Here is a 144,179-nt window from a genome sequence, read left to right on the forward strand (position 1 = left end):
TTCACTAGAATAATAATTATTTTGATTTCAATTGATCTGTTATTTCTCAAGAACAGACATATTTTTACTTCATGCAAATTCATGTCAATATTTTTAAGGTGTTACTGAATTGGAAAACTACCCCTCTTATTCTATTTCAACACTTTAGCAGTGATATACAGATTTTTCTGATTCCCAGTTTAACATCCAAATACAGAAAATAAACTAAATACACAGATTGAACTTTTTTTTTTTTAACAACTTTAAGGAAATGCTGAAGATAGAATCTAGGAAATGCCATATTTTATGTTAACTTTAGGTGAAATTATAAAATAGAAATTCATCATTTAGTGTAAATAAAAATAGCATCCCTTTGAAAAAAAGACCTTATCACATGTGCAAATTAAATAAATACAGATAATAGTGCAAAGTAAATAAATACACAATTACAACACCCTCAAAACTGTATCTAATTCATGACTCAATTCTAATACCTTATTATAGTTTTATAATAATTCGAGAGGCTGAAATTTATAAATTCTATTAAACTCAAAGGCTTTTCAGAACACTAAAATAATACTAAGACCATTATAATTTATGAATAATCATTTTTTAAACATATTTGCATTTTCACATAAATAACTATGGAAATTTAACTCAGAAGAAAAATATAATACCATAATCCATTAAAGAAAGAAAATACAGTGAGTTAGGTCAGTTTTTTAAGAAATAAGTTAGTATATTCAAGAGCACTTTTCTTCTTCACTAACATAGGAAAGTGAAACAAAATTAGCATTTTACTCCATGACAGAAAATTTACTGTACTTCTAAATGCTACTCTATCTCCAAAAATGCACTTCTCATTGTTTTGGAATACACACATAGTTTGTATTTGTGGATTAGCAGTGCTATTTTCTTCTTGAGAAGATATTACAAAATGGAACACTCAAATGAACAAAACCTCACAGCAAAATTTTAGGACATCTAAAAATCATCTTGGCTGGGTCATATTTCAAAGACAATGATTAATGTTGTTAGTCAGTAGGGGGAAAAAAGTCAGTAGAAATATAAAATATGAAAAGTCTTTAAAATCCAGACAGTAAATATAAAAAGAGACAGACTTAAGTGAAATCTGGGAAAGATATTTAAAGAAATGAGGTATGATGGAGCTATAGTGCTACAATTCATCTCAACATATTAAGTTTTAATAATAACCTCTACTTCAGAATTGCAGAATCAGCAAAAATCATAAACTATCTGCTGCTGTGTTCTTGTGACCTTTCTGATCAGATTTTTAATAGTCACTAGTAAATACATTCAAAATAAGCATTAAGCTAACTGCATAATCATATGGTAAGCATATCTGCCACTTAAGGCAAATTATAAGTAAAAATGTAAGCAAACAATTTTGTATTAATAATAAATACAGCCTCAAGCATTTAACATTATCAATATTTTAAAAATTTAAATAATAAATGCAACAATTTTATACAGAACTGTACCATTTATTATACACACAAGTTGATCAGTTCCCTTTGTTTACAAAGGCTGGTTATAGACAAAATGGAATGTTACAGTACCATCTTGCATAAAATTTTAGTACAATTTTGTACTAGAAAAAGGGTGCAAAAACACCAGCCTAATAAATCTGATTAAATGAAGTATCTTTTCTTTCTTTTTAAAAAGTACATCATTAACACATACACCACAAACTGTACATAAGCTCACTTTTAAATCACCAATTGAAGATACAGGTAGCAGGTACGTTGTAGAATTAACCATTCCTCCCATCAGTTTATTAAAGGCTTGCTCTGCTACTCATTCAGGAGCCTTTGTTGACGTGTAAGCTTGTAATATGAATTACTTAACTCAGGTAAGTACAATTTAAAGGAGGCCAACAACAGCTGCCAGGAATTATTTGTAGTCCTTCTCACAGAAAATTCACTGAGGAGCAAAGATTTTTCATGTATCATTCTTCTGTAAATTTAGAGTAGCTGCTCAAGATTCTCCATTTTGAACTTTGGATGTTGGTGGTTGCATGAAATCCTTAAAAGGAACTAGTGCCTCTTTCAGGGCAGAACAGACCTCGGAAGATGAGCAGGTGATGCATTCCACTAGAGTTGGGTATAAGGCAATTACTTGTGCCCAGGTATTTCCATCAACTGTAATGCAAGTATAAGGAAAGAGGGGGCTGAATTAGCAGATTATCTAGTTAATACAAACACATTCCTTTAAATCCAATGCAAAAATTTTTTTTCTAAAATATGGAGATTCCACAAGCTTGTACCTTTCTTTGAAGTCTAGAAGACATGATCAGTGTGCAGACTCATCAATACCACCAAATGTGATCAAGTATTTAAATGATACTTCAGTTTGTGAAGGGCTTGGAAGCTAACAAAACAACTTAGAATAATTCAAACTTTTATAATTTTCAGTATAATAGCCAGAGAAGAAAGTGTACTTTTCAAGAACAATTAGAAAACAATTCAATTTTGGGGAATTCCCTGGCGGTCCAGTGGTTAGGATTCTATGCTCTCATTGCCAAAGGCCAGGGTTCAATCCCTGGTCGGGGAACCAAGATCCCACACACTAAGTGGCATTGCAAAAAAAAAAATATCCATTTTTTAATGCAGTTGTAGGCTAAAAAATATATACATCTTAAATTTTTTTCCTAGTAATGACCTTAATATTGATGTTAACTTCAAATGACTACACATACATCCATTCTTCTCTCGTACTTTTTGCTAATCTTTAATGTATATGAGTAGACTTAAACTATAGTGGGGAGGGACACTTTTGCCTTCCTCATCACTATTATGAACAACTAGTACAGTGAAATGCTATCTGTGAATGGACAACAGTGTTACACCACAATTACTTGATTTCCTTATGCACTGAGATCATATATTACATTTCTGTTTTCCTCTAAGTATTGTGCACATTGTTGAGAGCACAATACACAATAAAAACGGATGACAGACTTTTCTTAGACAGTATATGTATATGGCACTTAGTGGAACAAGTCTCAAATCTGGGAGGTAGTGTAGTATAAAAAAAAAGCACAGTACACTATGCATAGGAGCTTTTGTTCCATTTTTCACTCCAATTTACTGAGTGTCTACTAAGTATCTAAAAACCTTTCTGAAATAAGGTAGTGCTGGGTGTCCCTGAACAAGTCATATAATTTCTCATGTCTCTACTATAGAATAAAGGAATGAGGTTCTCAAATTAGTGTTCTTCAAGTTACTTCTTCAAAAAAAAAAATTGATGATCAAGTAAGTCTGGCAAATGTTATACATATTATCTTCCCTTTTGGGGATTCACAGTTCACATGAATTTATTAAATGCTCATAATGAAAGAACAGGTTTAACTTTTATCAATTCAGGGTTTCCAAAATTAATTTGACTATGAAATTTTTCCATTCAGTATCCACTGACATCCCTCAACATTAATATTCATTCCTTAGTACATATCTTGGGAAATGCTAATCTATTTTTAATCTCTTCTCTACCCAAATAGGCTTCCTCAGAGCAGAGGTAAGAAAAAGAAAAGGCGAGTGGGACTGATGGATATAGGTAAGGGAGCAAATGTCAGGCCAGAGCTGTTCTGCTTTTTATCAGTTTTGTATGTTGGAAATCCATATCAGATTTCATTTGTAAGAAGAATTTTGCTGCTTAACAACAACAAAGAAACATTTTAAAAACCAATGGCGTAAGTAATTTTAAACAGTTTGCTCCAGTAGTTGTCTACAGAACTTTCTACTAATCACTTAACAAAAAGATTACACTAAAAGAATTCTGGGAAAAGGCAAAGTAGTAAGGGCCAGGAATCTGTCTACCCACTTAGAAAACAAGTGAATTGGCAGAATCTGAGGCAACTGTTTTGAAACTCTGGAGCCTACTGAAGGTTGCAGATTCCAAGATTTGGACAGTATATTGTGGTTAATTTTTGTCAATCTAAGCCTTTAGCACAGTAGCAGCCTACCTATCCCCACTTCTAGCCATGTGGGAAGCAGCTGTGCTCATGTTCCTAGCACAGCCTTGGACGGCTTGTGGGAGGCCAGAGTAGGAAAAAGGGACCCTATCCTTCAAATATCAGGGATCTGTGCTCTAATTGCTACTTCTGATCACAGACAGAGGCTTCAGGAACAAAAATCAACAACAACAAATAGTTCAAAAATGGGAAAAGGATTTGAAAAGACATTTCTCCAAAGAAGATATACAAATGGCTGATAAAGTACATGAAAAGATGCTCAACATCATTAATTGTTAGGAAAACGCAAATGGAAACTACAATTAGGTACCCTCTCACACTTAACAGAATGGCTATTGTTAAAAAACAAACAGAAAACAAGCATAGGTGAGGATGTGGAGAAAACACAGCTCGGGTTCACTGTTGGTGGTAACGTAAGATATAGTACAGCCACTGTGGGAACAATATGGTAGTTCTCAAAAAACAAAAAATAGAATTTAAAGTAGGATCCAGAAATTTTGGAAAACTTCTGGATATAATTATACATTCAAAAGAATTAAAAACAGGATCTCAAAGAGATATCTGTATGCACTTGTTCACAGCAGCATTATTCACAACAGCGAACACATGGAAGCAACCCAAGTGTCCAAGAGATGAATGAATACATACACACACAGAATGGAATATTATCTGGCCTCAAAAACAGAAGGAAATTCTGCAACATACTAAAATATGGATAAAATTTAACAACATTAGCTAAGTGAAATAATACGGCAAACATGGTATGTTTCAACTTACATGAGGTAGTTAAGAGTAGTCAAGATCACAGAGATAAAAATTAGAATGGTGATAACCACAGGCTTGGAGAAGTGGGGAATGGGGAATTATTGTTTAATGAGTACAGAGTTTCAGTTACAAAATGCAAAGAGTTACATACATGGACAGAGGTGATAGTTACCAACACTGTGAATGCATTTAATACCACTGAAAAAAGTTAGGATGATGAGTTTTTTAACATGTATTTTACTGTGATAAAGTAATTTTTTGGGAAAAAAGATTGCATAGATTGAAAGCTATCTAGATTGGCCCAGACTTATTCCTGGTTTATTGTAGGAAAACACAAAGATACATTATTTAGATAACATCATAAAACTCAGGGGAAGCTACTCAAATTTCTTAAATTTTTTTAAAAAATATGTTTTAAAAACTAACAACCATAGATCTTCATGGGCACTCTGGACTTAACTATCAAAAACAATGAAAAAGCTATACATACTGATACAGAAGAATCTTTATTTTATGAAGTGGAAAAAATGAAGTGTGTTCACAATAGTAGGTAAGATATGGGGCTATTATGAATATTTGTGTTAAAAACTGGGGGCATATTGGAGCACAGTTGACTTCTGAACAACACAGGTCTGAATGGTGTGGATCCACATATACGCAATAAATACTGCAGTGCTACATGATCCCCGGTCGGTTGAGTCCAAGCATGCAGAACCCCAAATATGGAAGAACCATCTAAGTTATAGAGGAATTTATGACTGCTCGGAAGGTCAGCACCCCTAATTCCTGCATTGTTCAAGAGCCAACTACACATATATTTGTATTTACATAATAAACTTATGGAAGAATCCACAAACTAATAAAAATGGTTGACTATGGAAAGGTAGGACCCTGGCAGGTACAGAACAACGGATACAGATATAGAACAGGGGAAAGACTGCTGTTCCCTGTATATCTTTCTACAGTTTTGAGTTTTTGAACCATGTGTATATTCACTATTTTTTCAAATTTTTAATTAAAGAGTAAGATGATAAATAAGTCCAAAAAAATACCTCCCCCACCAGAGAACCCTAAAACAAATAACAAATGTTCTAAACAAATACCGGGTGAACACCGGCTCTGCTGGCTTCCAGCAGTCCAACATATTTCTGCTGGGAAGGCCCAACGTTCTCCAAGTTGTTTTCTTTTTTCTTATTTCTGAATGGAGTTTAGCATATCGTGTTAATATGTTACTATGTCATCATTTATTTAACTTAAATCTTCACTTAATATACCCACAGGCATAATTCAAACTTTCTTGAACAATTTTAACATTAATTTAGTTAAATCATCTATCATTAATACACTGCCCTACCCATGGCCCATTGACTTTTCAAAAAAAGGCTATTGAGTTTTCCTTCCCTTTTCTTCCATTATACAAATTCTGGTTACATTCTTAACAGCTATCCAAAGATCATAAAAAATACATTTGCCATTCTTACTATATCTATAGCAATAACATGAAAAATAGATAATTTCCTGTTTACTTCTTAAGTATAATATATTTCTAAGAATCAAATTCTACCTTGTGATCTAATAAAGATTTTACTGGTCTCTAGGAAGTCAATGCATGATTTCCCTTTCTGAAAAATAAACCAGAACATCTTATTAAGATTATTCAAATTTGAACTTGATAGGATAAATTAAGGACATTTGTTCAAGAATTTTTCTTAGAAATTCTACACCTTCTTTTTGAGGCTGAATATACACAAGTCTACTGCTTCTTGAAATTTAGTATAATATGCCCTCTAGGCCAAAGTAACAGTCGGTGAATTTTGAAAGGAGCAAAATATGTATTTGATTATATAACAACTGACAGGAACAAATTATCCTGGGATTCATTTATTAGGAACCTATGTTCTTCTTGGGTCTTAAAAGTAATGCTGCTTAAAGCATCAATCTGCTTGTACCAGAATGCAAATAAACAGACTTCTTCTCTAACAAAGTCTTACTGTATAAAAAAGTAAGCTAAACCAGTGTGCTTAGTGACACAATTGACTTACACTCTGATGCCCGCTCTTTATCTTGTCCTGAACCAGTAACAAACTCTTAAAACCAGTGGCTGGTCCAAAAAAAAAACTCAGTGGTGGTGGTGTGTTTCAGAATAGAATACAACATGATTAAAAAGCCTGTCAAGAACTTTACGCTTTAAGGGGAGTGAGTCATGTACACATGGGACTATAATACAGACAGAGAGCTTCAGGAGCACACAGAAGAGAGCTACAACTTCACCAAAAGGAGAAACCACTCACCTTCAAGGAATAAAATCAAGGCTTAAAAGTGGTGTGATATCTGACCAGGGTGGACACAGGCAGGAGAATGAAATGAGGAAAGGATTGGGAGTGCCTGGGTAGACTGACAATGTGAGTTTGGTGGGAGAATAGTATATATGAAGTCCAGTGGGAGATAAAAGCATGAAGAGAATAGAGTTAAGACAGTAGGATGCTCTGTATTTGGTAGGTAGTGGTAATGAAAAAGATTATTTTGTTCTGTTTTATAAGGATGGAAAAATGAATCACCAATGCAGCACTTTTAGAAAAATCATTTTTGGCATTAATGTAAAGAATGGACTGGATAGAAATGAGTAACAGAAAAGGGGAAACAAATGAGAAAGCGCTATAAAAATGATCCAAAGCTATTTATATGATAAATGGGTACAAATGCAGAATAGAAGACTCTTATGACCCAAAAGACTCAGTCATGTTCTACATTAAAAATATATAAAATATAAATTATCCACACAGCTGCTGCTTAGAGTGCTCAGTCGTGTCTGACTCTTTGTGACCCCATGGACTATAGCCCACCAGGCTCCTCTGATGGGGATTCTCCAAGGAAGAATACTAGAGTGGGTTGCCATGCCCTCCTCCGGGGATCTTCCCAACCCAGGGATTGAACTCAGGTCCTTGCCAGCGGATTCTTTACCGCCTGAGCACCATTTAGGCCAATTTGGGCCTCCCAGGTGGTGCTAGTGGTAAAGTACCCATCTGCCAACGCAAGAGTTGTAAGAGATGCAAGTTCAAGCTCTGGGTTGGGAAGATCCCCCGGAGGAGGGCACGGCAACCCACTCCAGCATTCTCACCTAGAGAATCCCATGGACTTCATCTCTTCCCTTTAACCTACAACTATTAATAGTAAAATATCTTTAACTCAGTAAAAGTGTCTCTGCCCAATACATCAGGATTGCAGAGAATTCCACACATCTGTACAACTATACATACGACTGGATAGACTGAAAATTCTCTGGCAGTCCAGTAGTCAGGATGCCAGACTCTCACTGCCAAGGGCCTGGTTTGTTTTGATCCTTGTCGGGGAACTAAGATCCCACAAACAGCATGGCCAAAAAGAAAAAAAAAAGAGTGGATAGACTGAAATACACAGAGGAGGCAGGACTGGGGAAACAGTGGAGGTGGTACCTGCAGTCCTGGATCCCCAGTCACAGCAGCGAATCCCACAGAAAACCTAGGAGCAGTAGGGCAGGTGACACAATGACTCTGGCTTCTCAGCCACAGCAGTGACTACGGCTACAGGGAACCACGCAACAATAGCAACATCACCCCTCCAGTCACAGAAACCCATGTGAGTCTGGCCCCTCTGCCCACAGCAGCAGTGTCCATGAAACGGATAACCCTGAACGTGGTAACAGCATCAGACCCCAGCTCCTCACTGCACCCACCCTCTCTCCCCACTGCAGTGGACCCAGGAGATCCCAGACATGGTGGAGATACCCACCATACCAGTGACCTAGGCCGCAACACTGGCAGCAACAAGGTACCAGCAACCCCTAAAGCAAAGTAGTGACAAGGGCACCAGATGCTACCTCTGGCAGAAGCAGTGGTCAGTGAAAAGTGCCAATTCTCACTCTAACCACAGGCATCGCAGATAAGAGAAATCAAAAACTTGTACTATAGTGCCACCTACTGAAAAACAAAAGAAAGGCCTCTCATCACTAACCTGTTACATTGTTAAAATCAAATAAAAAAGAAGCTTTACTAAAGAAAAAAGGTGTTTGTTCCTTCAAATATATCAGAGGAACAATTTTCATCAAGCAACATGAAAAATCAAAGTAACATGGTATCAGAAAAGAAAATGACAATTCTCCAGAAGCCAAACTTAAAATCACCCAACACTGCAATCTGATTGATAAAATTAAAACAGCTGACAGAGGAGCCTAGTGGGCTACAGTCCACGGGGTCACAAGAGTCAGACATGACTTAGCAACCACACCACCACCACCCACCACCACCACCTAAAGAAATTTAGAAAGCTACAAGAAAGCTCAGATAGAACAGTATGATGAGTTTAGGAATAAAATTAGTGAACAGAAGGAATATGTTACCAAAGAGACTGAACTCTAAAAAATAACCAAACAAACTCTGGAGCTGAAGAACTCAATAAAAAGAGATGAAGAATGTATGTAACATATGGGAAATAGAACACACCATATGGAAGAGAATTAGCTAACTCAAAGATAGAAACTGTGGGTCTTCCCTGGTGGTCCAGTGTTTAAGAATCCACCTTTCAATACAGAGGATGTAGGTTTGATCCCTGGTTGGGGAACTAGGATCCCACCTGCCATGGAGCCCTCATGCCCCAACTAAAGAGAAGTCCACACACCACAACGAAAACCCAATGCAGTCAAAAATAATAAATAAATGTTTAAAAAGATAGAAATTTTATAATGATATAGGTAGGAGAGGAAAGAGACCTAAGATTTTTTTTAAAGGAAGAAATTGTATAAGAACTATCCAGTTCTATTAGGAAAGGCAACAACAGAGTAATGGGCATTCTGGAAGAAGGAGGGCTTCTCTTCTCTGGTGGCTCAGTGGTAAAAGAATCCGCCTGCCAGTTCAGGGGCTGCAGGAGACACAGGTTCGATCCCTGGGTTGGAAAGATCTTGTGGAGGAGGAAATGGCAACCCACTTCAGTGCTGACAGAAGAGCCTGGCAGGCTACAGACCACAGGGTCAAAGAATTGGACACAACCAGGCAACTGAACACACACACAGGAGAAGAAAGGAAGAAGGGAGTAGACAGTTTATTTAAAGAAACAATAGCTGAGACCTTCCCAAACCTGCGGAAGCAACTGCATATACAAGTCCATTAAGCCAAGAGAACACATAATTACCTCAATGCAAAAAGACCTTCTCCAGGACAAATTATATTAAAACTGCGAAAAGATCAATGACAAAGAAAGAATTTTAAAGTCATCCAGGGGAAAAAGAATGGTAACCTACCATTAGGTAACCCATTAGGCAATCAGATTCTCAGCAGAAAATCTATATAGGCCAGGAGAAGAATACTCAAAATGTTGAAAGATTAAAAACCTACCAGCCAAGCCTACTCTATCCAGCAAAGTTATCCTTCAGATATGAAAGAGAAATAAAGCCTTTTCCAGACAAATGAACTGAGGCAAAAGACCTCCCTTATAAAAAATGTGGAAAGCTCTTCTACTTGAAACAAAAAGATAAAAGTACACAAAACACTGAATAAAGTGATAATACAGATAAAAACCTTTTAAATAATTATAACATAAAGGTTAAAGAGGGAAAAGCAGTAAAAAAAAATAATTTAGGAATGAAATCACAACATAAAAAAGGGTAATCTGAGACAACAAAACACAAAAGGGAACAGGAAAAGGACAGAACATGTACAGGCAAATAAAATGTGCTATCAGCAGAAAAAGAAATATTTCATCAGTGAGACACTTCACAGAAACATCAAGGTAAACACAAAATATAAATCTAGAGCAGAGGCAGAAAATATAAAAAAAGAGAAAACTGAGGAAAATATCACAAAACCCACAAATGAAAATGGTGTAAACACAAGGAAAAAGAAAGAATGTAGATATAGACCAACCAGAAAAAAAGATAAAATGGCAGTCCTCAGTCCTCATCCATTAATAATCACTCTAAATGTAAATGGATTGAATTCACCAATCAAAAGACACAGAGTGGCTGGATGGATTAAAAAACAAGACCCAAGCACATGCTGCCTCCAGGAGACTCATGTCATCTCTAAAGACAAACACAGGCTCAAAGTGAAGGGATCGAAGATGATACTCCAAGCACATGATAGCCAAAAGGAAGCAGATGTAATATCTGTATGTACTCTTATCAGACAAAACACACTTTGAGCCAAAAAAAGGTAACAAGAGACAAAGATGAACACTGTATAATGATAAAGGGGAAAATTCATCAAGAAGACGTAACAGTTTCTAATATATATGTACCTATTCCAGGTGGTGTTAGTGGTAAAGAACCTGGCTGCCAAGAGACACAGGTTCAATCTCTGGGTCGGGAAGATCCCCTACAGGAAGGCATGGTAACCCATTCCAGTATTCTTGCCTGGAAAATCCCATGGATAGAGGAGCCTGGTGGTCTATATAGTCGATGAGGTCACAGAAGAGTCACAAACGACTTATCAACTGAACAACAAAAACACAGAAACAGCAAAATATATAAAGTAATTATTAATAGATCTAAAAGGAGAAACTGACAGCAACACAATACCAGTGGGTGACTTTAACACCCCACTTACAGCAATGGATAGATCATTCAGACAGAAAGTCAACAAAGAAGTAAGTGGCCTTCAATGAATCAGACCAGATGGGTTTGATAGACATATATAGAACATGCCATCCAAATGCACCAGAATACACATTCTTCTCTAGTACACATGGAACATTACTAAGGACAGACAACATGTTGGGGCACAAAACAAGTCTCAATAAATTTAAGAAGACTGAAGCCATATCAAACATCTTTTCCAATCACAATAGTATGACACTAGAAATCAACTACAAAAAGAAAATTGGAAAAATCACAAATATGTGGAAACTAAAAAACATGCTGCTGCTGCTGCTAAGTTGCATCAGTCGTGTCCGACTCTGTGCAACCCCATAGACGGCAGCCCACCAGGCTCCACTGTCCCTGGGATTCTCCAGGCAACAGCACTGGAGTGGGTTGCCATTCCCTTCTCCAACGCATGAAAGTGAAAAGTGAAAGGGAAGTCGCTCAGTCGTGTCCAACTCATAGCGACCCCATGGACTGCAGCTCACCAGGCTCCCCCCCACCCCTGGGATTTTCTAGGCAAGAATACTAGAGTGGGATGCCATTGCCTTCTCTGAAAAAACATGCTACTGAACAACTATTGAGTCAATGAAGAAATCAAAGGGTAAATTTTAAAAACACCTGAAGACAAATGGAAACAAAAATATAACATTCCGAAATCTACATGATGCAGCTAAAGTGGTACTTATGTGGAAGTTTACAGCAATATAGGCTTACCTCAAGTAATAAGAAAATTCTCAAAAAAATCTAACCTTACATATAACGGAACTAGAAAAGAAGGATGAATGAAGCTCAAAGTCAGTGGAAGAAAGGAAATAATAAAGACCAGAGCAGAAACAACTGAGAGAGAGACTAACAGCAAAAGTCAATAAAACTAAGAGCACACTAGTACAGTGTATACACAAGTAAAAATAAAATATTGTACACATGAAACATGTAATATTACAAACCAATGTTACCTCTATAAATAAAATAATAATAAACCATGAGGTATTACCTGAAACCTGTTAAAATAGTGTCATCAAAAAAAGAAGAAACATTAAGTGTTAGCAAGGATATGGAGAAAAGGTAACACTGGTGCCTGTGAATGGGAATGTAATTTAGTACATCTACCATGAAAAACTGTAGAGAGTGTCCTCAAAAAAATAAAACTAGAACTATGATCCAGCAACTCCACTTCTAGGCATATGTCCAAAGAAACTGGAAGCATATCTCAAAGAAATATTTGTATCCCCATGTTCACTGTAGCGTTACTGACAGTAGCCAAGACATAGAAACAACCGAAGTATCCATCAGTGGAAGACGACTAATGATGCAGTATGTATGTATATGCATATTTACATATATTTGTAAACACACACACACACACAACAAAATATTACTCCACCATGAGAAGGAAGAAAATCCCGCCATGTGAGTCAATGGAATGGACCTGAGGGCATTATGTTAAATGAAATGTCACACCGAGAAAGATAAATACTAGTATTATATTGCTTATATGTGGAATCTAGAAAAACTGAACTCAAAGAAACAGAGGGTAAAACAGTGGTCACTAAGAACTGAGAGTGTTGGGGAAATGGGTAGATGTTGGTCAAAGGATACAAATTTCCAGGTATAAGATGAATAAGTTCTGGAGATTTAACACACAGCATGGTGATTACAGTTAATAATACCATATTATATGCCTGCAAGTTGCTAAGAGTAAATTTTAAACCTTCTCACTGCAAGAAAAGAAATGGTAATTATGTGACATATTGAAAATATATCAAATCAACAAGTTGTATACCTTCAACTTATATACTGTTATATATCAACTATATCTCAAAGCTGTTGGGGAAAAAGTTGGCAAAATTTGTTTAAAATAAGGAAAACATTACAAAGCAATTGTACTTAATTGACATCCTTATGTCGGCTATAATGGACTTGTTGCTTTGTTGTCCTAAGGCCCAAGGGAAAAAAGTCTTGTAGCTGTTACATTCCTAACATTCAGTAAACTAAACAGTAGTACAAAAATACAACACAAATAGAACATAAATGTTATAAGCTTAGAATTACTGGGTTTCTAAGTACTTACCATTCTCAGGCTTAGTCTTCTTAAGTGAATCAATGAGAGTACTGACTGCTTTTAAAACAAATATGATTTCTGTTACTTGTTGCCTAAAAAAAAGGGGGAAATTATTTCCAAAAAGATTTTAAGATACACCACGTGTGTTTTTTTCACTAAATTATACAAATAGATATACTTTGGAAAATACTGAACATTAAACAGTGCAAAGTTAATATTAGTTTTAAATTCTTATAAAATAAAATCATTTCAGTAACGTATTTTGGTATGCAACTAAGATTTATAGTTATTCTAAGTTATCAACACTAAAATGGGGGGAAAGACAATCTATTCATGCAAATTTAAATTTATTTGTAAGATATTTCTTAAAACTACTTAAAATTAAAACACTGTATAAGATATGCTGTTAAAACTTCTACAAAAGTTTTTTTCTTTTTAACTAATTAGTACTAAAAGAGATCTGCCAAAACTTAAATGTATATAAAGATTGTTATTACCCCCTGTACATAATTTATCATGCTGTTAAAAGTATGTTTAAAATTACAACAGTACTTATTTAACTTTCTAAAACAACATATAAGAAATATGCTCAAAGTCAATTTAGAGACATCAGCGATGAAGAATAAGCTTGGAGTAAAGGACCAACAAGAGTAGTTTGATTATTCTTTCTCTCTGTAGAAATATATCTCTTCTTCTCTACAGTCCTCCCCCACACCCCACTCCTGGTATGAATCTGTGTTATCACTCAACTGATAAGATTTTCTTAATAGTATGAGAGGGTACTATTTCAAGCCTCCCTTTTTAAGTATGGTGGTGGTTTGGTGGTTTAGTCACTAAGCCTTGTCCGACTCTTACAAGCCCATGGACCATAGCCTGCCAGACTCCTCTGTCCATGGGATTCTCCAGGCAAGAATATTGAAGTGGGTTGCTGTTTACTTCTCCACTTTTTAAGTATACAGGTATTTTATTGGGCTGCAATGTCGTTTTAAGAAAAGAATGTAATAATACTGCATTAAACATAAGACAATACAATAATATAACAATTATAATAAGACTATTTAAAGCAATAAACACTTAAAACACAAGAAAGGAAAGAAGGAAAACTGCTTTCTGAAATCAAGTATCTTTTGCTCTAATAAAAATACTCCAATCAAGGCAACCCTATTATTGCTTTCATAAGTATACTTCAGAGGTCAATTTTAAATAAATTAATTTTCAATCATGACAATAACCGAATTACTAACACCTGTCTTTGGAATGTTTTTGTATATAATTTATTAGAAGGTATAATTTATGTTCTAGAAATTCAAAATATAGTGGTCCTAAAAGCAGAAATACAAATAGCAAATAAGCATTGGTAATTAAAGAATAAAAAAAATTTTAAGGCAAATTAATAACTTGCCTTTAATAATAATTAAGTTATTAATAATCAAGATTATAATAAAATAAATCTGCCTAATTAACAATCAGATTATTTTTCATTCATCAAATTTTTAAAAGATAAGTGATAAAATGGCAAATAATTTTAAACTGCTAAAAACTGAGGAGAAGGATAATAATATACTCCTGGGAGGATGTAAACTGGTAGAAGTCTCTGATAGGCAATTTGTAATATATATCGAAACCTTTTAAAAGGTCTGTATCTTTTGACAGGTCAATTCCAACTCTAGAGATTTATTCTAAGTAAATAAGAATGTACACAAATACTTAGGGTTAGTGATTTACCTCTCCAATACTGCCTTATAGAAGGGGATCCACAGTAATCTTCCTAACTCTTTTCCTGACTTAGATTACTTTGTCGTCCAATATCATGTTCTGTTTGATTCACTTGCTTTGCCTTAAATTCTAACTTACACATTAAAAACTAGGTTGGCAACATAATCCAATTTTTTATTGTATTTTTTTATGAATTCTGATCTGTACCCCAACTTTGATTAGCCTTGGGTTAGCAGAAAGATCTAGAGCTTGACCAAATGAGAAGGAAATCAGTTTAGGTACAAGGACTTAATTAGGCTAAGTAGATGAAAAGAAGATACAAGATATGGCTAGATGACTTACAGAGAAATCTTGAAATGACTGTAAAACAAACAAGGAAGTTCATAAAGTATGATTTAACTATTATTTTCTCTCTAGAGAAATTAACAATCATGTGTTAATACAGATCCACAGGTCCTTAAGCAGAAATCCTTGGGAAGATATATTTTAGAATTCATTTTTTTCCCAAAATAATATAAGTAACTTGGTATGTATGTCATATATTACTTAACCCCCATAAGGAGTCAGAAAAGGCATCCTATAATAAACACACTAATATATATGCAGCAAAGCTTATGAATATTTACATTGTATGGAATAAATAAAATTATAAACAGCCTCAAGTTCAGAAATATTTATGAAAACACCTGACTTTCTCAGTTTTTTAAATTATTAACAACTATGATAGTGTATTTCTTTAATTAAAAATATATATATACATATACCTTGGAAGAGGGCATTTGCCACTTAATCTTTCATCCTCTATATAACGATGTAGTACATCCTGAGACCTCTTAAGAAGCACTGAGAGTGCCATTCGTGAGATGTAGCCTTCTTGAGGTGTTGTGACTTTATTACTGAAGGAAAACTGAAGCAGGGTTTCAAAACACATTTTAGAAAATTCTTCTCTCAAACGAATATCAATCTCTGCTTCTGTAGAATTAATAATGTTTGATGGTTAATACAAGGTTAAATTAATATACTCTAGTGATACAAATTCTTAGCAATGTAGGAATAAAAGGAAATTTCTTAAGTGGTAAGGAGTATGTATGAAAAACTTATAATGTGTGTGTGACAGAGAGAGAGAACAATTTTCCCCCTTGCAAGATCAAAAACAAGGCATGACTATCCACTCACATCACTTTAAAGTTTTCATGTCCTGGTCTTTGGTTACACTTCAACAGCACTATAGAACACCTCTCAATAGTCTTCCACATGGTCCAACTTGGAATAATCCATTTGATTGTCTCTTTCATTTTTTCTCTTGGCAGCATCTTCCCCAGACCCTGACCTCTGCTCCGGTCTGGACTAGTTGCCCTGTGGATATGCTGTCCAGTTATCTCCTGGAACCAGTCTCTGGCCTCACCCTGTGAGTTTTTTATTCTCTCTTGTGTTATATCTTACTTTCTAGATCTTAACGCTCTCCCCTTTCTTGATTTACTCCTTTGTTTTCACAGGGCATATTCTGCAGTTCCTGAGAACGTGAATGGGAGGAAGTAAAAATTTTGAGACTACATTTCTGAAAGTGTCATTTTACTGTCATACTCAAAGTGTAGTTCCTAGCACCATCAGCATCACCAGAGAATGTGTTAGCATATTCTCATGCCTCACTCCAGACCTACTGAACCAGAAACTCTGGGGTTAAAGCCCAACAGTGACCACTTTTAATCTGCAGATTTATATCTTCAATTTGTTTCTTTAATAACTTCCTCTCGAAGTTTTTCTCTTTTTGGAAGACCTACTGTCAGATGTAACATCCCTGAGATCCATTTTCTTTCCTCTCAGATTGTCCACTTGTTTGTCTTTGTTCTACTTCTAGGTTTTTCCTTAATGTTTTCTTCCAACCTTTCATAGAATTTATGTCAGCTATCATATTTTTAGCTTCTTTGAACTCTTTTGTGTTCTAACTGTTCCACTTTAACAGCATTTTTCTTGTTTTATGAATGTAAAATCTTTTATCTCCTTGAACATCCTAATTATAATTTTTTAAAATAAATGTTTTCTATGGCTCTGCATTTTTATCTCTTTCTTCCCAATTTTTTCTAACCTCTCAATTGTTTTGGTCTTTCTCTTTCGTGTTGGCAGATTTCCTCAATCATCTGTGAGCTCTGGCTGTCAGATCATACTCAAGAACAGGGCACCAAATATCACTGGAACCTCTGTGTTTATAAGTTGACCTTATTTATTAGCAAAAAGACTTTGTATGTATACATTTAAAGAAAACTCCAAGTTAAAGCTGAAAAATTTGTGTCTGATTGTAAAGTCACTGGAAGAATATACATACATGTACCTTCTTTATCTTGGTACAATTAATACTATAAATAGCAACAGGTATCATCAAAAAATTGCTATAAAAAGTATATATGGTAATTCAATAGTCCTTATTTAACAGAATATTTACATGTAGTTATAAATATGGTTCTTAAAATGTATTTTATAAAAACTGATCTATAATTTTTAAATATTCTTAAGAAGTTAACTACATTAAATGGACTTCAGAAATTTTTCTCTGATGTTCTAATGTTTGTTAAAAACTTAACATTCAGAAAACTAAGATCATGGCATCCAGTCCCATCACTTCATGGCAAACAGGTGGGAAAACAATGTAAACAGTGACAGACTTCATTTTTAGGGGCTCCAAAATCACTGAAGATGGTGACTATAGCCATGAAATTAAAAGATGCTTGCTCTTTGGAAGAAAAGCCAACCAAGAGAGCATAATAAAAAGCAGAGATATCACTTTACCAGCAAAGGTCCGTCTAGTCAAAGCCATGGTTTTTCCAGTAGTCATGTATGGATGTGAGAGTTGGACATAAAGAAAGCTGAGCACTAAAGAACTGATGCTTTTGAACTATGGTGTTGGAGAAGACTCTTGAGAGTCCCTTGGACTGTAAGGAGATCCAACCAGTCCATCCTAAAGGAAATCAGTCCTGAATATTCATTGGAAGGACTAATGTTGAAGCTGAAACTCCAATATTTTGGCCACCTGATGAAAGAACTGACTCATTGGAAAAGACCCTCACGCTGGGAAAGATTGAAGGCAGGAGGAGAAGCAGATGACAGAGGATAAGATGGTTGGCTGGCATCACCGACTCAACGGATGTGAGTTTGAGCAAGCTCCAGGAGTTGGTGCTTCAATCCATGGCATCAGAGAGTTGGAAACAACTGAGTGGCTGAAGTGAATGTTAAACCTGCACTTTACCAGATTATTTTAAAAAACTGTCTGCACTAGGAAAAAGAACCAGTTTGTAAATGGACTAACTGCAATTTATAGTCCTGAGAGGTTGGTATTAAGATCTTTATTTTATAGATGACAAAACTGACACTTGTTACCCAACTATTAAGTTAACCAAGTTAACTAAGTGGTAAGAATATACACTCATTACTTCACAATAATCCATGACTTCACAAAACTGGCTAACTTATGTCAGCCTGCAATGATTTAGGTGATTTCCATAAGTACTCTGCAATTTAATTCATCACACACAATTCACAGAATATTTATCACATTTTTCCCTCATAAAGCTTAATGTTCTACATTACATTCTTTCTTAACCATTCACCCATTTACATTTACCACAATTGTAGAAGTAACATTTCTACAAGTCAGCTTCTTCAAAAGTATTTCAGTGTTTATTAACATTTTTAAAAAATCATTGAAATAACATACCTGTAAATGAAGATGACTGAGAATGTATTGATCCTTTATTAAGCATAGTCATTATCTGACCAACAAATTCCTTAGGAATAAAATTGGCATAAGGCAATATCTCAGTGCTGATAAGCTGAACTACCTAAAACAAAAGAGGCAAATTCATTATTTTTTAAGAGATAATAACTTATAGAATAAAATTTAAATTTTATTTTAAAAGAGTATCAGAATTTTTCCTAATAGATGTATAAAAGCATTTTAATGTTAATATAGAGGATAATTAGTTTGCTTCCCTCATGTGTCTTAGTGAATAAACTTTATTACAAATAATACTACAAACTGTTTCCTATACAAATTCAATACATTTTGATATTCAACATGATAAATGCAAAGTGTGCTCGGGAGAAAAAAAAATCAGCATATGAAATACATCCATGTTAGAATACCATATCTAAAAAGGGACTAAGAATAAGATTTAAATCACCTTTTAGTACCATAAAAATGAGCTATTAAGAAGTTATAGTCATTTTTGTTAAATAGCTTATTTCTAACATATAATGTATTATTTTGCCTTTTAAAGAAAAACAAAAGTTTGAAGAAGAGTTTATAAGAGTTAGTACAGTAATGGGACAAAAGGCAATACTTTACATCTGTATATGATGCCAACGCTTTTTATGTAATTTATTTGATTTGTTTTATTTAAAAAGTTCCCCTATCCCACTTACAGGGAAATAATAAACCCCCTCAACCAAAAATCCATAACTGAAAATTACTTGTTTAAATTCCATTTATAATCAGAAGAATATATTCTTTAAAAAACATTCATTATTTGTTTCTGCTGCTAAGTTACTTCAGTCGTGTCCAATTCTGTGTGACTCCATAGACGGCAGCCCACCAGGCTCCCCCATCCCTGGGATTCTCCAGGCAAGAACACTGGAGTGGGTTGCCATTTCCTTTTCCAGTGCATGAAAGTGAAAAGTGAAAGTGAAGTCGCTCAGTCGTGTCTGACTCTTAGCGACCCCATGGATTGCAGCCCACCAGGCTCCTCCATCCATGGGATTTTCCAGGCAAGAGTACTGGAGTGGAGTGCCATTGCTACAGCTGGTTAAAAATAGAGAAATCTGAGCAACTTATCAATTAAATACAAACATCTGATTTGTCAAACTTTTATAAAGCTCTCAAATACATGCTCACTGATAGATTTATTTTACTAAATTAACTGCTCTTTATTAAGTGGACACAATTAAGTATCTAGACAACATGCACAAAGCTAACAAATATAAAAAAGTAGTTTTTTAAATATCAGTGCTTTAAAAATTAAACTTTAACCTTTTTGAGAGTTTTAATGTTTTTAGGTTCATATTCAATGTATCACTTTATTTATGTTTTAAGCAATTTTACAGTTTCAACATTTTTATTATTTGGTTTGTATAGTCGTAGGAAAATGTTTTAAATAGATTCCTCACCTCAACATCAATACTTTCATTTCTTTGAAATTCTTGAATAGAGAGGTTATCTGGAGGTATGCTAAAAAATATAAACACATAAAAGACTTGATTTTTAAAGGTAAAATACTTCCTGAAAATACAAACAGAATTTGAACATCAAAAAAATTTCCTCATCCAAGTTAGAACATTATCATTTATTTAAAAGAACAGTTATTTCTTAAAGTAATTAGTATTCTAATTACAAACATGAAATTTTAGCTACAAAAATACTTGGCTCAATCTTGAACTAAATAAAATCTGTAGAACTAAACGTCTTTTAGTACTATGAGTGAAAAACAAGGAAAAGTAAAAATACTATCATCTGGAGTCACAGCAAAAATTACCATTGTGACAAAAACTGAATTCACTTATATTGCCAGTGATTTAAGAGAGCCATGGTCAAGATGCTTAATTATTCACTCAGTGACAGCCCATTAATCACTAATTTGTAATAAATATGATATACTAAATATATTTATAATAAAAGCAAACATCTGAAAAGAGGACTGATTCAGACTTTCTAAAGCAGAAAACTGTTCCACCAAAATCAGAATAAATCAACAGTTCTGAGAGACCCAAAGTCAATTCTAGACCCTGTGGCTCTTAATAAGAATGGGCAGTAAAGTTCTATTAAGCTTATGAAACAATGAAATATTAAGCACTTTTAAAAACAGCTGAGAATAGGATGATAATGATTATTACAATAATAATGACAGCAAAAATTAGAAAGCCAACCACTGTATTAAGAGCTTTATTCACAGTATCACCTATATTCACAGTAACCACAGGTATTCCATGTAATTGACAGAAGAGGAAACTGAAGCTTTGAATGGCTAGTCATATGACCAAGACACACTGCAAATAAATGACAAACCACAATTTGAACCTAGACTTATATCTGAACCTAAGTTCTGCTCTTTTATAAAAATTATAAATGTAAGAACAGTATTACCATGTTTAGATTTAGAGGTAGAGTATAGAGTTTTATATCTAGAGCTATTCTTGCTCTATTTGGTATTATCTGGTTTATCTCATTACATGTATTAAAATAGACACACACAGAGAAAATACCAATTGGCTAACTACCAATTTAAAAAAGCTTATCAAGAACATACAGTATTAACATTATTGGGATCACACATCAGAAACACTAAACTACTTTTTAAAAATATATGAGGGAAGGGAATAGTGTACAAAGCTGAAAAGTTTACTTCTAATTCTAATGATCAATAAAATCAGACATTTATTCAACTGTGGACAGGCTGAATATTCTGATCTCAGAATTCACTATAGTGGTTATTTGTTTTAATTTATAGTTAGTATTCTTACTAGATCTGGGAAAGACAAAAGACAAATGGAGAAGGGGGAAGCAGAGGATGAGATGTTAGACACCATCACCAATTCAATGCACGTGAATTTGAGCAAATCTGTGGAAACTGTGGAGACAGAGAGGAACCAGGCATGCTGTGCAGTCCATGGGGTTGCAAAGAGTCAGACACAACTTAGCAACTGAACAATAACAATCCTTACTAGATATTGTGAGCATATCAAAAAACATTGGTTGAGCTTTTAAAACCACAGATGATTAACAGAATTTACCTATAAATTATAAAGGGAGATAGTCAATATTGTAGGCACAAATGAGACATATAAGATTGTTATAGTCTAAGTTTGAGAAGTATAATGGAAATCTTAAAAAAAATTTTTTTTCATGAATCCTTATTTGACAGAAAAGAGACTTCAAACTGATAAAATATTATTTGTATTTTTCTTCAGTTCTGTCTGTATGGTACATTAAATTTACTTTTTGAAATGTAATTCATACCATAAAATGTATCCTTTTAAATGGTACCATATAATGCTTTTTAGTATATTCAAAGTTGTACAATGGTCATTTCTAATTCTAGAATATTTTCATCACCTCCAAAAGAAACTCTGCATCCATGAGTAGTCATGCCTTATTCTACCCTCCTCCCAACTCTGAAACACAAGTCAAACTGTATGTGACCTCATTTGTGTTTGCATTCTTTCACTTAGCATAACGATTTCAAGATTCATCCAAATTGTAATATGCATCAGTATTTCACGGCTAACTATTCCACTGTATGCATGTACAAATCAAATTTATCCATTCATCAGAACATTTGGATTGTTTTCATTTATTTGGCTATTATGATAATATTGCTATAAACATTCGTGTACAAGTTTTTGTGTGAATGTTTCAATTCTTCCGGGTAGTACTTAGTGTTTTTAACTGAAGGTCAACAGACCATAACTGTATGAATTCCCACTAGCCCATGTGTCTTCTAGAGCACGGGTCCCCAACCCCATTAGGAACCCAGCCACATAGGAGATAAGCAGCTGTTTTCCATGAAATTGGTCTCTGGTACCAAAAAGGCTAGGAACCACTGTTCTAAAGAACTACCACCGTGTTTTGGTATTAAAAGGGTGTTTGAATGAATTCCTAATAGACCTCAAGTGTCTAAGTAAGTAAGTGGAGTCGCTCAGTCGTGTCCGACTCTTTTCAACCCCATGGACTGTAGCCTACTAGGCTCCTCTATCCATGGGATTTTCCAGGCAATAGTACTGGAGTGGATTGCCATTTCCTTCTCCAGTGGATCTTCCTGACTCCCACACTGTAGACAGACGCTTTACCGTCTGAGCCACTAGCGAAGTCCAAGTGTCTACCAGGCTACAATCTTTTAGTTTCTCATTTTTAACTGGATTTTTCTTTCACTCGTTTAAATAATTCATTCATTTATGAGAGCCCTCAGTGATGTTCAAAGCCTCTCCTTTCTTCTAGTTGATTTTGGTTTTGTTTTCTGTTACCGTACTGCCTTGTGAAAGCAGCTTGCAGACCATAAACAGTTGGGAAACAGCACAGAGAAAGGTATAGTATGCTTGCATTGGTATCAGTAAGATTTCTAGAGGTAAGAAATATGTAAGAAAGCGAAACAAAATCTGACTAGTTATGGAAACAGAAATTAGGATCACATATCATTGCTTCTAATTCTGAAACATCAGATAAGCTCTTATAGAGAAAAAATTTAAGTTAAGCTTTTGTACTCTACAATTTTTCTTTACTAAATAACTAAACATTAGAAAGACAGACAAAATTTCTTCATTAAATCACTCTGCTGTAGACTCATCTGATCACTGTCAACGTGCCAATGTAAATTTTTCTTCACGTATATGAAATTTATAATTTAAATGATTTCAAACTAGCAATTTAAAATGGTTACACAGCAGTACATGGCATATTCATCATTCTATAGTTTAAAAAAAGTGATTAACGGATAAAAAAAACAAAACAGAAAAACTTTTGTTATCACAGAATTTCACCACTATAGCACAAAGGAAAATTAGACTGTAGGAGTACTGAAGACTGCCTACCTATCACAGCTATTAGTGATAAGCCCATCTCTAATAAAATGGTACATTTTAGATCAGTGCTGCCCAACAGAACTTCCTATGACGGAAATGTTCAATGATCTGCATGCAGTGCCCTCTATAGCAACCACTAGCCACAAATGAGACATGGCTAATGAGACTAGCTAATGAGACTGAAGAACTCAATTTTTAATGTGACTTAGTTAATTAAAAGGAGAAAACAATGGCACCCCACTCCAGTACTCTTGCCTGGAAAATCTCATGGACAGAGGAGCCTGGAAGGCTGCAGTCCATGGGGTCACTAAGAATCGGACACGACTGAGCCACTTCACTTTCACTTTTCACTTTCATGCATTGGAGAAGGAAATGGCAACCCACTCCATTGTTCTTGCCTGGAGAATCCCAGGGATGGGGGAGCCTGGTGGGCTGCCATCTATCGGGTCGCACAGAGTCGGACACGACTGAAGCGACTTAGCAGCAGTAGCAGCAGCAGCAGTGACTGCTGTATTAGTATAGCTTTAGACAGACTGGAGCAGATTCCTCATTCAAAAAATTTAGCCCACATTTCAATTATCCTATTCTCATTCAGTGAGGGGCCAAAATACCATCCTTAAGATACACCCTCTGTTGCACATTACACAATGAAAATTTCATTCTTCTTTGCACAACTTAAACATCTTAAAGAGCTGTTCATTATTACCAACGATCTTATTTATTCTGAAAAAAACTGATTTTCTGATATGGTTCTTCTCTTGTGATGCTAAATGGACACTGGATTTTTTTAACAGATCTTCTTAGATTCATCAAGTTAAAACCATGGCTCCTTAATTATGATTTAATCATGTGGTCTTATAGAAAAGACTCCTATCTTACAACCAGCAACATGGTAAAGAGCAAAATTATCCTCTGCTTACAGATAATGTACCCAGTGCATAAATGCCTAACTCGTTCTTTGTATACAATCTAGCAATCTTAATAGTCAATTAGTTAACTAATGAATAAAGAGAAATACTGTTCTTAGGCAATTATAGGTATAATGTGCACTTCTTGAAAGATTGTCTTAATTGTAAAAATGAATGAGCTGACCTTTTAGTAAAGAGAAAGTCTTCAAAGGTGTTGGCTAGTTCCGGCCACATACTGTCAAATTTTCCCGAAGAAGCATGTTGCCGGGCAACAGGTAGCCCAATAGAAAGAACTTTGAGGAGAGAAGATACTGCTAGTTTCCAAGTGCTTTCAGAAGGGCAGGAATACTTCAAGCTGAGGGGAACCCTAAGAGTCTGGGAAAATAAAGACAGTTTAAGATAAATACTAATTAAAACAAACACTCAGCTTTTAAAATTTTTTTTTAAAAAAATTACAGCTTCTCTTTGTTCTTATAAAAAATAAGATAAGCATTTTCATTTTAAATAGATGTTACTTTCTAGAAAGGCCAATTCTCAGACATGGTTTTCAAATTATACTACCTAGAAAGATATACTTTTAAGTCCTATGTCCATTTTACAAACAATGACCCTGAAGAAGTAATAACCATTTTTGGACCGTAGTTTCTCATCATAAAATATAAGGATGTTTTCTGAAAAGTTAAGATTAAGAGTAGTAAATTTACAATCTTGCAGCTTCTCTAATGCAGTTATAAACTTAGAGCATTCTGCTGTAGTTCTCCTGGCAACTAATTTGATGAATGGGGTCTCTTCTATCCAAGAGAGATCAATAATTTTTTACTAATGGTTAGGTAAACATGGCCTAGAGAATATTACTATGCTTTATATTTTATCTCTAAAATTTTTTGAATTTTATATTCTACACTAACATTTTAATGTACTTTCTTCCTTTTGCAAATATTTGAGAAAAACTGGTAATTTAAGAATTTGATTGCCTTTATCTTCAAAGTCACAGCATAGCATCTGTATAATGACTGAAATAATGAGACTTACTTTCTAATTGGTCAACTTGCTGTTAATCATTAAAGAACTAATTTGGTGGCTTAGAATGAAGTTCCCTGGTCATAGTTCTATCCAACAACTAGAAGACTAGACTGACCCAACCATCACAGTGAGTTAGCCCAGAGCACCATCAATAAACAGTTCCAATATACCATCTGATTATGTTCATGAGAGTGCCCAGACTCTATTTTTATACAAAAATTCTAGTCTGAGAAAGATAAAAATTAAAAGAGATACATTTTCATAATTCAATGTTATGGAGTGAACCTAAAACCTGATTTCATCTTCCACACAAATTATTATTGAATACTTACATAGTGAACATGTGAACCATTACACAATAGTATGATAACAAAAGATAATTTAGCCTACCCAGAATCTTTTTCCCCTCCCCACATCCAGTTGGAAATTAGGGTAAGGAGATGATCAATTTATTAAGCCAATCAATCTATTCCATTTCTCTGGCCATAATCACTGGTTCAAGACTAGGCATGGAACTAAAGCTGGTTCATTTAAGGTTAACTGTAGTAACTTAAGAATAATCTGATACACACACACACACACACACACACACACACACACACACACTTGCTGCTGACATATAATCCCTTTATTAGCCTACAACTATGAGGAAAAACATAGGATATGTAGTCAACCCTTGGAAATCAGAACAAGGAAGAAAAAAATTTGCTTTCTGGAGATAGTACTGAACCACTGGATACACCAATCCCAAAGCCCTCCCTCTATCTCTGACTTTTCCAACTAAGCATGCTCTTTTATTTTTAAAGCTAGTCAGAGACTGAATGTGTGTCATATGCCAACAAAAGAATACTAAATTATACATGGGCCACTCTGAATTAACAGGTTATAACTTAAGGTTAGATAGTTTACTACTAGATTAATAGTTTACCAGTATCAAGGGAATGTTAAGTACAACAGATACATTTGACTTATACATTTATTTTTAAAAAACATTTAATGAATATAGAGACTGGCATATCCTATATATTCAATAAATGTATGTGAAACTAGAAAATTCAGTTCTTGCTGTCACAAAGCTCAGTTTCCAAGGAAGGAAGAGCGTTGTCCAATTAACACAATACATGTAGTAAGCGGCATCAACCAACTGTTCAGAAATACAGAAAAGAGATTATTTAATTCCATTAAAAATACAAACTGATTCATATCACTCCTCCAAGTTCAGCTCTTCAGTGGTTAAAGAAGGTCTGATTCCTTATGATGGCTTGTAAAACCCAAAGCCACTTTTTCAGACCTATTCCAGGCCCTGTTAGCTCCCTAAGTGGGATTTCTCAACAATGCTTTAAAAATATACCATGATCTTTATGTTGTTTAATTGATCTAGATCTCCTTCTCCCTTGTTGCTGGGTATTCCTTCTCCAAATGTTACTTTATTTAACCCTTGCCAGAATCCCATAGGCAGTTTAGTTATTTCCTTGTCAACAGAGGGAAGGGAGAACTGAACTTTTATTCAATACTGACTACTTGGCAAGTATTGTTAAATGCCATATCTCACTTGAATCTCTTAATGGTTAAGACATGAAATTTGCATTGTATTATCCTTCTTTTACAGATGAGAAACACTCTCAGTTTCATTTGCTCCAAAATCACAGAGCAGCAAGTACACAGCAGTGCACTATGCTAATCCAGCTTTCTCTGAACACAAAGCTGCCTCTACTTGGAGGTCTTCACTTAGTACTTAATATATTGCATTATTATTTTTCTTTTTATAGATCTTTTATTGAATTATTAAATGTATGAACTATCTTATTCATTTTTAATCTCTACTATTTCTTAGTACCCGTGACAGAAGTGCTTAAAATTTATTCTCAACAAATCAACAAATTCTCAACAAATCTCAACAAAACAAGACAGTTTTGAGGGGATGAGTGGTGAGGGGCAGAAAGAACTATGACAGAAAATCAAGGGAAGAAACAATTTTAAGAAGGCCAGGGGCTTTGCTGGTGGCTCAGTGGTAAACAATCCACCTGCCAAGGCAGGGTACATGGGTTCAATTCCTGGTCAGGGAAGATCCAACAGGCACTTGAGCAACTAAGCTCTTGTGCCACAACTACCGCGCCTGCACTCCACAACAAGAGAAGCCACTGCAATGAGAAGCCTGCACGCTGCAACAAAGAGTAGCCCCAGCTCACCCCAATTAGAGAAAAGCCCATGCAGCAACAAAGACCCAGCACAGCCAAAAATAAATAAAGTTATTTTTTAAAAAAAAGACCAGAGCAGTACCATATTAACAAGGAAAATAAAGAATTAGAAAGGGCTTAGAATTTAAAGACTTTTGTCTTCTGTAACTTCAAGTAAGTAGTTTTTTTAGCAGAATATGGAAGTGAGCCTGGGTACAACAGGTTAGAGTGAGTGGTGGTTAGGTGAAGGCTACAAGTTGTTTAAAGGAGCTTAGAAGTAAAGGAAAGTTGAAAGAGAACAATTTTGAGTAAGAAGTCAAATGAGAGAAAGATTTTACATAAAAGGCTTAATCTTCTTCCCAGGATAAATATAACAGGCTGAAAGAATTAACAGCAAAGAAAGGTGGGAACAGAAAAGGATGAACACAAAGAGAAGGATGAGCCTTGGAACAGAGAAAGAGGTCTTCTTCCTTGAGGGAAGTGTTCAGCATGCATGCGTGCTAAGTCACTTCAGTCATATCTGACTCTATGGGACCCAATGGACTATAGCCCGCCAGGCTCTTCTGTTCATGGGATGCTCCAGGCAAAAATACTGGAGTGGGTTACTGTGCCCTCCTCCAGGGGATCTTCCTGACCCAGGGACCAAACCCACATCTCTTATGTCTCCTGCATTGGCAGATGGGTTCTTAACCACTAGTGCCACCTGGGACATATTCCCAGGATAAAGTATAAGAGGCTGAAAGAATTGCCAGCAAAGAACGGTGGGAAAAGAAACAGACGAACACAAAGAGAAGGATGAACCATGGAACAGAGAAAGGGCTCTTCCTTGAGGGAAGAGAGTTCAGATCAGACTGTAATTATCCAGTACATAAAAGCATCTACATATTAGAGTAAGAGCAAGGTTTAGGTTTGTCCTTCAAAACAGGGGGGGAAAAAAGGAAATAAACTTTGGAGGAATAGGACACACACAACAGCAGATGAATTTTAATAATGGTTGTCCATGCACTGAGGAACTGGCTTTCAAAAAAAGTATGCATGATCAGTTAAATCGATAGGATGAATTGTGAATTTCTCCTTGAATGCTTATCAAAGTATGAGAAATACTGTCCTAAGAAACAAGATGCTTATTGTCTTGTGCCAAAGATGAAAAATCATAAAATCGAATGCATATTTTAAAATATGTTTTATTAAAAAAACCTTCTTATTTCAGAGAAACATCTTCCTAAATAATATTCATGAATGTTGGAGCAAAATCACTATAAATAATAACAGATTATATTTTTCCATTTATTTTAATATATGACAATATACAATTACCTAAAGATAAATTTCAATAATGTTATCATCATTAAATGAAAGTATAAAAATTTTTTTAAAAGATACCTTAATAATATTCTGGAGTACTTTCTCATTCACCACTGCTTTGTGACAGGCTGTTTTTTGATATAAATCCACAACTACGTCTAAAGACCTTTCAGCAAATGGTACATAATTCAAGGCAACCCATTCCGCCTAGAAAGTAATATTTTCACATGGAGTTAAAATAAAAATGAGATTAAATGAAATCATATTGTTTTCAAAGTGAAAGCTTCTTTGTCTTAAAGTTCAGGCCTTGGTTTTAGGTCAGATTGTTTTATTACATGCAAAGTTTTCAAAGAGATATAATTTCATGAAAGAATAATTTTCAGCCAGGCAAAAATTAAAACTATCAGAAAAAGTACATAGAGCATTCTATCAAAAACTGGGAAAGTTGTACTTTATTTGTTGCCAATAGGTTAGGACAATTTTAGGAAATTTAACTCACCGGTGCAAATAGTTGGATCTATTGTGATTCCATTGTGTTGCAAGACAAATAGAATGAGAAAAGTTAATACACATTAAACTACTTTTCGGACCATGTAAAATTATAATTTTTATGTTGAGTGAAGAAAATCAGCACGTGCATGCATTCAGAAATTTATTTTTCCCCTAAGCCAAAACAAAGTTAAAATTTGCCAACTATGGCTAAAAAATATTTTATGTAAAATCCAACTAAATTTCACACCAGTAGTAGACAACTTCTCATTTCTTCATTTTCTATTGCAGGTATCTATTTTAGATAAGAGTAGGACTAGGCGTAGGGATTTAGAAGCCATTCTATAGTATGATGAGGACACCAAGAAAGGAACTCTGAAGAAAGATGTACTACAGAGTATCAGGAAAGGCCAAGCTTTCTGGAGAACCACTTGGGAAAAGAAAGCAATAAACAATTAAAAAAAAAAAAAAGAAGGGGCACAGGTTTTCCAAATAATGTTTCTTTCCAGTTTAAACTGTTAATAGAAATATGAAAGTTCATTTGTGAAAGAAAAAGTTTGGAGATAAAGTCCATCTTAAGTGGAACTGACTACATTTATAAGACATGAAATTTTACAGAGTAAATATAATTTATAGCAAATTACCTGATTATATTTTGCATTTGCAATGTGTTTTGTTTCCAGCTGTCCATACTGTGGAGGTTTACATGAAAATTCTACAAATGCCAGTAACTGGTCAAATATAGCAGGATACATTATCTGCATGTTTTCTGGTCCTACACAGATGGCCTATAAAACAATATATGAACAATAGAATGTATAATCTGAACTCCATTAAGTTCTTTACCATTTATGCTTTTGTTTAATCAAAGAATCTTAAAGACTGTCTTATTTTATGTTAAGCATTATATACTTTTTGAAGCCCTGAAGGACATTTAAACTATTTTAAACTAATATTGAATAAAGTATAGGCTAAATACTTTAATCAGCTAAAAAATACTTTTTAATTAAAAGTGTGGCTTATTACTTAGCAGACTAAACAAAGGGCAAGCACTTAAAGAGAAGTCATGGGCCATTCTGAGGTTCCACAATCTGATCATTTGTTCAGTAACACACACTTTAGACAATTTAGAATGCTTCACTGACCAAGATGAGATTGACTTCTACTTAGGTGCTTAACTGATGACATTAGTTCATGAAAATGACAGCTTATGCCTGCACCATGCATGGACCAGAGACTTTAACAAGTAAGCACGTTCATTACAGTTGGGAAAATAAGTCATGAATGAAAATCTGTTTCTAAAAGAAATGTATGTATTAATTTTTAACAGGGCAGTGTATATTTAGCATCTAATGTATCAATACATAGACTTGATATAAAACAAGAAAAAAATTTAAGTTAATAAAAATTAAACTTAATGCTACAATTTCATAAAACAAAATGTATATTCAGACACTACAAATTTTAATTACATCAAATATGTTGAAAGAACTTAAATCTCATGTTTTTATTTTGTCTAGCAACAAATGTGTTTTCTCCTCCCATCCTTTCATATTTTCCTGTCTGAGCATTTATTTTTCTCTGTAGGAAAAATATTTAATGATATAATTTATGGAGTATCTAAAATATATTTGTGCTTTCCAAAACAAAAAGCATAATCATTCTACACTTGAGGCACCTTCAAAATACAAAATCAAAATTCAAAGCATCTCAAAATTTTAAGGACTTTCTTTAAAACTATGTGTACAACATGTATATTTTCATACAATCATGGCTTTTTTAACCTGTCAGATAACAGAGTAGTTTTATTCTCCCTCAGAGAACGGGTAGCCATTTAGCTTTAACAAAGTGATCTTGAGATACAAAGTAGATAAGCAAAGTGCTGCCCATACATACCATTAGATCATCCTGTAATTATAATGTGGAAAGCAGAATGAGGATATGTAATACCATCTTCCTCTGTTTGGTCACTTTTCTCAGAAAAAGTGAATGGAGAACTTAAAAAGTATACAGCCTAAAAAAAATTCTCTCTACTAACTAATTTCACAATCTTCTTTATTAACTTCTTGCTGAGTCTTAACTCTTAGAATTAAATATGTAGCAATTACTGTGGAAAAGAGATAATTACCCTAAATGAATTCTTTTATTTTCAATGACAAATAAAGAAAGGAAGGCAGGCAGGAAGGAAGGGAAAGGAGGGGCGGGAGAGAGGAAGAGCAAAATTCTGTGTGAAGACCTTAGAAAACTAAGTATCAAAATTTTTCTGGAAATAGCACCAAATAATGATCTGGACTATATGTTTTGATTTTTTGTGGTGTTTTATAAACAAACAAAACAAAACTTACTAACAGTGTTACAGCTGAATCCTGAGATCTTAAAATACATAATATGGAGTCAATTTAACAACAAACTTTATCTAAGAAAAAGTTATTAGTATTGGCTTTCTTCAATATTCTGAATCAGAAAAGCCTATAGTGTAAATTTGGTGGCAGATTTCAGTCCAAAAGCTAAGAATCAATAAGCATGCTTGTGAAATCACTATAGTCATGCCCAACTCTTTGTGACCCTATGGACCATATGGACCCTGTGGAGCCGAAAGGCTCCTCTGTCCATGGGATTCTCCAGGCAAGAATACTGGAATGGATTGCCATGACCTCCTCCAGGGGATCTTCCAGACCCAGGAATAGAACTTTCATCTCTTAAGTTTCCTGCATTAGCAGACGGGTTCTTTACCACTTTACCTGGGAAGCCCCAATCTATCTGGACAATATTTCCTATTAATCCTTGAAAATTGTGTAAGTGAAAACAAAAAAAGAAACTGGACATCTAACATCTGACATGATTCAAAGTTTCTCTTATTAAGTCATTTAAAATAATTCATTCTGTACTTAGCATGTACTAAGGCCTTTGCAAGACAATATGATAATGAAAATAGTAACAGCTAATGTTTACTGAATGTTTAACTGTGCCAGGCACTAAATGCCTTACAAATACTATCCCACTTACTAAGAAAAAAAGTTACAGAGTTATTATTTCCCTTTTATGGATGAGGAAGCCAAAGTACAGAGAGATTCAGAAAACTGCCCCCATTAAGTAGAAGCCCCATTCACACACAATGTGACAGTGTCTCCTGAAGTACCACTCCAGTAGCCTTGACCATGGAGGTACACATGCTACCAGTTATCAGCCTTCACAAAGGTTAGCAATAAGTAAGATAGATGCAGTCTCCTGATCTCAAAACTTAGGAAAACAGATTATCAAATTCTCATGTCCCCTAGGTATGTAAAAATATCTTGGGGAAAAAAAAAATTAGCCTATAGGACTAAGTCATTTTGGTTGGGAACTAGTGATATGAAAACCAAGAGGAAAAGCACATGACCCTGAAACTCTAAACAATATAAGGGTAAATATGAAATTAGAAATGAGTTTTTCCTTTAAGAAGGAAAACAGTTTTTAATCAGTAAAGTGTTTTGCAGAATAGCTTATTAGTTTAAGAATAAACTTCCAAAGCAAGTATATTTTGCTTGTGAAAAAATTTTCTGACACCTGTGGGGGAAAATATAAAAACACTCTTACTAATAATGAAATATGTTAAGTCTTCTGTTAGGAAATATTAAAGACCCCATATGTTTGAATCACATTCAAGTATTATGAAATATAATTTAAATAATCCCGTAAGTAATAAACAATGGCTAGAGTGAAAATCAGTAATGCAAAATGACATCAACTGATATAAGTAAAAGTTCCAAAGTTTCCAACAATAAAACTTCCTAACTTTCCAACTGAAGGTAAGTGCTTTTTCGAAGCCATTAAAAAAGCTCAAAGCTCAAAACAAATGCCTGCTTGGGATGAACGATTCTATTTGCTCTCTTATTGCTAAAGCAGAGGTTTTGTTCTAAGTAAAATTATATGCTTTTTTCCCTAGAAAAAAAGTTTGGGGGTTTGCTGTTTCTTCTTTGTTTACTATCCTCTACATACGTATAAAACCTGAATTAAACACCTGAGTAAGAGTTCTAGATTATGGGCATCCCACAAGGTCTATGCTCTCCTTTTCTAACTTTTCCATTCCCTCCACAGTAGTCTATAAACAACCTATGCTCACAGTCAGGGAGAAAAAAATTATCACTGACAGGCTACTTTTCTTCTGCCACTGAAAACAAAAGCAGCTCTTTTAATTTCAATTATGAAAAACTGATCCTCCCTGTAATAAAATTATTAAAATGCCAGATTTTCTTACATTTTAAGTTTCTATACAATTTCTCTGCACAGAGTAACTAGGGGTAAGGTGGTCAAGGAATTACTGCTCAGCTAGACCTCCTCCAGAGACAATCAAGGTGTACTATGTTGTAGTAGAAACCACTATTATTACTGTGAAAGTTTTCATCAATCCAGTTGGATATAATGCAATTGTTTAATTAGAAAGCATGATCTGTAGTACCCAAATGGCTACTGATAACACATTTGTAATCAGAATCCACTTCCATTCTAATTTTGTCAGAATGTCATAACTACTTTGCTGGGATCGCAGACTCTTTAGTTCATACTTGTTTTGTTCAACATTTTGGTGGTTGTTAATTGTGCTAACAATTACCTTGACAATTTAAAGAATTCTTTGATTTTGATCTAGTCTTGTTTGCCAACTGGAATTTGCTTAACAATTTTTAGATCTGTTTTAATTTTTTTTTTTGGAGTAACAAAACACATATGGGTTAAAATATATCTTTTAAAATTTCTGTGAGGTAAACACTTTACAAATTTATTCTTATTTTTTAATGGGTTTCTAACAATTCAAGAGCTAAAATTAAAATACAGATAAAAAATATATAATCCCATTGCTAATTAATTTTCTAATTACAGAAATACTTTACTAAAGTTATCACTCCAAAAGTACATATTCTTGTGAAGAGTTGAATGAACAAATCAAAAATGCTGGTGAAGAGAAATAAGAGCATGCAGGCAGTTTCCTGAAGACTCTCAAAATAAACCTGAATTACCTTTTAAAATATATTAGAAAAATACAAATGTTAAAATTAACTGGATCTTTACAATCTTGAATGCATCCCAAAGTATACATACATAACAATCTTGATGATCCAGAATTTATCCCAAAAATTATTTAGCAAAGTAAAAAAATTCAAGAGAACCATATGCATTATTGCTTAGACAGCCACTAAAATTCGATTACCTTTTGGAGAACATCTAGAGCTGTAAGTACAGCTTCCTGTAAACTTGTCAAAACTGCTTCAGTGTAAGATGGAAGAATGAAAGGGGAGGCATCTGAACTTATTGGGACTGAAACAGCACGGTGCAATATGACTCCCAACTTCTGCAAGTCATCCATGTTGAAACCAGTTTTTATGTGTTGGTAGAGAGCTGGAAATATCTGAATTAAAGCTGTAAGAAAAGGCTGGCTGGGAATGAAAGTTAGTTTATCCAATGTAATAGGAGGCTTGGTGCTTTCAGATCCAATTCTGTACCAGGTGTTCCATGCAGCCCACCAGAGATTCAAATCTTCAAGCTCATCAGTAACTACAGGTGGCTCAGAGCTGCTATATCTTCCAAGTCTTTCTCCAATGGAATCTGTTCTTACAAATGGCCTGTTCAGGCTAGGGCCCGATATAGGCCCTAAAAGGACAGGCGCCGGGACATTAACTGCAGGTGGTGTCTCAGGCTTATCTGAGTCTCTGACAGGGGACACAATCTGTAAAATTTCCTGGAAGCTTTTCAGTGCAGCCAGAGATACTTCATTGTTTTTGCTGAGTGCTGCTGATTGTATATGGTCAAGAAGAACATCCCATGCTCTTGAAAAATCTCCTATATGAAGAAGAGGAAAAAAAAATTATTACCATAAAAGTGATCAAATTGTCTCTATTAGACACTTGAAAGTTTATCTGCTTTATGTTTCTGCTTAAATTCCTACAGAAGTAGAAAAAGATATGCTTAGGCACTAACAATGTGAGTTAAAACCATTACAACCCAAAAATCCAGTAAAAAAATTTTGTCAGATACAGGAATAAATGGCACTAAGAAAAGGATAATGAGTATATCAAACAAGGTTTTGAACTTTAAACTCCATAAATGTATGTATACACCCTTCTATCCTAATATCTCTGCCGAAGGAGAACAGAATAAAAACTTAAAAGAGTGAAAACAAAAAATTTTCAGTAACATCTTCAATCTAACCATCTACCTTTATTAAGATGGTCCCATTCTTAAGCATATAGGAAAAGTTATGACAGTATGATACACATTTTTTACCTAAATGTTTAAAATAAACTAAGTCATACTCCATAAAAATCTTAACTTTACACTTGGGTTTTCAGATTTAAATAATTTTATAGCTGCAGAATTCTGGTAAACATTTTCCCCCCATATCAGTAAGTTGCCAGAACATGCACCATAAATAAGACTGTCCTTTTACCATGAGGCTAAACTTATTTCTCTCATGTAAAATCAAGTCAACTGATCTACTGTCAGCACAGCATGGGCTGAATGGTGGTTGCTGTTTCCACTAATCATTTCAATCTCTTGCTCTATTCCTGTGACCAACTGAGCACATTTATAATGAAACTCTCTACAATGAAACCAGGTGTGGTTTGTTTCTATTACTGTTGTTGTTCAGTCATTAAGCCATGGCCAACTCTTTTGCAACCCCATGGACTGTAGCCCACCAGGCTCCTCTGTTCAAGGGATTTCCTAGGCAAAAATACTGGAGTAGATTGCCATTTCCTTCTCCATGGGATCTTCCTGACTCAGGGATCAAAGCTGTGTCTCCTGCATTGGCAGGCAGGATCAGAGGAATTGACATTTTGCAAAGAATAACATAAGTAGGCTATGAAATATAGAGATAACTGTGTTTTAAAGACTCACTTCACAAAAGCTATCAAAGACTAGGTTTTTTCAAGAAGGGATAAACCCATATAACTGAGGAAGCATTCAATGAATTGGAAAGCTGGAACTAAGTCTGGTATAAAACAGTAAGCACTGCACTGCTTTACAGGATAGACTATTAACACTTGTTCAGTTATATGTTTCTTCCTCTCCATACTCTTTTAATTAAAACTGAAGTATAATTTATATACAACCAAAAAACAGGCTTTTTAGTAACTGTTCAAACAGTTTTAACAAATTTTGTTTAAAAACTATCAAAACAGCAAAACAAAATACTTCTGCTTGTTGCCATCCAAGTTCAAAAATCAGATTAAACATTACATTCACCTACCAGAATGGTGACCTAGTCTCAGGTCTAAAATATTCCATGCTATAAGAAGGAAAAATATCTGCAGTTCTTCTATTAATATACTCCATGTCTAGGAAGAAGTCCTCTTTCTAAAAGACTAAGTATAATTACATATTGTACTTCATTATGTTAAAACATTACTTTTTAAAAATTCTTAATTTTTTATACAATTTTCAAAGGTTATATTGTATTTACAATTATTATAAAATACAGCCTATATTCTCCATGTTGTAAAATACATCATTCTAGCCTATCTTACATCTAATAGTTCACACATCCCAGTCCCTTTATCCCTACGTTGCCCTGCTTCCTCCCTCTCCCCACTGGTAACAGTCAGTTTGTTTTCTGTCTCTGGGAGTCTTGATTCTTTTTTGTTATTCTCACTAGTTCACTGCATTTTTTAGATTCCACACAGAAGTGATATCACACAGTATTTGTCTTTCTCTGTTTGACTTATTTCACTTAGCATAATGCCCTGCAAGTCCACCCATGGGGCTACAAGTGGCAAAATTTTCAACTGCAAGAAAAAAAAAAAACTACAAAACACAAACATGTGGAGGCTAAACAGTATGCTACTGAAGAGCCAATGGGTTACAACAGAAATCAAAGAGGAAATCAAAAAATACCTAGAGACAAATAAAAATGAAAACACAATGATCCCAAACCTATGAAAGTGAAAGTCGCTCAGTCATCTCTTTGTGACCCCAAGGACTATACAGTCCATGGAATTCTCCAGGCCAGAATACTGGAGTGTGTAGCCTTTCCCTTCTCCAGGGCATCTTCCCAATCCAGGGATTGAACCCAGGTCTCCTGCACTGCAGGCAGATTCTTTACCAGCTGAGCCACCAGGCCAGCCCCTCAAACCTATGGGGCACCAGCAAAAGCAGTTCTAATAATAAAGCTTATAGCAATACAAGCTTCCCTCAGGAAACAATAAAAACCTCAAATAAACAACCTAACCTTACACCTAAAGGAACCAGAGGAAAAAGAACAAAATCCAAAGTTAGGAGAAGGAAAGAAATATAAAGATCAGAGCAGAAATAAATGAAATAGAGACTTAAAAAAAAAACAGAAAAGGTCAATGAAACTAAAAGCCGGTTCTTTGAAAACACTGATAACCTTTAGCCAGCCTCATCAAAACAAAAAGGTTGAGGACCCAGATCAATAAAATCAGAAATGAAAAAGGAGATATTACAACTGATACCACAGAAATACATAGGATCATAAGAGACTACTATGAACAACTATACACCAATAAAACAGACAACCTAGAAGAAATGGAGAAAATCTGAACCATGAAGAAACAGACAATACGAACCATTATCAGTAGTGAAATTGATTCAGCAATTTTAAAACTCCCAACAAAGAAATGTCCAGGACTAGATGGCTAAACAAGTGAATTCTACCAAACATTTAGAGAAGAGTTAATGCGTATCTTTCTCAAACTACTCAAAAAAATTGTAGAGGAAGGAACACTTCTGAACTCATTCTATGAGGCCAGCATCATCTTGATACCATAATCTTATTCTAAAATAATAATAAAAACCATTTCCTAGTGTTAAATCATAAAAAAAAAAATTATTGAAACTACATGAACTGCATCATGTCTTCATTTTTAAAAATCTAAATCTGTATCTATTACATCTTAGCTTTTAAGATAAAGTACCACAGAGGTATTAAAAATGATTATTATTTGTCAAAACTTAGCAAACACACAGTTAAGATTAGCACATTTCATTGTATGTAAATTTTATATGAAAACAAAAAACTAGAATTTAAAACGTGTATATATAGACATCAAATATATAGATCATCAAATATATAGGTATGTGATATGTATGAGCCTTAAAATGCACATAATAAACACCACACAAAAATGCCAATGAAAATCATAAATATGCTTATGCTTTTAACATAATGAGAAGAAAAAAGCCAAACATAAAATAAGAAGTTGAAAAATTAATATGTACAGCTTGCTCACAGTTATGTGCAAAAGTATTTGTTCACTTTTCTCAACCACTCCCATGCCTACCACTAGAATTGAAGGTATTATAATCTACACTAGTTTCTCAGTCTCAATCCTACTGACATTTTGGGTTGGATAATTCTTTGTTGTACGGGCTGTCCTATGCATTGTAAGATATGTAGCAGCATCCCTGGCTTTTACTTCCCCAGAAGCCAGTGTGCATGCCCCTGCCTAGTTATAACAACCAAAATGTCTCAGACGTTGTTAAATATCCTGTGGGGGGAAGGAGGAGGTTGGGCAAAATTGGCCCTGGTTGAGAAGCACTGATCTATTTATATTTATACACCACCAAGTTTCCTAACCAATCTAATAGTATCCTACCATTCTTCTTTATGACCATTCCATTCCATACATACCATCTGAAGGGATCTTTCTGAACTCCATATATGAACACATCACATCATGGATTAAAATCTTTCAGTGGTTTTCAGTGCTCTTAGACTGAAGTCTTCTGAACGTAACCTACAATGTGCTGCAACATCTGGCCTCTACCTCTACAACCTCACTGAGAATCACTCTTTTCCGTGTTCTCTTCATTCTAGACCTTCAAACGTGCCAGGGGCCACAGCATCTCCATCTCCTCAATCTTCTTTCATCTCTTTTATACATACTCTCTGCCTGTAAGGCTCTCCCCAGTTCATCCTACCCTTGCCTGATGAACTACTATTCAGATAAAACATTGCTTTCTCAGGGAAGCCTATATATACATCACTGGCCTGGTCAAGTATCTACTATAAGCTCACAATCTATTATAAGCTCCTTTGTAGCACTGATCATTGCAGCCATCTTCTATTTATTTATGTAATTATAGTTCCTCCTTCATACCCAGGATATATCAAGGACAGTAGGTATCTGGCTCATCACTGTATCCCCAAGACATGCCCACAGTAGGTACACATAATTTTTCAAGGAAATGAATGAAAACGTTTATGCTCATACACATACCACACATAACAACAAAGACTGGCAATTAAATGGATTATTCTTAGAAAATAACAATGTATATAATCTGTGAAGAATCTGTATTTTCCAAATTTCCTTTAACATTAATTACTTGTATACTCAGAAAAAAAAAATGTACATCTACCTAAAGGTTGAAGTAAATATCTTCTGGTGTTGAAGATTCTTGCAACTCCGGCCAATGTTAAAACCCATGTCTCAGCCCACTGCTTCTCTGCTGTGTCCCTTGAATGATGAATGAGAATATTGCCACCTCCAGACTCAATCTTTTCTTTGTCTGCAGTGGTAGAAGACTCTCTAACTCGGTCCAGCAGATGAAAGAGAACCTGAATATTTGTGATAATGCATATAAAAATACTGATAACATAGCATAAATAGCAGCATAGGAAATTAAGCATTGTTACAAAGAATTATACCTGACATTCTGATCAATCCCTGTATTTTAGAGGAAACTGACCAACAGAGGTATCCTTATATTCTTAAGTTTATCCTTAAGGCCATGGAATATAAAAATTTAAAGTAAACCGAACAGACTATCACTTAAGACCTGTTGAACTGAGTGCCAATGGAGCACATAAGGTATAATGTACAAGAAGGGAATGCAGCTAAAGAGAAGGGTCCAGCAAAAAATGTAAGTATAAAAAAAAAAAATTTAAGTATGAGTGACATCTAGATAGAGGTAACTACTGAAATTTCATGTCTGGATGAGGATGCTTGAAAAAAATCAAGTAGGAAGCAGCTGGAATTTGGGGGATGTTTATTTAAAATGTAGATTCAGGGGAAGGCATAGGGGCCAAGAAAATAAAACAAAATTGAATAAAGAAGCAGATGCACACTGTGAAACAGAAGCCAAAAGAAATTTCAAGGAGAAAATAATCAACACTATTAAATGTTATGAAAAAATGAGCAGTATGAAAAACTGAGCACAGGGCAAGAGATCTGGCAATTAGAAGACTACCTGTAGAGCCAACGAACAAGTTCTGTGGTTCTAAAAACATGGTCTCAGAACCAGCCCCATCAGCATCACCCAAAAGCTTCATAGATATGCAAATTCTCAGCCTCCATGCCACAGGAAAGAAATCAGAACCTCTAGGGGGCTGGGTACAGTGGCTCAGCAATTTGTGCTTTAACAAGTCCTCTAGGAGATGCTGTTACATGCTAATGTTTAAGATACTCTGAAGTAGAATAATCTGGATATCAAATTACAAGGGGTAAGGGAATGCAGTGGACGTGAAAAAGAAAAAATTATTAATACTGAGATTTAGGCAGCAAGATTAATAATGAAGTTAGGAAAAGGAAACAGGAGTCAGAGAAAATATCAGTTTTAAAATAGTAAAGGACTCTTAAGCTTGTTTGTGATCTGATAAAGCTAGGGAAAGGAGTTGAAACAAAAGACACAGGAGGGAATAGGGCTTTCAATTATTTTTATTAGGAACATACATTATTAATTTTTTAAGAAGACATTTTGAGGTCTTTTTATTAAACTTAAAACACGGTTAAATTCAGTTAAAGTTTACCATACTGTCTACTGTCAAACTTACTAATTTCAAAAATTCACAAAAGCAGTGAAAGGATTATAAATAAGAGTTTTATTAAAATGGAACAGATTAAGCAACAAAAAAGAGGAGAGCCTTTCAGCAAAGACGGGATACTCACTAATAAGCTTCTGACTTTGCAAGAATGTTTTAAAAAGACGATAAAAATGAAAAATTAAAAAATGAAACTGCATACTTGAACAAATGTAGAATTTACAAATGGGAGGTGGTTTTTGTTTGGTGAGTCTACAAACAAATTTCACTATTATTGATATTGTTTATAAAGTTCTCATTTAATTATATTTGAATTATATGTGGTAGTTTAGCAGCTACTGGTTTTTACCACCAGGAAAATGGGGAAACAGAAGTGCAAAGGCAGAAATCAAAGGGATAAAAAAATGAGGCTTATAGGGGTGGGATGGGAGAGAGACTCAAGAAGAGGGGAAATATATCTATATATGGCTGATTCCCTTTGTTGTATGGCAGAAACCAATACCACATTGTAAAGCAATTATCCTCCAATTAAAAAAAATGAGGCTTTAAGTATTTAATTTGCTAATATGCAAGGTGCAATTAAAAATATTATAAAGCTAACATTTCCTGTTTTGCCAAATGCACAAATGGATGGAAATTCTTCTTTAAAAATTAATAGGAACAAAAAAACATATTTATGTAAAACTGAATCACTTTTCTGTGTACCTGAAACAAACATAAGATTCTAAACCAACTATATTTCAATAAAAAAACTAAAAATACAATATACTAACGTGTATATATGGAATTTAGAAAGATGGTAACAATAACCCTGTTATTACGAGACAGAAATAGAGACACTGATGTATAGATCAGTCTTATGGACTCTGTGGGAGAGGGACAGGGTGGGGAGATTTGGGACAATGGCATTGAAACATGTATAATATCATGTATGAAACGAGTCGCCAGTCCAGGTTCGATGCACGATACTGGATGCTTGGGGCTGGTGCACTGGGACGACCCAGAGGGAGGGTATGGGGAAGGAGGAGGGAGGAGGGAGGAGGGTTCAGGATGGGGAGCACGGGTATACCTGTGGCGGATTCATTTCAATGTTTGGCAAAACTAATACAATATTGTAAAGTTTTAAAAATAAAATTAAATTTTAAAAAAATAAAAAAATAAAAAACAAACAAAAAAAAACTAAAAAAAAATTTTTAATTTTAATTTGTTGTTGCTGAAAATGCATAAAAGCATGTCTCAATTAATAACTGATAACTCAAGGTATTTTACGGTACCTTCCAAATAACAGTGTGCCACGTTGAGTGCTGTAATAAAGTTCCATGTGCACCAATTGTTGAAAACAGAGTTTGCCCTGCACTCTTCCGGACAGCAGGACGGGGATCTACACATAGTTCACCCAATTTTGCATAAAGACACAACCACAAGCAGTCAAACGGTGGTGCAGGGTGGAATGGCCGATTCAAAACCACGCCTTTTTCTTCTGCCTGCTTTTGCTGTGCTGCCTCTTCTTTATTTAATTCCTTTTCAATAGTTTCTCCTCTTTGAAAAAAATAATCTGAAATATTCCACTAAAGAGCCAAGGAGAAAAATATCTATTCAGAGATTTTTATTTTAAACACATAGATATGCAACAGATAGATTTTCAGAATAAAACTTAAAAGCAATTACTTCAGAAACTCTTTTCCTAACAGAATGGATTTAATGAAAATATCTCTTCCTCTGTCAAGTTTATCTATCTCATTTCAGAATTTCAGAGTGCAACCTTTAATTTTTAATATTTTTTAAAAATTGGATTTAAAATTTAAATTTTATGTTACTATCAGTAGAGTCAACTGATTTCTCTTGTATGTACCATTATTTGTTTCCTAAATCCTCCCATAACAAATCTTATATAAACCAAATTTCAGCTCAACAGATCAAAATTATTCCACATATTCAGCTCTTAAAGAATTATTTCTTAAATAATATTACTTAACCCTTCATACAATATGTTTGGCATGTACTTAAAAGTCATTTAAATGATTCCTCCAGAGTCAAAAGCACACTTGCTTAGCACTCACTCTCAGTTGCAAACAGTGATTTCTAGATTATATAAGAAAGGCAATCATACTTACCAATAAACCTATTGAAGTTAAACTAATATTAAGTTCTTGGTTATGAAGTCCAAAGCTACCTGCAACATCTACAACTATTTGCAGGCAAGTGCAAGGCATTGTTGGTAGAAAATCTGTCACAACCAACTGAAGACACTGGAATGCTGTTCGTATCAAGGATTCTCTGAAAAACAAAAGAAAATCTATATTCATGTATTTAAGAGAAATGGAAGGAAAAATACATACATTAATTTGAATAAATCAAAATTTTATCTTAAAATTGGAACAAGAAAATCTTCTCTAACATAGTACTCACATAGTACTTCAACATTTACATAAATGTAAAAAAGATATGCTTAATTAAAATAATTAACAAACAAAAATAAAGCAGCTCAGGGGCATAAGAAAAGCAGTAAACTAAAAAAAGAAAATATGTATTAATACCATATTATTTTTATTCTGCATAAACTAGCCAAACAAAATTTAGACATTGAATGAGAAAGGGAAAGTTTGTTTGATGGATTTTTCTTATTGTAAGAACCTTGTATTCATATATAAATGATAAAGAAATAGCAATTTTTCCATCCTTCCAAAATAAAAGTGAGCCCTAATGATTCCCTACAGCCCCCTGGGAGTAGGGTAAGGAAAACTATTTTAGATCATAAACTTAAGCAAAAAAGGCATACATAAAAAATTTACGATCATTTCATAATTTTAGGCAGAATTCCCTTTTCCTATTACTTTTTGGATGTTAATTTTAAACACTTACCCTTGATCATTTCTGATCGCTCCCATAACTCCCAGCACTAATGGCCATCCAGGTCCAAGACTATCTCCTTGACTCTGAAGAATCTGCAGCACACACTCTAATTGCTTGAGTCGTATATCTGGATGATTAATATTCGACATCTCCTTTAATGGGTTCAATAAAAGCAATTGCAGCCTCTGAAAAGAAGGTAAGAAGCTAATCAGCGAAGTTCCAGAACATGGAAAGGTTCTACTATTGTCTTTCAAGTTTAAATTTACCTTCACTCAGACTGCAATGGTAAAAAGAAATTTTTTAGTAAAATAAATATCAAAAATGATTTCTTTAACAGTAATCATTAGGATTATCTTGTCATCTAAGTCTTTTTAAAAAAAAATAATTTAATTAATTAATTTATTTTTGCTGTCCTGGGCCTTTGTTGCCGTACGGGCTTTTCTTTAGTTGCAGCGTGAAGGGGCTACTCTCTGGTTGCAGTGCATGGGTTTCTCACTGTGGTGGCTTCTCTTGTTGCAGAGCATGGGCTCTAGAACACACAGGCTTCAGTAGCTGCAGCATGTGGGCTCAACAGTTCCAGCTCCCATGCTCTAGAGCACAGGCTCAGTAGCTGTGGCCCATGAGCTTAGTTTCTCTGCAGCATGTGGGATCTTCCCAGATTAGGGATTGAAACCGTGTCTCCTGCATTGGCAGATGAATTCTTTACCACTGAGCCACTGGGAAGCCCCATAAGTCTTTTTAAATTTTTTATGTTTTAGCCACAGAAGTAACATGTGGGAGCTTCGTTCCCCAACCAAGGATGGAACCCACCCCTCCTGCATTAGAAGCACGGATTCCCAATCACTGGACTTCAGGGAAGTCCCTAAGTCTTATATTTTAATAACAGAAAATAAAAATCTATCTTCAAGATACTATATTTCAGGATAAATAGGGAATAACCTGATGTTAAAAGGTATTAAATCTACAGATCCATATACAAATGAATCTCACTATAGAAAATATACCCTATATATTTAGCTCTATTTGGAGAGAAGAAAATAATTTCCAATTTTCAAAATTTCATTTACTCTATTAATGTGTACCACATGTATTTAAATTTAAGTCTCAATACTCCTAAAAATGAACTAGCAGACAAAGAGGACACAAAACCACAAAATTTTTTTACTGTTAAAAAGTGAAAAAAGTACTTTGTTCTACTCCTTTAGCATTTGAAAGCACCTGCCTTAGCTTTAGTTTTCTCTCCAAGGATACATTTAGTTGGTTCACTGACTGAACAAACATATTAAGCTCTTACCATGTGCCAGGTATTAAGCTGGATGCTAAGACTATATACATGGACAGGGCTTTACAAAAAAATTAGACTGCAATAGGAAAAAAATATGCAATCACTAAAATGTAAGCTATAAAAATTAAGGAACTTTTCTGTCTTGTACATCATTCTGTTACAAGAGTTAAAATACTGCCTGGCATATAGTATGTACCCAATAATTATTTGTTGAGGAAATTTGCAGAATACATCCACATACACTACAGTAAGATAGTAAGGGCAATGTGAATGGCTATTAAATGCCTCATTCCTATTCAATCTTTAAACAAAACTTTGGTGGGCTTTTTAAAACTGTATAAGATATATGTGAATGATTATGGGAGTCAGGAAAAAGGATTCACAACAAAAGAAAACTCTGAAAGTATAAAATAACCTTTAAAATTATTTAAAAATAAAAATCTATTTTATTGTGCTTGCCTCTTCTGCCACTTGTTTCTCCCCATATAAGGGCTTCCCAGGTGGCACAATGGTAAAGAATCCACATGCCAAGGCAGGAGACACGGGTTCAATCTCTGGGTAGGGAATATCCCCTGGAGGAGAGTATGGCAACACTCCAGTATTCTGGCCTGGAAAACTTCATGGACAGAGGACCTTGGAGGGCTACAGTCCATGGGACCACAGAGAGCTGGACATGGCTGAGTGACTAAGCACGCAAGGGTAGTGAGTAGGGGGAAGGAAAAAAAAAAAAAAAGACAGGTAAGGACCAAAGGAAAAGAGGCTAACAAAGTATGAAGACTTAGCACTGCATGAAGAAGGAATCTTCTAGATGGGGAGACCAATTCTAGGTAATTTATTACTTAAGTTTAGTGCTATTATAAGAAAATTAAAAAATTTTTTAATATAGATAATCCTGAAAATCCAGGATTATCAACCTTCTGTAAGAGATCCACGGCCTACAAATAAAGTTACATATGGGAAAGGATGACTTTAAGTAATTTTAAAAAAGGTTCTTTCTTTTACCTGGTTTTGTGAAAGTGGAGGATCATGGTTAAATGTTAATCCTGATTTAATAAGTGAAGTTAAGGCTTCTGCTCCCCATTCTCTCATTCGAGAGTTTGGATGCTGGCACACCTAAGGGTACATACATATGGAACAAAAATTAATCTTTAATTTGTATACTTAAGCTATACATCACACATTAATTTAAGAAAAACTAAAACATTGCATTTCATACTCTTCCACATTTAAAAAATCATATAAAATGTTTGTCAATAAGGGTTGAAGAAATTATGAAAATATACAAAATGTAAGTAAGCTTACCTTCTGAATACGAGGCAAGAGGAAGCAATAAAGAGATAGAAGATAAAAGATGAAACTAAACAACTCACAGAAAAGAAAGGATTTCATAAAAGTAAATGATGTCACCAGAGTAAACAGAAGAAGCAGACACTAAGGTTCCTAATCTGCTCTATCTTCATAATCAAATACTTAGCTAAAATTTTAAAAACGTATTTTTTGCCATTTGATGAGAATTCCATAATGAAGAAATGTGTATATATTCTGTAATAGCTCATTAAAATAATCCCCCAAAAATGGAGGGAAAAAGAAGAAAGGACTTTTTTTTTTTACTAAAAACAGTACCCTTCTCAGATTACTAAAATAATATGAAACAATGAGGGCAACTGAAACCTAAACTGCTCATGAACATGTATTTGACAGAAGCAGTTGTCAATAAGAAGCAACCAAGTATTCAGATTCACTCAAGTTTGAATACAAATCCAGACAAAATGCCCTGGTACTATCTATAATTAGTGATACTGAGGTTTTTTCCCTTTTGTAGAAATGTTACCTCATAATCACAGGGAAGTCTGTAAAGGAGCAGTGTCTAATACTAAGTCTCAGTCCTAATTGCCTTGAAGTTTTAGAACCAGCTGAAGCTGAGGGGATCAAAAGAGTATATAATAAAAGAAAGGGGACCCAAACTAACAGGTGAAGGAGACATCAGAGATTTCATTGTTATAGCACTCATTTTTAGTCATAAAGTCTTCAACCTATTCCTTTACCAAAATGATTACTATAAAACTTTCGTCCCTGATAAAATATACAGAGAGAAGTACAAGAAAAAATGTTAATGCTGATTTTTCTTATGGTTATACAGCATCACTAATTCACTGTGTAAGTCTTTATTATAAATAAAAAGTAAATATAATAAAGAAACAGAGGTTACCTCAAGTAGATGGCCAGTTAGAGGTCTCCATAGAATTTCTATACGGTGCATGTTAACTAGACCAGTTTCTAACAATTTGGCAACAGCAAAAAGAGATGGTTCCTAGAAGAAAAACATATTTTTTATATCATAAGGAGAATTAGAGTATTTCAACTGTAAACCAAACTGAGAAACTGTAAAGAACATGACTATAATTAATATACTTAATTAATTAGAAATAAATATGACATAACCTCAGTTATCATATTGACAAGCCTTTCAGTCCACCCTCAAGCATCTAAAAAGTGTTAGTTGCTCAGCTGTCTCCAACTCTTTGCAACCTCATGACTGTAGCCTGCCAGGCTCCTTTGTCCATGGGATTCTCCAGGCAAGAATACTGGAGTGAGTGGTGGTGGGGGTGGTTTAGTCGCTATGTCGTGTCCAACTCTTGCGACCCCATGGACTGTAGCCTACCAGGCTCCTTTGTCCATGGGATTCTCCAGGTAAAAATACTGGAGTGGATTGCCATTTCCATCTCCATGGGATCTTCCTGACCTAGGGATCGAACCTGGGTCTCCTGCATTGCAGGTGTATTCTTTACCATCTGAGCCACCAGGAAGCCCTCAAGTATCTAATATGACTCCTAATTGAAAAATTTGGTTGGGAAGAGACTGCTTTAGTGGGGAAACTTTGAAAATTCAAAAACTATACCAGACACACAGAATGTGTGTCTTCTGACCAAAATGAAAGAATTTTGCTATGGACTGAATTGTGATCCGCCCCTCCCACCCTCCAACACTGCTCCCAAACTTCATATGCTGAAACTAACCCTGAGGGTGATGACATTTGGAGATAGGGTCTATAAGAAGGTAATTCAGGTCAAATGAAGTCCTAAGGGTGGGGCCCCAATACATTAAGTTTAACGTCCTCATAAGAAGAGACACCACACAGCTTGTGAGCTTATGTGCACTCCATTTCCCTCTTCCTCCCCCTTTTCCCTTCCTTCCCCTCTTTCCCTGCCATGTAGGGACACAGTAAGAAGTCAGGCATCTTTCAATCCGGAAGAGAGTCTACACAAGAGCTGACCATGCTAGCATCCTGATTTTGGACTTCTACCTTCTAGAATTATGAGAAAATTAATTTCCATAGTTTAAGTTACCCAGTCTATAGTATTTTGTTATGGCAGGCTGAGCTAACTAATATACATTCTTATTAGTAAAGTCTTCAAATGCTTAGGTTTTATATGTGAATATCAGGAAAAATGAAGAAAAAACAAAAACAAAGGTAACAGACACCGGGGGAAAGAACAATGATGTCAAGAAGGAGGAGGTAAAGGTTGTCAGTTTAGACCCTAATAAAAGAGTTGCAGAGAAAGAAGACAAACCACTTTCCTCAGTCACTGGCATTTCAACAGAAAGCGAATCAGTATACTTCATAAATAGCTGAATTACTCAGTCCATGTGTTAGAAGAACAGTTTCAGTAAAAAGTTCAAAGGGCAACTATCTCTAATCCAATTTTAATAGAGATAGTAAAACATACTTAAATGTAGACTAAGCTGACTAGAATTATGAGAATTTTTTGATAAACAGCTGTAGTACTTCAAATGGAGACAATGCATTAAAAAAAATAGAAGCCAACTGAAATTTTAAAAGTAAATTATGAGCATAATTTTATAATTTTTAAGTAAAAAGATTTTGTAATGACTCTATACACAATGTTTTTACAGTACTGATAAAAACCTAAAATGGAAATGTGTGAAATTATCTTTTTTTTCTAGTAAAAACTGTTGAACAAGTACCCTGAGGTTTTAAGTGTGGTCAGATTGACTCTTCCTGCCTGTGCTAACACTATAAGTACCCTAAAAATTAGTGTACTAGAAAGAACCTCATCATTCTAGAGACAATATGATACAGTAGTTAAGACTGATGCCTATGAATTTTTAACATCTCAACATTACCACTTAATAGCTATGTAACCTTGAGTAACTTTTTTTTTTTGAAGTATAGCTGATTTATGATACTAGTTTCAGTTGTACAACATAAAGTTTCAAACTTTTTACAGATATTATTCCACTTACAGTTATTATAAAATATTGGCTATGCCATACAATATATCCTTGTGCCATACGATATATCCTTGTCACTTACTTGTTTTATATATAATAGTTTGTACCTCTTAATTCCCTTATTTTGTCCTTTCCGCCTTTCCTCTCTCTCTGGATATTTCATTATATTCATTAGCTTTTTTTTTTTAATTTTAGATTCCACATATAAGTGACAATAAATAATATTTATCTTTCTCTGACTTATTTTACTAAGCATAATATTCTCCAGGTCCATCCACGTTGCTGCAAATAGCAAAAATTCACTCTCTTTTGTGCTAACTTTTTTAAACTATAAAATGGAGATAATAATATACTGAAATGACCTCTCATGTTAGAAAGTGCCTGGCACATAGTAAGTCTCTATACATGTTGCCCTGTATTATTTCCTCCTTTCCCTCCTCTTTATTCTAATGAGGATACACAGGAATCACACAGCATTTAAAAGTATATGTCCAGACCTCATATCCAAAGATTCTTGTATCCATGAAGCTTGGTATGTGGTCCTAACTACTGCATTTTTAAAAAGTCCTATACCTGACTTTGATGCACACAAAGTTAAAGCCACAAGTGAAGTGGTTATAAGAATGGAGCTCTGGAATAAGACATATGTGGATTCAAATTCAAGCTCCACCAATTACTAAACAGGTGACCCCAGCAGGGTATTTAAGCTATTTTTCTATTTTATCTCTAAAAAGCAGTTACTACTGAACCTGACAGAGTTGTTTTAAGTGATTAAACAGAAATACATAAGTTAGTATCTGACATACAACAAAGATAACAGCTGTTTTCTTATTTCTGTTGTTGATATACTCAGTTTGGCAGTATGCCTGCACAAGTGTAATCAACATTGCCCCTTCTAAGGAAGAACTTGAAAGCTTTACCATCAGCTACCTCAACACATTAGCACAAATTCCTGAAATGAGGACCAAAAATGAGACGACTGGTGACTGTAAAACCACATCTTAAAGGACAGTGATATATATATTTTACTCCCTAAGCTATTTAACTCACTCAGAACAGCTGACAGTGATAAACTATTCTGACTCTCTCATCACCTTATCTGGCACATTATCCATGAGCCAAGTGGTTTACATGCCCTTTGAAAATAGAAATTTCCTTTATATTTTCTAGCAGAGTGTCATGTACATAGCAAACATACTATACTTTGTTGAGTGAATACATAAATTCTCAAGTCATTACCATATAAACTTGCTCAGATTCAGTTAAGGTATCTATTAAAAATATTACATTGTTAAGAATTAATCTTAAGGATGTAGGATTACTGAAAGTAGTATTAAGAATTTGATTACCTCACAGTATATTATCCTTGCCTTGATTTGGAGCAAACTATAACAGATATTTTCAAACACCTGCATGTTTATATAATTCTCTAAGTATGTACCATAATATATAAAACTCTGCTCTTTAAGATCTTTTTGGCTAATCTTTAAATGACTCACATGAGCCAAGATGACAAGCTACAATACACAGGATTATAATTAAGGATTAGGCAAATAATGTAATTTTAGTTCCTACAGTTGGATATTAAATAAACCACAAGCTGCATTCTCTGCTTTTCTAATCATTTTCTGGGTAACTTCACTTACTTGTAAATGGTCCAACTAATATATTTATTAATCTTAAAATGTAGAGAGAATTTTAAATAATTTCTAAGGTATCAATAAACCCAAATATTCTCGTGTTTTCCAAGTTTAACAGAAAATGGTAGAGTATAAGAAGAAATGTTCTCAAAAGTACTGCTTGATTCATTTAATCAATAAGCAAAGCAAAAATTTAATTTTCAAGGTAGGGAGAGTCATTACCCTCAGAAAGAAATGACTAGCTCCTTAATTTCCACCCCATGAAGGCAAAAGAAACTGAGACATATTTTCCTTGATTTAAAATGTGCATTGCCACAATCATAAATTGTAATCATTAGGATTACTAATTTGTGGAACACATTTATAAATGTGATGTTCAATTTTTCTTTATATAAATATTTTTTAGAATATTCAGTGCACACAAGTGGACACAATTTAAAATCATGATACATACTGGCACCAGGGAGGCCAACTACTGGCACACACCACAAGCCAAAAAGTATCCTCTTCACTCTCCCTTCAACAAACCACCATAAATGTAAAAACCCAAAAGAGCAGGGCTAGCCTACAAGGTATTGTTCCCACTTGTAAAACACTAAGATCCTAATAAATATACACCTTATTCAACAAAATAATATCTCATATTTAACACAGAAAAGAAAGAATATCACACCTTATTATTTCCATAGGCCATATCCATGGCTTCTAAGGATAAGGAACAAAGTGCATTTATTAAATGGTGCAATGATACGTCATCAAGATACCTAAAATAAAAATGAAGAAATAAGATATTCTCATCTAACATATACAGCTAACAATAATGTTTGTATCAATTTTAAAAACTGACTCTTACTGTGAACTTTCAAACAGTCTTGAAAGTATATTGGAAATCACTGGTAAATCTGTCATCACTGCTGTTGTCAGAACCTAAGAGAAGAAGAAAAGTGAATGTAACATATAAACATTCTGCAAAATACTAACTGAGTAAGAATGACTAGAGCTTACTGTACTGGGCCCTTCAACAGCTCTCCCAGGTTTCAAGGCACCACCACTACTAGGCTTTAATCCCAGAATCCATACAAGATGCTGTAAAATTAAAAAAAAAAATCAGAACACAGAAATTTATAAACTTAAAAAAATTCTAATAACTAAAACTAAAATCAGACTAGGTATCTAATACCTAAACTGAAATTAGTAATTAACATTCATACAAAATACTCATTACATCAAGCATAGGCAGTAGAACAGGCCATTATGAGAGACATCCCATCACTTCATATAATGTGAGCCAAGTCTTTTTTCTTTTTCCAACTTGCCCTTTTTCATACTTACTGCCTATTCAGGCCTGCCCAAAGCACTGATAGACACTGGTGACTTTAACTGATAGCACTTAGATATACAACACTGGCCTCTGACCCAGAGGCTACAACATACCTGTAGAGTTGCCAAGACAAGTTGCCATGATGTCCCAAGAACAGCCCCATGGCAGTGTGCCAAGTTAAGTAAAGTCCTCATACACTGGATATTTTTGGAAGTCAGCTGTATTTAAAAAGGATATTTTTGTAAGAACTGCTATGCATTCTCAAAAATTTTAACTTATAAAAAGTACTATCATATACAAATATTTTCTCATAAAAAACAAAAATTTTAATAAAAGAGGCTTGGATGATTTTGTACAGAACAAGTTTATTTGATTAAAAGCTGTGCTATCACAGTTGATTACAACAATGTCACTCTGTATTTATCTAGTTTCTTCTAAAAGTATCATTCAGATGAAAGAAAGAAAGTATAATGAAAAATTTTGAGAAACACACAAAAAAGGTACAAAAGGTGTCCTTGATAGTTAATTGGTATTAATTGGTTACCAAACAAAGAAAAAGTACTTTACCATTACTGTCCCTTGAGGCTGGACTGCTAGTGGTTGACCCACTGCTACAACTTGCTGGTGTGATTCACTTGACGGACTGATCATCATAACACTCTGGCCCTGGATGGAATATGCTAGAACACAAAGGAAAACCTAAATAATTAAAATATACTTTTCATCCTCTACTCAAAGCCATGTTACATTTTAGAACATTAATTTGATCAAACTAAGTTCAACTATGACATTTATTTAGTTTCCTATTATCCATATGCAAACATTTTAAAAACTCAAGAGGTGAAAAAACAAGTTAAGCAAATATTAAGTAATTTTCTAAAGCAGTTTAACAAATTATAAAACTTTGATAACTGCCTCGTAAGCAAAATAGAATTCAGGACACTTAGTATTTTAAACATACATTCCCAGTAAACTTTTCTACTTAGAGACCAATACTCACATTTTTAGTTTGAAAACTGGACAGCCCATTGAAATTTACCTATATTACATGTAACAAACTTGAATGTTTTTAAGTATTCAACAAGAAAAAAATATTTTCTGAATGTCAATCTAAGTGGTGGCAAACATTACCATTCTACTAGTTCTATTTAAAAAACAAAACAAAAAGACCCAACCATTCCCATTTCAGTAGTATGCTAGAGTTTACAAAGGACTTTCAGATATTATCTTCTTTTATCCTCACAATTATTATTTAAAATTAGTATTATTCTCCCTACTCCTACCTCCATTGTTTCAGTAAGACGGAAGAAACTGAGGCTCAGGGACATTAACTTCTCGTAGAAGTCAGAGTCAGGGAGTAGAAAAATAGAGGCTTGAACTCAGAATTTCTATAATCTATTCTCTACACTATGTCACAGCACCTGATGAACAGAACTCTAAAGAAGCTGAAGTCTTACATTTGTTCGAAAGTGTGGCTGCAGTGGTGGTATTCAACACAGTAAGAGCATAATGGGGAGGCAGGGAACCTTTGCATATTGCAGTTATAAAAGCATCTCTTGAAGTTACAAGACCCAGTCTTCCACAAAGAGCAGCCATGGTCAGTTCAGCTTTTAAAATATTCTCAGTAGCAGCTTCATCTGTGCTGAAAAGATAAAGTATTTTATTTAGTATGATTATTTTTAGGTATGCTGCCAAATGAAATTAGGTAGTCAGGAAAGTTTTAAGAAAATCTATTTTAAAAACTCAAAATCAATCTACTTTAAGGAATTTTAACTAATAAACATCTGAAAATATGAACTGGATAAAAGCAATTTATGACACACACTCTGATTCAAAGAAAATAGTGAAGAACTCAAAGATATAACTTAAAAATATCAAACATTTTAAAATCAGCAAATTCCATGATTCTGAAGAAAAACATAAAAGAAATTGATTAATATAATTATCTTAATTTTAAGTAGTAAAGCTTAAAATGAAAAAGGCATTCTGTAATTTTTGGATTGTATTTTCCATTATAACATGATGGAAGAGGGGCATGGCAGAAAAATAATATTCTAAAAACATAAAAAACTAGTATTAGGAAACAATTCTCAGGATAAATTTAAATATACACTTTAAAATGGTTTGTTGCTTTTTTTTTTTTTTTACCTGTCACATGCAATATAAAACTTATAAAGACTTAATACCTGGCATCAAGAAGGAGTGACAGTGCAGCAAGCAGACCACACCAGCAGGCATTCACCATTTCTTCCCAAACAGCTCTACTAACTTAAAGGAAACACATACAATATTTAATGATAATTACAAATGTCACAGCACTTGACAACATGTCAAATTCTAAAATCCCCCTCATCACTTGATAATATAGCAACTATTCAAAAAACACCTCTGCTGTTAAATACTAAAGCTATAACCTTTAGTATATATCTGAATAAATGAAAATTTTAAAACCACACTAGTTTCAGAATCCAAGAAATCTTTTTTTTTTTTTGCCACATCACATGGTTTGTGGGATCTTAGTTCCTAACCACTGGGCCACCAGAGAATTCCCAAGTCTTAAAACTAAGTTGTCTTAAAATATCAATAATAAGATCTTTCTGTATACTGACTGATACCTTTAAAATATACATATAAAATCAGTTCCTATTCCCTTCCATTTCATTGGGCCAAACTTTCAGCCTATGCAACCAGCTAGCAGTACGAAACTGTAATAAGCAAGCCCAGCCAAGAGACTGGTTATACACACTGTAAACCATACAAATGAGCAAATACATTGAGTAAAATAGGATCAAGTTTCTCACTGCTGGAGAAGTAAACACCAAAAATGGCAAGTTACAAGTACATCATATAGTATTAAACTAGAATTAGAAAATTGGGTGTGTCCTCATGGTATTTAAAATAGATATATATTTTTTAAATGTACAGAAATATGTGCTCATATATGTGTGTATTTCCTATTCAAGCAGCAGGAAGCATATCTAGTGTCCATATGTTAGTTTATAAATACTGCTCTCCACTAAAATGAACTAGGGCTCTGTGGAAAAATAACTTATCCCTGGATTATACAACAAAAATCCAAGATGAGCTTAGAGCAGTTTGCTGTATCAGACAGTAAAGCAGTGGTCAGAAAACAACAAAAGAACTAGTGATGATAAAAGGACATAGGAGCCAGCATGAAAGGGATCCCATATGGCCATGTCGCAGATAATTGAGTGTCAAATCAAATAATGACAATCACAGATTGTATTGATAACACTTTGAAAAAAATAGGAATACAAGGGTCTGTACTAATATAAATAAACACATGAAAGAAAATAAATCAGGAAGGGAAAGCTCTCCTAGATGTCTCAAAGTATTTCTACACAAAAATTAACTAACTTTACACTGAAGAAAGGATGCAGACATCACATTAACCAAATGATAAAAGTTAACAACACTGGTGTATAGCACAGCAACATTTCTGTGGCAGCTCTGCCAAAAATCAATCTATTATATCTAATTACGATGAAACGAAAATAAACCCAAGTTGACTGGCCTGTCTCTTCAAAAATGTCAAGGTCATATAACATGGAAAAATTAAGGAATTGTTCCAGACTTAAGAAGGGTATAGAGTCATGGAACTGAACTCAACATGTAATCCTAGACCATAACAGACATTACTGGGGCAAAAGACAAAATCTGAAGGACATCTGGGATTCGATGACATATTGAACTGATGAACATGTCAGAGTCGGACACGACTGAGCGACTGAACTGAACTGATGCTAAATTTCTGATGGTGACTATACTGTGGTTATGTAGGAAACTGTTCTTATTTTTAGAAAATACACTTTAAAGTATTAAGGGGTAATGGGGAATTATGTCTGAAACTTTTTCTCAAATAGTTCAGAAAAAAATATGCTGATATATATATATAGAAAAATAATGCAAATATGGTAGTGTTAACAGTTGGGATAGCATAGTGAAGAGTATATGGAAACTATTATTTTTCCAATTTCTCTAACTTTAAAATTATTCCAAGATAAAAATTTAAAATATAGAATCATAATAAATATACCTATTTCCTTATCCATCTGGTCTGATGTCGACTGTAATTCTTGCTGTTCTGATGACTGTGTAGGCGAAGAAACTGCTTCTGTGGTAGTAGTCTGACATTCTGTTTCAACTTCTCCTAACTCTCCTTCAATCATATTAGTGATTCCACGTACAAGGTCTAGCAAACAGTGGAATGCCACGGACATAGCATAACCCTCTGGTATAGTTGGGGGCTCAACTTTGTCCAACATCTCTAGGCTGAAATTATGAAAAAATCAGGTATTTAATGAGAAGCCACAATAATGAAAATACATAAAAATCTATTTCCATAATTTGTACATTACAGAAACTAAGATTAATAGCAAAAGTAAATGGCCACCACTAGATCTGCTTACTTTGAAGAATGGTTCCATAATGGTATTCTAAGAAACTGATTAGAAAAGTTAAGGCCTGACCAGTGCCATAACTGATAATAATAATAGTTTATTTTTTGCCTCTCCAAGTTGTGCCAAGATTTTCATTAATTGTTGACATCAGAAAAATAAACACATATACAGAACAGAAAAAGACAAACAGATTACAAAACCGTCTCAAATTCTGACTTAAGTGCTTTTAAAATAAGGTGTATATAAAAGGGTAAACAAGGACCTACTGTAGGTCTTATAGCACAGGGAGCTATATTCAATATCTTGTAATAATCTAAAATGGAAAAGAATCTGAAAAGGAATATATATATATTCCTTTTGTATATTCCTTGTGTATGTATATATACATATATATATTTATGTGCATCACTGAATCATTTTGCTGTATACCTGAAAATAACACAATATTGTAACTTAACTATAATTTTTAAAAGGAAGTAAATAAGGTGCTATAAAATCAAATCAATACTATAAAGAAGAAAAAATTTTTTCATACTAGGGAAAAGCATTACTGTGAAACAGCCAGCACATTTGTCTTCCTATCATCTTAGATACAACCTGTCAACAAGGTAAGATAATATTTAGAGCATCAGTATGTCACATTCAAATTTTAGAGCAAGTTATACTCCATAATTTGGAGAAGGAAATGGCAACCCACTCCAGTATTCTTGCCTGGAAAATCCCATGGACAGAAAAGCCTGGTGGGCTATAGTCCATGGGGTCGCAAAGAGTCAGACACAACTCTGTGTCTAGCGACTAACACACACACACACACACACACACACACACACACACACACACACACTCCAAAATTAGGACATAGCTTTCAGAAGGAAAGATGAAAATCTTCTGTTTTAAATCATAAACAACAGGGAATTGTTGCTTTAAATTCCTTAAAATTGAAGAAAGAATAATTCAATGAGGAAAGAACTACTGGATATTCACATTAAAAAACAGTGGTGTTGGAGCTCTACCTCATACCTCACTGACTCATACCTCATTGACTCAAAATGAACCAGTGACCTAAATGTAAGAGCTAAAGCTAAAAACTCTTAGAAGAAAACACAGGCAAAAATCTTCATGACTTCAAATTATGAAATGGTTTGTTAGGTATGATACTGAAATAAGCAACAAAAGAAAAAAAACAGATAAACTGAATTCATCAAAATTGAAAATTAATATGTTTCAAAGGACACTATCAAGAAAATGAAAAGACAATCTATAGAATATGAGAAAAATTTTTCAAATCATATATCCGATAAGGCACTAGATCTTGACTATGTTAAGAATTTCTACAACTCAATAAAAAATAACTCAATTAAAAAGGAGCAAAGGATTTGATAAGACATTTCTCCCATGATGATATATAAATGGCCAATGAGCAAATCAAAGAGATGCTCAATGTCATCGGTCATTAGAAAATGTAAATTTGAAATACAGTAAGATAACACTTACCCACTAGGACAGCAATAATCAAAACACAATAACAAGTATTGCTGAGGATGTGGAGATTTAAACCCTCATACATTGTTGGTGAAAATGCAAAATGGTATGGTCATGTGGGAAAACAGTTTGGCAGATCATCAAAAAGTTAAACGTGGAGTCATTATATGGGACCCAGCAATTCTACTCCAGGTATATATATATTCAAGAGAAATGAAAACATATGTCTATGCAAAAACTTGCAGGCAAATACTCATAGCAGCATTATCCATAGGCAAAAATGGAAACAACCCAAATGCCCATCAACCGACAATCAACAAACATATGGCATAATCATATGGTGGACTATTATTCAGCCACAAACAGCAAGTACTGATACAACCTGTAACATGGATGGACCTTACTCAACATTATGCTGAGTTAAAGAAGCCTGACACGAAAGAGTATTATATTATTTCATCCATATGAAGTATCCAGAATAAATAAACCAATAGAGACAGAAAGTAGATTAGTAGTTACTAAAGGGTAGGAAAGGAGATTGGTGACTGACTGCTTAGAGATATGGGTTTTTCTTCTGGAGTGATGAAAAAGTTCTGAAATTAGATGGTGCTTACGGTTGCCTAACTTTTGAATATATTAAAATCATGAATTGTAAACTACAAAAGGCCAAATTTTATCTTATGTTACTTACATCTAAAACACAACCAAAATTATTAAAAATCATTATAAGAAAAGCAATTTCCAATCTCAAGTTCTAAAGGTTTCCTAATCATAATCAATATTAGATAAGGTAGGAAGTTTACAAAGATGAAAAACTCAGAATAAACAATAAAAACACCTATATATACCTATCATTTACTGAGAAATTCAGTCTGGGACACTAAGTTTTGCTTTTTTTAATGTATCTTATTTAACTCCTCACAAAAAGCCTGAGAGATACAGACAATGAAACTGCAGACAATGACACAGTTATCAGCAGTTTTTAACTCAACTCTTACTATGCTGCTGCTGCTGCTGCTGCTGCTAAGTTGCTTCAGTCGTGTCCGACTCTGTGCGACCCCATAGATGGCAGCCCACCAGGCTCCGCCGTCCCTGGGATTCTCCAGGCAAGAACACTGGAGTGGGTTGCCATTTCCTTCTCCAATGCATGAAAGTGAAAAGTGAAAGTGAAGTTGCTCAGTCGTGTCCAACTCCTAGCGACCCCATGGACTGCAGCCTACCAGGATCCTCCGTCCATGGGATTTTCAAGAGTACTGGGGTGGGGTGCCATTGCCTTCTCTGTATTTAGTAGCAGAACTAGTTAAAATTCAAGACTCTTAATTGATGAGGATCAACAAACAATTTGTTTTAGAATTTTATTAATAAAAAAGAAATTCTACAATTTGGCCAAGTATTTACTCTCCTTTGTTTTTATTTTTCTTCCTGTATCATTATCTTTATGCTTTCCTTTTAACTGTGTCTTTGCTTAATCTTATTTCCCCAAATATATCCTTTCTGTTCCTACCTTCAATGTGTTTACTTTCTATGCCTTTATAACTTTTTTTTTTCCAAACAGTTAATCACTACCCAAAGTGATACTGTATGTTTATTTGTGTCTTTACTGACTACCTCATTTGCCAAAACATCAGGTCCATAAGAGCAGCAATTTTGTTCTATGTTGGGATTGTTTCAGTTTAAAAAAACGACCCAGAGAAATGAGTAAGGTAAATTATTAATATCTCCTTCACTGCTAGAAATCTGATTCTTTTACAACTTGATATTCTAGTACACTGGAGTATACACCAGGGGCTTCCCTGGTGGCTCAGTTGGTAAAGAATCCGCCTGCAATGTGGAAAAGCTGGGTTTGATCTCTGAGTTGGGAAGATCCCCTGGAGAAGGGAATGGCTACTCACTCCACTATTCTGGCCTGGAGAATTCCATGGACTGTACAGTCCATGGAGTTGCAGAGTTAAGACACTACTGAGCAACTTTTACTTTTTTACTTTCTTTACTTTTTTACTTTCTTTTTCTTTTTACTTTTACTTTTTTGCTTTCACTTTTACTCCAGTATACTCAAATTATTAGTCTTTACAGCAAGGCAAAGCGTACATGAGACATTAGTAATTTTAATGTCTTTTAAATGACTAAGAGTAACAATATTTCAGTCTTCCATGATTCTTTACTTTTACAATTTCAGGCAAAATAAAAAGCTGCACAGTAAAGTATCATTGTGATAAATTCACGATTTAAACTATTCAGAGATTCTGCTTCATACTTTGAGTCTTGATTTATTGTCACTGGAATAATGTTTTAATTACACATATCAACTGCAGCTGTTTAATCGCTAAGTCGTGTCTTACTCTTTTCGACCCCATGAACTGTACAACCTCCTCTGTCCGTGGGATTTTCCAGGCAAGAATACTGGAGTGGGTTGCCATTTACTCCTCTAGGCAATCTTCCCAACCCAGGGATCTGACCCACATCTCCTGCCTGGCAGGTGGATTCTTTACCTGAGCCACCTGGGAAGCCCTTATGTGTATCAGTTACTCAAAATATATTAATTAACTGCCTCACAGTTAACTGTGGCAATGTTAAACATATATAGTATTGCTTGCTTTATCTATGTAAGCACTAAGTTTGCTATCTCAGTTCATTAAGGTTTAAGAAAAAATCAACAATACACAGCTGAATATTTTAAAAACTGTTGTTAAACTAAAAAGGGCTAATGACAAAAATTTTGAAATAACACATGTGGAATCCATTAAACACTTTAATTAATTCACTAAAAGTTCTGTGTTAAACCCAAAAAGTGTAGTCAGTTAAACACTTAACTGTTTTCACATATAAAGTCCTGAAAGGTAGATATATCACTACTCCCATTTTATAGTTGAGGACACTGATATTTTTAAATAGGTAAACTAATTTGCTGAGAGTCACTCAGTATCAGAAGACCTAAGTCCACAAGGCCTGAAATCAAACCACATAGTTAAACTGAAAAGTCATATGGAACAAGTGAGTAGGTCTTAAGTAAAGAAACCACATTGTTTTATAATGCTGTTAACTGTCCTCAAGTAGAACAAAAGAAAACAAACAAAATCCAGTCATAGATAAAATTCTCAAAAGATAACAGAAGAAAATTACTTCTTAAATTTGTTAGAAATAGTATGTCTAAAATTTTAAGTATAATGCAGAGAAAAATACTTTAGTATAAAATATAAACTCCATTCCTTACAAAATAATGCTACTACTACTTACTATGTTGCTTTAGCACTGCCTTGTACTGTTACAGTCAGAATAGGTATCCAAGTTCCTCTATATTCAAATGCTGGTAGCAAAGTAACACCTCCACCAATCCCCAACATTCCTGAGTTAGCTGGTGCTGAGACAGGGCCACCTGAATTATTGTTACCTGTCAGACAAGGGAAAGCAATCAAAGATACCAATTTACTTAAGTACAAATCTGTAATATTCAAACACCTGTTCAGTTTTTTTTAATATTATGCTGTAAGAATGGACACTGCGCAAATAAATGAAATTTATCAATCCTATTTTGGTTACTAGAGCATCTCCTGGTCTACCCAAAACACCACTTCCTTCTTTATATCAAAGGTACTAATAAGTAAAAATACTGACAAACATTGTAACGTATTTTTTGTTAAATCATCTTTTAGTAGAGGTAGGAATAAAGAATAAAAAAGGCCACTAATCAGAAAGTTAAAAATGAAAGTGAAAGAAGTTAAAGGGAACAAGAAGTTATACACTGATTTCCAAACTTAAATTATGTTCACCTGTTACATTAAAAGAAAGACTGATAGATACTACCCTAGTAGTAACCACACTCTTTAAAGAGAGGCACCAAATGAAGATTCTTCTAAAATGAAAATTAGTACCTAAACTTGTGTTCATATGTGATGAGAGGAACTGAAAGTATATGAGAAGAAAATATATTCTAGAAAGAAATAAACACAGCTACCTCGGTGTGATCAAATTACTCTTTAAGTGTAAGTCTTTATACTTATATATAAAATATAAAGAAATATAAAATACTATAAAGTAAACATATATAATACTTAGGTAACCCAAATTTCTCTAGTCAGAGGATTTCGGTCAGTATCCGCTCAGAATAGTGAATACTGTAAATTATGGCAGGATATAAAAACCAAAATGTGACTTAGCCTTTACCAGCTTGATTTGTTGCAGCAGGATTTCCGGTAGGAGGGACAAGAAACAAGGACTGGATAAAAGATCCCAGTGCATTCACAATATCACGAAAAACCTTGGTAGAATGCTGTTTCATATCATAGGACTGACAAAATGACCTGTAAAATAATTTTAAATGTTTCTAGAGAAAATATATATTAAATTTTTTTACATTTTTTAACAGAAAATAATGGTGATCAATCAGTCTCAACGCTATACTTAAAACTTCTTCATTATACTTGAGTGACTTTACTAACTCTGGACAAAGGTTCAGAATAAGGTCAGTGTCCTAAAAATATTATCTTGGTCGTATTAACTCAGTAAATTCAACTGACAGAAATCACTAATCACACTTTTTGTCCACACCTACACCCCTCTATATACATACTATATACAATTTTCTTTGTTTAGAAATCATTATTTGGAAATAAATAAACTTTCCCTAGTAGCACAAATATTAACCTATCCATTTAACAAAATATTGCTGAGGTTTTACCTCAACAACTGAGGCTGCACACAAAGTCTATGTATTGATTCCACTGCAACAGCTCGTAGCCACTGTGGTTTATCTGCATCCAGAAATTTCACCAGAAGTGACAGAAATATTTCACATTCAGTTACCTAAAAAAATATAAGATTTTTAATAATATTTCTTTAAATCTAAGAATAAGTTACATTCTTATTCTTAACTTAGTCCTATGGACAAACCAAATACAACCTTTTAATTTTAAATAAATTATGATCCTTAATGGGCAGTGGAGAAAAATAAGTAGTTATATATGGAAAAGATAACAGTCAAAATAAGCAGTGTCTCTCTAAATAGATCCTCAAAAACTCACCCTACTGATCTTCTAACTTCGTTAATCTTTTATCCCTATTCTTTAGAAAGCACACTGCACCATCAGCCTGTCCTCATTCCTGGAACACAGCATGCATCAGGTATGCTCAAGCACCCTTCAGTATACCAAAACATTCTTCATATGATCTTATGCTGCTTAGGAAACAAAGAGGCAATAAGCCAAAGAATGTTTAGCATATATTTTCCAGTAGGAAAACAAGAAGGAACTTGTGGCAGTTGACAGGTGTAAGTTTATATAATAAAGTACTCAGAACAAGGCTAGGTACATGGTGTTGCTTTATTAACTACCCGTTTTTACCTTTGGTATTAAACCAACTCCTCTGCAAGCTGTTTGTAAATTAGTAATGCCATTTAAAGCATATTTCTGACATTATTCATTAAATGTCTGATAACTGAATGAACAAACAAAAAGTAACCAGTTTATTCAAAGGTTAATGAATTGTTTCTGTTATATATTTGTTGAGGACACACTGGGACCTCATGGAGGTAAGAATTAACCTGACACTGTGGTTGCTAGGCCAAACTGAATCGTACTCCTACACCAAGGACAGCAGGTTACTGAACGTTTCAGTTGGGGGTGCCCCAAAATGAGTGAGCATAATGTGGGGCAAGGAATTTTGAGACTAGAGTAGCCCTCAGGATTTTAGCCCAAAGTCTCAGCAGCTGGTATTTTCTGACTTTTAGGTAGATGCTTTAAAAATAGAACATTATCATGAGGATAATGTTGGAGGGATAACTAAAAACAGTATAATCCTTAGACTGCTATGACTGGGAAGTCACAGGCAGAGGTTTGTGACTGCCCTAAACTTGATATGGTTGAAAAGCAGTAGGATCTTAAGTCACATGGCTCAGCTTCTTTATCCACCAATTTTGATGATAACAAGCCAGGTAATCTTCTTACAAATAAAGGATAAAAGAACCTGCACCTTGCTGAGAACTCAAATGAGAAAAATGAAAGAGTAGAAATGCCCCTAAACATGGCAAAGTGACGTGCAAATATACACAGTGCTTATTATTTTTTTCTAAATAAAACTACTCCCTTTTATTAAAGAACTAAAACAGAAAGAATCATCCTAGTGGCTCCCTGGGCAAGAGTTATATCTACTGAACAATTTTAACATGAGTAAGTCCTTCAAAATGTATCTTATCTGTTTTAGAGTAAAAGTGGAATTTAAAAGTGGTGGTAGAATTGAAGGCTCTTAGGTTATACAGCCAGAAAATAAAGTATCTCAGAAACATCAAGTATATAAAAGCAAAACAAATTTTTAAAAAATAGTTGGCTGCATGGGGTTTTTTACTTGCAGCATGCAGGATCTTTAGTTGTGGCACATGGGATCTAGTTCCCTGACCAGGGATCACACCTGGGCCTCCCGCATTGGGAACCCAGAATCTTAAGCCACTACATCACCAGAGAAGTCCCATCAAGGGAATTATTAATGTTACAAAACTTGCCTTGAAGAGTTTTCTTTCATTTCCTCTCCTATGAAAAAAGTGACTACAGTATAAATCAAACACTCCATTTTATACTATAGCCACTAAAATCTTGTGATTTGGGCAAAAGGGAGAGACTTTCTTCTGAGGACTGGAGCTTTGTTCTCACTTCCTCCCTCCCTGCCAAGTGTGAAACTCTGACCAGAAAGGTAGTGGCTGGGGACAATGAATTGCTCTCAAGGGTATCAATGGAAGGTGCCTTATGAATCTAAGTTAAAGCTTTCCCCCAAGAGGTTGCACTTGTATGAAACAGGTATCTGTGGCCCACGTCCAATTCTTGTGGCACAAAGGTATTTCGTGAACACCATCGTACTAGCATGAAGGGTGATGAATGTTTCTGAATTCCTATAGTCCTTTGGTACCAGACAATAGTCAAGAAACAACTGATTTTAAGATGAATCAAAGTCATCCTGGTGGAAATTCTCATCGAAATATCACATACATGTCTGTTAGGGACTCAAGTATCTAAAATAACTGTATGCTTAGAAGACAATGAAGAAAGTCTTGGAGAATATTTAAATGCAAGAGTCTATTTACCAGGGGCTGTTTAGTATTAACAACCTTATAGCTAGTGGATTTGTTAGTGATAAGATCCTTTGTGAGAGAAATATATATATATATATACACACACACACACACACACACAGAGGTGGAAAATGAATTTACCCAAGTCAATTTAGCTAATACATTCCTTTTTAAAAGCACTAAGTCAAAGGCAAAAGAGAGAGATGCTAGACACTAATAATTAAGTTTAGTAAATTCCTTAAAGGTACCTTCCTAAAAAAAGACATCTGGGCATGGAGCCTAAGCATATTAAAAGAGCAGAAGAGCACCTAACTCAGATGATAGAATGTGGAAAGAACATGGTGCACTGGCTACATTATATCTGTACCTGAATGACTGGAGCATTCTTATTTCTTCTGATCACTCGACATATTAACAGAAGATGAGTTATCTTTACACTCCTAAGCTATTATACAGAGTAAGATATAAGCTAGTGAATACTGGGGGAGAACACTGATTCTTCAGTGTAGTGGTTCCCAAAGTGTGGTCCATGGACCCCTCAGACCAGGGGTCCCTCAGACCATTTCAGGTCATCTGTAAATCACACTATTCTCATAATAACACTAATATATTACTTGCCATTTTTAATGTATTGACACCTATACTGATGATTCAAAACAATGATGGGTGCTTTAGCAAGATTCAAGGCAGTAGCACCGAACTATACTAGAGTCATTGTATTCTTCACCATTACATACACTTAATAAAATTAAAAGGGTATATTTCACTTAAGGACCACAAGTACAATGAACAAAAATAAAGTAACAAAATACTTGTTATTGATAATTATTAAGCCATTGATTATTTAATAATTAAATCAATTATTGATTTTATTAACTCTGATCCACACATGCATGTATTTATAATTTTCTGTGTATTTGTCACAGCAAGTACACATGAAGTACTTTTGCTGTGTATCAAAGTAAAGTGATTGTCTGAAGGGAAAGTACAGCTGCAAACTGACCTAGTCGCTTTTTTTCTCCTATAGAGACCATTTTAACTAAAAGAATATATGGCAAATTATGACTATTTAGACTTATGTATACTGTAGACATTTTCTCAAAATTTAACAAAATAAGTTTGTCACTTTTGGGGAAACAACTGACAGTATTTATTGTAAATGATAAGATTCAAGCTTTCAAACAAAAATTAGAATTTTAGAAGACTTGTATCTGCTCCTATGACCTGGGCAGCTTTTTAATAATGGAAGACTTTTCTGATAAATGGTTGCTGATATTAACATTGATATTAACATGTGTGATTTTGGGTACTGTACAGAGTGTTAACATTTGGAACATCTGCTCAATCATAATAAATGACTCATCAGTAAAGGATACAACTGAATGAAGCACCAGATGAATCAATGAATTTTAAAATAACAGGGTATAAAAATGTAATACAGTTTCATATTTTTCACCTTTCAGAAAGTGTCACTGGTTCAGTTTGGTACAATATCAAAGAACAATGTATACTATTATCTGAAAATGTCATTTAAAAAATTCTGCCTTTTCCAACTATATACCATTCTGAGGACAGATTTTCTTTATATGCTTTGACCAAAACAACATACTACAAAATAATGAAAACAGAAAAATGTAGGAGAATTCAGCTATCTCTATTAAGACAGACATTAAAGAGATTTACAAAAAGAATATAAAACAATCCTTTTTGTTCTTTGGAAAATATATGTATGTTTTTCAAAAATAAATTTTTATGTTAACATGAAATGGGTTTTAGTATCACTCAGGCAATTTTTAATACGTTAACTAATATTAGAAATAAACCACATAAATGAAAGCACCTCAATATTTTTAGTATAAAGGTGTCCTACAACTGAAAAGTATAAAATTACTACTGGAGGGTAGGCCTTTTAGGAGATGTATCATTTCCAAGTTTAAATAAGGACAACACAAGAGAAATAAGAAAGAAGAATTCCACATAAGTCACATATCTTACCCCACAACTATCACACTTCTAACTTTTGACCTTGGAGAAACTATAACATCTGAACTGCTGCACACCACTGAGCAAACTCTCAACCTAACAAATTTTAACACTGAGGAATTAATGTCCTGTGTGAAGAATTCATCTTTGCAACACAGTCCAAGAGCTGCCTTGTTGTGAAGGGACGTTTTATCAGTTGGTGATCACTCCCAATTGATGAGTGAAAGACAAAGTATGCTTTTCTCTTCATTCAAGCAGCAATATTTGATCTTTACTGTAGCTGGCTGTGTGGTTCTCTCTCCTTATTCTGCTCCCTAAATCAAGGAGACTAAGGTCAAAATACAGAGAATGGTAGAGGAGTAGTACAGGAAACTTGGCCTTGGAAAGAGGAAGACATGAGAACTAAGAAAACAGAGAAGTATAAAATGCAGTGAGGCTAAGAGCTTGGGTTTCGGGGATATAAAAGGATTACTTAACATCCTAGCTCTGCAGCTTACGAACTGTATGATCTCAGGCTAACTACATAAATATCCTGAGCCTCGTTTTTTCATCTGTAAAATAGAAATACAAATGTCTGCTGTATAGAGTTGTAGTAAACTCCAAATGAATAAATGTAAAGTACTTTGTAATACCCAGAATATTATTCATTCAATAACATAAATTTCATCCAAAACGGAAATTACTAAAAATAAGATTTCTGTAGCTCTGAAAAAGTCACTGGATGAACTGCTAGATAACAGAACTGGTGGACAGAAACCAAGTATCTTAGTCTGCTCAAGCTGCCGTAACAAAATACCTGGGTGGTTTAGACAACAGAAATTTATTTCTCACGGTTCTAGAAGCTAGAAGTCTGAGATCAGGGTGTCAGCATGGTCAAGTTTTGATGAGAGCTCTCTTCCTCGCTTGCAGATGGCTGCCTTACTACTGTGTCTTCACATAGTAGAGAGAGAATGCTCTCCAGTAACACTTTGTATAAGCTCACTAATTCTATCATGGGAATCCTACCTTCATGACCTCATCTAAACCTAATTATCTCCCAAAGGTCACATCTCCAAATATGATCACAATGGGGCTTCAAAATATAAATTTTGAAGGGATAAAATTCAGCATCAAGTTTCATAAAAACAAAATATAATTAAGCTGGTAATTCCTGACTTGGAAACAGAAATAAAATGTGAATTCAGCATTTGTCATGGTGAAGATGTAAGAATGCTGCCTTATTGTGGAGAACAGGAAAGAGAGTGGGTTCTTCATTACTGACTAGTGGATATGAAAAGGAAAGGGGAAAATGTCTTCTCTTCCTAAAGCCTTATCTTAGTTAAAACCTGCATTTTAGAGAGGGAAGAGAGAGAAGGCCTCCTAAGACAACTCTGATAATATTTAGGGAATCAATAGTGAAGTGACATATATTTGGTACAGTCACAGATAATAAACTCTGTACATTTGTTCATCAGGGAAAGACTTCATTTCTCCTTCAATTTTGAAGGAAAGTTTTTCTGGATACAGTATTCTTGACTGACAGTTTTTCTTTCAGTACTGTGAATATATCATCCCATCCTCTTCTGGCTGGCAAGGTTTCTGCTGAGAAGTCTGCCGAAATATCTTATGAAAGCTTCCTTGCACATGAACAGTCACTTTTCGCTTTCTGCTTTAAATGTTTTGTCTGTGACTTCTGACAGCTTGATTATAATGTGTCTCAGTTTGTTTCTTGAATTAATCCTCCCAGTGGGAATTTTTTGAGCTTCATGAATTTGTATGTTCCTTTTTCAAATTTGCAGTTTCCGCCATTAGTTCAAATAGGCTCTTTGCCCCTTTCTCTCATCTAAAACTCCCATGATGCATTAAACATATATGTTGGTCTCCACCCCTGATTTTAGGAGGGCTCCTAAAACCCTTGTAAATATGGGTGGCTAGGACCATTTTTTGTTCTAACAACTGATCTCTGATCCAAGTTCCTGACACAGAACTTCTAAATCCCTCGGAATTTCCTGGGTGACAGGATTATCTTTTGTTCTAATGAGGCAACTCTCAGTGAACTCTGGGATAGAGTTTGGTTACCAGAGAGACTAAGCCATGATTAGAAAGCTTGGTACTTTCATCCCCACTCGCCATTCTCTGGAGTGGGGAGATGGATGGAAATTGAGTTAATAATCAACCATGCCTACATGATAAAGCCTCCATAAAAATCCCCCAAATATGGAGACATCACCGTATGTATGTTTTCACCTGCCTGTTCACTGGCATTTTAAAATGTCCTTTGTAATACATCAGCAGTAGTAAAATGTTTCCCTGGGTTCTGTGAGTCACTTTATCAACTTATCAAACCCCAAAAGGGGGTCATGGGAACCTCCAATTTGTAGCCAAGTTACACAGAACTAGTTGGTAACCTGGAGATCCACTACTTGGGAATGGCATCTAACACAGGGGACAGCCTCATGGGACTGATACCTTAATGCATGGTACATGCTAAGTTGCTTCAGTCGTGTCTGACTTTGTGACCCTACGGACTGTGGCCTCCCAGGCTCCTCTGTCCATGAGATTCTTCAGGTAAGAATACTGGAGTGGGTTGCCATTTCCTCCTCCAGGGGATCTTCCAGACCCAAGGATCGAACTCATGTCTCTTACATCTCCCTCACTGACAGGCAGGTTCTTTACCACAGTCACCACCCGTGAGGCCTTTGCTAACTCTCGTAGATGTCAGAATCCAACTGAAATGTAGGACACTTGGCTGTCATAGAATGGTCAGTGTGGGAAAATATTCACACATTTGGTTATAGAGGTATTTTGAGTGTGAAAGTAAAACACGGTGTATTTTTCTTACATGTGCATATATTGGTCTACTTGATGGTGTCCCATAGGGTCTGCTCATTTTTCTTTGGCTCCTCTGACTTGATAATTTCAAAAAACCTGTCTTCAGCTTTGCTCATTCTTTCTCTACTTGATCCAGTCTGCTATCTTCTCTAGTGAGTTTTTTCCCATTGAGTTACTGTATTTTTCAAATTCAGAATCTGGTTCTTTTTTAGTTTCTCTCTTTGCTGACATTTTGTTCATATACCATTTTTCTGACTAGTTTTCCATGTTCTCTTTCAGCTATTAAAGCATCTTCATGATAGTTATTTTGAATTCTCTGTTGGGCAACTCACTGATCTCCATTTCTTATTTACTTTGGCTGTGCTGGTTTTTGCTGCAGTAAGCAGGCTTTCTCTTGTTGCAGTGAGCAGGGGCTACTCTCTAGTTGTGGTGTACAGGCTTCTCATTGAGGCAGTTTCTCTTGTTGTGGAAAACTGGCTCTAGGGCATGTAGGCTTTAAAAGTTGCAGTGCACCGATTTAGTTGACCCCAGCATGTGGAATCTTCCCAGATCAGGGATCAAACCATGGTCCCCTGCACTGGCAGTCAGATTCTTAACCACTGGACCACCAGGGAAGTTCTGATCGCCATTTCTTGAAGGACAATTTCTATACATTTATCTTCCTCCTTTGGGCCATGTTTTCCCATTTATTTGTATATATTCTTATTTTCTGTTCAAATTTGGGCATTTGAAAAAATAGCCAACTCTTTATGTATTGTTTCTGTACAGGAAAAGATCTTTATCAATCAGCCCAGCTAGAGATTTTGGGGTCCCCTCTAGCTTTTTGTCAAAGTGTATTCTCTGGGTTTGCGTGTAATCTCCAATACTTTGGCCACATGATGAGAAGAAGTGATTCACTGGAAAAAGACCCTGATATTGGGCAAGACTGAAGGCAGGAGAAGGGGGACGACAGACGATGAGATGGTTGGATGGCATCACCAACTCGATGGACATGAGTTTGAGCAAGCTCCGGAAGTTGGTGATGGACAGGGAAGCCTCATGTGCTGCAGTCCGTGGGATTGCAAAGAGTCAGACACGACTCAGTGACTGAACTGAACTGAACTGGTGTCTGTGTTATACTATAATCTCCCTGGTACTGCAAGCCACAGGGTTTGACTTTGTTCTCAGCAGATCCCTGGCAGCCAAATATGTTGTGGCCTTTCTTGTCAGTGTCTAAGAGTCAGGTAAGACAAAAATCAGTTCCTTGAGCAGTACCCCAAAAGTCAGGATATTGGTTGCACATTTCACCCTTTTTTTCATGAAGGAAAATCCATAAGTTAGGAATTTTCTCTTGATCATACCATGCTATGCCAGGGTGGGATGGGGTGTGGCAGTTAAGTGCAGTGGGCTTTCTTACCCACTCTAATGAACTTATTTTGGCCCTAAACCTGACTGGGGCGCTATAATTTCTAAGCTAGTTTCTGAAGTTCACACAAAGGCAATCTGTTCTGTGTATTTTAAAGTTGGTGTCTCTGTAAGGGAGAGTGCCTAGAGCTTCCTATTCTATCACTTGTCACTCTGATTTACATTTTTTTTAAGTTTTATTTGTGGACTGAGACAAACTGTAAATAAATACAATATAGAAAATACAACAACTAACAGATATAAGCTTTCCATCTTTAGAGAAACTATCTTTCTTTAACTTTCAGCAAATGCTGACGGACCTTTCCAAACTTCTTAAAGTAAGGCTCCCTCCTAGCTCAGTAGGGAAAGAATCTGCCTGCAATGCAGGAGACCAGAGTTCGATTCCTGGGTTGGGAAGATCCCATGGAGAAGGAAATGGCAACCCACACCAGTATTCTTGCCTGGAGAATCCCATGGACAGAGGAGCCCAACGGGCTATAGTCCGTGGGGTCGCAAGAGTCAGACACAACTTAGTGACTAAACCACCACCACCAATCAGTATAAAGACTCAGAGAATCTCCCTCCATTTTAACTGTATATAATTAGACAACAAAGTCTTGGTTTATCAATTAAGTATAATTATTGGAAATTATATCAATTTTCCCCACAATACTTACATTTGTGGGGAACAATGATTTTAATTTTTTAAAGTTAGAACAAAATAGTCCAAGCCAACAATGATGAGTACAGCAAAAGACTCTTAAACCCTTGGCACCAAACCCCGATAGTTTATAGTTCCCTAAATAGCAACACATTCTGAGATGACTTAATTTCCTACAGCATTTCCAAGCAATATATTAAATACCTTACAGATAGATCTCATGTGGCCAAAAATTATTATAACTACAGTGCTTATAAAGATTATTTCAAAATGCATTTTACATAAATGGATTTGGACAATGAAAAGAAAATCCATGATAAGTGTACAATATAGAAAACAAATTTTCTTAAAGTTTCCATAGAATTTAGTATAAACTACTTATACTATCTAATAGTTTATGACTTTGGTTATCGCTAACATTTAGCATACTGACTTTTCACAGTAGATGATCAATAACCAATTACTTTTGTTAATTAAAATTAAGGATATAAATTTATAAGAATTATAAACTGCTGAATTTGACTTAATATAAAATTTTTAAGAAATATACAATATACCATTTTCTCTGAAAAATATTATTTCAATATTTAAGAGTCAATCATTACACGGAATTATGATCAAGAATATCACAATATATCTTGCATCCAAAAATGTATGTAAAATAGATATAATATTGGACTGAAGATAAAAATTAATTTCTAATGCTACAATTCACCAAACTTTATAACAGGTCATATGTCTGGTGGTATTAAAAAAAAATTGGCAGTGGCAGCCTTGGAGAGAAGAAAAAACAAGAACTAAGAAAATAATGAGGTATAAAATGCAATAGGGTTATGGAGTATAAAATACCACATAAACATAAGAGAGACTCAAGAAAGAATGAACTTTCAAATACCTTGGAGATTACCTATAAGTACTCAAAAAAAAAAAAAAGTTTGCTTAACTGAAGTAGCTAAATACACTATAATAAGATCATCTTTGCAGAAAAGGCTTCATGCAATTATATAAACACATGAAAATTAACACTTACCAAAAGACTGTAAAACTGCTTAATCAGAACAGATACTACTCTCAGCAAACGCATGCAGATAGGAAAATATGGTTTTTCAACTGGTGCTGGAGAAGATGAAGTGCTGGAACCTTGTCTGAATTTTATATTTGGAGAAAAGAGCTTTATCACAAGAGGACATACTCTTTCTTTGAGGAGGAAACTAAATTCCTGATGCTATTTGCAAAGATTAAAAAAAAAGAAAGAAAAAAAAGAATTGATTTACTTTGTACTTAATGCTTATAAAAGTCTCACAGTTAATAACAAGCTTCAATAATCAGTGTGAATAAAATTATAAGTTTATATAGCTCATTTTAAAGTTTACACACAATTCTGAAATTAGGATTCCTCTTTGAGAATATAAGATCAAATGATAATATTTCAAGAAGTTTTAAAAAGAATTGAAATTTAAAAAAAGAACATTTAATAATTGTGGAATTAAAATGATGTTTATTACTAGGAATTTTAATTTTAGTAGGACATTAGAAATTCCAGCAATTAAAAACATGAAAAACAAAAGAAAATAGATTTTACAAATTCAAACAGATAAAGCATTTAAACAGGAAGCAGAGAGGAGAAAATTTGAATAATAAAGTAAATAAATTACATAATTCAGACTTTATTTTGTGAAGATAATTCTATTCACAAGCAGATTTATTAATTAATATTTTGTTCTAGTTAGATCACTTGAACAGAACACAATGAGTTGATAACAAACACAATGACAAACAAGCATAATTATTTTAAAGTCTGAGAATCTTACAGAGAATTCTTAAATATTATTTATAATTATGGCATATTACGCAGAAAACCTCCCTTAACTTGTTAATTTGCTCAATATATTAGCCAAAAATAGTCTTGTTATACTGACAAAAAAAGGTCCAGTCTACAGTCAATGTTTAACCTCAAATATAAAAATTATTCTGTTGTTTTAAGCAACCCAGTTTCACTGAGGCCGAGAACAAAGATACAAAAATAAAAATCAACCAATCCAATCCTTTAATCTTACAGAAAAGGAAAGATAAGGCACAGAGTAGTTTTTTTTAATTTGTAAAATGTATCTTTTAAAAAATCAGATTAATTCAAGAAAAAATACAGGTTCACTAAGCAGAAAAAAGGAAAGAAAACACAGAGAAGTAAAAAGATAAAAGTTTTGCTTAGTATCTCCCAGAGATAAGTTAGTGAGTCACTGTTGACTCCAAATATATATCTTTCTAGATTTTAAATTCATTTTAATGTACTTTTAATTCTTCCCCCCTAAAAATGGGATCTTATGGAGGGTGTTCCTGGTGGCTCAGTGGCAAGGAATCCGCCCACTATGCAGGAAATACGAGTTCAGTCCCTGGTCCAGGAAGATCCCACATGCCATGGAACAACAAAGCCTGTGTGCCACAACTACTGAGGCTGCATGCCCTAAAGCCTGTGCAGCACAACAAGAGAATGACTGCAGTGAGAAGCTTGTGCATTGCCACTAGAGTAGCCCACGCTCACTGCAGTTGGAGAAGGCCCACACACAGCAACGAAGACCCAGTATAGCCCCCACAAAAATAAATTTTAAAAATAAATTTTTTCTTAAGTTATGTGATTTGAAATTCTACATTCACATCTATAGTAGTTTCATTGACTGACAAAATGAAAAGCTAGTTAAGTCCGTTTTCATACTTTGCTAAATAGTCTTCAGTTCAGTCGCTCAGTCATGTCCGACTCTTTGCGACCCCATGAATAGTAGCATACCAGGCCTCCCTGTCGATTACCAACTACCAGAGTTCACTCAAACTCATGTCCATCGAGTCGGTGATGCCATCCAGCCATCTCATCCTCTGTCGTCCCCTTCTCTTCCTGCCCCCAATCCCTCCCAGCATCAGAGTCTTTTCCAATGAGTCAACTCTTCGCATGAGGTGGCCAAAGTATTGGAGTTTCAGCCTTAGCATCATTCCTTCCAAAGAACACCCAGGGCTGATCTCCTTTAGAATGGACTGGTTGGATCTCCTTGCAGTCCAAGGGACTCTCAAGAGTCTTCTCCAACACCACAGTTCAAAAGCATCAATTCTTCAGCACTCAGTTTTCTTTGTAGTCCAACTCTCACATCCATACATGACCAATGGAAAAACCATAGCCTTGACTAGATGGACCTTTGTTGGCAAAGTAATGTCTCTGCTTTTGAATATGCTATCTAGGTTGGTCATAACTTTCCTTCCAAGGAGTGTCTTTTAATTTCATGGCTGCGATCACCATCTGCAGTGATTTTGGAGCCCCAAAAAATAAAGTCTGAAACTGTTTCCACTGTTTCCCATCTATTTCCCATGAAGTGATGGGACCAGATGCCATGTTCTTAGTTTTCTGAATGTTGACCTTTAAGCCAACTTTTTCACTCTCCTCTTTCACTTTCATCTCAAGAGGCTCTTTAGTTCTTCACTTTCTGCCATAAAGGTGGTGTCATCTGCATATCTGAGGTGATTGATATTTCTCCTGGCAATCTTGATTCCAGCTTGTGCTTCTTCCAGCCCAGCGTTTCTCATGATGTACTCTGCATAGAAGTTAAATAAGCAGAGTGACAATATACAGCCTTGATGTACTCCTTTTCCTCTTTGGAACCAGTCTGTTGTTCCATGTCCAGTTCTACGTACTAGTTAACTCATAAATATTTCAGACAATTCCTAAAATTTATATTAACTTTTTCCCCTCACATTCAACTAACTACAGCTATGTTTCCTAAACAACCCCCACCAATCTATATTCCATCTCCCTTTAAACTATTCTTGTTATATACATCATGATGTATTTATCTGTGGCCAAAGCAAATACTGCCCTAGCAGTCTCACCAAATTTCACTGAAGCCCCTGACATAACTGATTCCTAAAAGCAATGCTCAAATGCATTCCCACATTTCTGGCCTCCGTGCTGAGTCTCTCCTGTGTGCTCATCCTCTCGTGCCCACCGTTTAACAACGAGGTCCCTCAGAGCTCCAGAATATCAGGTCCTTGCTACCACGTCATCACAACAGGTGACCTCACTCACTCACATATGTGCCAGTGAAGTTTAAATTTGTAACTTCAGCCCAAAACCTTACTTTCAAGCTCAAGATATATAAATCAAACTACTATTCTGTGTACACTTGGGTATTTCCAAAGGAGTAAGTTCAAAACTGAACATACTACCCTTTCTAGCAAATGTTCTCCTCATAGAATATTCCCTATGGCTCAAGCCATAAAGTTGGAAGTCATCTTTGATTAATAAAATATATCTATAATTCACTAAGTTCATTTTGAAGAAGGTAAAAGACTGCCTATTTCCTCACATTTCAGTGCTTTATTCAGCATTTACTTGCCAACTGTATTATGTATGTCAGGAATTGTGATATTCTTGCTCAGTTGCTCAGTCATGTCCAACTTTTGTGACCCCATGGACACACACCAGGCTTCCCTGTCCATTACCATCTCCCGGACTTGCTCAAACTCATGTCCATTGAGTCGATGATGCCACAGTCATCTCATCTTCTGTCGTCCCCTTCTACTGCCTTCTATCCTTCCCAGCATCAGAGTCTTTTCCAAAGAGTCGGCTCTTCACATCAGGTGGCCAAAGTATTGAAGCTTCAGCATCAGTCCTTTCAATGAATATTCGGAGTTGATTTCCTTTAGGATTGACTGGTTGGATCTCCTTGCAGTCCAAGGGACTCTCAAGAGTCTTCTCCAACACCACAGTTCAAAAACAACAATTCTTCAGTGCTCAACCTTCTTTACAGTCCAGCTTTCACATTCATATATGACTACTGGAAAAACCATGGGATTTTCCACAGTTTGTTGTGACCCACTCAGTCAAAGGCTTCCACATTGACAATGAAGCAGAAGTAGATATTGTTCTGGAATTCTCTTGCTTTTTCTATGACCCAACAGATGTTGGCAACTGGATCTCTGATTCCTGTGCCTTTTCTAAATCCAGCTTGTACATCTGGAAGTTCTCAGTTCATGTACTGTTGAAGCCTAGCTTGGAGGATTTTGAGCATGACCTTGCTGGCATGTGAAATGAGGACAACTGTGTGGTACTTTGAACATTCTTTGGCACTGCCCTTGTTTGGTACTGGAATGAAAACTGACCTTTTCCAGTCCTGTGGTCACTGTGAAATTCAGAGTTAAGCTCAATTTTGTCCCTGCTCTTGCAGAACTTATTTTCTAAAAGAGAAAGCCGATCCTTTCTTAGAGTCACTGCTCTAGAACATTCTTTTCCAATACTACCTATTTCTCTCAACTAAATACTCTTCATATTTCAGGTAAAAGCTTCACAGCCTTCATTCATCACCAACTCTCCACTAGGTTTGGTACCTATGTTACTCACTTTTATAGCACTTTTTATACTTTTCCCTCATTGCACTCATCACAGTTTATCATTCAGTAATGTTTTGCTTCTAATTAGACTGATAAGCACGATAAGGCCAAGAATTTTATCTATCTTAAATACTGAACCCTTTGCACTGAACACATTCACCAGCAGATTGTAAGGTATTGGTAAATTCTGATTGGATGAGTGAATAATGAGTGAATGAAAACAAATATTTATCTCTTGAAGAAAATTTCGTAGGAGCAATTTTTAAATTTATTTTTAATTGGAAGATAATTACTTTACAATATTGTGTTGGTTTCTGCCATATATCAACATGAGTCAGCCATAGGTATACATATGCCCTCCCCCTCTTGAACCTCCCTCCCACCTTTCCCACCTCATCCCACTCCTCTAGGTTGTCAGAGAGCACTGGATTTGAGCTTCTTGCTTCATACAAATTCCCACTGGGTATCTATTTTACATATGGTATTGCATATGTTTCCACGCTACTCTTTCAATTCGTTCCACCCTCTCTTTCCCCCACTTTGTCCACCAAGTCTTTTCTCTATCTCTGCGTTTCCACTGCTGCCCTGCAAATAGGTTCATCAGTACCATCTTCCCAGATTCCATCTAGGTTTCTTTCATGTCTTAGCTATTGTAAATAGTGTTGCAGTGAACATGGGGGTACATGTGTTTTTTTCAATTATGGTTTTCTCAGGGCATATGCTCAGTAATGGGATTGTTAGGTCACATGGTCGTTTTATTCCTAGTTTTTTAAGGGATCTGTAGGAGTAAATTTTAGGATCTTACACAAGGTAATTCTTTTTTCTCCTCAGGATTATAGCAAGAAGAATAAAGTAGAATAGATTTATTTTGGGCACAATAAATCTGAAACTATTTTTTCAAACCTTTCCCTACAAAATTAGAAAATGTAATACAAACTACAGAAATTTCTAATTCAAATTCATTTACCAGTTCATTCACTCATTTATTCAAATATATATCAAATACCTGCCATATGCCAGGCACTATTATAGGTACTTGTACAACACTGAACTAAGTCCCTGCCTCATAGAACTTACTTTTTTATGAGGGGAAAAAATAGATCAACTCATGTACAAACACATATGTCAGGAAGTAATAAGAAAAATGACAAGGAGTCAGAAAGACAAGAGTGCTGCCAGGAAAAGAAGCTGCCATTTTACAGAGTGGTGGGGAAGGTTTGTCTGATATGTTGACCATTGAGTAAAGTCCTCAAAAGTATAAGAGAACAATCTATGGGAGAAAAGTATTCCAGGCCCCGGCAGCAGTAAGTACAAAGGCCTTGAAGCAGGAGTCCACTTGGGTCATTTAGGAACAAAAATGACAGTGAGGCTAAAGGATGAGGACACTCACAAATGATGAACCCTTAGACAAATTATTTAACTCTCAAAGTCTTAGCTTCCTCCTGGGTAAAATAGGAATAATTGGTACTTCAGGTATTTGTGAAGATTAAAGAGAGTATGATATGTAAGGAATTTGGCAAAGTTTAGCACGGAGTAGGCAGTCAAAAGTGGTAGCTGTTACAACTATCAGTTTATACAAGATTATGAATCAAGTTATACCTTAACTTCTCCTATGCTAATACAAGAAAGGGAATCCTCAGTTAATATTGTTCAATACCACTGAAAGCACTGAAGACTTATCTAATATGGACAAAAACTATAAGCCATGTAGTAAAGATTTCAATACCGACTCCTGGGCTAAAGGGTCTTCTACTTTTGTGGCACTTGATTCACTTGTGTTGTTAGGTAAGAGCAAAGATCAAATAGCTGACCTAGGGAGGGGCCACATATTAGGGAAAGGAGCTAGAGTACAGTTAAAAGTTCTCAATTTTAGTTCAAGATCTGCAAATAACTAAAAAACCCATGTAAATCACTGAATTACTTTTAGACTTTAGCTTCTTACAAGTAAAATGAGAAGTTTGAATTCTTTCTCACTTTTTTCCCTATCAACTGTTTTGAAATATTCTGCACAGCACATTAAATTTATTAAATAAGCATTGATGACTTTTTTTCCATTTAAATTACGTAAAAGCACACAGCTGCATACAAAAATTAGCAACAATTTTTAAGGCTTTTAAATATTATAAAAAAAGTTCACATCACAAACATTATAATATGTATCAGATCAGATCAGTTGCTCAGTTGTGTCCAACTCCTTGCAACCCCATGAATAGCAGCACGCCAGGCCTCTATATATAATATATAATTATAAACATTATAAAAAGAGCTCCTTCATACACCCTTAGATTAGGAAATGCTTGACCAGACAAGACTCTAGGGTTTCCTTCTAACATTAAAATTTCAAAATGCTTGGGCACAACAAAAGTTAAAATAACAGTAGATTATTATGTCTAAGGTCTGAAGCTATAATTTTTTGCATCTTTTAATGTGGGGGAAAAATACATCTTGCTTTCTTTAAAACTATCTCTGAAAAAAATGAAAGATTAATTTTGTTGCAAGATACCACAAATGGCTTACCTGTAAAAAGACTTGTGGAAAATCATTCAGGACTGATTCAAGTAATTCAAGGCCAAATGTTCGGGTCATTTCTGTCATACCTACTAGCCAGTAAGGGGCATCAGCATTAACCAACTGACAAAGGTCCTGGAAAATAAATCAAACGATAAATAAAAAATAAATAAAATATTTATTTTATATTATTTATTTTATATTTTATATAAAATATAATGCAAAAAATAATGCAATGTCCTTTTCAAAATTCATAGCTCATAAAAAATTATTTCAAATATCTCTTACCAGGTTTTATTCCTTAGAAATTAAGTATTGGTAATTCAAATTTTAATTAATTGTATAGTTGATTATGTAAGTAACCTTAATATACAGAGACAAAATGTTATTCTAACATTGCTTTAAAGACTCTCTAATCAAAATTAATAAAATTTTTAGCGCAGGTTAATCTCATTTTATTCATGACAAGTAATGTAAAAATAGAGCAGAATTTAAGTAAATATTTTAATTTTCCTATTAAAGGAAGTATTTTATATGACTAGTCATTCCTAATATAACTAGTTCAGGATTTCACTCATTTTATTTCCTTAAAGTGAAACATAACATTTTATCATGCTAATTAGGTATGCTGCTGCTGCTGCTAAATCGCATCAGTCGTGTCCGACTCTGTGCGTCCCCATAGACAGAAGCCCACCAGGCTCCTCTGTCCCTGGGATTCTCCAGGCAAGAACACTGGAGTGGGTTGCCATTTCCTTCTCCAATGCATGAAAGTGAAAAGTGAAAGTGAAGTCGCTCAGTCGTGTCCGACTCTTAGCGACCCCATGGATTGCAGCCTACCAGGCTCCTCTGTCCATGGGATTTTCCAGGCAAGAGTACTGGAGTGGGGTGCCATCGCCTTCTCCGGCTAATTAGGTATAGATGCTGTTTAATGTTTTAGACAGATAACACATGCTTTCCAAAAGTTCTTCACCACTTAGTTTTTACAAAAGACCTAGATTAACATCTATTTTCTTTAACCAGAAGAAATCAGACTTTCTTTAAGCAGAAGAAAATCTGAAGATTTTCAATTTTCTTTAAAAAAAGAAAAAAAAGACAAAAATGAAAACCATGTTCCGCATTTGTTTTGCAAGCAGCCCATAACAGAGGCTGCACACCCCACCCCCTCAGTAGCAAGAGTGGTACCTTCAAGTTCTTTCTCCAGAAACTATACTCAGCATCTCAGCATCAAGCTGCCAAAGCTCTGAGCTGTGTGTGTGTCTGTGCTTATCTTGATTTATTTTGTGCATTCGTTAGGTAATTGTGTCCTAAGGTAATTGCTTTTTCACTTAAGGCATTTTGAAGTTTCACAGAAATGTGCTACTATCAGATAGTGGAGGAAACTTGTACTACTTTTTTCTTTTTAAATCTATACTACTTTTTGACACTTTAAAATGACAATGAAAAAAAAAAACACTTAAAAATTAAATCAGATACAAAATTCCAAAATCAAAAATTCACACAAAACTATATTATAAAAATTATTCTTATCAATGGAAATACCTGGAAAAGCATATATGCATCTTTAGCACAAGGTTTGAGGGTACTGACAGATCTTCTGTTACTATTTCCTTGGACTAGTACTGGTTGGTCTGTAATATCTGCAATCAAAATAAGAAGGGTTTTAGGAGTTCTTGGTGCTTTTAACAAATCATATATACTGCCTAAAAGGTATATTGAAAATAAGTATGTATTTACAGAATTATAAACTTTAAGTTCACAACCATGCCTCCAAAATGGAAAGAAAAATTGGGAATTACATTTTTATACATCATATCATAAAAAAAATACTCTTCACTATCTCATGTTCATTTTAATAAGCTTATTATCTTTGTCAATACATATGATTTTCCTAGTACCCCTTTCTCTAGTCATTTTATTTCATGGATTTGAAACCCATGTCATATTTGAATGTATCTTTAAATATCAAACATATAAATATTTACCACAGTTAATTTCTCTATAATCTCACCATCTTCAAGAGAATTAACTGCTTGACCTGCCATTAAGTACTATGTCAGTGACAGGTATTGACTAGCCAAGAGTCACCTAGAATGGGGCTTCTCAATTTCTTTGCATATTAACAAGATACTATTTCCTGTAAGTCATGGCAAACTGTTTCGAATAAATCTTGACTAATGACTACTTGAAAAGGAAGAGGTTCTAAATATTTTCTACCTTATTAGAAAGTATTAAGTGTGATATTAGACATACAGCCAAACTATCAATTCAGAAATTATATTGAGATTATGGTATATAAGACATTCAAACTGGAGAACTGCTCTGTTTTATCCTCTACGTTTAATTCCTTTATATTTCAAACTGTTAGAATTCCACCTGCATTTCCCCTTGGAAAAGTGAGACAAAAGTTAGTGGGAATATCTTAATAAACAAATAGATGAAAAATGCCTGAAACAGAATGTGAAAAATTTGACCAATGGTTAAATTCAGATAAAGTGAAATAATTATTAGAGTAGGCAGAACTATTATTATTTACTAGTATTGCTATTTTTTTTATACCAATATTACCAAAATAACACCAAATGATATGAAAGATTGTATAATATCAAGAGTTTAGGGGTGAAAAAAACTTAAAAAAAAGTTTAATCTTCCATTTCTTGACTCCATAAAACAGAGAGGCTGTTCTTGATGATAGCACCTCATGATTTTTTCAACTTATCACGTGGAAAAGTTTTACTTTTCATCTAATAAGGATAACAAATAAAAAAACTTAAAATTTATCAAATTATAAAAATTATAACAGAAACAGTATAAGCTCTGTGACACGATATGTTTCTAAGTTTTTAGGAAATGTTTCAAATTATGAAAATGTTAAAAATTACAAATAAAAGGATTTGATGAAAATATGAAGAGTAGGCTTTACACTAATAAATATTCTTGATTAATACATATTAATAGGCAAAGACAAAAATTCACATGAGGGAAACTCACTTTTGAAAATTTACTTTAAAAAATAATTCAAATGGAAATATATATGTAGGGAAGACACTCAGAACAATACTGAACTACAGAACATAAGTAGTTCATTAAATTATAGAATAGCCACAAAATATAATGCAACCAATTAAAATTTCAATTACAAAAATTAAAATGTAACACAAAATAATCATATGTACTGTTTGGCTAAAAATACTTACGATGCAACACCTTGTATAAAATGTGCTATTACCATCTTCAACATAAAACTTTGAATATATTAGAAATAAATACAGAAAACAGGGTCCACTTCTTAGGGTGACAAAATTGTGAGAGATTTACCTTTTGGTTTGCCATTATCAGTAATAAAGACGTTAATATACTTTCTAAAGTATTCTAATTATTAGGTAGCCTAAGTTCATAGGGGAATGGCAGACAATCATTAAATGAATAATCATGGACATGAGAGTCACCCACAGGCAAAAGGAAACAACTTTCATCACTTTACCTCTGTGTCTTTCATCTTCAGCAACCATCCTCTCAAAAACAACAGTAACAACTTGTCGCACTGTAGCAGCAGCTGTATTATTTGTAATATTATCTTTTGTGAAGTGTAATCGAAAACAAAGAACAATTGCCTAAAAAAACAAGATTCATTTAGCATGAAATAAGTTGATGAATATGGTTATTATCTTTATCTGATATAACCGCAAATAATTTATGTTTTGCTGTTTCAATCACCTTCGCTAAAAGTATAAAAGTCCCACTCTTTTATACAATAAAGCTACAAAAACTTCAGTATTTTTAAACAATTCAAACTCTCAGTGAATATAAAGACACATAAGACTAGCAAAGGTAATGTGAAATGCACCTTTTACCCTAAAAAATAAACTATTAATTGAGGCTATTTTTACATTACTCTCTGTACTTTCTGTTCTTTGGAAATATTTCACAATTTAAAAAAAAATTTAAAGATGAAACATAATATAACAGTTGTTATATGTTTCAAAGAGAGTAGGAATGAGAAAGAGCTTTCATACATGCAGCCTTATCTAGTATTAATGCCAAAATGACACTTCTCCAGCTGCTTCAGGGGCAGACTTAAGTTATCTGGCTTACATACATTTTACATGTGAAATTATTTTGAAAGGGGGAAAGAGAGAGCTGTCAGGAACACTCAAGATAATTGTGGACAACATTGATACCTGGAAACAAATACTGTTTTCTTTTCTTCTTTCTCTATTCCTTTTCTTCTGCTACTTTTCTTTTTCCGTATTGTATTCATAACCAAGGCTATCAGCTATATCCAAGGGAGTCTGTTTAATCACCCTAACCTGATATCATCTCTAATCTGTGGAAAATAAGGCACTGAAGGCTTTTAACATGCAATGTGCATTATCACAATAGCTACAGGAAAGTTGCTTTTAGTTCAAACAGCACTAGGCTTTCCTCTTTCGGTCAGCTTATCCAAATACTGTCCCAAAGCCCTTAATGAACTTGGACAAACAGGTTCCTACCTTAGAGAGTGCCTCATCATGAACTACTGTATTGGTTGTTAAAAGAACAAGAACTGTTTGAAGCAGCTTAAGTTCTTCAAGACTATTTTCCATTAGCTGCCAAAGCATGTTAATTATATTTCCAGCTGCAGTCTGTAAAACAAGTATTTTAATTATTGTCAACAAATAAAATATAGGTATGTTGGGTCCCTAAGCAAGAAAAAGTATGCAAATATAATCTTACCTGGAGAGAATTTCTTGATCACATTAACAAAAACCTATGTTTCTAAATCTATAGATCCAAATACACATCTCTCAACTAATTCAAGAACTGCAACCAATTAATTTTCTTCTCAAAAAAAGTGCTTTAAGATTTAAAATGTACCATTTGAATATAGGCAAACAGCAACATGCAGTTCTGAAATACCTTGCCAAAATCAAGGCTCATTTCTAAAATAATAGGGGTATATTTCATTTGGACACTTATGAATATAAACATATACAAATTATGAGTCTGTTACTGTATTATTTCATTGACAAGAGGGAAAACGAGTTATAGAAAAAATACAACTCAAATTAACAACACATTTACAAACTCAATTAAATCTGATACTGTTTAGAATGTTATACCAAAGGCAAAAGAATTTACCATTTCTATTAAAAAGTACCCTACGAAGTACAAAGTTAAGCAGACAAGCAGGATGCAGATTCATAGTAATACAATGTTTTTCCTGTTTTTACCATCATGAGGTTAGATATGAATACCCTTAATGAGCAACACTTCAGACAATCTAGGAAATAAAGTCATGATTTTCTCTCCTACCTTTAAAAAAGTAATTCATGAATGATATTCTTCATCACTGATACTGAAAATTCGCTTGGTTCTCAAAATTATCTATATTAATGAACTACGGTGGCACTACTGGTAAAGAATCCTCCTGCCAATGCAGGAGACACAACAGATGACGGTTTGGGAATATCCCCTAGAGTAGAAAGCGGCAACCCACTCAAGTATTCTTGCCTGGAAAATTCCATGGGCAGAGAAGCCTGGTGGGCTACAGTCCATGGGGCCATGAAGAGTCAGATACAACTAAGCAACTGAGCACACATGACTTCTTAAGATTCCAAAAGATTTGACAAAATTTAGCCCATCTATACTGAGTGTTTAATAATGAGACAATCTGGCAACCTTTGAAAATGAAGCCATGTCCTTCAAGTACTGATTTATATTAAATACCAGGCATGTTTTATTCTCTCCTTGAGAAAACTCCTGATCTGATTGTAGGTGCACAGTTCAGATAAAATCTTCACATTACCTCAGATACCACTTCATGGGACATGAGTCTCTGAATGGCAGCCAAACATAGTTGAGTGATCTTTGGTTCCTTGGTTCCACAACCCATTAGAAAAGGTTGAACAACCTCTGAGCTGTTTTCCTTCAATGCTTTATTTAGAACACATATAAAATAAAAATTTAAACATAATTCATAAATAAGAACATTTTTCACATAATTACAACCAGTAATGACAATCTTAATAAAAATCACTTAATATAAAATAAATATGAAAATAAAAATCAAGCAGTAAGAGTTAAAATACTTCAGACTCTATACCTAAACTACCCTCCTTAAGTACAGTTTTCCCATGCCTTTCTCCTGACACTCTGTCCTTTGGTTCTCCTCCGTCTTCTATAAACTCTTTAAGGGCAACTTCTCAGAAGTTCTCTCTTGCCTCTGAGTAAGACTATTTCTTCAATAGTGTAGAAGGGAAAATAGGAATAAGAACTCATATTCTAGAACAGAAAAGTAATTAAAAATAGTATAGACATCAACCCTACCACATTTCTGAATGAATATTCAGAACTCCCTAGAATTTTATTACATGCCTTTAATTCACTGGCTCTAATTTCTTCTTCAAGAAGTAAACCCATTAAAAACAATAACATTACTACTCTTAATACTGAAGTATAGCTTTAAATTAATTGGATGAACATGCTATAATTCCAAATCTTAAAATAACTCCTTCTACCAAGCCAGTTATTTCAGAAGTTTCCAAATAGCAACAAAAATGTAAAAGATTAGAAAATGCACAAACTGAATTATACATAATTTAAACTTCCAAATTAAGTTAAATCAGTACACACACACTTAGTGGGTAGCTACACAAAGATGAATACGACACATTTCACGTTTGTCATCCTCAGGGAATTTGAATAAATAACATAAAATTCCAAGTCACAAGAACATTAAACTTATAGGTTAAGTATTTGTTTTCAAATGTATTGCATACATCAATTATTTTAATAGGTTAAAACCTGTAATAAAGTCACACAAATCTTGACTTTTAACATGTTTTTCAAAAGAAATTGTGGAAAAGTCACCCAGAGTCACCTTTAAAAGTGTAAAGCTAGTGTTAACATTAATTTTATCACTTAAAATCCCTTCTTTCTTCTCCCAAAGCTTCTTTATGGTATGGCAAATAAAGACTATTATTCCCTACAGCATGCTCTGTAAAATCCTTCAGTATGCCAGCATAAATCACAGCTAAGAGATGGCAAATATGACTGGCAATGAACAGTGTTTCCAAAAAACAGCTCCTTTGCGTTATTTCCTTGCTTTCTTTTGCATCAAGGTTCTGCTTCAAAACAAGAGACATAAAATTTCCATAACAATGTCACAAAACATTTTTATGAGTGATTAAAAGATGACAATAAAGCTCAAAAAATACTATTCTGAAGCAGTAAATATCCTGCTATATTCAATTCTGCCAAAATCACTGAAGTCTGATGCCACCCCAACTCTGCAGAACGTTTCAAATTATTAAATCTTGTTCAGACAAATATAAGTTTTCAATATTAATACGCTGCATTTAAAATTTTTATGACAGTAACATGTGTTTCTCATTTGAGTATCATAATACTCATGCAGAGTTTATAGGGCATGATCTGAACCCCATGACACAATAAGTAGGTGGCAAAACCAGAATCCAAAAATATGTCTTCTAATCCCAGGTTCACTACTCTTTCCACAGCATTATGCTGCCACTCTTTAAGGCAAACAGCATATGATGCAAATGGAAATTAAGAGTTAAAAGTGTCTAAAAGAAACCAATGAAACATTTCAAAGCTGTCTGCCTAAAGTCATCAGAAGAATGAAGGAAAGGGAATTTGTCTCCACAGAAGGAAACACAGTGTACTTCTACAGAATCTCTGATGACAATTATTTTAAGACACAAATATATCACCAGAAAGAAAATCAGGGCCAATTACCTATGCTAATTAAACAATGATACAATACTTTCTAATAATTTACAATTTTTCCTCATAATTTCATCCTTTAGGTCAAGAAGGCCATTGTTACTTCTTATCTTTTTGGTAACAGTCCTTCCTTCTAACAGGTGTAAGGTGATACCCTTGTTTGCCTTTGATTTGCATAGCACTAATAATTAATGATGTTGAGCATCTTTTCATGTACCTGTTGGCCATCTGTATGTATTCTTTGGAAAAAATGTCTATTTAGAACTTCTGTCCATTTTTTAACTGGATTGTTTGCAATGCCTCACTGCTTGAGAGCACTTCACTACTGTCTCTGAGATACTCTTCTAAGCTAATGACACCCATTCTGCATGCTTTGATGCCAGTGTTTTTTGATCTTACCATAAGATGTTAACAGAAGTTTCTGCACAAGAAAGGTAACATTTCAAATAACAAAACTTACATGATATCAACAATGCATGCAACTCAACTGATGTGATAGTATGAACAACTATGAACAAGTTCACTGAAAAAGACAACTACAAAAGTATCTGGCCCACAGTGATTCTAAGAAACCAACAGCTGTAAAATGCATGCTAATTTGGGGAATATTAACATGTGAAAAAACTGTCTTATCTTAGAATGAATAAAATAAGGTGAATTATACATTCAGTAACAGCTATTCAGCTCTATCAAGCTGAGTTAAAATTAATGTAGTAATAAAAATAATTAACTGTATTTTAATGTAACTCAAAGGTATCCATCCTTCCTACTTTTTTTCCTCCCAGTTTATGTGAGAATATAATGACCAAAGGAAATTTCTATATTATCCAAAATAGATGATCAACAACAATCAAAAAAGAAAACCTATTGATCTATTCTGTTTTTTGAAGCATAATGTGAAAAACAAACGTATCTACCAGATCTAGATCACAATGAAGATAAAGATCATTTTTGAAAAGTTGCTAATTATTTTTCTCTTCTTCTAAATGTCATAATGATCCTAAAAATCAGAAATTAATCCTACTGTTCTAACTGGGCAATTGCTGCTTTCTCTTTATAAACAGTAATTTTAATTACATGCATCTTAAGGGTGGCTTCACATAAAAACCTTCTTATAGGTTTAGAGTTTAGAGATCACACTGAGGAAAAGGCTGTGCAAAAATATAAAGCAACATGTACGTTGCTTTAACCATTTTTAAAAAAATCTAGGGGAAAAAAGAGGAAAAGGTCAATGCTTTTTAATCAAAACCTGTGGTGGGGGCGGAGGGGGGGGCGGGGTGAGGAGGAGTGGGTGGAGAGAAGGAAAAAAAGAACAAGTTTAGTTTCTACATAAGTCCCTTCAGAAGCACAACTCCTTTAATAGACTGAAACTCTGTGTTTATTTCCAAATTGTATAACTGTGAGATCAAATGATGCACTTTCACACACCTGAAAGAGATCCAGCAGGTCCCCATATCCTAGGGGTTTCCTTGCTCTGAGCAGTTTCACTGCAAAATTGCAGGTTTTATCCTGGAAAAAAAGAATTAAACTAGGGTACCCCACTATGAATCACACTAACAGGGGTTAATAAAAGGTTTTTAAAATTTTACCAGTCATTAAATGACAAACTATAGCTCTTGTGAAAGAAATAAAATGTGATGGAGACATGACTGATATCCTCAAAACCTTTAAAATCTAGTTATGGGAAAAACTTAAAAAAGTTTAATGGTTCAAAATATCTGAAAATATTTTAAATGATTCAATATGAGGACAAATAAAATTATGAACAGTGTCATCGTAAAAGTACATTACAGGTAAAGGAAGAATTATTCAACAAATGATGTTGCTACAGTCAGTAATTCAGCAAAAGAAAAAACACCTAGGTCCTCGTCTAAACATCAAACCATAGAAAAACAAGAAGAAAGCAAAAGCGACTATCAACTACATGGAAGGAGAAAGACTACTTAAGTATAGAGCAACAAATCAAAAAAGTTAGATTATGTACAAATAAAAAGCATCTAGATAAAAAATTACGGAGAAGGCAATGGCACCTCACTCCAGTACTCTTTTGCCTGGAAAATCCCATGGACGGAGGAGCCTGGCAGGCTTCAGTCCACGAGGTCACTAAGAGTCGGACACAACTGAGCGACTTCACTTTCACTTTTCACTTTCGTGCATTGGAGAAGGAAATGGCAACCCACTCCAGTGTTCTTGCCTGGAGAATCCCAGGGCCGCGGGAGCCTGGTGGGCTGCCGTCTATGGGGTCACACAGAGTCGGACACGACTGAAGTGACTTAGCAGCACAGATAAAAAATTAAGAAGTAAATGATGCAGATAATATGATATAAACATGAGAAGTTAATATTTTGCTATATAAATAGCTCAAATATTTGATAAAGAAAACACAAAAACTCCAAAAAAACCTAAAATGAAAAAATAATTTAATATATTCAGAGAAAAATGTTCAACATTAAAAAGAAAGGTCAATTAAAATGAGAAGTCATTTGCTTGTTCAAGGACTGAAAAGTTTTTTTAAAATAGTAATCTTACAAGGATGCTATAAAAATACAGTCACATATAGCTGGTAAAAGCATAAACTTTTATCTTTTTAGAAAGCAGTGATAAAAAATTTCAAGAACAGGTTCATATTCTTTAATAATTTCATTCCTAGAAATGTATCTTAAAGAAATAATTCTAAATACTGAAACATACCTAAATTACAATCACTTGCTGAAATATTTTGGAACAATTTTAAAAATTAGAAAATATGGTATCAAAAAAGTATGATATAATAAAGGCAGGATAAAAGTTAAAATTTTTTTTAAAAAAGGGGGGGAAAGAATAAAGGAAAACACATTATGTGGCAGAGAAAGCACTCCGATCCATTAGGTCAATTTGTTAGCAAGCAATCAAGTACAGTCCCCCGTATCTTCTATCCTGGGTTACAGTAGCAGTCTACCAACAGACCCCTTCTGTACTGATGATGCACTGAAATATGCCTTTCACACTGCTGTCAGAGTACTGTACAGAGTATAAAAATACTTATATGAAAGTGTCACCTCCCTAATTCACACTCTTTCCATCAAGCTACCCAGGAAGTCACACAATGGCAGTAGTTGGACAGGTACCCAATAGACCAAACTGTTTTATACTCATGCATTTAAGTAACTTCCCTTACTTATTACTCCTACACCTTATTTGCCTGGCTAACTCCTTTTCGAGCATGAAGGCTCAGCTTCATAGTCTTGGGTTGGATTAGGAGTCTTCCTGATATTCTTATAACAGGCCCATCTATACTTCCACCTGACATTTACCATATAAGCCTCAGAATTTTCTGTTTAGAATCTGTCTCTTTCATTACTGTTAACAGGCTGACATGATCTAAATATGACAAAATTTATGTACTCAATCATAACACACAAAACTAAAGAGAGGTCGAAAATATACTAGTGGCAACACTCAAGGAGTCTTCCTTGCATTTTGGAGTGACTCATTTATTAGCCTACATTTAAGGAGGGCTTGGCAACCCACTCCAGTACTCATGCCTGGAAAATTCCATGGATGGAGAAGCCTGGTGGGCTACAATCCATGGGGTCGCAAAGAGTCGGACACAACTGAGGGACTTCACTACACTACTATTCCCCATGTAATGTGCTATCTAGCAGCAATGTAAGGAAGATAAGATATTGATCCTGACCTCAAGAAGTATGTCTTCAGGAAGGGAAAATTTCTGACAAAGAGCTCCAAAAAGTAAATGAAGGAGCAGGTAAGCTAAATACAATGAATGGTACAAACACACTTTTCAAATATAGTTCTTGCATTAACACACAGATTGTAGGTGAATTATATTACCCATCTTTGTATCTCCACCAATGATTCTTACATAATTATTTATTAAGAATATGTTATATGGGATATTCTATGGATGTTTGTAAAAAATCACAGATATATAGACTGATAAAACAGAATATACTGAATAAAATCAGCAAATAACACTTTAATGTCAGAAAAAAATTCCAAAGTATATTTATTCATTGCTACTGAAATTAGAGAATTTTTAGCAATAAGACTATATAGATATGAAAAGAATGAGGGAAACTGTGAGGACAGAAGAACACAAATCATACATAATGATTATGTAAAAATGTTTTATATATACTGACAGTAGTTGAAAGCAGTGTTAGGTGGTTGTAATTGTTACAGTTTTGAGTCAGGGCTTAAATATACAATTTTGAAAGATTTCACAACTTCATTGATTTCCTTATTTCCTATATTTATTCAAATAGCAGATTCTCTGTTTATATAATTTCTGTGTAACACAAATCTTTTCAGTCAAGTTCAAGTATATTTATTGTAAGCTAGGATAATAAAAACAACTTATAATATATGATAGTCAAATGTAAGATTAAGGCATTTGGCCTTGTAAATGAAAAACTTCATGTTGCTATCTCTCACTTGCAGTTTTAAAGAAAAAGGCAATGTTGAGATAATGATCTGTATATGTGCATTGATGCTGACATTACCTGGCATAGCATTCCACTTATGTCAGCATTCATGACAGCAGTGAAAACAAAGAAAAATAAACATTAAAGGAGGATGCTTAAAAGAAGTGGAGATGTAAAGCAAAGATTTATTCTACAATGTAAATAACCTTCCCTTGGAAAATAAATCTAAGAAAACTCAAGTTGGTTAAAATCTATGCTAAGTACTGTTTCCTCTGACAAGCGACCCTAATTAACTAAGGGCCTAACTAACTAAGCGACCCTAACTAACCCTAACCTAACTAAGGGTTCTAATTTTTATAGCAACCTTTCTTATTTTCCAAATAATTCCCATATCATGAGACTCTTCAGTTGTTTGCTATCTTTAACATCCATTACAGCACAAAAGTGGTAACCTATAGTCTTTAGAGAAGTAAACACTTCTCAGGAAATAAAAAGTTACCAAAAAAATTTTCTCAATATTAACTATACCCTGAATTGAGAAATGACACACTGACTAATTTAAACTCTCCCTTTTTCCTTGGAGCCGATGATTTTTCAAGATGACAGTGGTCTAAAATCATAAATTTTTACTGATCAATCAACTGCTGTAAATACTTGGCTAAAACACTAGGAAAAAGTTTAAATGCTAATATAACTCCTCGAGTACATGGTTCCGGATACTATGGATACTAAAGCAAGAATTATTAATTGTATGTGTGTAAGGATTTGTTCTAACCTGATTTTAATAAAGCTAATCGAATTAAAATGAAATTAACAGTCCACTTAAATATTAAACTCATAGTAACTGAGAAAAAAATTTTTTTATTTGTCCTTAGTATGAATTAGACATTTTACGTGGTACAGAACTCTGTGACAGACAGTGATCCTCTGAAGAAAACAGTCTTTTTAAAGAAATAGTCCATCAAAAACAGACCCAATGAAAATTTCTATTACTGAAGAATAATTAAGGACTTACCATAATATCAGCAATGACAGAAACAAAAGTAAATATTTGCAATGACATTCTAATATAATTGGCCTATGACATCTCCAACTTAAAAACACCCAGGTCCGTAATTTATCTTGAAACAATCTCCTCATGGTGGCTAATCCAGCCAATATGCGTTTCCCAAACCCACCTGCCCGTCCTCCCAGTCCAACCGCACGTACCTTTGCCTTTACCCACCATTTCACTCCACCCCTTCACTCAGTACCACACAGAGCACTATTCAATGCTGTGAATCATGTTATATAACTCTGGTGTTTCGTGAGAATGTTCAAAATCAGAGAAGCTGTGAGAAACAGATGCAACTTAGCAGGGCTAACCCTAAGGTGGCAAATGAAATCCACTCTTATCTGTCACCCTTAAACTAGCCCCAAACATCTTCATTTCATTTTGTAATATTCTTTAAAATTCCACCCTTTAGGAATTTACTGGTATGCTTCTTTAAAAAATGTAAAGAGACTTAGAGTTATATTGGGTCTTCACTATTTGGACTTTTTGTAAATCGATTTAATAGGACTGCTTTTCTCCTGTAACCAGCTGAGAACAGCAGCACCACTGGAATTGGAAATGCATGTGAAGGATCAGTGAAGTAAGCAGCAGTTAAGTACAAGCACTTGGAAGAGAGTAGCCAGTGTGGAAACCTCACAGTACTACGGAAGTACACTGCAGCAGGAAGAACATGGGTTCTGAACAGCCCAGGATTTAAATTTGATTTCACCACTTACCAAGTGACCGACCTTACGCCACTACATCTCTCTGCATCTCAATTTGCTCTACTATTAAAAAAGAATATTTCCTCACAAGGTTGTCCTATATAAGATCAAGTGGCACAAATGCCTCACATGTAACAGATTCTCAAAAATGCCAGTTTCCTTCCTTTGCATGTTCATTATCGAGGCAAGAACAGAAAGGCATGAAGAAAAAGAGGAGGCAGACTGAGTATCAAAAGGGTGCCAGAGAGAACTTTTGAAAATTCCTCCCCCAAAACTAGGATCAATCAAAAAAAATGTTAAATCTATATAATTCCCTGTTTATTTCAAAGATAAAAGAGATCTGGGAAGGTGGTCTGAGAACCAATCTTTCTTTCAATACAACAAATATTAACTGAATGCCTTTTATGGGTAAGGTGTATCTTAGGTAATTGACAAGAGGAGGAGGAGAATACAAAGATGAGTATGAAAAATCTTTGCCTTTAAGGAGTTAGTAGTTTTAAGCTTTCTGATTTCAGAGAACGGTATAGCATTCATCTCTGGGAAACCCAATTAGTTCATAAATTAGGGACTTTTGCATGTTCTTTTTCATTATGGATAGCATGCTGGAGCGTAAGGAAGAGATGCTATAAAAAAAAAAAACTGATGGGTTTTAAGATTCTACTTTTACCATTAGTCAAACTTTCATTAATTGTTGAATTTTTAATGCAAAAAATTACCTGCCAAAATTTCGGTGTTTCGTGCAGCTATTGTTTTAACTTTTATTATTCCTGATTCAGCAGCCTGCAAGAATAAAAATAATTAGAACATAAAACTTACTAATGACATGAATTATCTAGGGAAAAGAAATCATGTATGATAAAATCTCAAGCACAGAGTCAGTCACTACTATCTTTTTTATTTTACAAACTTCAGATACTGAAGTCTAGTAGTGAAACATAGACTAAATGTAATAAAGTATGATTAACTTGATTATTCTCACACAAACTCTGCATTGCAAAAGCATGTTGCCTTTCTATGCCTTCAGTTGCATCTCGCATTTAAATCTTCAGAAAATAAAAAACAATAAAATCAAAGACTAATGAAAAAAAATAGGTTTCTCTTTCCCATTTCACACTTCTCTCTCAACCATAAAAAAAAAAAATTATAAAACACTGCAAACTCAAGTAAAACTGCTTTGAATTAGAAGAGAATAAATAACCAAGAACCCTGTCATTACTTTTAGATTGTGCTTTTTTAAAACACTCAGTTTTCATAAGGTGTCTAAATCATTTCAGCATAATTAAGTTGAGCTGGCAGTATGTGAAAGTCATACGGCATTTTATACTATGCCACAGGACTGTGCTGTCCAATATGGTAGCCACTGGCTACAGGTGACTAGGCTTCCCCAGTGGTGCAGTGGTGAAGAATCCACCTGCCAGTGCAGGAGACGAGAGTTCAATCCCAGGGTTGGAAGGATCCCCTGGAGAAGGAAATGGCAACCCAGTCCAGTATTCTTGCCTGGAAAATACAGGGGACAGGGGAGCCCGGCAGGCTACAGTCCATGGGGTCTCGAAGTCAGACACGACTTAGCAATTAAACATGCACATATGACTACTAAGCACTTTATATGTGGCTACTCGAACTGAGTTGTGTTAAGTATTATATATCATTAAAACTAAATGTTTCTTTTTACTTTTTAAATGCAATTTAAAATTACACACATGGACTGCATATGTTGCCCACATTATACTTCTACTGGACACTGCTAACATACAATATTGATATGCTGCTAAGTCGCTTCAGTTGTGTCTGACTCTGTGCAACCCCACAGACGGCAGCCCACCAGGCTCCCCCGTCCCTGGGATTCTCCAGGCAAGAACACTGGAGTGGGTTCCCATTTCCTTCTCCAATGCATGAAAGTGAAAAGTGAAAGTGAAGTCGCTCAGTCGTGTCCGACTCTTAGCGACCCCATGGACTGCAGCCTACCAGGCTCCTCCGTCCATGGGATTTTCCAGGCAAGAGTACTGGAGTGGGGTGCCATTGCCTTCTCTGTCCATTATAGAAACTCAGGACATTTTTACTATTAAGAAGCATGCCTATTTTATACTTGAACTGGTGACTATACCTCCAAAAATAATACCAAGTATTCATATATTATATTAAAGTTTTCCTATTAATTTGCTTGCAACTTGTTCATTTATTGTTATCTCTTAATGTTTACTAAAGGACAAGTAGTAGAAGGCACTAAAGTTCTTTAAATAATTATGGAAGAACTCAGTGTCCTATAGGTTATTAGGTTGAGGAGCAGTGGGTTGATGCATAAAATAAACGACACATTGTAGGCTATACAATGTATACCTTTGTCGTTTTGTGGAATTCCAAGCACTTGAAGTCCTTGTCTGTGATTAGAGAATTTCCAACTTCACTGTTAGCAGAGACAGTAGTAATGGTCTCAGTGACAATGAGTTTTGCAGTGGTTCTTAGCTGTTCAGCCTCCTCTCAGTCCTGTACTTTCTAAGGTTGGCTTCATCCAGTCTTCTACCAATTCTACAAGCCCCTCAATGTTCTATCAGTAAACTTCATTTCCACTTACATCAGCCCAAGTTAGTTTCCACTGCTTACAACTAAGAAGCCTAATGGATATCTAGGGCTTTAAGAAACTTTAAGAAATGGAAATGTTCCGAATTAAATGTACATGGCTACTAGCAGAAAAATGTAGTCAAAATAAATGACTTCATGGAAAGATTATTGATTTTCTGATTATCTAGGGGCAGTGTATATTAGAACACCAGACGCTTTAAAAAAATCATGATGCCCAGGTTGCAACCCATTCCAAAGATTACATCAGAATGACTGCCAGTGGGAGTCACGCACTGGCATTTTTTAAAATCTTCAGGTGATTCCAACATGGGGCAAAATTTAAGAGGCTATTGTAATGATATAAGCAAAAGATGATGGTGGATAGGCCTGAGGTGATAATGACTGAGATGATAAGGAGTGATCAGATTCTGGATCTAGTATGAAGATGCACAAACCAAACAAACCTACTACTATAAAAATTCAGTAACACTGAAATTATTATGTATACTTTGTTATATTCATACACCCCACTTTAAATGTCTTAAGTAATTTTCTTACTAAGTCAACTGAAATTAATCTATGGTCACTGAACTTTCTTCCACCAACATTTCAAATGTTCAAACTCTCTCCCTCCTTACTATGGCCCTCTGTACCATGCCTATGCTCAAATTCAGTATTTCATTCTTCTTCAATCAACAGATATCAAAATAAATCATCATAAATCCAATGTAATCTGTTCTAACTTTCTGAATTCCAGTCAGTTTCCAAAATCAGTCCTGTAGCATACTGGATGCTACATGTCAGTAACGGATTTCAGATTTGCCAGACACTATTTTGATCTCCTCAAATAAATAAGAACTAACCCATGTATGAATCATAAACAAGTATAACTAAATTATAATATATGTTTAACAAATATTTTTATACATCCATATGATAAGGAAAACAATGAGTGTTTTTTCCTTAGTTCCAAAGTAACAAGTGTTTTAAAAGGTATATAAACTCAAGAAATCATCAAAAGGACTGTTTATTAACTCAGATGTAACAGGACCTATCTCACAGCTCCTAATTTTTTTCATCCAACTTTTTATTGTGAAACTTTGAAACTGTACCACCACCCTATTCTCACTGGCACCCTGTGTTGCTAAAAAGTTTCATTACCAATGTTTACTGACAACACTTGTATATCACAGCCCCCTCACCTCATGCACGGCTACTTCAAACCTCAGCCTAGTGGACATCTTCAAGAGTGCCCTGTATAAATGAAAGTATTCAGACTCAGATTTCCTTCTATTTATCAAAGATTGTCTGTGTGAAGAAGAATCTTTAACTTCTTGCTTTAAAAGTAACCCCTACTCTGATTAGACACTTATAGATTAGATACTTACATATCCATAGGGGAACTACTCAACTGTAAATATAGTTATTTTCCTGAATTGGCCCTCATTAAAAAAAAAAAAATACAAAGTCCCAGTTCTGTAGAGTTTAATAGGGAGGATACAGGTTATGGTGGGTAGTTTAAAATGTCTGTTCCCCAAGGGCAATCTATGAATTGGGTAACAAAGCCAAAAGTATTAAATACACTACAGCATTTAATATTTGTTAATCTTAAAATTAATGTCTCTCAAGAAATATTTTTTTCACTTTCACAAAATTCTTTGCTGACCCAAAGAGACACACCCACCAAGGACTCTGAATATAGAAGCCAATACTACAGAAAAGATAAGACAGAATGCTGAAATGCTGACTCCTCCTTTAAGACAACACAGAATATCCTTGGCCTGACTTCTCAGTAAACTCTTCCTGGGCAATCTCAATCCTATGGTTTCAGTCACTTTCTAAATACTGAAGAATCCTAAATTATATTCCTGTTCCTTAACTATCTTCTTGGAGAAGGCAATGGCACCCCACTCCAGTACTCTTGCCTGGAAAATCCCATGGACGGAGGAGCCTGGTAGGCTGCAGTCCAGGAGGTCGCTGGGAGTCGGACACAACTGAGCAACTTCACTTTCATGTCTCACTTTCATGCGTTGGAGAAGGAAATGGCAACCCATTCCAGTGTTCTTGCCTGGAGAATCCCAGGGACGGGGGAGCTTGGTGGGCTGCCATCTATGGGGTCGCACAGAGTCGGACATGACTGAAGCGACTTAGCAGCAGCAGCAGCAACCATCTTCTAAACTATAGGATTTATTACCCTATATTTTTAAAAGGCACCTTAAATTCAAGATATTCAGAGATGTTATCACCACACACACATACCTCCAACTTCCACCCTAGCCTCAGAAAAGCCGGTTTCTTCTCCCTATAATCTGTTTTTGTGAACAGCAGCAGCAACCATGCAGTCACTGACTAGGTATGAGGTTTCTCCCTGATTCCACAAATACAATCAGGCACAAAGGCTGCGTAGTGAACACATCTTGTGCTTTTTTTCTTCTCAAATGTCATTTCTACACCTCAGTTCAAACTTCTTGTTATCAATCTAAAGTAAGAAATTTCTCCACTTAAAACCTTGTCCTCCATCCATCCTCAATTGTCTTGCTCTTCAATGGCCCCCCGAGTCCACGTCTAGTGGTGTCTCTGAAAACTGAATAGTGTAAGGACATCTTTCAAAAGGAAAAAGAAATAAGTCTCATGGACCTACCCAGTTTCTGACAAATTTAAGTAGGCATAAATATTAATAAATTATAAATAAACTCCGTATTTTTATAACTCTTAAATTATAAAGCCAACAAATTCACAAATAAAGTGAACAGTAATTTAATGTGACAAATAATGCTTTGCTGAAATTAAACCACTGCTAACAACATGAAGATGGTGCAGGCGTCTCTGATTCTGGCACCAGGAGCAGTGACAGAAATTATTTCTTCCATAACTTGTTTTTCTATAGCAAGTATCAAAAAGTCCTTCCATCTCTGTGAGCCATCTATGGTTTGTACCTACGGTTTATTCTGTTTCTCCTATGACATGTCTGTTTCTCCAATCTAGCTATAAGCCCTGTGAGGATAAAAAATCTATTTCATTCATCTCCCCATATTACTAATGCCTATCATTATGCAAACAGAGAATATATATATATAAGCTAAGCTAAGTGAAGTTGCTCAGTCATGTCCGACTCTTTGCAACCCCATGGGCTGCAGCCTACCAGAATTCTCCATCCATGGGATTTTCCAGGCAAGAGTACTGGAGTGGGGTGCCATTTCCTTCTCCAGGGGATCTTCCCAACCCAGGGACTGAACCCGGGTCTCCGGCATTATAGGCAGACGCTTTACCAACTGAGCCACCAAGGAAGCCTGAGGATATATATATAAACATTTATAAATAAGCAAAGGAAAAGTTCTAAACAGAGGGAGGGACTTTACTGTCCTCTCATTGAAAAATGCAGAGGAAATTTGATCCAGACAGTCAAATCACCATCATAACTATAGCTTCACTTCTCTGCCATCCTCTTGGTTCTGTCTGTTCCATGAGGAGGTTCATCCTCAGGCCACTCCAAAACTTGGCAATAAAATTAGTTCCAGCCATTCTATACCTCACAACTTCATATGACACTACCCAGAAAGAGAGAAGGAACAGAAGGGAGCTTTCCCTTCCCAGGAGCACACACTGGCACTGGGTGTGGCTGTGTGGGCAGAAACCAAAGTGTGGGTATGGAGGTTAAATCAGGTCAAACTACTCAAGGTATCCTGGAGCACGGAACAAGATTAATTCATCTGAATGCAAAGAGTTGAAAATGAAGGATAAGTGCAGCCTATCACTGAAGAAAGCAAGAGGGAATGAATGCTAGGAAGGGAATCAGCAAATGTCCACTTCTAGAACTCCAGACAAGTTTACGATAATAATAGTAACAATAATACTGCTTTTCTTCACCAAACCCTCTATGTTGTATTTTAAAAAACAAAACAAAAAACATACTTATTTTTTTTAATATTTATGAAAGAAGAGTCTTGAAATTAGAACAAATTCACCAAAGGCCCAAATTAATTATTCACAGGATATAGCATGAAATAAGAGTTAAAGAAGAAATGTAAAATTCAAGTTAATCGCAACTTAAGGAGAATAATGCACTCAAGAGACTAGGGAGGTATGAAGCTGCCTTGCAAACTTAGGAGTTCAGAACTCAGGTAAAATCAAAAGACCTAAAGTCAAGTCCTCACTTAGGAATACCTAATAGATCTAGAACAGTCCCTAGAGGACAATATGCTTATAAAACAATTACTACACTGAAATCAATAAGATTTTCTTCTGTAACATGTAATTAGTCTAAAATCTCAAAGCTCTGAAAAATATATACCTATATGGAATCCCATTCAAAAACCTCTGGGCTAAAAAATAAAGACAAAACAAAAAACTCTAGCTTCTAGCAAACAAATTTTCCTTAACATATCAAATACAAGACCGAAATGCAAATTACATGTGGATAGCTAACAGTATGTGAACCGTGAACTTCCAGATGCTCAAGCTGGATTTAGAAAAGGCAGAGGAACCAGAGTTTGGATTACCAACATCTGCTGGATCATCGAAAAAGCAAGAGAGTTTCAGAAAAACATCTACTTTTGCTTTACTGACTACATCAAAGCGTTTGACTGTGTGGATCACAACAAACTGTGGAAAATTCTTAAAAGACCTGGGAACACCAGACCACCTGTCCTGCCTCCTGAGACATCTGTATGCAGGTCAAGAAGCGACAGTTAGAACCAGACACAGAACAACAGACTGGTTCCAAACAGGAAAAGGAGTACGTCAAGGCTGTATATTGTCACCCTGCTTATTTAACTTATACGCAGAGTACATCATGAGAAACGCTGGTGTGGATGAAGCACAAGCTGGAATCAAGATTGCTGGGAGAAATATCAATAACCTCAGATATGCAGATGACACCACCCTATGGCAGAAAGCAAAGAACTAAAGAGCCTCTTAATGAAAGTGAAAGAGGAGAGTGAAAAAGTTGGCTTAAAACTCAACATTCAGAAAACTAAGCTCATGGCATCTGGTTCCATCCTGGTCCCATCACATGGCAAATAGATGGGGAAACAGCGGAAACAGTGAGAGACTTTATTTTGGGAGGCCAAAACCACTGCAGATGGTGACTGCAGCCATGAAATTAAAAGATGCTTACTCCTTGGAAGAAAAGCTATGACCAACCTTGACAGCATTATTAAAAAGCAGAGACATGACTTTGCCAACAAAGGTCTGTCTAGTCAAGCCTATGGTTTTTCCAGTAGTCATATATGGATGTGAGAGTTGGACTATAAAGAAAGCTGAGCACCAAAGAATTGATGCTTCTGAACAGTGGTGTTGGAAAGACTCTTGAGAGTCTCTTGGACTGCAAGGAGACCCAACCAGTCCATTCTAAAGGAAATCAGTCCTGAATATTCACTGGAAGGACTGATGCTGAAGCTGAAACTCCAATACTTTGGCCACCTGATGTGAAGAACCAACTCATCTGAAAAGACCCTGATGCTGGGAAAAACTGAAGGTGGGAGGAGAAGGGGACGAGAGAGAATGAGATGGCTGGATGGCATCACTGACTCAATGGACATGAGTCTGCGTGAACTCCAGGAGTTGGTGATGGACAGGAAGGCCTGGCGTGCTGCAGTCCATGGGTCGCAAAGAGTCGGGCACGACTGAGCAACTGAACTGAAATATATGGTATGCCTATATATACAGTATTCCTTTTCTTCTTCTTTAAAAATTTAATCTCCAACAAGTATCTAATCAGTACCTCTCAGATGTACAAATGCTTTGAACTATGACAGACAGAGGAGAAGGCAACGGCACCCCATTCCAGTACTCTTGCCTGGAAAATCCCATGGACAGAGAAGCCTGGTAGGCTGCTGTCCATGGAGTCACGACGAGTTGGACACGACTGAAGCGACTTAGCAGCAGCAGCAGCAGCATGACAGACAGAAGAATAAACAAGATGCAAAACTGACAGTCCTTAAGGAGCTATTTAGAAAAGAAAATACCATAGCAAAAGGTAAAAACATAAGAGTTATAAAGAAATAACATAAAATAAGTTTCAATGAAGGTTAAGAAAACATATCAGCTTGAAAAGCCTGGGCAGGAGCTGCAACTATTCCTGACCAGCAACCAGCTAGTACATGGCACACAGCAGGTTTTCAAAAATTACTAACAAATCAAAGAATAAAGGAATGAGTGAATGAGGGATGAAATGAGAATATTATCTCTAAAGCTGGTTCATTCATGTAACAAATGAACAAGCAACATGGGTTAAATTAAGAGTAGGATTTTAACTTTTAAAAGATGGAAGGAGATGATTTTAGGCCAGCAAAAGGGGAAAAAAGCTACCAAAAGCCACATCATGGAAGAGGGAAGGAGCAGGGCATATTTGGAAAATGAAGAGCAAGCAACAGAGTTTGGCTTAAATATAAAGGGATTTGAGGAAAAGTTGAGGGTGATGAAGGAAGGATGAGAAGATCAAGAAGGTCTTAAATGTTATACTGAGGTGTTCTGTATGTACAAAGTAGCCGTCGAGGATTTCTGAGTTGTTTAAGTACATTAATCTGGTGGTAACATACAGGATGGTCTTTTGTGCATACCAAATGCATACCAAAGGCCAGGCATAAGACTGAACACCTGGAAGCTAGACTAATAGCTAAAACAACACAAAAGAGGAGAGATACATTAGAAATTACAAAAGTGGAAGAAACATCTGACAACGGATACAGCATAAAGAGAGCTGAGGGAGAGAAGACAGCCAAATATAACTAGAGTAAGCAAGAATAATAAATTCCACTAACAAAACAAGTGAAATGTGGGGATAGGACAAGTTTTAAGAAAAATAAGTTCAATTACCCGAAGTTCTATCTGAAGTATGTGAAAGATACTCCGGTAGACATGTTTAACAACTTCTTGGCCAGAGACATTATTAATACTCTTTTGCTACCTGAATGTTATTGACCAAGTGTTTCAATATTCACTTACATAACAAACCGCCATTTACAGGTATTAGGTTCTGCAAAAATCCCCTGATCAATAATGCATTAACAGACAGTTGGAAGCACGGGTCTAAGTTCAGTAAAGACAGCAGAGGTAACGAAGCAGATGTAGGAGTCATCAGCACTGAAGTAAGGCCAGAAACAACGGGAGTAGATGCAAGTGCAAAAGAGATGAACACAGGTCCAGAAGATGTCTCCAGACAGAACTTGGGATACACTTATATGTAAAGAAAAAGAGAAGGAATACTGAGAGAGGAAGGAGAAATAGGAAAGTAGAATGTTACAAAAGTCAAAACAAGAAGGACAAACGGCAACAAATGATGAAGCAAGACAGATACATGGGAAAGATGATAAAAACAAGTATGCTTTAAAGACTGCAACATGATGAGAGGAAGATGTAAGAAATGGATGCACGTGGATTCATCTCCCAGTTCTTTCACTTCCTAGCTTCACTACCCTTTGTAGGGCTTCTCTGGTGGCTCAGACATTTAAGAATCTGCCTGCAATGCAGGAGACCACGGATCAATCCCTGGGTCAGGAAGATCCCTTGGAAAAGGAAATGGCAATCCACTCCAATGTTCTTGCCTAGAGAATTCCATGGACAGAGGAGCCTGGCAGGCTACAGTCCATAGGGTCGCAGGAATTGGACACGACTGAGTGACTGATACGAACGCATACCTTTTGCACACTGACCTTTCCAAGCCATAGTTTCCCTATACCTGTAAAACTGAAATGCCATGTTGCAATAGAGTCCATGGATGCAACACTACTAGAAAGACAATATTTTATTCAACTCTGAGTTAACTTAAAGAAGATAAAGGCGGTTTTTCATTGATTTTTGTACTTCCTGCCATGCTTTACACTTTAGAAACTAACTTCTATTAAATTTTAAGAGTAATAACAAAACTTTCTATTTTGTACATGGTTGAAAATAAACTTCCCTGGTGGCTCATACAGTAATGAACATGCCTGCAATGCAGGAGATTCAGGTTCAATCCCTGGGTAGGAAAGATCCCCTGGAGAAGGGCAGGGCAACCCATTCCAGTATTCTTGCCTGGAGAATTCCATGAACAGAGGAGCCTGGCAGACTCCAGTCCATGGGGTCGCAAAGAGTCTTACTACTACTGCTGCTGCTAAGTTGCTTCAGTCATGTCCGACTCTGTGCAACCCCATAGACGGCAGCCCACCAGGCTCCCCTGTCCTTGGGATTCTCCAGGCAAGAACGCTGGAGTGGGCTGCCATTTCCTTCTCCAATGCATGAAAGTGAAGAGTGAAAGTGAAGTCGCTCAGTCGTGTCTGACTCTTCTCGACCCCATGGACTGCAGCCTACCAGGCCCCTCCGTCCATGGGATTTTCCAGGCAAGAGTACTGGAGTAGGGTGCCAATGCCTTCTCCGACTTAGTAGTCTAACTACTACTAAGTAAGTAAGTGAAAGTCATTCAGTTCTGTCCAACTCTTTGCAACCCCATGGACCACGGAACTCTCTAGGCCAGAATACTGGACTGGGTAGCCTTTCTCTTCCCCAGGGGAACTTCCCAACCCAGGGATCAAACCCAGGTCTCCCACATTGTAGGTGTATTCTTTACCAAATGAGCCACAAGGGAAGCCCCCAAATACTACTACTATATAAAAGAAAAAAAAAGAAAATATTTCCATTTTTGGAGACTGTCTTCCTTTTTGGTTTATTAGCCTCAAACACTGTCTTTTATGTCTTCCACATCACCAAAGCCTAGTGCTAACAATATAATACATTGTTTTCTGACTAAACTATGTTTTCATTGACCTTGGCTCTCTATTCAATTTCATGAAAGCAAAAATAGAATTGTCAAAATCTTAGTTAAAAAAAAAATAAGCTATACACTTTACACTTTAACAATAAATTTCATTGGTTATGGTACTAACTTTCATAAATAAATAAAACGTCATGGACTAATCAAAAGCTTTTTAAAAACTTTCATTATAAAACACTCTTGGAATATTGTAATAAGCTTGTAAAATTTTCCTAGATGTCTTAGTGAAAATGTTACTGCTTATACTACTCTCAAAGTTAGCATCTAAAATATTTATCAGAAAAAAAATAATTTAGTAGACCCTAGGAGTTTAATGTGCCTTTCCTGGAATAAAGTCAATAGGAGCATAAAAAGAAAACAGCAGAGTCAAAAATCAAAGATCACTAGCATGTCTGCACAACTATACAGAATTGTATTATAAAGGAAAGTCTTGAGTAAATGATTTATAACTCCCTACCACACTTGTCACACTGTTCTGAGTAGTGAAAATACTTTTGAAAATAAATTATGAAAACTAAATAAAACATGGACTTATTCTTCATGCTAATGAGAAGAACACAACTGGTTGCACCATAAACAAATTTCTCTGACCTATGTCAACAGGAAAAAAACTATAGTATGATGTAAGATATTAAAGGAAAACAGTTAAGCATGTAAGCATCATCTAGCCCTCATTATTCACTGTCATAAGGTCCTGAAAATAAGATCTTCACCTTATCAGAAAAGCCAACTGACTTGGGCCTCAGTCCCCAAACAGCTGGTTAAAAAGAGAATCCTGTCATGGTAAGTAGAGGGCATCTCTTTCACCAAAGGGCCCCACTCAGCCAATTAATGCATACAAACACCAGACACTGAGGAACTTTGCCGCAACAACCTTTGGTTTTTTAGGCAAAAATCCCCTACCAAACAAAACTTAAATGTACAAGAAGCACAAAGTACATAACCGGGGAAGACTACTTGTATTTTATTATATACTCCTTCACTGCTTCCACTTCATTTAAAAAGAGAGAGACAAAAATCCATCCAAAATCCTAATTGTGACCATCTTAAGTCAATGACCTTCATTCCCTTTCCTCTTCTGTCACCCACTTCCTGGATTTCATTACCCTTTAGTGCAGCACTACTTAGCAATCTGAAACCCAATAGCCCCTTTTGTCCCTTCTGTCTTTATCCTTCTAGCTCTCTCACTCCCCAATGCCATTGCTCTTGAATTAAATTGGACCAATTCAATTAAATAGCTGCTAGTTCCTTAACCTTTCCATCTTCCAATCCAAGTTGTTTTGGATTGCCTTCTTTCAGAATCCAACCTAGATCTCACGATCCATCATCATTTCAACTACTTTTCCTGCCAAGACTCCGAAGTGTTCCAAGTCAATTTCTCCTCCCCTTCTACAACATGATCCACTACTCCCCTCAAACTTCCTACCCACCACTTCTATCCCCACTAACTACTCCTAGCAACAAGCTTGTTTCCTATCTTACCAAGAATACAGAGGCCATAGGCCAAACTATCCCTCCACTGTGTCCCTCATTCAAATTTATCACGTTCAAATCCATTTTTTTCTTCTTACCTTCCTCTATCAGAAAATACTGTGTCCCTTCTCAGATTGAAAGCCAGTTCATACACTTAAGCACTCAACACTCCAGGTTTCTCAGGGACCTTGCTCTCACCAAGTACTTCCTTTCTCTCCCATACCCTTAACCTTAGTCATCCCAGCTGGCTCTTTCCCTTTTAATGCTCTTTCTTTCAGAGTTCCTTCCTTAGCCCTGATATGTTCATTCTGTACACTCTTCCTGGACCATTTTTTCTATTCTTATGGTTTCTACTAACATGTATAACTGATACTAATTCTAAAATTGAGACCTCCTTGTTAAGAGCCAAACCACCAATTTCAAACACCTACTGATCAGTTCCACCTGGATGTTACACATCAGCTTAAAATAAATATTCATCACTACTCCTTTTTCCCAAAAACATTTCCTCCTCTTAATGATTTACAGTTTCCTAAGCCAGAAATCTGGGAGGCATCACAGATTGCTCTACCTCATAAAAAAGTCACTATGACCTGTTAATTTTACTTGCTAAATCTCTCTAATCCATACCCAGTCTTTCACCCACATCTACCACAATGCAAGCAACTTTCCGTCAACCCCTACTGTTACCTCAATGCAGACAATCATCCCTAAAATATCTGCTCTCTTTACTTCAGTCTCAATCCCCTCTAATTTTCCCCTCCAGTAATGTAAATATAAATTTGATCATATTACTATCTTAAAAAGCTTTAATGGCTCCCAATCACCTTCAGTATGAAATTTCTTTTACATGGGATACAAACATGCTATTTTCCTCTGCCTAGCATGACCTCCTCCTTCTGTTGACCGCCTTCTACTTATCCTATAAAGACTCAGCTTAAGAATTACAAACTCACTCTGACCACACTTCTAGGCTCAGTTAGACTCCCCTCATTTGTTTCCACAGAGTAGTGCAAAGAGAAATGACCAAAAAGGTTTTATTCATTAAAAACATAAAACCTCAGAGTTTATAGCCTCTGAGGGCCACTGAATATCAATTACGTAGAAGTGATTTTACAAAGCCTTAAAGTAGTTTTTAAGACAAAGTAGAAAAATGTATACAAATACAAAAATGTATACAAATAGTCCAGAACAAATTAGAGAATACACCTATGTTTAAAAAAAAGTTACACTGCTGAAACGTGAAAATCGTATTTAAGAAAAATGAGGAGAAAAGGACTATCGCTGTTATTATCTAATTACTCTCTACTATAAAATGACAATGAAATCATAGCCCTTATAAAAATAATTTAATATACAAATTGTTTTATAAATGAAACCAAAATGGAAAAAACTATGTAGAATGTCCAAAGATAAGAAAAAAGTATCAGTAAGACATTATCCTTTATCAACACTCTTTTCTTCTGTTTTTCTAACAGATTTGAAATCTTAAAAAAATGCAGCTCATTATTAAAAAAGTAGAACCAATCACTATGGCTAAAAAGGTAGAAATTATTAAAGACTAAACAAAGAATGTCTTATGTCATTCTACCTTGTTTAAAAAGTAATGCGAAAGGAGACAACCCTTCCAGAGTACATATGCAGTCATATCTGTATTAAGTTCCTGAGTAGGCTTCCACATAGGTCAAAATGACAATTTTTCAGGTAATGTTTGTGAAGACACCAGGAGAATGTTAACCAGCAAACCAGTATACAAATAGAAAAGCTTCTTATACCTAGAAAGGCTTTGCATTAGGGTCCACCAAACACACCTCCCCCACTGCTCCCCTCCAAAAATAAATAAATAACACTAAAACCTCACCAGTTCCCTTTAAGAACAAAAGCCAAATACGCATCCCTATCAAATTACCAGGGAAAAATGAATTCAACCAAAATATTTCTGGAAAGTCAAGCCTCGCTCCTAAAAAACCATCACCATTAGGCTAATTACTTCAGTCTTGTTTCACACTTGTGACACAAGTAAGGTTCTTTTTCAATTCCTAAAGAACTGTCCTAAGGACAGGACTGAGTGACTGGACTGAACTGACTGAAGCTTATTAGAAGTGCCACAGGTTAAAGAGTCAAAGTTCTTGCATCCATGAAGCATGTACTGTATACAAAATTATGTATCAGAGATAATCACATCAAAAATTACTTTTGTGATAACCTCACAGAGTAGGTGCAATTACTAAATACCTTTTTAGTCAAGGTTCAAGTAAAAAAGCTAATGAGATCTATTGAATCTAGGTTAGAAATGCACTGAGTTTCAGAACTTTGTAAATTACTGTGTGGAGCTCTGAATGCATTTTCCAATAGAAATAATGTAATAAATGGCAATTCAATCTCCAAAGCCCACAAAGGCCTATGATTACACAGGAATCACTACTTCTGTATGTTATTATAAGAACTGGGAATGGCCAGTTCTATAAATTATTGTTAAAATTACAAAATAGGATTTGACATTTTTAAATGAGAGCATTTCCTTGTAATCAGAATAGCCTATTTCTGTAAAAATACTTAAAAAAGCCATATTCTTTAAAACTCATATTTATAACTTTCAACAGATCACATAGAGAAAATAATGAAAATCGATATTAAAACAAACTATTAACTATCTGAAATAAAACTTGTCATAATATTCATCTTTCCAAAAGTGGCACATCTGGTTTTCATCATCGGGTAGGTAATATTTTCTTACTTTATTAAAAAATTACTAAATGGAGTTTGTTGGAGAATAATGAGACCAAAGTACATAAAAATTAAGGTTCCTAAGATTCCTAAAATTCAAACTTTATTGGGCAAGTTCTAACTATGAAATTGCCAGTATATACCAAACTATATTAAATAGGACTAAGTGTAAAATAACTGCTTTAACAGAACTATCTTATTTCAGAAATGGGAAAAGAAATTGAGTAGCATCTTTAAAAAGTTTAAGAGACATAAAATGACATCTTAAGAGAAAAAGTTAATAGTGACTAAAAGTTAATAATTTCAATTCAGGAAATACTCGGAGAATTTAACTTGTATATATTATTAACTTGAGCTTTTTAATAATATGCTTTTCCCCCCTGAAAGCTTTCTCATCATAATCTAATAAACCCATTCTTTAACTCTATTTTACATCTGAAAGAAAACTGAAGCTGAAAATGGTTAAGATGTCTCGCGAGCACTTAAGTTCAGGTGTATTCTATTTGACTCTAAGCCCAAACTTCTCAGTACATTGTTGCTCATAACAAGGCTTAACATGGTCATTGTGGCTCTTCACTGTTTGTCCTAAGTCAAGTGTTTCTGGATAATTCATTAGTACTTCATGATATTAATAAAGAGTTAAACTGCATGACACTTACCAAGCAGGAAAAAAAGCTACTTTCAATTGAGTGACATATACCAGAAAGCTGAGGAGCACACGTCGTACCACAACTATGATGATTAGTTTTTAGCAGCAACGAACCTAAATTTCTGAATCTGACTTAACCAATTTCGTGTTTGAAAAAGGCCAGAAAAGAGAAGGGTACCATACACTTAGCTGAATTTGCCGAATCGGCTTACTGCACGAACTTCGGTGCTAAATCTGGACAGAACAGTAGCGAAAATCAAAGCGCCTCAGACTTGCCAAAAGAAAACTATAAAACCGCTCGTGAAACAACCCACCAGTTCGCAAATCTGGAAACGTGAGGGCCAAAGGAGAATTAGACAGGACTGGAGGATGGGACTGAAGGACTGGGTCTAAACAGGATCGGCTATTCTCACCGTGCTTTCTCCCGAAGTCGCCCGGAGCTTACCTCCTTGACCGGTGGGAATTTCTTCTTGCATTCCAGCGACAGTGCCCTCAAGTCGCTCTGCATATTCTCCAACAGCTTCTTAACCGCCTCGGGGCTGTTGGTGCCAGACATGATCCACCAAGCCCCGTGCCAATTTCTGAGAGGCGCAAACCAACTCTGGCACTTGTCAGTTCCTTGGGGCGACAGACAGCTCCCTTCAGGTGCCTCTGGCCCTAGGGCTGTTGGCCCCTAGGGCTCCACGGGGGCTCGGCCCGGCCTGGGCAGCGAGCCCGAGAGCCCCCCGCGGCCTCCTCGCAACTGCCCCCGCTCTTATCCTAGGGGCCCCGGCAGTCGCCCCGCCCTGCTACGCTCCGCCGGCTCTGGCGGAGAAGCCCACCAGGCGGGCAGGTCCCTCCGGCTGACGCAGGCTCGGCTTACACCGGTTGTCACCAGCCAAGCTGGAGAGAAGCTTCAGCGCTGTTTGCCCAAGACCCCCAGACTCGCCGACGCCATTAGCCGACTCGCCCACAATTCCGAGCGCGGCCGGGACACGTCAGCTACACTTCCGGGCACCGCGGCCACCGCCTCCGCCGTGGCCAATCCGAGCGTGGAGCCGTAGGTAGGGCGTGGCAAAGGGCGTGGTCACGCTCGGGGCGGGCCCAGAACAGGGCTGGGGCGCTTACACGGGCCCAATTCCCAGCCTCGGAGTCGGCTTAGGGCACAGTTTGCCTCGAGGTTCGCTTGCTTTTTGGTGGCAGGTGTCTGAATAGTGCCCCTGATACTCCTTGTTGCGTCTGTGTTTGTGTTTCTATTAAATTGTATTTCGGTGTAAACAGTTTGCTTCCTTTTGGATTCATCCTCATTTGTCCTGTCCCTCATTTTTACCCCTTCGAATCTCGGAACAAGTGACCCCAAATCAACGCCTACCTTCTGTTAATCCTCCCCTCGACCCCCGACCTAAATTGCAATTCATCCGTAGAATTGTACAAAGCATGCCTTTACATACAAAGTACACTTACTGCGAACCAGTCACTTACCTTCCTAACCTGTAAAATGTAGCATTAAACCGCCCTCTATTCCAAACCCTTTGCTCGTTTTCCATTTTACCCAAAGTAAAAGCCCAAATTCCTCTGTTCACCTTCCTAGAGTGAGTGAAGTCGCTCAGTCGTGTCCGACTCTTTGCAAGCCCCAGGCTCCTCAGTCCATGGAATTTTCCAGGCAAGAGTACTGGCGTGGGTTGTCATTTCCTTCTCCACGGGAGCTTCCCAACCCAGGGATCAAACCCGGGTCTCCCGCACTGCAGGCAAACGCTTTACCGTCTGAGCCACCGGGGAAGCCCTTCACCTATTTAACGCTCTGCGATCTGTCTCGCCTCCTTTACTGCATGTCTGTCTCCTCGTTAAAATGAAAATTCAGAAGCGTTGAATTTTTTTTTTTCCCGGTTTTGTTTCCCGCTGTATCTCCAGTGCTTGGCACACAGTAGATGATCAATATTTATTGAATGAACGGATACCCTACTAAAAACAGTGTTTTGATGCTCAAATAATGAACCCACATAAAAGCCTTCAGTTAGGTTTGAAGTGCATGTGAGGGAAAGACAAACAGAAAAGGAAGCTGTGCTTCTCTGAAGATCCAGTTGTGTGTGTAAGAAAACTTGCTTTGCTTCTCTGAAGATCCAGTAGAGAGAGAGAGAGAGAGAGAGAGAGTGTGTGTGTGTGTGTGTGTGTGTGTGTGTGTGTGTGTGTGTAGGGAAGTTTGCTTTGCTTCTCTGACGGGCAAGTGCTTTTAAAGGGAAGTTTCTAGGTGGGTATAGGCAGAGGGAAGGGTCTTCTCTGAAGATCCAGTTTTGTAAAAAAGCTTCCTTTGCTTCTCTGAAGATCCAGTAGAGTTTGTGTGTGTGTGTAGGGAAGTGTGCTTTGCTTCTCTGACAACCAGTGGGCAAGTGCTTTTAAAGGGAAGTTTCTAGGTGGGTATAGGTAGGCAGAGGGAGGGGTTGCCATGTAGAAACAGAACAGTCAGGTCTTCAGGTCAGTATATTTTTGCCCAAGACATTTCACACTTGCTGAGTAGGCCGCAAAGAAAGGTTAGAGGGAAGTTTGAAAGAGGATAAAGGTAGATGAAGAAATGAACACCTTCAGACAACTGAGCTGATGACACCTTTATAGCACAGAACACAGGGACTTATGAAATTGTCAGTGGGTAGCAATGTTGGTTAGGCAATGCTGGTTGTAAAATAAGATCTTGCGCCACAAGTAATTCATAAACCAAATATTTTTTTTTCTGTTTTTTTCCTTTCTAAGATGAAGCAAAGCAAGTGTAGATGAAGGTGGTAGATGTGGTAAAAGTAATCATTTGTGCCTATTACATCACTTCTGGGAAACTTGACAGCTGTACTAAAAGATATGAGTTTAGCAAATAAAAACAAAAACTTTGGCAAAAAATGGGACTATGTAGCAGACATTATTTTTGAGGTTCTAGGGAGGTTTTAAAAATGAGCTTCTAAAAACTGGCTAGTAATCTAGGATCAAGATCCTGTCCAGTGCCTTTCCCTATGTAGTCAAATTTCTATTGAAATTTAATTTTTTCATTGTTAGTTACTTTGGCATGACCGACTCAAAATCAATCTTCTTAGAGTCTTTTACATCTATTAATGTTGGGGAATGCAATTGGAATTCATTCATTAAAGCAACCCATAATGATTTGATATGCCAAAATTTTCTTACTGTACAACAATTACCTCTAGCCAGTCTTCTGTAAATTTCTTTTATAATAAAAAAAATGAAAAATGTTTTACACATACATAAGCCCAGAGAAGTTGTGCTGCCCTGGGAACAATGCATAGCTTTATGGCAAAACCAGACAAGTTAGCAGAGCTAAAAATAGTATTTGATTTCACAAGTTAAGAAATCAGATAAACTCAGGAGTTAGCATTGCAAAAACAGAATCATTTCTCTTTAGTACCAAAATATTTCAAATATGTATTATCGTTTTCAAGTATCTCAAGTTCAGTTCAGTCGCTCTGTCATGGCCTACTCTTTGCAACGCCATGAACAGCGGCACACCAGGCCTCCCTGTCCATCACCAATCCTTGAGTTCACCCAAACTCATGTCCATTGAGTTGGTGATGCCTTCCAACCATCTCATCCTCTGTCGTCCCCTTCTCCTCCTGCCCTCAATCTTTCCCAGCATCAGGGTCTTTTCAAATGAGTCAGCTCTTCACATGAGGTGGCCAAAGTATTGGAGTTTCAGCTTCAACATCAGTCCTTCCAATGAACACCCAGGACTGATCTCCTTTAGGATGGACTGGTTGGATCTCCTTGCAGTCCAAGGGACTCTCAAGAGTCTTCTCCAACACCACAGTTCAAAAGCATCAATTCTTCGGTGCTCAGCTTTCTTTATGGTCCAACTCTCACATCCATACATGACTACTGGAAAAACCATAGCCTTGACTAGACGGACCTTTGTTGACAAAGTAATGTCTCTGCTTTTTAACATGCTGTCTAGTGCTAGGGTCCAGCCCCGGTGGATCCAGGGAACTCGAGGCGGGGACAGCATCGGCGAGGATCAGGAAACAATTGCTTAATTAAACGTTAATTAAGGATATAAAGAGTGGTTAAATAAGGATAGCTCAGTGAGGAAATTCAGTGGAGAAAAGAGGCTGAATAATTCAGCCAGAAGGTGAGAGAAAGAACGACATGGGGAGACCAAGTTTCCGTGAACAAGGCCCGCACTTTATTTTCCAAAGTAGTTTTTATACCTTAAGTTATGCATAGAGGATAATGGGGGAAGGGGTAGAGTCATGCAGTAAGCCAGGCTTTATTCCTGCAAACTTATCATATGCAAAAGCTTAGGTGATTTGCATCATCTTCTGGCCCGGAGGCCTGTTAACATTTTAAGACCCTTTCTTCAGAAAACTTATTTTTCTCTAAAGGTGATTAGTCAGGTGCCACCCTCCAAAAGCATTAGATTAAGTTGCATTCCTATAGGGCAAAGGTGTGGTGGGCTACAACAAGAAAAAGAATTAACTCAAGGGTCCAAGGTTACAAACACTGCCAGGGACACAGCAGGTAAAGGATATGGAGACTTAGCAGCAAACATTGGCCCAACAAGTGAAAATCCCTTCACCAATACAATTTCTAATCAATCTTTTAACTGCTCAAAAGAATCTGTACTTAGACAGTTTAGAACATCTCATGCCTCTCACAGTTGGGAGGCTCTGATGTGGCCGGAAAAACCTATTCAGGCAGGCTAGAGGACTTCCAAAGGAGTTTGTAGGTTGAAACACTATCGGACCCAGGAACTTTATTAACTGGAGCTGTAAGTTAACTCTTTTTTTCAGAGAGAGGTAGTGGGCGACAGCCCCCTGTAAAGTCAGAGGTGTAGGTGAGAGCACAAAGCAATAAAGTAGGCAGACTCTGGTTTTGAGGGTAGATGCTCGAGAATTTCCAGGGGGACTCCTGAGGCTCGATCCCGCCTTTGCATATGCCAAGCCTCCTTCCTCATGACCTTTGCCACAGGTGGAGTTCCTCATGCTGGCTCCCGGCAGTGATAGAATTCCAGCTGAGCTATTCCAGATCCTGAAAGATGATGCTGTGAAAGTGCTGCACTCAATATGCAATATGCCGGGAGATGGCTCCCGGCAGTCTAGGTTGGTCATAACTATCCTTCCAAGGAATAAGCATCTTTTAATTTAACGGCTGCAATCACTATCTCAAGTAGAACTTTTAAAATTGCAGCACACCTGTAATGTAGGAATGAGTGTAATGTGCCTACAAAATCTGTCTTCACTGAAAATTACACTAATAAATTACTGATAAATTAAACCTTTTATTACATAAATAATGCTTTCATAGCATTATCAACTAGTTGCTAAGCCTCAGGCTCTCAAGTCAAAAAGCCCTCTGTTTGAATCTCTGCCCTGTCACTTCTTGGGTAACTTCAGCAAATTACTTAACCTCTCTAATTTTCAGTTTCCACTTCTTTAAACAAAGAAATACAAGTGATTTCCTCATTGAGTAGTTATAATATCTAAATGAGACATTGCAGGTAACGTACAATACCCATTACTCATTAAATGTTTTAAATAGTAGAAAAAGGTAACCTTGAGATTATTATTAATGCTGTCTTTTATTAACTTCTGAATAGAATTGAATATGAGCTAGTTCTAACCTTCCAGATGAAAATTAGGAAATCCATCTTTTTTTGAACATTTATTATCAATCTTCTAGAAAAGTAACCTCAGTTCAGTTCAGTTGCTCAGTCATGTCCGACTCTTTGCAACCCCATGAATCGCAGCACACCAGGCCTCCCTGTCCATCACCAACTCTTGGAGTTTACCCAAACTCATGTCCATCTAGTTGGTGATGCCATCCAGCCATCTCATCCTCTGTCATCCCCTTCTCCTCCTGGCCCCAATCCCTCCCAACATCAGGGTCTTTTCAAATGAGTCAACTCTCCACATGAGGTGGCCAAAGTATTGGAGTTTCAACCTTAGCATCAGTCCTTCCAATGAACACCCAGGACTGATCTCCTTTAGGATGGACTGGTTGGACTTCCCTGCAGTCTAAGGGACTCTCAAGAGTCTTCTCCAACACCACAGTTCAAAAGCATCAATTCTTTGGTGCTCAGCTTTCTTCACAGTCCAACTCTCACATCCATACATGACCACTGGAAAAACCGTAGCCTTGACTAGACGGACCTTTTTTGGCAAAGTAATGTCTCTACTTTTGAATATGCTATCTAGGTTGGTCATAACTTTCCTTCCAAGGAGTAAGCATCTGTTAATTTCATGGCTGCAGTCAACATCTGCAATGATTTGGGAGCCCCCCAAAATAAGGTCTGACACTGTTTCCACTGTTTCCCCATCTATTTCCCATGAAGGGATGGGACTGGATGCCATGATCTTTGTTTTCTGAATGTTGAGCTTTAAGCCAACTTTTTCACTCTCCTCTTTCACTTTCATCAAGAGGCTTTTGAGTTCCTCTTCACTTTCTGCCATAAGGGTGGTGTCATCTGCATATCTGAGGTGATTGATATTTGTCCCAGAAATCTTGATTCCAGCTTGTGCTTCTTCCAGCCCAGCATTTCTCATGATGTACTCTGTATATAAGCTAAATAAGCAAGGTGACAGTATACAGCCTTGACGTACTCCTTTTCCTATTTGGAACCAGTCTGTTGTTCCATGTCCAGTTCTAACTGTTGCTTCCTGACATGCATATAGGTTTCTCAAGAGGCAGCTCAGATGGCCTGATATTCCCATGTCTCTCAGATTTTTCCACCATTTATTGTGATCCACACAGTCAAAGGCTTTGGCATAGTCAATAAAGCAGAAATAGATGTTTTTCTGGAACTCTTTTGCTTTTTTGATGATCCAGCAGAAGTTTACAATTTGATCTCTGGTTCCTCTGCCTTTTCTAAAACCAGCTTGAACATCCGGAAGTTCACGGTTCACGTATTGCTGAAGCCTGGCTTGGAGAATTTTGAGCATTACTTTACTAGCGTGTGAGATGAATGCAATTTTGCAGTAGTTAGAGCATTCTTTTGCATTGCCTCTCTTTGGGATTGGAATGAAAACTGACCTTTTCCAGTCCTGTGGCCACTGCTGAGTCTTCCAAAGTTGCTGGCATATTGAGTGCAGCACTTTCACAGCATCAAGTAACCTAACAGTGAGCAAATGAGCATGTATTCATGTACAACAAGAAAATTTGTCTACTATCATTTTGAAATATCTGTCTCAGTTTAACGATGAAATGCAAATATGACTCAATTTACCTTTCTAGTTGTTTCAGTTCAGTTCAGTTCAGTCGCTCAGTCCTGTCCAAGTCTTTGCAATCCCATGTATCACAGAACACCTCCCTGTCCATCACCAACTCCTGGAGTTAACCCAAACTCATGTGCATCTAGTCCGTGATGCCATCCAGCCATCTCATCTTCTGTTGTTCCCTTCTCCTCCTGTCCTCAATCCTTCCCAGCATCAGGGTCTTTTCCAATGAGTCAAATCTTCGCATGAGGTGGCCAAAATATTGGAGTTTCAGCCTCAGCATTTGAGGTCATCTAGTTGTTTAATCCCTGAGATTTTGCCATCATTCATTTATTCTACTCTTGGACTTTTCTTTCCCTTGTGGCTCAGCTGGTAAAGAATCCACCTGCAATGAGGGAGACCTGGGTTTGATTCCTGGGTTGGGAAGATCCCCTGGAGCAGGGAAAGGCTTCCCACTCCAGTATTCTGGCCTAGAGAATTCCATGGACTATATAGTCCATGGGGCTACAAAGAATCAGACATGACTGAGCGGCTTTCAGTTTCTTCACCTACTGCTTAAATATTAATATTTCCAAGGATTTTATTCCCTTCTCTCTTTTATTAATTTTTCCTCTCAGAGTGATCTTATGCACACCACTGACCTCAATTACTACCAATCCATTGGTATCACCCTGTATAACCTACATTTTGACAAATATCAATAGAATGTTCATATTAATAGAAATACTATAATAGACACACCAGTTGAATTTACTTATCTACAGGATACAGAAAGGAATATAGTTGTAATATCAGCTAAGATATGAACATGAAACCTTCTAAACCTTCCAACTCAGACCTTCTGGAATATACAACATCAGAACTCCTGGAAATTTTACTTTCCCTTCTAGTCCTAGCCTTATATACATAAAACTAGATGGTCCTATACATAGCCTTATGTGGAGACCACCTCATTGAGGCAAGGAAAGTCATTAGTCTCAGAATTATACAGTGTACAACATTACAGCTAAGATGCAATACAAAGGATATTCAGACATAAATGAGAAAAGGAAAGATATACCTATTTGAATGCAGAGTTCCAAAGAATAGCAAGAAGAGATAAGAAAGTTTTCCTCAGTGATCAGTGCAAAGAAATAGAGGAAAACAATAGAGTGGGAACAACTAGAGATGTCTTCAAGAAAATTAGAGATACCAAGGGAATATTTCATACAAGGATGGGCTTAATAAGGGCAGAAATGGTATGGACCTAACAGAAGGAGAAGATATTAAGAAGAGGTGGCAAGAATACACAGAAGAACTACGCAAAAAAGATATTCATGACCCAGATAATCACGATGGTGTGATCACTCACCTAGAGACAGACATCCTGGAATGCAAAGTCAAGTGGGCCTTAGAAAGCATCACTATGAACAAAGGTAGTGGAGGTGATGGAATTCCAGTTGAGCTATTTCAAATCCTGGAAGATGATGCTGTGAAAGTGCTGCACTCAATATGCCAGCAAATTTGGAAAACTCAGCAGTGGCCACAGGACTGGAAAAGGTCAGTTTTCATTCCAAGTCCAAAGAAAGGCAATGCCAAAGAATGCTCTAACTACTGCACAATTGCACTCATCTCACATGCTAGCAAAGTAATGCTCAAAATTCTCCAAGCCAGGTTTCAACATTACATGAACTGTGAACTTCCAGATGTTCAAGTTGTATTTAGAAAAAGCAGAGGAACCAGCGGTCCAATGGCCAACATCTGTTGGATCATCGAAAAAGTAACAGAGTTCCAGAAAAACATCTATTTCTGCTTTATTGACTATGCCAAAGCCTTTGAATGTGTAAATCACCACAAACTGTGGAAAATTCTTAAAAAGATAGGAATACCAGACCACCTGAGCGGCCTCCTGAGTAATCTGTATGCAGGTCAAGAAGCAACAGTTAGAACTGGACATGGAACAACAGACTGGTTCCAAATAAGGAAAGGAGTACGTTGAGGCTGTATATTGTCACCCTGCTTATTTAACTTATATGCAGAGTACATCATGAGAAATGCTGGGCTGGAAGAAGCACAAGCTGGAATCAAGATTGCTGGGAGAAATATCAATCACCTCAGATATGCAGATGACACAACCCTTATGGCAGAAAGCGAAGAACTAAAGAGCCTTTTGATGAAAGTGAAAGAGGAGAGTGAAAAAGTTGGCTTAAAACTCAACATTCAGAAAATGAAGATCATGGCATCTGGTCCCATCACTCATGGCAAACAGATGGGGAAACAGTGGCAGACTTTATTTTGGGGAGCTCCCAAATCACTGCAGATGTTGACTGCAGCCATGAAATTAAAAGACGCTTTTTCCTTGGTAGAAAAGTTATGACCAACCTAGATAGCATATTAAAAAGCAGAGCCATTACTTTACCAACAAAGGGCCGTCTAGTCGAAGCTATGGTTTTTCCAGTAGTCATGTATAGATGCGAGAGTTGGACCATAAAGAAAGTTAAGCGCCAAAGAATTGATGCTTTTGAACTCTCTGAGAGTCCCTTGGACTGCAAGGAGATCAACCAGTCCATCCTAAAGGAAATCAGTCCTGAACTTTCATTGGAAGGACTGATGTTGAAGCTGAAACTCCCAATACTTTGGCTACCTGGTGTGAAGAATTGACTCATTTGAAAAGATACTGATGCTGGGAAAGATTGAAGGCGGGAAGAGAAGGGGATGACAGAGCATGAGATGGTTGGATGGCATCACCAACTCAATGGACATGAGTTTGAGTAAACTCCGGGAGTTGGTGATGGACAGGGAGGCCTGGCATGCTGTAGTCCATGGAATCACAAAGTTGGACACAACTGAGCCAGTGAACTGAACTGATAGTCTCAGCTTCCCTAGGGTAACACAGGCTAGTCCAAGTGTGTTCTTAAAGTTGGTGCTGTGGAAATAAACCAAGAAATTGTTATTCAGATTTCTCTGAAACTCATGATATCAAGCCCTTATTTTCCAAATTTATAACTCCAGAGCTCTTTTGTGAGATCTAGATATGAACACTCCACCTCCTACTTGACATCTTTACCTGGAAGTTTCACTGGCACCTAATACTCTGCCCCAGAAAGGCACTGATCCTTTTCATACATCACCATTCTCAATGAAGGGCAATACCATCCATCTGGTTACCCAGATGAGGAAACTAAGAATCAAACTTGCTTAATCCTGCTCCCTCACTTACTACACCTAAGCTGAGTTAAATTCTGTTCATTCATCCCCCTTCATAACTTCCCAGTTCACTGTTCACCCCATCATAATCTTTCAATGATTCAAAACAGTTTCCAAAATATAATCTTGCCTTTTGTGCATTTTCAGCGTATTTCCACATTGATCCTAGGGGCTTCTCTCTGAAATGAAAATGTCAATCCCTTTTATGATTATTGTTTTAGATTAAAGTCCAAACTCCTTTCCGTGGTGTACTAGGTTCGATTATTTTTAGATACTTCATTATTTTAGATATTAGATATTTTTAGATAGGCAGTGGGGGTTCAAAGAACAGTGCATGAGAAAATAAGAGAGAAAGGATTTTCAACCACAAAGCCAGGCTATGGGAATAGAGGAAAGGCTTAGTTTCACGGAACCTAGAATGTCATTTGAAAACTCAAAAGACTTTCGGCATCTGCAACTGCTTAATCTCAGCAGCAGATGTATCTTGTTTCCTTTTTCTAGAATGCTTAAGTATTATCCAGACACATCTACTCTATGTTTCTGCTAATATTTCTCCTGCTTCTTTCAACCAATTACCTCACTCCAATTCTACACATCAATGAGATTCTTTTTTCTTACAGCTTTTGCTTCCTTGCATCTTCTGCTGTCTCATGATTTCTGCTGCTTTTCTTATTCTCTGTGTCTCTTTAGCTTCTGTCTCACTATACACTATCATCAAATACATACTTTCTCTTTATGTGTCACAGTTATATTTCTAAAGAGAAAGAATCTATGTGGTTCTGCAAAGCATATATGCATGGTATATTCTGATTCTGCTGTGTTTTTTGCTGGGACCACCTCCGAAGTCACTGAAAAGAATACAGATTCACTGTTTTTGGAGCAGGAGATGTATCTAATTCACACATGCACCTGTGGTCAAGGGTGATTGATTTATGTGGTCAGAGTAAGGGGCTCATGTGGTACAGAATATGGACATCTGTGTTGAATAAAATGTATGAGAGATCTGTTAGTTGAATGGATTAACAAGAAATTTTATTTGCAAATGTTTAAGTGCTTTCCAAAACACCAATACTTTGGCTACCTGATGCAAAGAGCCAATTCATTGGAAAAGACCCTGATGCTGGGAAAGATTCAGCACAGGAGGAATAGGAGGCAACAGAGGATGAGATGGTTGGATGACATCTCCAACTTAATGGACATGACCTTGAGCAAACTTCAGGAGATGGTGAAGGACTGGCTTGCTGCAGTTGATGGGGTTGTAAAGAGTCAGACGTGACTTAGCAGCTGAACAACAAACAGTGCTTTCTTACTCATTTTTATCAGTAATTATATATTAATTATTATCTATAATCTAAAGTGTTTGGAGATTTAAACTTTGTTAAACTCATAAGTTTAGTTTATGCATTTAACAGCTGTTATGATTTTAACTTTAAATTTATTTTAGCTTCTATTATTTTTCCTTGTCATCAATAATTCTCTCTGAATTATTTTTCCTGAAATCAATTCATTTTCACAGTTCTTTTTAAAGAATTTTACTTAGTCCAGAAATAATTAGTCCTTAACACCTCTTGGTACATACTGTCCATGTATTTCTTAATGTATATTCTCAAAGAATCCTTTAAGCTTTAATTTTCAGAATTAAAAAGTATAGAATATATTATGTAGAAATTTAAAATATAGGCATATTAGAATAGTGCCCGATTGTCAGTCCCTGTATGTAGGAGCTTTGTCTGCCCACATGGGTGAACAACCAGTTCCACTGACTGGAACTTCCTGGAGTCCATTGTCTCCCCTGAATAGTAATGTCATCTCTTGTTTGTTAATCTGTTCTTGAATATCAAATGCCACCTCTCTGTCTAGACTTCTTCCTATGGCCTCTCCTCTAGCCCATTCTTCCCACCTCTCAACCTACTACTTTTTTATCAAATGGGCACATATGGTTTCACACTCCCATCCTTCCTGATTAGCCCTAACTCATTGCAGTTAACACATCTGTGTCCAGCTGAAAATGTGTTTTAGAGTTAGAAGACATGTCCCATAGGAGACTGTATTGATTTAGGTCAATATTTTCTAATTGAGAAAATCAGGAGAGAGGTGATCCATGCAAAGCAGCATCCAGATTGTCTTTAAAAGTCTTCCTCTAAGCCTGAAGAGAAATAACAGTTACCATATCTAGAGGAACTGTGTGGGAAGCTCTATAACAAATGCGTTTACTTTCAGACCCACTAAGTTCTTTTGCTCACTTTAATATCAAAGTAAACAATATAATCTCTCTTGAAATTTTTGAAGCGCTCAACAGCAATAAATTGGCTGTGTGGTCTAACACACAGCATGTTATTCATATTCAGCCCCCAAAACAATGAAATAAATAAATGAAAACAACCAAATGAATTTATTTCTTATGATGTGAACATAAACTGATGAGAGAATTAAATCTCTTGGGTCCATAACAATAAGTCTAACTTGTAAAATAAATACATGTATTTACTATCTGTTTACTTTAAACTTTGCAGAAGAATCCTGTGATTAAGAATTACTGTTTCTATTTCACAGATGAGGAAACCGGACTCAAGGAAGCCCAGTTCAGTTACTGTGTGGATGTGCTCAGTTGCTCAGCCGTGTTCGACTCTTTGGGACCCCTTGGACTGTAGCCCGCCAGGCTCCTCTGTCTATAGCATTTTCCAGGCAAAAATACTGGAGTGGGTTGCTATTTCCCTCTCCAGGGGATCTTCCCAACCCAGAGATCAAACCCACATCTCTCGCATCTCCTTCATTGGCAGGTGGATTTTTTACCACTGCACCACCAGGGAAGCCCAGAGAATAACATAGTTCCATCTGACTATGAGCTTATTTTTCTGTCTCCCTGCTCTACTACAAGGTCGCTGATGGAAAGTCCCTTGTATTAGTCATTGCTATGCTCCTGGCAACTGGCATATATATACTAATCTTCAATAAATATTCATTCTGGTTACCGGGATTCTTGTCCTCTATAACAGAGGAACAAAGTACTGAGAAACTTTCCAAAATAAGAATTCAAGCAAAGGAAAACAAAATAAGTGACTAGAGGATACACTGTAGGCAACCTCTGGCTCCCACAGAGAGAACTGGGATGAATCTTGTGGCAGTGAGGGCTGCCCTGTATTAGTACCTGCCACTGTACATCTTCTCCCAAATAGCTGCTTCCTCCCCTCAAGAAATATTCATTGCGTGACTGAATGAATGAGCGATCGAGTGAGTAAAAGAATGCTGCTACTAGGATGAGATTTTTTTCTTCAAAGTTTAAGACCTGACCTGTAAAAATACTTGGCCATTGGAGAAACAACTGTATATGGCATATGGTGTGTGCCAGACATAAATGTCTCAACTCTTTGAAATAAAACTTGAATAACAATCAAGACTCCTTGAGATCAGTGAAAATAATGTAGATTCTTGATCAAGATTTAGATACTCTACAGACAGTCAAAGATGACTTTTGTGGTTCTGGTAATATATATCTGACACTTGGTAAATCTCATAAATTACTGTGTTATATGATTGATGACTTTGCATTTTTAAAAATCAGTGTTAGAATTAAAATCATACCAATAGCAGGAATATGAAAACAAACCAATTCATTCACATTCCTACCCTTTGATTAAGTTTTTAGTCTTCATATATTTTTTATAGTTCCTGTCTATGTTAGTGACTAATTTTACCTGGCAGAGCACCAGGTAGGTGAACAGAGGAATCCTCTGTGTACTTTTGATACTAAACTATCTGTTTGCTGAGAAAGTCACTTATTCCATACACTAGGATCTGAAGATCATGCTATTTTGTGGTAGAGTTATTAAATCATTCCAGTTTCAGTTCTCTAGCTTTTTATTTATTTTTCTCACTTGTCTATTTTCATTTAACTTCAGACTACAAAAAATAAAAAATAAAAAACAACAGAAGAGATGGGGTAATTCAACAGTTCTTGAATCCATAAGTATATTTAAGAAACTCTGTCTATCACCTGCACTTTCCCCTGGCAGTTCTAACTACCTTCTCTCTCCATCTTCTGCCAATTTTCCCATTTCCAGCCTTTGGTACCCCAGAGCATGTTATCTTCTCTGCAGCCAAAAAGAGCAACAGAAAAAGAAAAGGTTTTAAGGACAGGAATTTAATTTTTTTGGTTCCCATCCTCCAACCTCCCTGTTTCCCAGTTGCCTGCTCTTTGTCTGACTCTACCATTAACCACACTGACATCTAGAAGCCCCATGAATCATCAGTATTACTTGGCCAACAAAGGTCCGTCTAGTCAAGGCAATGGTTTTTCCAGTAGTCGTATATCGATGTGAGAGTTGGACTGTGATGAAAGCTGAGCGCCGAAGAATTGATGCTTGACTCTTTAGAGTCCCTTGGACTGCAAGGAGATCCAGCCAGTCCATCCTAAAGGAGATCAGTCCTGGGTATTCATTGGAAGTTCTGACGCTGAAGCTGAAGCTACAATACTTTGGCCACCTGATGTGAAGAGCTGTCTCATTGGAAAAGACCCTGATGCTGGGAAAGATTGAGGGCAGGAGGAGAAGGTGACGACAGAGGATGAGATGGTTGGATGGCATCACCGACTCAATGGACATGGGTTTTGTAGACTCCGGCAGTTGGTGATGGATAGGGAGGCCTCTTTCGTGTCGCAAAGAGTCGGACACGACTGAGCGACTGAACTGAACTGAACTGACACAATACAACTGCCTCTTTTGCTCCTGACCTGGAGCTCTCTCAGGGCAGAAATACAGCTAAGGGATGGCAATCTTTGAAAACACTGAAAGGCAAATGAACAAACTTAGGGATATCTCTCAACATATAAATATAGTCTAAATATCTATACATCTATTTATATGCAAATATATATAAAAATCATATACATACTATATAATATATAATTATATAAATGTAGTTTACATATATAAGCAATATATATTCACATATTTATGAATATGTATATTTAGACCATGGACTGCCAGACTGCTTTACAGAATGGGTGAACAAACTCAATTTGTCTCTAGCAGCATATGAGGTTTCCTGTACCTCCACTTTCCTACTACCATTTTCAGTCAGTCAGTCCAGTTGTTCAGTCGTATCCAACTCTTTGTGACCCCATGGACTGCAGCATGCCAGGCTTCCCTGTCCATCACCAACTCCCAGAGTTTACTCAAACCCATGTCCATCGAGTAGGTGATGCCATCCAACCATCTCATCCTCTGTCGTCCCCTTATCCTCCTGCCTTCAATCTTTCCGAGCATGAGGGTCTTTTCCAATAAGTCGGCTCTTTGCATCAGGTGGCCAAAGTAATGGAGTTTCAGCTTCAGCATCAATCCTTCCAATGAATATTCAGGGTTCATTTCCTTTAGGATGGACTGGTTGCATCCTAAGGATCCAAGGATGGTCTCCTTGCAGTCCAAAGGACTCTCAAGAGTCTTCTCCAACACCACAGTTCAGAAGCATCAATTCTTTGGCACTAAGCTTTCTTTATAGTCCAACTCTCACATCCATACATGACTACCATTTTACATTTACTTTTAACTAATCTGATAGATAGAAAGTTTTATTTCACTGACTTTTGTATGTATCTACTTTCTAATGACTTCATGTATCTCTTCGTGTGCATGTCAGACATGAGGTATCCTTTTCTGAGAGTTTGCCCCTGTTTCCATTGGGTTTCTCTGTCAATATTGACTTGGAGGTGTTTCTGATATATTTGACATATCAGCACCTCATCAGTATCACATAATATTTAATGCTTTCCCCTAATTTGCTAGATGCTTATTAACTTTGTTCACAATGTCCTTCATTGAAAAGAAATCTATAATTTTGATGAAGTCACACTGTCCAGGTCTTAGAACAGGGGATTTCATTATTTTTTCTCATCATTTCTTCATCTTCAGGATTGTGCTTTTTGGTAGTCCTTTCAAACCTCTAATTTTATTCAAGTTGTTTAAGCCAGGAGCTTGCATATTGTGGATTTAATTTTATCAGCCTGTGCATGGATTTTGGAATGAGGAACATTCTACCAATTAATATGATTTTGAACAGCCTAAGTTCTGCACAGACCCCATTAACAAACTGATATCTAAACCCTGATACCATGGGGTCATCAGGGTTGGGCCTAAATAATCCTTCCCAATGTTTTCTAATAATATAATTAGATATCCCTATGATTAGAGACTGATTTGTCTGCTTATTTGTCTGCTTATACCCTTGAATTTTTGAGCAGTCTATTCTGTAGAGATAGAATCTGGGCTATTTTCCACTCTTTTTAGCCCTATGTTTGATCTAGGTTGAATTTTCATTTAATTACAAGTCTTCATTAGCTTTTTAAAACTGTAAGTGGGTCCTGGCATCTCTGGGAACCACAAGAAGTTTAGCTAACTAATAAAGGTCTAGAAGCCTTGGAAAATATGTTTCTAAAACTAATTTGAGTTATGTAGAAATTTTCTGTTTTCTCATGGTTCAGGAAAGTCCTTTCTTATTTCATTTAAGGCAGATTGAGACCAATGCTTAAAAATGACTTGCTGGGAATTCCCTGGTATCCCAGTGGTTAGGATTCCATGCTTCCACTTCTAGGGACCCAGGTTTGATCCCTGGTCAGGAAACTAAGATCTTGCAAGCTGTGCAATGTGACAAAAAAAAAAAAAAAAAGACTTGTTGAGGAGGAACAATTGAAGTGCTTCATCTTTCCTTCCTTGAAGTCCACATACCAGGGAACTGGGGAGCCAGCAAAGTGGGCAATGTTTGGGGAAGGTGGGTGGATACAAGGAGGGTCAGAGCATGGTGGAGGAGATACGAAGGAGTCTGAAAGAGCAGATAGATAAGGAAAGAAAAAGGCATGTGTGAGAGTCTTTGAGGTTGGAATAGAAGAGGGAGTAACGGCTGAGGAGGACAGGTGACCCTTGAGAGGTTAAATGGCTTCAGATAAAGTTGATTGAGATTGTTGAATGGCCTGATTAAAGTGATATTGAGGAAGTTACTTTTCAGTTTCTTCATACCAAGAGAAATAAGACCATTCCTAGAAGCAGTTTTTGGCCCTTAAGATGCAAGGGCCTCCCATAAATGAACTAGCTTGGGGAGATCCCAGAGAGGGGGCATTGATAGCTCCAAAATATTCTTCATAAAACCTTTTACATTTTTGGAGATCATGTACTGCATTAGTGCCATAGTGATAGAGCATATAGTCAGGAGGAAAGGAGCCTGGTGGAGTGAGAATCACTCATGTGATTAGGCCGGTACTGAAATAAACAAAAAAAAGACCTCATGAAAGATCTCTAGGAGAATTCCACTCAGCAGAAAAGAGCCAGGAGGAATTCCACCCAACAGAAAAAGTCAGGAACTGAATCCTCACTCAATTAAAAAAACTAAGATTTCCATCCGGAAAAATTCTCATCCAAATAGAAAAGGGCCAGAAAGAGTTCCTCTCAACGGTTAAATCCGCACTCCAAAAGTGCCAAGCTGCTGCTATAGAAAAACAATAGAGCAGTTCTTCAAAAAATTGAAAATAGAATTACCATATAACCTAGCAATACCACTTCTGGGAATATATCCAAAAGAATAGAAAGCAGGGTCTCACAGAGATATCTGTGCACTCATCATGTTCATAGAAGGATTATTTATAATAGACAAAATTGTAGAAGAAACCCAAAATGTCCATTGACGTTTGGAATGAAAAATGCATGATTGGATTCACAGGTGAATGAATAAATGAAAAGTAGTTTATACATATGATGGAGTATTATTAGCCTTAAAAAAAATCTGACACGTGTGACAACATGGATGAATCTTGAGGACATTATATTAAGTGAAATAAGCCAATCGTAAAAGAAAAATGCTATATGATTTCACTTATATGAGGTATCCAGAACAGTCAAACTCATAGAAACAGAAAGTATAATGGCAGTTGCCAGGGGCTGGTGGGGAGGTAAAGTGAGGAGTTAATGGGACTAAAATTTCAGTTTTTCAAGATAAAAAAGTTCTGAAGATTAGATGCACAAAATCCGAGTGCACTTAACACTGCTGAATATTCACTTAAACGGTAATAAAGTTTATGCCATGTATCCTTTGCGCCATGCTAAGTCACTTCAGTCATGTCCAGTTCTGTGTGACCCTGTGGACTATAGCCCACCAGGCTCCTCTGGCCATGGGATTCTCCAAGCAAGAGTGCTGGAGTGGGTTGCCATACCCTCCTCCATGGGATCTCTATTTTATCACAAATTTTAAAAAATTGCTAACGAGTCAAGATAACTTTTTTCCAGGAAGATTCTTTCTCAAACAGAGAAGAATCAGAGCCCCATTAAATAGAACTAAAGTAGCTCCTCACTGTGTTACTACAGAAAAACGTCTGAATGACTAGATTAGGAGTTGTGACTTATCCCTGTATGTTATTAGGCTGCATTGTATCCCTTCAAAATTCATATGTGTAAGTCCTAACCCTCAGGATCACAGAATATCTCAACCATACAGCTGACCATCCAACAACATGAGTTTGAACAGCGTGGGTCCACTTACGGACGAAGTTTTTTCCACAGTAAATATTACAGTGCTACACTATCCAAGGCTGGTTGACTCCACGGATGCAGGCCTGTGAATATGGAGGACCCATTCTAATATGCTTTTTCTTTTCTCACACAGATTACTAGGTACTGCAGAAGCATGTAGAATAGTACTGATGAAGATGAGCAAATTTGGGTTTTCCTAATCTTAAAGCAAATACATCTAAATTTTTTCCATTAAGTAAAAAGTTTGCTTTAAGTTTTTCATATTAAACCTTTATCAAGATAAAGGAGTTTCCTTCTAGTTCATTTTAAAAAGATTTTTTAAATGAGCATAAATGGTGATCACTCTTAAAGTCTTCTGAGTTTATCATATAATATTCTTGTTTAGAATATTAGGGAGGAATTGTATTCCAGACTTTTCTGATATAGATTATGCTTACACTCTCAGGATAAACTTGATTGTAATGAACTTTTTATGACACTCTTGGACTTAGTTTGCTAATATAGGCATTTCCTGCTTAATGTCATCAATCTATTTTTGAAAATGAGATGTTCTGAGGGAACTCAGTAGCCAGGGGAAGTTATAATACATTTCATATCAACACTAAACCCCATATACATTTTTTAAAATGTAAGAAAACTTGTAAAAATCTGTTATCAAACACTACTGTAAGACTATAAAATGCTTAAACACCACTTCTTGATCAACTTAAAACTAAGTAGAAGTTGGTAGGAAGGGCTTTGGGGAAATCAGCTGAGGTGTAGTAGTCTTGGCCCTCCTGTCTTTCCTGCTAATCCCTACCTGGAAAGTTCTATGGCTGAACTTTCAAGCAGCCACTTTGTGATTTAAAGGTGGAAACCTCATGCCAAGAATGGTAGAGAAGACAGCCTGGTTCCTTTGTTTCTTTGTAGAGCTGCTTCTTAGCCTGTGATTGCCTAGTTCCCCAGACTTCTACTATATGGGAAACATGTATCCTTACATATTATTTTAGATTTGTCTGTCAGAATAGCAGGACATTCATCCAAACTGTTTCAGATATCTTATTATTCAGGCCTTTTGAGCTCATTTCCTGAGATGTATCAGTTACCTGGACTGATTGTATTGCAGGAGGGGCCAAAGCCCTGCCCTAGGTTTAATTCTTCCCAAGGAAGCTAAGCTGGGGGATGGGAAGGGAGAAAATAGGGATGAGTCCCCAGGGCAGAAGTCTCCTGGCTGTCAATCCTTTCCTTTTCCTCCCCACTTCTTCAGGTGACTCTTCAAAGACTGTTTTCTTTTTTTTTTTTTTTAAAGCAGCAGCATGAGAAGAGGACTGTTTCCTTACACTGTAATACACTAGTTCTGAGGATTAGAAAGGGAGAGGGTGATTTTGCAGCATAATTTTGTAAAAGATGCCAGGCATGGCCAGATTCCTTCAGCGCATTCTCAGCACCATCAGTGCTCCTGCTGACAGCTGCTATATTGAAAATTTGGCTGGAGTATCCTTGGAAAATAGCTTCTTTCATGTAATGTCACAAAAACAGCAAAATCTCTCAGCCTGTAAATACCTGATAGGTAAGGTTTCAGACACCTACTTCATATTCTGAATCCCACTTGAACAGCCCAGCAACTATTTTGCCAACTCTCTTGGAAGTCATCACTCAAACATTACTTTCTCCCTGAACATCCAATTTAAAACTGCACACCTCCCAACTCCCCCATCTTTCTTCCCTGCTTTTATTTTTCCTTCAGAGTATCTAACATACGGTATACATTTCATTTACGTGTTCTGCTCATCATCTGTCTCCTTCAACTGCATAGAGATCCATAAGCACAGGGGTGTTTTTTTCCTTCACTGTTCTATCACCAGCGTCTGGCACATGCCATATGCTCAATAATTATTTATTGAATAAATGAATTCAAAGATGTTAAATAGACATCTCCCTATGGCAGGGGTTGCTGCATTCCTTTAAATAAAGAAAAACTAAATTGTATTATTCAGAAGCACCTCTCAGTACCCTAAGCCACTCCTGAACTGCTCAGGCTCATAAGGAACTCACATACAGGAGGATCTATTCCTTAGTTTGAGTGATGTGTCAAGTCAGGAGACAAGCAAAAGAGAGATGAAGCTCTTAAAAGGGGTATTTGAAGATTGCTTAATAAAGAGGTTATTTACAAAGGTGTGTGTGTGTGTGTGTGTGTGCTCAGTCATATCTGACTTTGTGACCCATTGGCTGTAGCCCACCAGACTCCTCTGTCCATGGAATTTTTTAGGCAAGAATCAGACTCCTCTGTCCATGGAATTTTTTAGGCAAGAATACTGGAGTAGGTTGCCATTGCCTCCTCCAGGGATCTTCCCAATCCAGGGATTGAACCTGCATCTCTTGCATCTCCTGCATTGGCAGGCAGATTCTTTACCACTGTGCCACCTAAGGGAAGGTAAAACACCCTGGGCTAAAATCCGTGAAGAGCTGTATCCACCCCCAAACCCGCCCTCTGCTTCCTCACTGAAGAGACAAGGAGAAGGCCAGTCACTGGAATGCGGCTAGAGCAGCTGTAACTGTAGCAGTTGTGGTCTGTGTTTAGCCAAGGCTAACCCACACTGAGCCTGCAAGTCAGGGAGCTAAGGAATAATGCCTGACCCTCACCCTCTGCCCTCCTTCTGCCCTCCCTCAGTGCCTCCCAAACCCAACAGGAACCTTGAGGGTATGGAACTTCACTGATGTAGTCTGTTAAATCCAATTTCCTAGATTACTGAGAAGGGAGGTAACACGAAGAGTTGGACGTAGTAAAGAAAAGGAAATTTTCAGCCCAAGTGGTAATGATATACTGGCGCATTATGCAATCTGTAACTTTTCTTTCTAGAAAACTCTTTTCTGCCACTGCCCAAACCCCAACTGATAAATTTCAGAAGGTCACCTGTTTGTGATCCTGAGTATTTTCATCAGGTTGTCTACTACCCATCAGCATCTCTACCTAGATCTCCTGCCCTTTAGCACACTCAGTATCTCCATCTACAATCTATGGTCTCCACCTGTTGTCAGCAGTGACTGTAGGTAGCATGATGTCTCCCTTGATTAAGAACTTATTTTAACCACAGTCTACCCATTTACTGAGTGCATGAGTACCTAATGTACTTTTCCCTTTCAGTCTCTATGTCAGAGGACACTGGTAGCCAAGAGAGAATTAATAGTCTTCCTTTATTCTCTGCTTAGGATGGTCTTCCCTGGTGGCTCAGTGGTAAAGAATCTACCTGCCAGTACAAGAAAAGCAAGAGACACAGGTTTGATCCCTGGGTAGGGAAGATCCCCTGGAGAAGGAAATGGCATCCCACTCCAGTATGCTTGCCTGGGAAATCCCATGGACAGAGGAGCCTGGTGGGCGATAGTCCGACGGGTCACAAGAGTCAGACACGGCTTAGTGACTAAACAACAACAAGAAGGAAGGTCAGAGTCACAGAAGGAGCTGTGACAACAGAAGCACAGGTATGTGAGTAACATGGAGAAAGGGAAAAATTAGAAGATGCCGTGTTGCTGGCCTTGCAAATGGAGAAAGGGACCATAAGCTGACAGATGTAGACTACTTGTAGAAGCTTAAAAAGACCAGGAAACAAATTCTCACCCAGTATCTCCAGAAGGAATATAGTTCTGCTAGAATCTTGACTTTAGCCTGTAAGACTCATTTCTGACTTTATATTTACAGAACCTTAAGATCATAAATTTGTCTAAATTTAAGCCATTAAATTTACTAATTGTGTTACAGCAGTAATAGGAAATTAATACTGGTGCCACCCCATCTTTGGGTGATAAATAATGGAATGAAATGGCTCCAGGACAGCAAAATGAATAACAGGTGAGTACAGCTCTTGTGCTCACTCTTTCTCTCTTTTAACTAAACTTTGTACTGTCACACTTGAAGATATGGCGATTTCAGTTCTGGAGCACAGTAAAGCAAATATCGAAATAAGGTCAGGCATACAATTTTTTTTTGGTTTCCCAATGCATATAAAAGTCATGCTTACACTATACTATCAAGTATGTAATAGCATCATGTCTAAAACAACAATGTACATACCTTAGTTAAAAACTGCTTTATTGCTAAAACATGCTAACCATCATCTGAGCCTTCAGCAAATTATAATCTATTTTGCTGTTGGAGGTTCTTGCCTCAATGCTAACGGATGCTGACTGATCAAAGGGGTAGGTGCTGAAGATTGGGGAGACTGGTAATTTCTTTTTTTTTTTTTTTTTTTCTTTCAATATTTTGGCCATGGAGTACAGCTTGTGGGATCTCACTTCCCCAGTCAAGGATTAAAGCCAGGCCATGGCAGTGATAGCACTAAATTCTAACCACTAGGCCATGAGGGAATTTCGAGGCAATTTCTTAAACCAAAAATGAAGTTTGCAATATCAATTAACTCTTTTTTCACAAATGATTTATCTACAGCATGCAATGCTATAAGATAGCATTTTGCCCACAATAGAAATTCTTTCCGAATTGGAGTCAGCCCTCTCAAACCCTGCCACTGCTTTACCAACCACTTTAATGTAATATTCAGTACCCCATCTGCTGTCTTAAGGAACATTTAGAAAGCACCGATAACGGCTATAGACAGCACATGATGAGCACTACAGGATAATTTGTATGTTGAATAGAAATTCAAAACATATCTTTTGTTAAAAAAAAAATCAAACAAAGGGATAAAAATAAATTCCTTGGTAACATTTAAAAAAAAATAACTTTTTAATACTGTTGAGGTGGGTCTGACTTTTGGGAAGGCCCTTGGTTGTGACAGCCGTTAAGTGCAGAAAGCCAAGAGATCAGAAAGCAAGGTCATACTTGTGGCCCTTGGCCCTTCAGTGTCAGTTGGACATGTCTTCATAATGTCCACAGGCCCTAAAGGGTATGGTTCCCTGGGTTAGGCCAATATAGCCTTCAGCCTGGTCTTTATAAACTTCTTAAGCAAAAACGCAAAGAACTTAAATGAGGAGCCCAGGATTGCTGATGAGGCCTGATGTCCTGAGAGTGTTAGTTTTTCCATCCATCCTATCTTCAGTTGAAATTGTTTACTGAATATAAAGACATAGAAAATTTTGTTATTTGGAGGTCTAAGGAGAGGCTAAATCCTTGTGGGAAAACAAAATCAACAGTCAAGATCAGTAAAAACTTATTCCAATTTGCCAAATTAGATTTGTTTTATTATGACAATACCAGCAGTTATTTTTGCTATGCACCAATTACACAGCTAGACTGGCCATCACTTCATGGCAAATAGATGGGAAAACAATGGAAACAGTGAGAGACTTTATTTTCCTGAGCTTCAAAATCACTTCAGATGGTGACTACAGCCATAAAAAAGATGCTTGCTCCTTGGAAGAAAAGCTATGACCAACCTAGACAGCATATTAAAAAGCAGAGACACTACTTTGCTGACAAAGGTCCATCTAGTCAAGGCTATGGTTTTTCCAGTAGTCAAGTATGGATGTGAGAGTTGGGCTATAAAGAAAGCTGAGCACTGAAGATTTGATGCTTTTGAACTGGTGTTGGAGAAGACTCTTGAGAGTCCCTTGGACTGTAAGGAGATCCAACCAGTCCATCCTAAAGTTGATCAGTCCCGACTATTCATTGGAATGACTGATGCTGAAGCTGAAACTCCAATTCTTTGGCCACCTGATGTGAAGAACTGACTCACTGGAAAAGACCCTGATGCTGAGAAAGATTGAAGGTGGGAGGAGAAGGTAACAACAGAGGATGAGATGGTTGGATGGCATCACAGACTCAGTGGACGGGAGTCTGAGTAAACTCCAGGAGTTGGTGATGGACAGGGAAGTCTGGCATGCTGCAGTCCATGGGATCACAAAGTTGAACATGACTGAGTGACTGAACTGCAACTGCAATTAGACAGCTTAAAAATGGAAAGTAATCCATCAGATCAGATCAGTCGCTCAGTCATGTCTGACTCTTTGCGACCCCACGAATCGCAGCATGCCAGGCCTCCCTGTCCATCACCAACTCCCAGAGTTCACTCAGACTCACTTCCATCGAGTCAGTGATGCCATCCAGCCATCTCATCCTCTGTCGTCCCCTTCTCCTCCTGCCCCCAATCCCTCCCAGCATCAGAGTCTTTTCCAATGAGTCAAGTCTTCGCATGAGGTGGCCAAAGTACTGGAGTTTCAGCTTTAGCATCATTCCTTCCAAAGAAATCCCAGGGCTGATCTCCTTCAGAATGGACTGGTTGGATCTCCTTGCAGTCCAAGGGACTCTCAAGAGTCTTCTCCAGTACCACACTTCAAAAGCATCAATTCTTTGGCACTCAGCCTTCTTCACAGTCCAACTCTCACATCCATACATGACCACAGGAGAAACCATAGCCTTGACTAGACCAACCTTTGTTGGCAAAGTAATGTCTCTGCTTTTCAATATGCTATCTAGGTAGGTCATAACTCTCCTTCCAAGGAGTAAGCATCTTTTAATTTCATGGCTGCAGTCACCATCTGTAGTGATTTTGGAGCCCAGAAAAATAAAGTCTGACCCTGTTTCCACTGTTTCCCCATCTATTTCCCATGAAGTGATGGGACCGGATGCCATGATCTTGGTTTTCTGAATGTTGAGCTTTAAGCCAACTTTTCCACTTTCCTCTTTCACTTTCATCAAGAATCCATAGAAGAAATTAAAAGCAGTTTAAATGGAGGTCTTGAAAGATCTAGCTGCAAGAATTTATACAGCTGGACACTCCTGCCCCCTGCTGGTTAAAATTGGCTACAACCAGGATAACCCAGATTAAACTGTACTCAAGCAGTTCAGTTCAGTTGCAGCAAGTTCTTCCTGTACTTCGGGAAATTTCTTAGTTCGTTTCTTTCAAGAGGCATACACACAGAGACAGAGAAAGAGAATGAGAGGGACAGAGTCAGACAAAAAAAACAGAGACAGAATCAGTTCAGTTCAGTTGCTCAGTCGTGTCCCGACTCTTTGCGACCCCGTGAACCACACAGCACGCCAGGCCTCCCTGTCCATTACCAACTCTCGGAGTTCACACAGACTCACGTCCATTGAGTCAGTGATGCCATCCAGCCATCTCATCCTCTGTCATCCCCTTCTCCTCCTGGCCCCAATTCCTCCCAGCATCAGAGTCTTTTCCAATGAGTCATCTCTTTGCATGAGGTGGCCAAAGTACTGGAGTTTCAGCTGTAGCATCATTCCTTCCAAAGAAATCCCAGGGCTGATCTCCTTCAGAATGGACTGGTTGGATCTCCTTGCAGTCCAAGGGACTCTCAAGAGTCTTCTCCAGTACCACAGTTCAAAAGCATCAATTCTTCGGCGCTCAGCTTTCTTCACAGTCCAATTCTCACATCCATACATGACCACTGGAAAAACCATAGCCTTGACTAGATGGACCTTTGTTGGCAAAGTAATGTCTCTGCTTTTGAATATGCTATTTAGGTTGGTCATAACTTTCCTTCCAAGGAGTAAGCATCTTTTAATATCATGGCTGCAGTCATCATCTGCAGTGATTTGTGAGCCCCAAAATAAAGTCTGACACTGTTTCCACTATTTCCTTATCTATTTCCCATGAAGTGATGGGACCAGATGCCATGATCTAATCATCAGATCGTTTTCTGTATGTTGAGCTTTAAGCCAACTTTTTCACTCTCCTCTTTCACTTTCATCAAGAGGCTTTTGAGTTCCTCTTCACTTTCTGCCATAAGGGTGGTGTCATCTGCATATCTGAGGTGATTGATATTTCTCCCGGCAATATTGATTCCAGCTTGTGCATCTTCCAGCCCAGCGTTTCTCATGATGTGCTCTGCATAGAAGTTAAATAAGCAGGGTGACAATATACAGCCTTGAGGTGCTCCTTTTCCTATTCGGAACCAGTCTGTTGTTCCATGTCCAGGTCTAACTGTTGCTTCCTGACCTGCATACAGGTTTCTCAAGAGGCAGGTCAGGTGGTCTGGTAATCCCATCTCTTTCAGAATTGTCTGCAGTTTATTGTGATCCACACAGTCAAAGGCTTTGGCATAGTCACTAAAGCAGAAGTATATGGTTTTTTTGGAACTCTCTTGCTTTTTCGACAGAATAGATCAACAAAAAAATACCTTGCATTTCTGCCTTCCCCTCCTTCTTTCCACTTCCCAGGTGGCGCTACTGGTGAAGAACCCACCTGCCAATGCAGGAGATATAATAAGAAGTAGGTAGGTGTTTGATCCCTGGGTCAGGAAGATCCCCTGGAGGAGGGCATGGCAACCCTCTTCAGTATTCCTGCCTGGAGAATCCCACGGACAGAATAGCCTGGTGGGCTGCAGTCCATAGACTCACAAAGAGTTGTACACCACAGAAATGACTTAGCACACATGCACGCTCCCTCATCCGGGGACTGAACCCGGGCCTCCCGCATTGCAGGCAGATGCTTTACCGTCTGAGCCACCAGGGAAGCCCCTTTCCACCTTATAGCGCTGCAACAAGTACTAATTTGTTTTAAAATATTGCAAAAACAGAGGGTAAATGCTTTTTTGATTCAAAATATAATCATCAGCCTAAAATAGTGCCTGGTACATAGAAGGTGCTCAGTAAATATTTGTTGAGAAAATGAGAGGGAGCCAGAGAAAAAGTTACAGAGGTTAAGAGAGAGGAGGAAGAAGAGACAAGACCTGTTCTTTCAAGGACTCGTCCCACCTCTATCTGAGAGACATTTATATCAGGAATACTAACATCACAGTGCTTCGTAGACAGGAAATAGAAACTCAATTCAGTTGGCACACATAAGCATTGACCTAAGCCTTTTACAATTATCCTTATATCATCTGTACAATAACCCTATATGGTAAACATTATTATATCCATTTTAGACATGAGAACACTCAGACAAGCAGAGATTAAGTTAAATGTCCAGTGGTTAAGACTCCATGCTTCCACGGCAAGGGGTGTGGGTTTCACCTCTGGTCAGAGAAATAAGATCCTGCAAACTGTGTAGTATGGTCAAAAAAAAAAAAAAAAAAAAAAAAAAATTCCAGAGTTAAATAGCTACTTAGTAGTGGGGCTGAGATTTGAATCTGGGAAGTTTGGCTCCACAGTTCACACTTTTAACAAGCAGCATGGTGCCTCTCCAAAAGATGTGAAGAAGAGGGGAGAGCAGAGATGGAGGAGAAAAATATCTTTGGGAGTACTGTCCCAATCTTTCCATGTCCAGGATTAACTGACTGCAGGTGTGAGTTTTAGGGCTCTTTTCTGCCCCACTGGTCTGTCTGTTTTGTGCCAGCACCACACTGCTTTGATAACTGTATAAACTGGCTACACCAGTTTGCATTCCTACTAGTAGCGGAGCATTCTAGCCGCTCCACATTCTCACTAAAATCTGGCATTTATTCTAGCTATTCTAATAGGACTAGAGTGGTATCACATTGTGGCTTTCACTTGCATCTAATGATTTATGTTGGGCATCTTTTCATCTGTTTATATGGCATCAGTATATCTTCATCAGTGAAATACCTATTCAAGTCTCCTGCTTTTCCTTTTTTTTTTTTCCAATTGAGTTGTTTCCTTACTGTTGAGTTTTGAATTATATTTTGGATACAATTTTTTTTTACTGGATATACTCAGTTGCAAAGATTTTCCTACCAGTCTGTGGATTGCCTTTTCATTCTTTAACAGTGTCTTCTGCAGAACAAGAGTTTTGCAATTTTATTAAAGTCTACTTTATCACTTTTCAATTTGTATCATGTATTAGGTGTCATAACTATGATATCTTTGCCTAACCCACAGTCAAAAAGATTTTCTCCTGTTTTTTTCCCCAGTTTATAGTTTTAGATTTTTGCGTTTTGAACTATGATCCATTTTGAGTTAATTTTTGCATAAGTTATGGGTTGGAGTTAGCTATTTTGCATAGGAATGTTCCATCACTGCTAAAATGACAATCTGTTCTGCACTGAATTGCTATTAATATTATGCAAAATGTCAATTGATCCTATATTTATAGGTCTATTTCTGGATTATATTCTGTCCCACTGATCTTTATGTCCACCTTTCACCAACATTTGCACTTTCTGATTATTGTAGTTTTATAGTAAGTTTTACAATCAGGTTATGTGACTCCTCCAACTTTGTTCTTACTCAAAATTTCTTAGGCTATCTCCTTTGATGTTCTATATAAACTCTTATAGTGATCTTGTCAATTTCTACAAAAAGTTTTGCTGGATTTTTTACTGAGATTGTGTAGATTCCATAGATCTCTTAGAATAAAACTGATAGGTTAACAGTATTAATATATCCATAAATATAATATAATCATTTAATTGGGTCACAGATCATCAGTGTTTTATAATTTTTGACATATAGATTTGGCACATTTTTCTCAGGTTTATGCTTGATAATTTTACAAATGGTACTTTTCCAATTTTCATTGCTTATACAGAGAAATAAAATACAAAGAAATACGAAGAAAGGCAATGCCAAAGAATGCTCAAACTACTACACAATTGCACTCATCTCACAAGCTAGTAAAGGAATGCTCAAAATTCTCCAAGCCAGGCTTCAACAGTACATGAATTGTGAACTTCCAGATGTTCAAGCTGGATTTAGAAAAGGCAGAGGAACCAGAGATCAAATTGCCAGCATCTGTTGGATCATCAAAAAAGCAAAAGAGTTCCAGAAAAACATCTACTTCTGCTTTATTGACTATGGCAAAGCCTTTGACTGTGTGGACCACAACAAACTCTGGAAAATTCTTAAAGAGATGGGAATACCAGGCCACCTGATCTGCCTCTTGAGAAATCTGTATGCAGGTCAGGAAGCAACAGCTAGAGTTGGACATGGAACAACAGACTGGTTTCAAATAGGGAAAGGAGTACTTCAAGGCTGTATACTGTCACCCTGCTTATTTAACTTATATGCAGAGCACATCATGAGAAACTCTGGGTTGGATAAAGCACAAGCTGGAATCAAGATTGCCAGGAGAAATATCAATAACCTCAGATATGCAGATGACACCACCTTTATGGCAGAAAGCGAAGAAGAACTAAAGAACCCCTTGATGAAAGTAAAAGAGGAGAGTGAAAAAGTTGGCTTAAAACTCAACATACAGAAAACTAAGATCATGGCATCTGGTCCCATCACTTCATGGGAAATAGATGGGGAAACAGTGGAAACAGTGACAGACTTTATTTTTTTGGGCTCCAAAATCACTGCAGATGGTGACTGGAGTCATGAAATTTAAAGATGCTTGCTCCTTGGAAGAAAAATTATGACCAACCTAGGTAGCATATTAAAAAGCAGAGACATTACTTTGCCAACAAAGGTCCGTCTAGTCAAAGCTATGGTTTTTCCAGTAGTCATGTATGAATGTGAGAGTTGAACTATAAAGAAAGCTGAGCACCAAAGAATTGATGCTTCTGAACTGTGGTGTTGGTGAAGAGCTTGAGAGTCCCTTGGACTGCAAGGAGATCCAACCAGTACATTCTATAGGAAATCAGTCCTGGATATTCATTGGAAGGATTGATACTGAAGCTGAAACTCCAATACTTTGGCTACCTGATGCAAAGAACTGACTCATTCAAAAAGACCCTTGTGCTGGGAAAGATGGAAGGTGGTAGGAGAAGGGGATGACAGAGGATTAGATGGTTGGATGGCATCACCCAACTCAACATGAGTTTGAGTAAACTCCGGGAGTTGTGATGGACAGGGAGGCCTAGCGTGCTGCAGTCCATGGGGATGCAAAGAGTTGGACACGACTGAGCCACTGAACTGAACTGAATCCAATTATTACTGGTGTCTTTATAAAATTAGAACACAAAGGGAGACACCAGGGATATACTGCATGATGGCCATGTGAAGAAAACGTAAGAAGGTGGCTATGTGCATGCCAAGGAGAGAGGCCTTAGTCTACCTGCACCTTGATATTGTACTTCCAGTCTCCAGAACCATGAGAAAATAAACCTATGTTGTTTAGGCCACCTACTCTGTGGTATTTTGTTATGGAAGCCCTAGCAAACTAATACAATCAGTCTTGCTGATTTACTGCAGGCATATCTCATTTCACTGCACTTTGCTTTACTGTATCTTCTAGATATTCCGTTTTTTGTTTTTTGACAAATGGAAGATTTGTGATAACCCTTCATTAAGCAAGCTTATTGGTATCATTTTCCCAATAACATTTGCTCACTTTGTGTCTTTGGTAATTACATTTTGGTAATTCTCACAACACTTCAACGTTTTTCATTATTGTTGTATTTGTTATGGTGACCTGTGATCTTTGACGTTACCATTGCAAAAAGATCAGGACATGCTAAAGGCTCCAATGACAGAATTTTTTAGCAATTATATACGTTATTTTTTTAGACAAAGTGCTAAATACAGCACACTTAACAGATTACAACATAGTATAAACATAATTTTTATGTTTTTAGCTTAACCCCTAAATTTTCATGTGACTTTCTTCCTTGACCCAGGTTAAGTTTCTAAATATCTTGTTATTTACAATCATCCCTTGGTAACTGCTGGGGATTGGTTTCAGGACCTCCCATCCCAGATACTAAAACTCATGCATAATTAAGTCCCTTATATAAAATCGTGTAGTATTTGCATAAAGCCTTTGCACATACTTCCGTATACTTTAAATCATCTCTAGATCACTTATAATACCTGAAAGTGAAGTGAAAGTGTTAGTAAGTCAGTCGTGTTCGACCCTTTGTGACCCCATGGACTAAAACACACCAGGCTCCTCAGTCCATGGAATTCTCCGGACCAAGAGTACTGGAGTGGGTTGCCATTCCCTTCTCCAGGGGAATCTTCCTGACCCAGGGATCAAACCTGGGTCTCCTGCATTGCAGGCAGATTCTTTTTATCATCTGAGCCAATACCTAATCCAATGTAAATGCTATATAAATACTTGCCAGCATCCAGCAAATTCAGGTTTTACTTTTTGAAACTTTCTGAAATTTTGTTTCAAATATTTTGGATCTGGAATGTGCCATTGTAAACCAGTGGATACAGGGGGGCTGACATATTTCAAATTTAATTATTTGGGGGTACAAGAGCATATTTGTATGATGTCAATCATTTGCAATTTGCTAAAACTTATTTATGGACCAGCATTTTGTCTTAGGGGCCTCCCTGGTGGCACAGTGGTAAAGAACCCATCTGCAGGAGATGCAGGTTTGATCCCTGGGTCAGGAAGATTCCCTGGAGAAGGAAATGGCAACCCACTCTAGTATTCTTGCCTGGGAAATCCTTTGGAGAGAGGAGCCTGGTGGCCTACAGTCTATGGGTCACAAAAGTTAGACACGACTTAACGACTAAACAACAGTTTTGCCTTAGAGACTATTTCTTGCGAATTTGTTGTGTGTAGTGTTCCATAAGTGTCAACCATCTTATTTTAATACAGCCACACTAAATTTCCTATGCCTGGGTGTATAATTTTCCATCTTTTTACTTATGACTTGTTTGGTCTTTATATTTAAATTGTGACTGTTGGAAAAAGCATATGTTGCATCTTTACTTCAGCCTTATCCAGAATTTAGTACATTTAACTTATTAATATGGTTGCATTCAAATCTACCACTTTCCTTTGTTTACCATTTGCTCTTTCTATTGTTCCTTTTCCCTTCTTTCCTGCCTTTACTTTTTGGGTTTGTTGGGGAGGGGTGACATTAATATTATTATTACATTTTATCTCTTCCATTGATTTTCAGTTATGCCTCTTTTGTTCTTTGTGTGTGTGTGTGGCTGCTCTAAATATTGCAGAAGGAAATGGCAATCCATTCCAGTACTCTTGCCTGGAAAATCCCATGGATGGAGGAGCCTGTTAGGCTACAGTCCACGGGGGTTGCAAAGAGTCGGACACGACTGAGCTAAATATACCATGATCTTTTGCATTCGTATTATATTAATTCACATATAAGAACGTTATAACAGTATAATTTTAATTTACCCTCTTTATCTAATGTAGTATGTTTTATTCACACATTACAAATACCACAGTACATTTTCATCAGTTTCGAACAACCATTTGATTTTTTCTAAGAAAGAAAAAAATTTCTAGTTATCCACATGCTCTACTCACCATTTCCAGAGTTTTTATTCCTTCCCATAAATCTGAATTTCCATCTGGAAATTCTTCCGGCATGTCCCTCAGCATTTTTGTAGTATGGGTTACTGATAGACAAATTGTCTTTAATCTCAAAATGTGTAATTTGCCTTCAGTTTTGAAAGATATTTACTTGTGTATCAATCCTAAATTTGACAATCCCCACTCTCCCACCACACACTTCAAAGATGTCATTCCGTTTTCTCCTGGCCTTTGTTGCTTTTAATGAAATGTCAATGTCATGTTACTTGTAGCAATGTTTAACAACTCCCTCCCACCCCACAATGGCTACTTTTGAGAATTAATTTATCATGGATTTTTACTAATTTGACAATTAAGGGAATGGATGTGGTTTTCTCTTCTTTTTGTTCTGCTTGGGATACACTGGATTTTCCACATTGATTTCTTTGGTCAAATTTGGGAAAACTTCAGTCATCTGTTTTCAATTCTTTTTTCTACTCCATGCTTCAGTTTGGTTCTCTCTCGCAGGTCGTGTCCCTGTTACTTTAGGAAAAAATATCTCTATGCTTTATTTTAGATAATTTCTGGATTTATTTAACTTTTGGCCATGCCACATGGCATGCACGTAATCTTAGTTTCCTAGCCAGGGACTGAACCTGTGACCCCTGCAGTGGAAGCCTGGAGCCTTAACCACTTGACAATCAGGGAAATCCCTGGCTCTAAGTTGTGTTCTGCATTAATCCCATCAAATTAATACATTTTTAATTTCAGTTATTATATTCTTTCAATTTTTACATTTGGTTATTTCATACAGTTTTCATATATATTCCCTGACATTACCTATTTCTTATT

The 144,179-nt window shown here is 36.4% G+C and overlaps 1 protein-coding gene and 1 long non-coding RNA gene across 6 annotated transcripts; one reads left to right on the forward strand and one right to left on the reverse strand.

Moving 5' to 3' along the window:
• Window positions 1-1,463: 1,463 nt before the first annotated feature.
• MON2 (MON2 homolog, regulator of endosome-to-Golgi trafficking) lies at window positions 1,464-111,409 on the reverse strand. 5 transcript variants are annotated; one of them, XM_019960900.2, is made up of 36 exons: window positions 110,881-110,895; window positions 94,995-95,058; window positions 89,525-89,605; window positions 86,157-86,284; window positions 84,862-84,993; window positions 83,853-83,982; window positions 81,911-82,008; window positions 80,381-80,506; window positions 73,524-73,718; window positions 63,277-63,401; window positions 62,763-62,899; window positions 61,836-61,989; window positions 56,756-56,991; window positions 54,885-54,966; window positions 54,156-54,340; window positions 53,266-53,378; window positions 52,812-52,916; window positions 52,383-52,463; window positions 52,231-52,304; window positions 52,051-52,141; window positions 47,693-47,794; window positions 46,486-46,596; window positions 44,208-44,383; window positions 43,460-43,622; window positions 42,620-42,913; window positions 39,944-40,142; window positions 34,776-35,404; window positions 30,235-30,378; window positions 29,601-29,618; window positions 29,180-29,308; window positions 24,781-24,971; window positions 20,284-20,344; window positions 18,836-18,959; window positions 15,891-16,098; window positions 13,420-13,502; window positions 1,464-2,141 (listed from the first exon to the last, which is right to left on the reverse strand). In XM_019960900.2, exons 4-36 carry the CDS (start codon window positions 86,241-86,243, stop codon window positions 1,978-1,980), a joined length of 4,947 nt encoding a protein of 1,648 aa, XP_019816459.2. In that variant the 5' UTR covers window positions 86,244-86,284; window positions 89,525-89,605; window positions 94,995-95,058; window positions 110,881-110,895; the 3' UTR covers window positions 1,464-1,977. The 5 variants fall into 5 exon arrangements, with proteins under 5 accessions (XP_019816459.2, XP_019816455.2, XP_070644682.1 ...); XM_019960896.2 differs by lacking the exon at window positions 89,525-89,605 and having other exon boundaries at window positions 110,881-111,409; XM_070788581.1 differs by lacking the exons at window positions 89,525-89,605; window positions 110,881-110,895 and adding an exon at window positions 98,040-98,062.
• LOC109559287 (uncharacterized) lies at window positions 16,097-30,061 on the forward strand. Its single transcript, XR_011566457.1, has 2 exons — window positions 16,097-16,534; window positions 16,623-30,061. It is a non-coding gene; the product is annotated as an uncharacterized lncRNA (long non-coding RNA).
• Window positions 111,410-144,179: the final 32,770 nt, after the last annotated feature.

The sequence above is a fragment of the Bos indicus genome, chromosome 5 (assembly GCF_029378745.1).
Source record: "Bos indicus isolate NIAB-ARS_2022 breed Sahiwal x Tharparkar chromosome 5, NIAB-ARS_B.indTharparkar_mat_pri_1.0, whole genome shotgun sequence".
NCBI classification, from domain to species: Eukaryota; Metazoa; Chordata; class Mammalia; order Artiodactyla; family Bovidae; genus Bos; species Bos indicus.

What these genes read in the sequence shown, in the direction of transcription:
- MON2 (XM_019960896.2), bottom strand. Translation starts at nt 110,991, where the DNA reads ATGTCTGGCACCAACAGCCCCGAGGCGGTTAAGAAGCTGTTGGAGAAT. An exon ending in TAACTTCAATAGGTTTATTG is followed by an intron (nt 42,914 to 43,459) that starts GTAAGTATGATT and finishes TTGGCTCTTTAG; the next exon opens with TGGAATATTTCAGATTATTT. An exon ending in GACTTTCTCTTTACTAAAAG is followed by an intron (nt 20,345 to 24,780) that starts GTCAGCTCATTC and finishes TATATTTTTTAG; the next exon opens with CATACCTCCAGATAACCTCT.